General features: G+C 41.9%; 1 protein-coding gene across 1 annotated transcript; it reads right to left on the bottom strand.

The window, feature by feature from the left end:
- Window positions 1-49756: 49756 nt before the first annotated feature.
- DCUN1D4 (defective in cullin neddylation 1 domain containing 4) lies at window positions 49757-115529 on the bottom strand (the record flags this gene model as incomplete). Its single annotated transcript, XM_079718233.1, is given in 12 exon segments — window positions 49757-49812; window positions 49921-50023; window positions 52197-52301; window positions 64232-64340; window positions 70867-70958; window positions 77089-77159; window positions 84878-84969; window positions 87854-87968; window positions 96470-96509; window positions 96685-96755; window positions 115382-115418; window positions 115422-115529. Coding segments are annotated over 12 exon segments (999 nt in total).
- Window positions 115530-144179: the final 28650 nt, after the last annotated feature.

Raw genomic sequence — 144179 nt, 5'->3', positions numbered from 1 at the left:
CTACTCCTCCCCTTCTGGCTCCCCTTGCCTAGAAAAAAATCTGATATGATCAAACTTGACTTCTAGGTTAGACTGACATCATTCTTTAATTGCACATGAACTAATTCATATGGTAGAAACCTGCTTTGTGAAACCGTCAATTTCTTCTCTCTTCGAATATGCAGGGTACATTGAGAGGTGGAGACTATTCTCCCACCTCCTCGAATCTGAGCTGACTTGTGACTGCTTTAACCAATAGAGTACAGCAGAAGTGACACTGTAGGACTTCCAAGGTTGTCATAAGAACTTTTGCAGCTTCTGCCCGGGTGCCTTGGAATGCTCACTCTGGGTGAACCCAGCTACTACATAAGAAGTTCAGTTACCCTAAGGCCACCATACTGTAAGGAAGCTCAAGCTAGCCACATGGTGAGAGAGATGCCCAACCAGCTCCCCACTGTTCCAGAAATCCCATTGGATGTCAGATATTTAAAGATGATGACTTCAGGGAGTTCCCTGGTGGTCTAGTTGTTAGGACTCAGCGCTTTCACTGCTGTGGCCCAGGCTCAATCCCTGGAGGGGAACTGAGATCCTGCAAGCCTCGTGGCACAGCCAAATTAAAAAAAAAAAAGATATATAATAAAGATATATATACTTCAGCCACAGGCCACACCTGACTGCACCCTATAAGACCCAAAGTAAGAACAACTCAGCTGAACCTGTCAACCTCCAGAAATGTGAGAGATAATAGTATCAACAGATTGTTGCTTTAAGCCACTAAGTTTTAGGGTGGTCTGTTATGTAGTTGACCAGAACATGGAGGAATATACTATACTAGCATATGAAAATTAGGTATAAGGATGGAGAATAGATTATCTCTGTTGAGTGTAGTATTAGGGTAACTGTAGCTGGGCTATTTAGAGGCAGAGTTAGAAAAGGTCTCTTTTGTATACATGAGTTAACATGAACACTTTTTTTTTTTTTTTTTTTTTTTTGCAGTACGCGGGTCTCTCACTCTTGTGGTCTCTCCTGTTGCGGAGCACAGGCTCAGTGGCCATGGCTCACGGGTCTAGCCGCTCCGCGGCATGTGGGATCTTCCCGGACCGGGGCACGAACCCGTGTCCCCTGTATCAGCAGGCGGACTCTCAACCACTGCGCCACCAGGGAAGCCCCACATGAACACTTTTAAGGTTTAGTTTTTACATTTGCTCTGTGACATGCCTGCTAAAACTTTTAGCTTCTCTTCCTAACTTTAACTCCTTTTCTTTCATAATTTGCTGTCATAGCTTTATTTATAACTTAAAATCAAATAATATAACTACTTGTTTTATCCTTCCACACAAAATAAGTCTAAAGTAAAAATGTTAATATTAACACAGATAATAAGGCTACTGGATGACTAATAAGGTTTAACATTGCAGTGTTTGGCAGCTATATTTGTACATATCCCATTACTGATTGCTACTCAGATTCTTTTGTTTTGATTTATTGGGGTTGAAACATAAACAAAGCTTCCTGTTGTGTTTAGGTTTTGAGATTGTTGAAAGCCTTATCTTTACCATGCTACTGTTTCAAATACCAGAAATTATAATGTACTTCCTAAAGTATTAATAGAAACAGAAACAGCTTTTAGTAGAGAAAGGAGAAAACATAACTTGTTTTAAGTTTATTTACATTTGCAGTCATTAATAAGTACCATTTTTTTCTATTTACTATCTCTTACCTGTATTTTGTGACTTTTTAAACTTCTCTAAAATCTGTTTCATGATTATTGACATCCAAATGAACAATAGAGGTTTACATTTCACGTGGGTCAAAAGAAACTTTTATCATAAAACAATCTGATAACAAGAGAGTTCTGATGGCTTTACACTGAGTGGCTGGGAAACAGCCAAAAGCAATTATCACCAGAGATAGGCAGTCTCACTCACCTGAGACTTTGTCTCAACCCTATCATTTAGCAGATATGTACTGGTGGCAACACCTTCTCTTTTCAACAAAGGTATTATTTGCATATGATGCCCAATTAAACAAATGTACATTTAGGTGCAAGAGCATCTGCTCACAGTTCCCTTTTTTTGAGAGAAAAAATTTTAAACACATCTGGTAAAGGACTTGTATCAACAATATATAAAAAACTCTTATAACTCAACAATAAAACAACAAACATCCTGATTTAAAAATAGGCAAAAGATCCAAACAGGCACCTCACCAAAGAAGATACAGAGGTGGCAAATATGCATATGAAAAGATGATCAGGATCATTTGTCATTAGGGAAATGGAAATTTAAAATGACATGCAACTACACACATATTAGAATGGTTATACTTCAAAAACATGAATGATGTCTATGTGAGTGGATGACATCCCCGTCCACCTGTTACCCAAATCAGAAACCTAGGAGCCATCATTAATGCTTATTATTTGCTTATTATTTTCTTCCTTACTTCCCATAACTAATTGTCCAATTCTCGTCCATTTTATCTCCTGGATTGTCTGAAATCTACTACCTTCTCTTGATCTCCACTAGTTACAATCTTGCCCAAGCATCCAGACTCATGACTCATGTTCTTACATTCAGTGGGATGTTTTATACAAACAAATATGTCATATCTCTTTTCAAAAATCTTCAGGGACTTTCCTTTACTCTCAGAACAGGAATTGTCTTTCATAGTTCCTTTTAATTAAAATATTTTCCTTTCTTAAAGAGACTTAATTTTTTTGTTCCCTATTTCTCTCAAAAAGGAGCTTATATTACTCTGGGGTGTATAACATTCTATTTGTCTTTCTTGCCATGTAACTTCCCCACATGTCTTATAATTTTTGTCTGTGAGCTCTCTTCTATGGAGCCCTTTCCGTGAGGTCCCACGCATCTGCCCTCCCTTGGGCAGATGGCCTCTGTCCAGGCTCTGTGGGATTTGTTGATTCCAAATCAATTTTCACATTAGCTTTACAGGTTGTGGGAAAGGTATTGATAGAAGATTGGAGGGAGAGGAACTGAAAGGACCAACTGGAGAGACATGAGGGTAGAATCCACAGAGTTGATTGACTAAACCAGTGCCTGTCGCATAGTGAGTGCTGAATGAATATTTGTCAAATACGTGAATGAGGGGATGAAGGGAGGAGGGAGGAAGGGGGGAGCAGAAGAAAGAAGGGAAGGCAGAGAATTCTGCTATAATGAGGTTCAGTAGGTCTTTTTAAATCTAGATTAATCCTCACTCCACTACCACCTCTTTCCATACCCTTGACTTGCTAAAGACACAGGGTAAATTGTCCTGCAGAGTGACCTACAGTCTGGATTTGGCTAATTGCTTCCTCCTAGTATCATTTTATGCCATCTAGTATTTGGAATTCTGGCTGTTCCTGAGTGCAAGGATTAGTTTCTCCATTACTTCCCTGTGAATATCCCACCCACCCTTCAGAACCCACCTCAAAAGCTGCTCCCCTCTTTATGAAGCCTCTTCTGATTTTTCCAGAATCAACCTTCCTCGTTTCTCTCTCTGTGTTCCCCAAACGCATACCTTACAATTCTCTTTAGCCTTTATTCCACTCTGCCTTGCACTGCATGGTTTTTCTGACCTGGCTGTGTCTTGGCAGCGGTCCCTGGATGGTCTCCTTCAGGAGCTTCCCTACAACAGCATGTTACAAGACTTCAGATTTGCTTTCTTTAGTCATCAGACTGTTCTCCAAATGTATTGAGACAAAAAGCTGGCTGATGAAACTCGATTGCTAAATAGCAGCTTAAATTTAGGCCCCAATATTATGTTTGAAATGTAAGCGTGGGACTTTCAGCCATGTATTTTTATAGGATTAGTGGGCTATGATGGCAGCACAGCCCAGGCCCTGAAAGCTGGCCTCTCTTGATACGGTCAGGACTACATCACTGACTGCAGTAAACAGGGCCCTCTGACTTTCTCTGCAGGGTAGCCCAAGGCAATAGGATGTGCCCTGGGTGGTGTACTGGGTACCACCCAGAGACTCCAGGCCATCAGAACAAGTCCTTCTTCCTTTTCTCTGACAACAAGCTTTGCTCTTCCCAGAAGGGCTGGAGATGGCATTGAAGCTTACTGGTGTTTTACCTGCACCTCGTGGGGCTGCGTAAAGATCCACTCTAATTTAGAGAAAAAAAGACCCTGCTTCCAATTCCATCCCCAGAACTGGAACGTCAGTCCTTATGCAACCCGTGTCCTATATCATCTGGACTGCAAGCTCACTGAGAGCAAGGGTCATGCTTTATATATAACTCCCACCCCTACGTTCCAGCATTAAATAGTGAACAGAAATTAAGGAAAAGGCAGATTTCAAATAATCTTTACTTGGTGAATTATTTCATCAAAATAATTAAACACAGAGTTGATGCTTCAGTTTTTTTGTTTTGTTTTGTTTTGTTTTTATTTATATACCTCTTTATTGGAGTATAATTGCTTCACAATGCTGTGGTAGTTTCTGTTGTACAACAAAGTGAATCAGCCATATGCATATGTATATTCCCATATCCCCTCCCTCTTGAGCCTCTCTCCCACCCTCCCTATCCCATCCCTCTAGGTCATCGCAAAGCACCGAGCTGATCTCCCTGTGCTATGCGGCTGCTTCCCACTAGCTATCTATTCTACATTTGGTAGTATATATATGTTGATGCTTCTCTCACTTCGCCCCAGCTTCCCGCTCCCCACCCCACGTCCTCAAGTCCATTCTCTATGTCTGCATCTTTATTCCTGCCCTGCCACTGGGTTCATCAGTACCTTTTTTTTTTTTTTTTAGATTCCATATATACGCGTTAGCATACGGTATTTGTTTTTCTCTTTCTGACTTACTTCACTCTGTATGACAGACTCTAGGTCCATCCACCTCACTACAAATAACTCAGTTTCGTTTCTTTTTATGGCTGAGTAATATTCCATTGTATGTATATGCTACATCTTCTTTATCCATTCATCTGTAGATGGACACTTAGGTGATGCTTCAGTTTTAATGAAAAGTAATCTGGGTAGCTCATAAACAAAGAGAATTAGCAAGGCCTTGACCAATTCTGAGTGGAGCTTTGTAACCCATTCATTCAATAGCAGATGTACGTAGAAGGAGTGAACCCATGGGTTCCTGCAATTTTTGCCTAAGATGTGATGTAGAAATTAGCAATGTTTTCAAATCAAATGTAAAGTAACAAAATGAACAAAAATGAAAAATAAGACTAGATATTTCCATAAATTCTTTTTTTTAAATAAATGTATTTATTTTTTATTTATTTATTTATGGCTGCGTTGGGTCTTTGTTGCTGCATGCGGGCTTTATCTAGTTGCGGTAAGCAGGGGCTACACTTCGTTGCCATGCGCTGGCTTCTCATTGCGGTGGCTTCTCATTGCAGTGGCTTCTCTTTTTGCAGAGCACGGGTTCTAGAGCGCAGGCTCAGTAGTTGTGGTGCACGGGCTTAGTTGCTCCCTGGCATGTGTGATCTTCCCGGACCAGGGCTCGAACCTGTGTCCCTTGCATTGTCAGGAGGATTCTTAACCATTGCACCACCAGGGAAGTCCCTTCCATAAATTCTTTACATTCATGTAAAGTCATCTTTCTATGTACTTAATGCCCTTAATAACTAATGTAAATATTGCAGTCATTTCTTATATCTCATTGATTTAAAAGCTCGTTTTCCATTCAAATGCAATGTTTTGACTGGTTAAATAGTAGTTACCTGAATACACCTGTGAAAAACCTAGAGCTACATACACATTCATTGACTACTTTTAGATTCACTAATTACTAACATTTGCCATATTTGCTTTTTCTCTCACATGCATGCACACGCACACACACACTAAATACACACATACATATATATACATTCCAGAAACATGGGTGAATAATATCACAGATATCTTCAATCTGCCAAATATTTTTAAAGTAAACAGTATTATCTATGATTCCAGACTCTATGGACATCTTTAGATAACACAATCACTATAACTATAGTTTTGTTTTGCCTCAGCATCGAATTATTAATGTTGGTCACGTTCAGAATGCCATCCCTCAGCAAGGGGAATAAACTTCTGATGCTGGATGATAAGAAATAATGTTGATAATTATGCAGGAAATAACAAATCCGCTTCCCCTCTTTTTTTTTTTTTTTTTTTTCCAGCTTTGTCATTCTCTTCTTTCTAATAGCTGGTGTAGGTAACTGACCTGACTTCGGGGAGGCACTGTTCCAGTTTGGAGCTGTTTCCCGGTGAATAACGGATCAGATCTGGCAGAGTCCACCATTGATTCCAACCTTATGCTGTAGAGGAGAAAGCTGAAGCACAGATTCGTAAATTGATGGGCCCAAGGTCACCCAGCTAGTCCTTGTTTCCAACCAGAATTCACTTCGGATGTCCCGCACCATTGAGGACAATCCTTATCCTTGCCTCCCCCGCTGGCTGGGTTGCATGACCCAGGGCCCTGCCACCCAGGAGACTTAGAAAACATTCTTTTCAGGATGTCACAACATCTTCCAGACGCTCCTTCCCAAGAAGACCGGCCGCCTGCTGCAGCAGACGCCACTCCTGTTGTCTTCGCTGCTCTGGGCACGGGGACAGGGGGTGGTACCCGGCAGCTGGGTGTAGCCCTGGGCTTTCCACAGTTCCAGCCCCGAACTTCACCTTCCTACGTTCTGCAGATGAGCAGACGAGGGTCAAGGCTTCCTCATTCCCACCTTCCATTGCTCCCTCTGGATCCAGGGGAGCCGTGCGGTTCTCCCTCTCTGGATGGTTCTCCCTCCGGCTGGATCCCTTCTCGCCCCGCTCCTTCCCTCATGTGGGCTGGGCACACTCAGCTTGGGGGCAACCGGGACACTCTACAACCCCAAAGAGCGGTAAAATCTAAAACATCCTTAGGTTGCTAAATCGCTCCCCACCCTCTTTTTTTTTTTTTTTTAACTCAAGCAGCTGAGTGTGTTTGTATGTTCTGGAGTCATTCCTGCTACAGACAGCCGCGACCCGGCTGGCAGAGGCCGTCTGCTCTGAGAGCAGCCTCCCTGCCTCCTGCCAGCCCCAGGTGTGGCTGCCCACGTGGCCTCGCTCCCAACACGGAGGGACCTGGTGCCGCAGGACAGCTTGATGTGAGATCAACTCACCCCTCAGCGCCTCACTTACAGAGGGAGCACGTCCGCCCACAGAGCTGGCTGGGACTGTGATTTTTTTTATTCTCTTTTTTTAAATTGAAGTAAAGTTGATTTACAACGTTGTGCTAATTTCTGCTGCACAGAAAAGTGACTCATTTATACACACATATATATTCTTTTTCAATATTCTTTTCATGGTGGTTTATCCCAGGAGATTGGATATAGTTCCTTGGCTCTACAGTAGGACCTTGTTGTTTACCCATTCTAAATGTAATAGGTTGTATCTACTAAACCCAAACTCCCCCAGTCCATCCCTCTCCCTCCCCAATGCCCCTTGGCAACCACAAGTCTGTTCTCTATGTCTGTGAGTCTGTTTCTGTTTTGTAGATAGGTTCATTTGTGCCATATTTTAGATTCCACATATAAGTGATATCATATGATATTTGTCTTTCTCTTTAATTAGGGCTGCCATGTTTAGCAAATAAAAATACAGGACGCCCAGCTGAGTTTGCCTTTCAGGTAAACAACAAATACTCTCTTCCTATGTAGGTATGTCTCATGCAATATTTGGGACTTACTTTACTAAAATATTCTTCGTTGTTTAGCTGAAATTCAGATCCAACTGGGTGACCTGTGTTTTACCTGGCAACCCTAGTTTAACATTCAAATACAAAGGAGCTGAAATATCTTCCACGCAAGGTCCTGAGAGAGTCTGCAACTCCAGCAAGGGTATGAGACAGTGAACATTGGTGAGCTACGTTTGCTGCCTCCGAGGCAGTGATCAGATGTCTGGTATGTCCTGCATGAGGCATTTAAGCACATGCCACCCATGCCAGCAAAAGTGTCTCGTCAAAGCCTAGACAATGATTTACAAGCAGTAAAAATGGAAATTCACTCACACTCAAATCCAGGGAGCAGAAAACCTAGAACAAGTCCTGCCCGCTGTTGCCAAGGGCGGGGGGTGGGAGGGAAACGTGATAAAACCAAATAGATGCAAAAGCATTTCCTTGCACAGAAGCAAAGAGTTACTTGTAGGGAGAGTGGGTTCTGTAAAAGCTTGCAGTTTCCGTAGGAGAGGCTCCTAAGATCCTTCCGTTCGGTAAATCCTACCATCAGCGGTAGGTCACAGCGCGCACGTAACTCCACCAACTCCCCGACCTCATGGCTTCAAAATGTATCAGCTTTTACTTTGGCTGACTCAACAGCCTGGGGTGAATTACTTTCAGTTAACTCGGTGGCACATTTTTAAATCCCCTAAGTATTTATGGTATTTATGGCAGGCCGACTTTGGCTCGCTAAACTGTACACGCATAGGCACGGGAACGCGCTTGGATTTACCCCTCCATTCAGCGTAAAGCCTCTCACGTGCAAAATGCAGTGAGGGCCACCGAGGGAGGATGGGGCCAGGGCTGGACCCACAGCAACGCCGTCCTGCCCTCAGACCGCTTAGAATTCAGAGGGAAAGACTCAGGAAGACAAGCTTCCTTCACCAGCAGTACAAACGTCTGTCACGAGGGTGGGAGGGAGACGCGTGAGGGAGGAGATATGGGGATATATGTACATGTATAGCTGATTCACTTTGTTATAAAGCAGAAACTAACACACCATTGTAAAGCAATTATACTCCAATAAAGATGTTAAAAAAAAAAAAAAAGAATCCGCCTGCCAATGCAGGGGACACAGCTTTGAGCCCTGGTCTGGGAAGATCCCACATGCCGTGGAGCAACTAAGCCCGTGCACCACAACTGCTAAGCCTGCGCTCTAGAGCCCACGAGCCACAACTACTGAGCCCACGTGCCACAACTACTGAAGCCCACATGCCTGGAACCCGTGCTGTGCAACAAGAGAAGCCACTGCAATGAGAAGCCCGCTCACCACAGCAAAGAATAGCCCCCGCTCCCCCGGAACTAGAGAAAGGCCACGCAGCAACGAAGACCTAATCCCACCAAAAATAAATAAATTTATTTTAAAAAGTAAAAATAAAGTAGCACACCCCACCCAAAGCATTATCACATTCATACCTCCTAAAATTATCTATACAATTATTGTTTATTTAAATACTTGTGTTATTGCCTGTCTTCCCAGTAAGAGCAAAAATTGGATTTGTCTTGGTCACTAGAGCATTCCCTGGGCTGGGGACAGTGCCTGGCACAGAGTGAGTGTTCTATAAACATTTTTTTTAAATTGGAGTATGGTTGTTTTACAATGTCGTGTTAGTTTCTACTGTACAGCGAAGTGAAGTAGAGTACCTTATGCTATACAGCAGGTTCTCATTCGTTATCTATTTTATACATATTGGTTAGTGTATATATCAATCCCAATCTCCCAATTCCTCCCACCTCCCCTTTCCCCCCTTGGTGTCTCAGTAAACATTTTTTTTTTTTTTTTTTGCGGTACGCGGGCCTCTCACTGCTGTGGCCTCTCCCGTTGCGGAGCACAGGCTCCGGACGTGCAGGCTCAGCAGCCATGGCGCACGGGCCCAGCCGCTACGCGGCATGTGGGATCCTCCCAGACCGGGGCACGAACCCGCGTCCCCTGCATCGGCAGGCGGACCCTCAACCACTGCGCCACCAGGGAAGCCCTCAATAAACATTTTTGATTGAACAAATAAATTTCAACTGAAGCCAGAAAAAGTGATTTTTGACATACTTCTATGAGAAAGGACACACATGTTAGTGATGGGAAGGAGGTCCTAGACTGTTCACTTTGCAGAAATCACTAAAGAAGAATGCAGTCAATCTCCTCTAGTAATAACTTTATGTGATCTCTTGGGAAGCATCCTCATGTTCTAAAAATTTTTGTAGTTAGATGAATGTTAACTATCCCTGACTTTCAGTCTAACTTTCTCTTCACTTAAAACATTTTCATAAAATTTCAATAGATAGAGTGACCAAGTACTATCTCTCTGACAATTTTCACCCTTGGAAGAGGGCTGCTTGGACCCAACTCTTCTATGCTTTGGTAAATGGAAAGCCACTTGTGAGTGTATTTTAAAAGGGCTTGGGTAAAGATTCTTGGGATTTCTAGGTCCCCGGTGATATCTACCCTCATCTCTTGAGTCTGACATACCTTCCTCGGTCCCTTTCAGTGCTTCAACCAAAGCCCTGAACTTGCTCTGACTTCCCACCCATACCGGGCCCCCGCCTTGATTTCTACATGACCCATGTGCCTAATGCAGTCATGCCCCAGTAGGAGCCTTTTATTATAAATCTCCATCATTCCCATCAGGGAGGATGTGTTGAATTCCTCCTCAAGGGCCAGGAGCAGGTTTCTATAATCCTCCATGGGTCTCAGCACCTCAGTCTACAAACCCAGGACAGTGAGGACAGCCAGCAACCGAGGGTCTCCCTGCATCTAATTGTGAGATTTTTCATCTGTCTTCTTACTTTGAAAAATCTTTTCAAGGAAGTATGTACAACCCTGGTATAAAAAATTATCTTAAAAACTTTAAAAGTAAGGACAGCTAATAATTCATCCTCCTCCCACTGCTCTGTTGGAGATCTTATGAAATCACAAATCAGATTACCTGGAGCCAGGAAGCCAATAAACAGCTGACTGTTTCTAGAAACACTTAGCCACTTGGCTCTGTACATGTTCAGGCTCCATAGCAGGCACTGATTCAAGCTGCCTACAATGAAAAAAGAGGTAAATGCTCCAAATCAGTACCTCCCCACCAAATCCTTCACTGGAGCTGACCAGGTGCTCACAGAAAGGCTGGGGACAGGGCAGTGACGATGGTTTGGGTCACGGCCAGGAATACTGAGTTTAGGGAGTCACCTCCTTCAGAACAAGCCTGCTCTTTGTCTTCGAGGAGGCGTCGCCTCATTCCTTGAGCTGCTGCCTGCAGACACAGCCCTGAGAAGTGCCCTGGGAAAGGGGCTGAGAGCTTGCATTCTTGGTACACCCAGTAGGAACTTGCAGGCACTCACATGGCCGAGCACCTCTCCCGACAAGGTCAAGAACCAGTCTCAGAGGACCCGGCCCAGAGAGTTCTTCCGTTGAATAGGGAAGATCCCTTTCCTGCCCACCAGGCCTGGGCCACGGGCTTACTGTTTGAGCAGGAGGATGTGAAATAGTGGAAATGAAAGGTCAGAACCTGCTCCTCTGGCCTTGAAGGATTGTAGGAGGGGATAAGAGACGAAGAAGGAGGAGAAAAGAGAGGTGAGGAGGGAGGGACGAGGGTTACACGAGACCAGGGGATGCTGAGGGCATCAGGTAGGATTCTGGGAGGGGGTTGCCTCAGACACTACCCCCTCCCACCGACCTGGGGCCACCAGAGCCAAACTGCCTCAGCCAGGCCAGGAGGAGGGAGCTGGAAGTTAGCTTTCCAGAGCTGTTCTCTGTACCACTGTGCTGTGGCTCAGACCAGGCAATCCGCAACGGCCCAGAAGGGGGTGCACTGGACCTAACTTACGTGCCTCCCTGGATTGCTTTGGCCACGTGCTCCTGGGCCCAGTCATGGGGCTGCTGCCAGCCATGCTGGACCCTTTCCACCCTCTGCCAAAAGCTAGCAGCACATCCCCATCTGTATGCCTTAGTGTCTTCATCAATGGAATAGGGATAAGAATAGCACCTACCCCATAGGCTGACATAACCACTTTGTGTCTTGGTTTCCTCATGTGCAAAATGAAGATAATAATATTATCTATTTCAAATGACTGATGTAAGAATTAAATGATTCAACATTTATAAAGCGTTTAAACCATGTCTGGCACTAATAAGCACCATGCAAATGTTTATTGTTACTGTTATTCTACTTGCAAGTTAGATTTGCTTCATCAAAGTTTCTGTGTGAAACTTAGGAAAGTTTCATTTCACTTAGGAAATGAAAATATTTGTGTCACAGAATCATAACCTTTTAGAGCTGGAATGAATTTTTAAAAATTTGTCAAGCCCAACACTTTTGTGTTTCAAATGACAAAAGTTAGCTCAGAGTAGCACAGCCAAGGTCAGCCAGCCCATGACTCAGGGCTGGGACCAGAATGAAGTTCAGAAGTTCAGAGTTCTCTCCAACATGCCACACTGCATCCGTGCTTATCAAACAAAGCACCATGTGCCAGGGACCCTGAGCAAGCCAGAGCCTTTACTGCAATAATCAAGCTTGGGTCCAAAAAGCAACACAGAAGCATAGAGGAAGGATTTGGAAATCACCCCCAACACCACCACCATCCCACTGTCTTTGGCTTGAGATACCTCTAGAAACCTGATCCCCTAATCCCAGAATCTCCTGAGCTATTGCTGAGTCCCCCTCTGGACTGCCCCACCTACCGCAGCTTTCAGTGGAATTCTAGGGATTAAACAGGAAAGTTCTTCCGGTTCTTCCCAAATGAGCTGTGTTTATGCTACCTCTTAATTCTCCCTAAGAAGTCTCTTGCCCTGAGGAGAGTTTATGTAACTTTCTGCTAAGGTCAAAGCACTGTTTTCTTTCAGCAGCTGGATATTAATTGGTCATTGATCTTTGAACTATGCTTTTTCAGACTGCTGGGCTGAGAAAAATGAATAACATTTGTCTTTTGGAGTGTTTTCTGCAAAAATCTCTCTCACCATCCTTTCCTCTCCTTTGTCCCAACCCCCCATTCCAAGTGGACACTTTTTACACTCTGGGTGATATATCACAATGTGCTCTGGTGCACTGGTGAGGAGGACAGCTCCGGGGTGAGATCTCGGTTTGAGCTCTGGCTCTGCTGTTAGTACCCAGGGAAGTGCTTTGGGGGAAGTGGCCTAACTCCTCTAAGCAGATGTGCTAGTGCTGGCTCCAGTGGTGAAAGGGGAGCAAATTTTGTGCCTCTCTTCCCAACTGGGGGCTCACCACCACCCCTAGTGTGGGAGGATTCTCAGGTTTAAACTGTGATGGTCAAGCTTCTCCGATGGAAGGTGCTGCCTGACACTCAGTCTTCATGGATGCTCTCCAGGCCTTTTGCTGCTATTTCTATTTCCTGTTTGGCTTTCAGCTTTCCTCGTTTGTCAATATCATCACCTCCGGATGGAAGAAGAGAAAGTAGGTTACACTGAGATGTGCCCATGTGATGCCAAAAAGCTATTGAGCCTGATTGTATACAAAAACTAACTTTTCCCTGAACTAACCAGCCATTTATCTAGTTTGCTGGCTTCAGAAAATCTGCTTTGTGATTTGCTTTGAGCTCTAACAGAGTGGTGGAAGGAAGATAAAACATTAACTGTCCTTACTTTTATTAGAGTTTGCAAGGTTAATCATGTATGCCAAAGCTCTGTACACTCGCTTGAAAAGAGGGAAGGAAGAGGTGTTTTTCCACTTTTCTTTCCAGCTTATCCTTTCTGCCCACATCCTTACCACAGCTTACCTAGCTCTTCCACGATTTTCCAGTTGGCCATCTGCTCACCATCCCTCCTCCCTGACTCCCCACTAAGTCCATACACCTGATCTAAGCCACTTTGTTTTCCTTAGCTAACTTGTTCCAGATACAAACAAATCTCCTCCCTCCTCAGTTCAGTGCAGCAGAGTTTGGTAATTTTTTGAAAGACCTTTATTAAGAAACTAATGGACAAGCTAGTATTGAGCTGGTATTCACCAGTGTGATCCTACTGGTTATAAAGACATTGAAATATTGCAAATGACATGATCTTATATATAGTCTTATATAAAGACTCCACTAAAAAACTATTAAAAGTGATAAACAAATTCAGTAAAATTGCAGAATTCAAAATCAACATACAAAAAGCAGTAGTACTTGTATACACTAACAACAAACTATCTAAGAAATAACATTTTAAAAAATCCCATTTACAATAGCATCAAAACCAAAAAATATTTAGGAATAAATTTAACCAAGGAGGTGAAATATCTGTATACTGAAAACTATAAAACATTGATGAAAGAAATTGAAGAAGACACAGGTAAATGGAAATATATTCATGTTCATGGATTGGAAGAATTAATATTATTAAAATGTCCATACTATCCAAATCTACAGACTCGATGCAATCCCTACCAAAATTCCAATGGCATAGATAGCCTCATCCAGCAGAGGGCAGACAGCAGAAGCAAGAAGAACTACAATCCTGCAGCCTGTGGAACAAAAACCACATTCACAGAAAGATAGACAAGATGAAAAGGCAGAGGGCTATGTACCAGATGAAGGAACAAAATAAAACCCCAGAAAAACAACTAAATGAGGTGGAGATAGGAAATCTCCCAGAAAAAGAATTCAGAATAATGATAGTGAAGATGATCCAGGACCTCGGAAAAAGAATGGAGACAAAGATCGAGAAGATGCAAGAAATGTTTAACAAAGGCCTAGAAGAATTAAAGAACAAACAAACAGAGATGAACAATACAATAACTGAAATGAAAAATACACTACAAGGAATCAATAGCAGAATAACTGAGGCAGAAGAATGGATAAGTGACCTGGAAGACAGAATGGTGAAATTCACTGCTGTGGAACAGAATAAAGAAAAAAGAATGAAAAGAAATGAACAGAATAAAGAAAAAAGAATGAAAGAATGAAAAAGGAATGTCCCTAAGAGACCTCTGGGACAACATTAAATGCAACAACATTCGCATTATAGGGGTCCCAGAAGGAGAAGAGAGAAAGGACCAGAGAAAATATTTGAAGAGATTATAGTCGAAAAATTCCCTAACATGGGAAAAGAAATAGCCACCCAAGTCCAGGAAGCACAGAGAGTCCCATATAGGATAAACCCAAGGAAAAACACGCTGAGACACATAGTAATCAATTTGGCAAAAATTAAAGACAAAGAAAAATTATTGAAAGCAGCAAGAGAAAAACGACAAATAACATACAAGGGAACTCCCATAGGCTAAACAGCTGATTTCTCAGCAGAAACTCTACAAGACAGAAGGGAGTGGCATGACATACTTAAAGTGATTAAAGGGAAGAAACTACAACTAAGATTACTCTACCCGGCAAGAATCTCATTCAGATTCAATGGAGAAATCAAAAGCTTTACAGATAAGCAAAAACTAAGAGAATTCAGCACCACCAAACCAGCTCTACAACAAATGCTAAAGGAACTTCTCTAAGTGGGAAACAAAAGAGAAGAAAACACCTACAAAAACAAACCCAAAACAATTAAGAAAATGGTAAAAGGAACACACATATCGAAAATTACCTTAAACGAGAATGGATTAAACGCACCAACCAAAAGACACAGGCTGGGCTTCCCTGGTGGCGCAGTGGTTGAGAGTCCACCTGCCAATGCAGGGGACATGGGTTCCTGACCCGGTCCGGGAGGATCCCACATGCTGCAGAGCGGCTGGGCCCGTGAGCCATGGCTGCTGAGCCTGCGCATCTGGAGCTTGTGCTCCACAACAGGAGAGGTCACAGCAGTGAGAGGCCCTAGTACTGCAAAAAAAAAAAAAAAAAAAAAGACACAGGCTCACTGAATGGATACAAAAACAAGACCCATCTATATGCTGTCTACAAGAGACTCACTTCAGACCTAGGGACACATACAGACTGAAAGTGAGGGGATGGAAAAAGATATTCCATGCAAATGGAAATCAAAAGAAAGCTGGAGTAGCAATACTCATTTCAGATAAAATAGACTTTAATATAAACTATGTTACAAGAGACAAGAAAGGGCACTACATAATGATAAAGAGAGCAATCCAAGAAGAAGATATAACCATTATAAATATATATGCACCCAACATAGGAGCACCTCAATACACAAGGCAACTGCTAACAGCTATAAAAGAGGAAATCGACAGTAACACAATAATAGTGGGGGACTTTAACACCTCACACCAATGGACAGATCATCCAAACAGATAATTAATAAGGAAACACAAGCTTTAAATGACAAAATAGACCAGATAGATTTAATTGATATTTACAGGACATTCCATCCAAAAACAGCAGATTACACTTTCTTCTCAAGTGTGCATGGAACATTCCCCAGGATAGATCAAACATTGGGTCACAAATCAAGCCTCAGTAAAAAAAACGTAAAAAACACAAACACATGGAGGCTAAAAAATACGTTACTAAATAACCAAGAGATCACTGAAGAAATCAAAGAGGAAATAAAAAAATACCTAGAGACAAATGACAATGAAAGCACGATGATCCAAAAACCTATGGGATATAGCAAAAGCGGTTCTAAGAGGGAAGTTTATAGCAATACAATCCTACCTCAAGAAACAAGAAAAACCTCAAATAAACAATCTAACCTTACACCTAAAGCAACTAGAGAAAGAAGGACAAATAAAACCCAAAGTTAGTAGAAGGAAAGAAATCATAAAGATCAGAGCATAAATAAATGAAATAGAAACAAAGAAAACAATAGCAACGATCAATAAAACTAAAAGCTGGTTCTTTGAGAAGATAAACAAAATTGATAAACCATTAGCCAGACTCATCAAGAAGAAGAGGGAGAGGACTCAAATCAATAAAATTAGAAATGAAAAAGGAGAGATTACAACTGACACCACAAAAGTATAAAGCATCCTAAGCGACTACTACAAGCAACTCTATGCCAATAAAATGGAAAACCTGGAAGAAATGGACAAATTCTTAGAAAAGTATAGCCTTCCAAGACTGAACCATGAAGAAATAGAAAATAGGAATAAACCAATCACAAGTAATGAAATTGAAACTGTGATTAAAAATCTTCCAACAAACAGAAGTCCAGGACCAGGGGCTTCCCTGGTGGCACAGTTGTTGAGAGTCCGCCTGCCGATGCCAGGGACATGGGTTCATGCCCTGGTCCGGGAAGATCCCACATGCCGCAGAGTGGCTGGGCCCTTGAGCCATGGTCGCCGAGCCTGCGTGTCCAGAGCCTGTGCTCCACAACGGGAGAGGCCACAACAGTGAGAGGCCCACATACCACACACACACACACACAAAGTCCAGGACCAGACAGCTTCACAGGTGAATTCTACAAACACTTAGAGAAGAGCTAACACCCATCCTTCTCAAACTCTTCCAAAAAATTGCAGAGGAAGGAACACTCCCAAACTCATTTTATGAGGCCACCATCACCCTGATACCAAAACCAGACAAAAATACTACAAAAAAAGAAAATTACAGACCAATATCACTGATGAATATAAATGCAAGAATCCTCAACAAAATACTAGCAAACAGAATCCAACAACACATTAAAAGGATCATACACCATGAGCAAGTGGGGTTTATCCCAGGGATGCAAGGATTCTTCAATATATGCAAATCAATCAATGTGATATACCATATTGACTAATTGAAGAAGAAAACCATGTGATCATCTCAATAGATGCAGAAAAAGCTTCTGACAAAATTCAACACCCACTCTCCAGAAAGTGGGCATAGAGGGAACCTACCTCAACATAATAAAGGCCATATATGACAAACCCACAGCAAACATCATTCTCAATGGTGAAAAACTGAAAGCATTTCCTCTAAGATCAGGAACAAGACAAGGATATTCACTCCCACCACTATTATTCAACATAGTTTTGGAAGTCCTAGCCATGGCAATCAGAGAAGAAAAAGAAATAAAAGGGATACAAATTGGGAAAGAAGTAGTAAAACTGTCACTGTTTGCAGATGACATGATACTATACATACAGAATCCTAAAGATGCTACCAGAAAACCACTAGAGCTAATCAATGAATTTGGTAAAGTTGTAGGATACAAAATTAATGCACAGAAATCTCTTGCATTCCTATATACTAATGATGAAAAATCTGAAAGAGAAATTAAGGAAACACTCCCATTTACCATTGCAACAAAAAGAATAAAATACCTAGGAATAAACCTACCTAGGGAGACAAAAGACCTGTATGCAGAAAACTATAAGACACTGATGAGAGAAATTAAACATGACACAAACAGATGGAGAGATATACCATGTTCTTATATTTGAAGAATCAATATTGTGAAAATGATTATACTACCCAAAGCAATCTACAGATTCAATGCAATCCTTATCAAATTACCAATGGCATTTTTTACAGAACTAGAACAAAAAATATTAAACTTTGTATGGAGACACAAAAGACCCTGAATAGCCAAAGTGGTCTTGTGGGAACAAAATGGAGCTGGAGGAATCAGACTCCCTGACTTCAGACTATACTACAAAGCTACAGTAACCAAGACAATATGGTACTGGCACAAAAACAGAAATACAGATCAATGGAACAGGATAGAAAGCCCAGACATAAACCCACGCACCTATGGTCAACTAATCTATGACAAAGGAGACAAGGATATACAATGGAGAAAAGACAGTCTCTTCAATAAGTGGTGCTGGGAAAACTGGACAGCTACATGTAAAAGAATGAAATTAGAACACTCCATAACACTATACACAAAAATAAACTCAAAATGGATTAGAGACCTAAATGTAAGACTGGACACTATAAAACTCTTAGAGGAAAACATAGGAAGAACATTCTTTGACATAAATCACAGCAAGATCTTTTTTGATCCACCTCCTAGAGTAATGGAAATAAGAACAAAAATAAACAAATGGGACCTAATGAAACTTAAAAGCTTTTGCACAGCAAAGGAAACTACAAACAAGATGAAAAGACAACCCTCAGAATGGGAGAAAATAAGTGCAAATGAATCAACGGACAAAGGATTAATCTCCAAAATATATAAACAGCTCATGCAGCTCAGTATCAAAAAAACATACAACCCGGGCTTCCCTGGTGGCGCAGTGGTTGAGAGTCCGCCTGCCGATGCAGGGGATACGGGTTCGTGCCCCGGTCCGGGAGGATCCCACATGCCGCAGAGCGGCTGGGCCCGTGAGCCATGGCCGCTGGGCCTGCGCGTCCGGAGCCTGTGCTCCGCAACGGGAGAGGCCACAACAGTGAGAGGCCCGCCTACCGCAAAAAAAAAAAAACATACAACCCAATCAAAGAATGGGCAGGAGACCTAAGTAGACATTTCTCCAAAGAAGACATACTGATGGCCAAGAAGCACATGAAAAGCTGCTCAACATCAGTAGTTATTAGAGAAATGCAAATCAAAACTACAATGAGGTATCACCTCACACCAGTTAGAATGGGCATCATCAGAAAATCTACAAACAACAAATGCTGGAGGGGGTGTGGAGAAAAGGGAACCCTCTTGCACTGTTGGTGGGAATATAAATTGATACAGCCACTGTGGAGAATGGTATGGAGGGTCCTTAAAAAACTAAAAATAGAACTAGCATACAACCCAGCAATCCCATTACTGGGCATATACCCTGAGGAAACCATAATTCAAAAAGAGTCATGTACCACAATGCTCATTGCAGCTCTATTTACAATAGCCAGGACAGGGAAGCAACCTAAGTGTCCATCGACAGATGAATGGGATAAAGAAGATGTGGCACATTTATACAATGGAATATTACTCAGCCATAAAAAGGAACGAAATTGGGTCATTTGTAGAGATGTGGATGGATCTAGAGACTGTCATACAGAGTGAAGTAAGTCAGGAAGAGAAAAACAAATATTGTATATAAATGCATATATGTGGAACCTAGAACAATGGTACAGATGAACTGCTTTGTAGGGCAGTAATTGAGACACAGATGTAGAGAGCAAACGTATGGACACCAAGGGGGGAAAGTGGCGTGGGGTGTGGTGGTGGGATGGATTGGGAGATTGGGGTTGACATGTATACACTAATATGTATTAAATGGATAACTAATAAGAACCTGCTGTATAAAAAAATAAATAAAATTAAATTTTAAAAAAATTCCAAAGGCATTTTTCACCGAAATAGAAAAGACAATCCTAAAATTTATATGGAACCATGAAAGACCCCAAATAGTCAAATCAATCTTAAACAAAAAGATCAAAACTGGAGGCACCACACTTTCTGATTTCAAAATATTCTACAAATCTATAGTAATCAAAACAGTATGGTAATGGCATAAAAATAGATAAATAGACCAGTGGAACAGAATAGAGACTCTAGAAATAAATCCACACATTTTCAGGTAATTGATCTTTGGCAAAGGTCCAAGAACACACAATAGGAAAAGAATAATCTCTTCAATACACGGTGTTGAGAAAACTGGATAGCCACATACAGAAGAATGAAACTAGACCCTTGTACCATACCATATAAAAAATTAACTTGGATTAAAGACATAAATATAAGACCTGAAACTGTAAAACTATTAGAAGAAAACAGAGGGGAGAAGCTTCTTCACCTTGGTCTGGACAATTATTTTTTGGATATGACCCCAAAAATCACAGGCAACAAAAACAAAAATAGACAAATGGGGTTGCATCAAGCTAAAAAGCTTTTTCATAACAAAGAAATCAACAGAGTAAATAGACAACATTTGGAACAGGAAAAAATATTTGCAAACTGTACTGTAAGGGTAAGGAGCTGTAACTGTATGGGTAAGGAGCTAATATTCAAAATATACAAGGAATCCAAACAACTCAATAGCAAGAAAACAAATAACTCTATTAAAAACTAGGCAAAGGGGGCTTCCCTGGTGGCACAGTGGTTGAGAGTCCGCCTGCCGATGCAGGGGACACGGGTTTGTGCCCCGGTCCGGGAAGATACCACATGCCGCAGAGCGGCTGGGCCCATGAGCCATGGCCGCTGAGCCTGCGCATCCAAGCCTATGCTCCGCAACGGGAAAGGCCACAACAGTGAGAGGCCTGCGTACAGAAAAAAAAAAAAAAAAAATAGGCAAAGGACCTAAAAAGACATAAAGAAGACATATATGAAAAAATACAACATCACTTATCATTAGAAAAATACAAACCAAAACCACAATAAGGTATCACCTCCATGTGTTAGAATGGTTATTATTAAAAGACAAAAGACAAGTTTTGGGTGTAGAGAAAAGGAACACTTACACACTGTTGATAGGAAAGTAAATTGGTACAGGCATTATGGAAAACAGTATGGAGGTTCCTCAAAAAGTTAAAAATTTAACTATCTGTTGTCGACAGAAAAAAAATGCACAACATGAGAGTTATGAGTTAAGTTTATTTGGGGCAAAATGAGGACTATAGCCCAGTAGACAGCATTTCAGATAGCTCTGAGAGACTACTCCAAAGAGGTAGGGGAGAGGTCAGTATTATATCCAATTTTAGTGAAGGGGGTTATATGCAATCAAGCACACATGTTGGCAGAGGCTTGCTAGTAGTCACGGGGAGCAGAGGTCATCATTAATGATTTTAGCGCTTTTCCAGATATGAGGAGATGCAAGAATGGGGCTCATAAAATCGTCTCCTGAAAATATCTAACTATCTGAAGGCCTGTTCTGCCGGTTTTTCCCAGAGCAGAGTGCCTCATTCCTGATCTCCACCCTGAACTCCTTTCAGAGTGCATTGAAGGTCAGCTGTACAGCAGTTTGTGACTTAATCCTTGTAGAAGCAGATGGCAAGTGCCTATTTTTAGTTGGCACTATGCCAGAAATCCCACTTCTCAGTATATATCCAAAGGAAATGAAATCAGGATCTTGAAGAGATATCTGCATTCCCATGTTCATGGCAGCATTATTCACAATAGCCAAGATATGGCATCAACAAAGTGTCCATTATGGAGGAATAAATAAAGCAAATGTAGTGTATATATACAATGGAATATTATTCAGCCTTAAAAAAAAAAAGAAGGAAATCCTGTCATTTGTGATAACATGGATGAACCTAGAGGACATTATGCTAAGGGAAATATGCAAGGCACAGAAAGACAAATGCTGCATGATCTCACCTATATGTAGAATCTAAAAAGTCATACTCACTAGCAGAGAGTACTGAGTATGGTGGTTGCCAGGGAGTGGGGTGGGGAAGGAAAAATGAGATGATGTTGGTAAAATGGTACCAGTTATGCAGGATAAGTAAATTGTGGAGATCTAATGTATAGCATGGTGACTATAGGTAACAATATCATATACTTGAAATTTGGTCAGGCAAAATGTTCTCATCACACACACACACACACAATGACACACACACACACACAAATGGTAACTATGTGAAGTGATGGATATGTTGAGTTGATCATGGTTATCATTTCACACTGTATCCATATATCAAAACATCACACTGTATACTGTAAATACTTATAATTTTTATTTGTCAATTTTACCTTAATAAAGCTGGGGGGGAGGCACGTGTAAGATATTGAAACACTGGTATTCATTCAGCAGTTGCCCCAAGCCTCCTGAGACTCTCCAGCAAAGGCAGAGCACCCGGTAAAGCAGCAGGGGGCGCTGCAGATCCCTGCCCCAACACTCAGCCAGCATCCATTCCACTGATGAATGGTTGTCCTTAAAATAGTTGACTGTTACCCCATGCTAAGGGAAATAAAAAAGATTACACATTCCAGAGTCAGATTCCTCATCTGAAATTGAGTGTCCAGAGAGTGGCAGACTTCCACTGCCTGGGGGACATAGCCAGCCTCCTCCCACAGAGCTGCCCTGTCCCAGGTAAACTCCCTTGTTGGTTGAGGCAAGGGACATTTCACTGCTCCTTCTCTGTTTCTAGCATAGAACCTCGGCTCCCTCCTAGAAGCATGAGGCCTCTTGGCCCAATGATTCCCAAACAGTCACTGAGGATCAGTGCCCAACTGTGATGAAGTTTTACCAGCCTGCTGAGATATGAGTGATGCAAGAGATACACTCATATAGGGTGGGTTTTGTTCTGTTTTGAAGAGGAGAATGATGGTTTCATTTATTTTATTTTACTTTTTATTTTTAATTGTGATGAAATACATAAAACATAAAATTTTCCATCTTAACGTTTTTAAGCGTGCAGTTCAGTAGTGTTAAATATATTCACATTATTGTGCAACACATCTCCAGAATTTTTCCTCGTGCAAAACTGAAACTCTGTTCCTATTAAACAACTCCCATATCCTCCTCTCCCCAGCCCCTGGCAACCACCATTCTACTTTCTGTCTCTGAGTTTGACTACTCTAGGTCCCTAATATAAGTGGAATCATACAGTATTTGTCTTTTTGTGATTGGCTTATTTTACTTAGCATAATATTCTCAAGTTTCATTTATGTTGTAGCATGTGTCAGAATTTCATTCTCTTTTAATATATTATTTGGGGGCTTCCCTGGTGGCGCAGTGGTTGAGAGTCCGCCTGCCGATGCAGGGGACACGGGTTCGTGCCCCGGTCCGGGAAGATCCCACATGCTGCGGAGCGGCTGGGCCCGTGAGCCACGGCCGCTGAGCCTGCACGTCTGGAGCCTGTGCTCCGCAACAGGAGAGGCATATATATATATATATATATATATATATATATATATATATATATATATATATATAATTTGGTATCTATATACCATATTTTCTTCATCTGTTTACCTATCAATGGACAATTTGGTTGCTTCCACCTTTTGGCTATTGTGAATAGTGCTGCTATGAACATGGGTATACAAATCTCTTCAAGACCTTGCTTTCAATTCTTATAGGTATTTACCCAGAAGTAGAATAGTTGGATCATATGAAAATTTTAATTTTTTGAGGAACCACTGTATTGTTTTCTATGGCAGCTGAAACATTTTACATTCCCACCAACAGGGAACATGGGTTACAATATCTCCACATTCCCACCAACACTTGTTATTTTCTTTTCAAGAATGGGTGTGATCATGTAGGGTGTGAAGAGAGAAATTTCTTTCATCATCCTTTATTTTAGGATTGTGTCTTCTTTTACTTTTTTAAAGGTTAAAATCACCTTTCTTTCCTCAAATGGCAGCAATCATAGATGGTATTTTTTTCAATATCCTTTCATGGAAAAATTAAAAGTTGACATTGCTATGTCAATCCCTGCCATTAAAAGAAAAATTTCAGGTCATAAAATCCAAGTCTAGAAACGAATGGGCAGGAAACAGCAATAAATGCACTAATACTTGCTTAGGGTAAGAAGAGGATGGGCTTAAAATACAAAAAGAAAATAAATGGATTCTAGCATAGATGCAATAGAGACAGAACAACATCTCCTAGCTGGAAAGCAGTCTTACTCACTCTAATCCAGAAGGGGTAGCAGATCGAATTGGAGTATGCCCTGCCTCCCCTACCCCACTTCCGGGGAGGCTGTGAGTTGAGAATGGATTAAACAGAAACAGGATGATCTGTCCAACTGGCCACTGCTGCTGTTCCTCTTTATTTCATATTCCTCTGTAGTTTTTTTCCCATTTAAATAACTTATGGAAAACTGCACTCTCTACGCGTCTAGTAACTACACTGGAATTTGTTTCAGATCACAGGAACTAAAGGAAAACTGCACATAACAGGTGCATTTAGAAATGCTGTGCTACACAGAGCCACCTCGTACATAGCAAAAAGCCTAGAAAAAGTAATCTAATGCACACTGTTCAGCTTTTCAAGATCTCAGATATTATCCTATTGTAGACCTAAACCATTTAAATCTGTACCTTGTCATAATTCTTAGCACCAAAGAGAGAGAGAAAGAAAGAGAGATGATTGATTGCATATGGCAGAATTTACAAGGGATAATATCATATCATCTCTCCAAATGTCTGACCCAGTTAATATAAATGAGATGAAGCCTGATATTAGTGGCTGGTTTTTTAACCAATAAGAACATGTAGGGGTGAATTGGTGTGTCCTTTTAAATGTCGATATCTTGAAGGCTATAAAGTTATTTTAATGATTTTTGAAACACATTATTTTGAATGATTCCCCTGGCAGTAAGTTGCCATGCACTAGGAATGGATGTGATTTCTGGAAATAACTAAAAGTGGTTCAGAGCCACATCTGGTGAAGATGATTGGACTCATGCAGGGAAGTGCTAGTTTCATCAAAAAAGGAGATATGGTTACAAAATAATATAGCTGGTTTGTAAACCTTTCTGAAGGCAATTCCAAAAGAAGAATTCCGGAAATGTGTTGAGCAATGAAAGCATTGTTGGTAAAAGCATGTAGGTGCCCAACTTGACTGCTCTGAAGAGAAACACACAAGTTTAAACACTGCTATGAATATCTGAGGGAAAAAAACGAAAACTTTGCTTTCCAAGGACACTGCCTAACTTACTCTCATGGAAGGCCAAACACATGCTGGCGACCCACAGGTCATATCTTGGCCCACACTTTGGGCTTCTCTGGCTTGCAGGGTATTTTTTTTTTTAACTCTGAATATTTAAATTGGGAGATTTAAAATGTTTTATTTTTAATTTAAAAAAATTTTTATTTTATATTGGAGTATTGTTGATTTACAACGTTGTGTTAATTTCAGGTGTACAGCAAAGTGATTCAGTTATACATATACATGTATCTATTCTTTTTCAGATTCTTTTCCCATGTATGTTATTACAGAATACTGAGTGGAGTTCCCTGTGCTATACAGTAGGTCCTCGTTGATTATCTATTTTATATATAGTCGTGTGTACCTGTTAACCCCAAACTCCTAATTTATCCCTCCCCACCTTTCCCCTCTGGTCACCATAAGTTTGTTTTCTAAGTGTGTGAGTCTGCTTCTATTCTGTAAATAAGTTCATTTTTAAATATTTGTATCATTTTTGGAAATTTTTTTAAATCTCCATTTCCAAATAATCATGGAAAATCAGCAGAATTGTGCTCTCATTACCGGTCATGTTCTGGAGCCCGACTGCTCGAGTCTGAAGCCCAGCTCGGCCACTTTTCTACTTGTTTGGCCTTCAGATTACTCCACCTCTCTGTGCCTCAGGACTCAAAGCAACTCAAGTTATCATCCCCATCTGAAAAATAGGGATAGCGATAGTAGCTCCCCCATAGGGTTATTGTGAGCTTAAGATGAGATCATCTATTTGCCTCAGTAAATGTAAGCTATTACCTGGGAACACCACACCCTCTTTTCTGCGGGAGTCGAGGAGTGGCTGCCTGTTCATACGGGCCAAACATACTCCAGTTCACACACTTCCCACCGGGTCCTCTTCACCCATTTCATTACCTGCCTGGCCCCTGTGGGCACCTGCAGTCTGCAACCTCTGCCTTAGAACCACAGATCTGGCCAAACAGCCACATTTCAAGACAAGAAAGAATGACCTCCCAATCACGAAGTTAGTGAACAGCAGTGCTGGCCAGTTGTCTGCCCATCCAGGGCCACTTCTGGTGTTCCTAGACCTATAATCTTGGCTCTCACCTAGTATCCCTGTGAATTATATATAGCAGGGCCACAAAATCATTCAAAAGCCACGCAGACTTGGAGAGTAAATGCGATTTCTTTCTTTCATCTGTAACTGATATTCTTCCTGGGCTAGCAGGAACAACTTAGCTTTGCCAATAAAAAAAATTTATATCTTTTCCAATCTAAATTGTCTTCTTTCTGAATAAAATTTTAGTCTGTTGAAAAGTAATTGAACTCTCTGTCAGGACTGGTTTGAGCAGCCTCGTTAGAATGACTTCATCTCTCTGATTTTTGTCTCCTCTCTGTTCTTTTCCTCCTGTCAGTGTCTGGGTATATGAGGGACACGCTCTGTCTTTGGGGCTTTTGGGAGAAAGGGTTCTCAAATTAGGCTTTGCAGAAGGTGTCCCTTGACTGCCCAGTGGCTGCACATCTTATTGTCATTCTCTGGCTGTCCCTTCCTTGGCTTTGTCAAGGTCTGTCCCTCACAGGCCGATCCTCACCCAGGCTCTCACAAACACTGAGGTCGGCTTTACTTGCCTGCACTTCTAGCCCTAAAGCCCTCCACCGAGGGCCACCCAGCCCCACGTCTATGATCTGCTTTGGGGCAAGATCCCCAGGAAAAACCTTAACCAACCTCTACACTTGCTGCCTGAGCCTGGGGTCCCTAGAAAAAAAGAGTATGCAGGAAAACTTAAAAGCCAGTGTATTTTTGGCAGGGAGGGATGGGGCTGGAGAACAATCCCCGGGATACCAGAGTGAGAGGAAAAGGTCACTGAAGCAAGGGACAGGGAATGTAAATACAAGACAATGCTCAAGGAAACACAGCTGGTTGCCCAGGCACATGGACATCTCTAGAGTGGCTGTTTGGATCTTGGAGTCATGAACTAGTCAAGAGGTGGAGCGGGGAGGGGGGTGGGTTGAGGGGAAAGGAGGAAAGGCAAGGAATGCATCTGCTGGCTCCTTCCACTTCCTGTCCCTCCCTGTTCAAACTCTACCTCACAAGCCAAGACTCTCCTGCGCTTCTGCGTTGTGTTCCTGGCCCCTCCGTTCAGCACTCAGAGAAGCCAAATCCCTGTCAAATCATGCTGCATCTGAACTTGAAAATGGTGGGGCTCTGGCTTCAGCCACAATGGCTCCCATGGGGCCCACATTTCAACAGTTATGGGGTGAGGTCAGTAACAGGTCACTAACAATAACAGGCTTGCTGGAGCTGTGCATTACTGGCCCAGGCTGCCTACCGTGAGAAAAGAGCAGCAGAGGGTGGAAAGGGTCCAGCATGGCTGGCAGCAGCCCCATGACTGGGCCCAGGAGCACGTGGCCAAAGCAATCCAGGGAGGCACGTAAGTTAGGTCCAGTGCACCCCCTTCTGGGCCGTTGCGGGATTGCCTGGTCTGAGCCACAGCACAGTGGTACAGAGAACAGCTCTGGAAAGCTAACTTCCAGCTCCCTCCTCCTGGCCTGGCTGAGGCAGTTTGGCTCTGGTGACCCCAGGTCGGTGGGAGGGGGTAGTGTCTGAGGCAACCCCCTCCCAGAATCCTACCTGATGCCCTCAGCATCCCCTGGACTCGTGTAACCCACGTCCCTCCCTCCTCACCTCTCTTTTCTCCTCCTTCTTCGTCTCTTATCCCCTCCTACAATCCTTCAAGGCCAGAGGGGCAGGTTCTGACCTTTCATTTCCACTATTTCACATCCTCCTGCTCAAACAGTAAGCCCGTGGCCCAGGCCTGGTGGGCAGGAAAGGGATCTTCCCTATTCAACGGAAGAACTCTCTGGGCCGGGTCCTCTGAGACTGGTTCTTGACCTTGTCGGGAGAGGTGCTTGGCCATGTGGATGCCTGCAAGTTCCTACTGGGCGTACCAAGAATGCAAGCTCTCAGCCCCTTTCCCAGGGCACTTCTCAGGGCTGTGTCTGCAGGCAGCAGCTCAAGGAATGAGGTGACGCCTCCTCGAAGACAAAGAGCAGGCTTGCTCTGAAGGAGGTGACTCCCTAAACTCAGTGCTCCTGGCCGTGACCCAAACCATCGTCACTGTCCTGTCCCCAGCCTTTCTGTGAGCACCTGGTGAGCTCCAGTGAAGAACCTGCAAATCGGTGCAAATTCTGTAGCTCCAAGGAGTTTCATATTTTTATGCTAGTTGCATTCAGCCCTTAGCAATTCATTAAAAATCTTAGTTGAATTCTTCTTACCAACTTGTACTGGATCTAGAAGCATCTGCCCTGGCCAAGCAAGTGCTCACAGCCCATTCTTCCTTGGAGGTGCCTGTCTTTCCTTAGATTTCTTTTTTTCTTTTTTGGCCGCACTGCGCAGCTTGCGGGATCTTAGTTCTCCGACCAGGGATTGAACCCAGGCCATGTCAGTGCAAGCACAGAGTCCGAACCACTGGACCACCAGGGCATTCCCTAGATTTCAAGTTAGTTGGTTGACCTGCAACCTCAGCTCTCTGATAGGTTCAAGAAAAGGGAATTTGCAGATTTTCTGCCAGGTCATCTTGTATTTGATTAAGGCCCAAAACATTAAAGAGAAAGATATGATAAACCAACTGAATAACATGACTCAGTAGTAAACAGAGAAATTGGAGAACAAACCATCAAACAGCAGGAGAAAACTCTTGCATATTAACTCCGGTATATTAAGCTGTTAAGAACATTCTTGCATTTGCAAAGTTTCACAGTTTGGCTTGAACTGAGCTGGGAATGAATAAGTGATGCAGGTGACTGTTGGCTTTCATTAGGATCCTCTCTGAATTATATATAATTCATAACCATGCTCATTTATTATTTAAGAAAAATTTTTAATTTAGGGAAGGGACAACATTTTATCACTAGGTCATAAGCAATAAGCGAAACATCCCAGTCGTATGCTCTTGGTTGCTGCTGCAATCTGGGGACGCAACATGAAAACAACAGAATCCAAATTCTGTTCCACTGAGAACACTGGAATCAGCTCTTCTCCAAGAAACAGAAACTAGAAGCCAGGAAGGGCTGGCTCATAGTAAACTTGTCGTTCTATGCCTCTTCTTTTTTTTTTTCAATAAATTTATTTACTTATTTATTTATTTTTGGCTGCATTGAGTCTTCGTTGCTGCACACGGGCTTTCTCTCGTTGCAACGAGCGGGGGCTACTCTTAGTTGCGGTGTGCGCACTTCTCACTGCGGTGGCATCTCTTGCTGCGGAGCACGGGCTCCAGGCGCACGAGCTTCAGTAGTTGTGGTGCACGGGCTTAGTTGCTCCGCGGCATGTGGGATCTTCCTGGACCAGGGATCGAACCCGTGCTCCCTGCATTGGCAGGTGGATTCTTAACCACTGCGCCACCAGGGAAGTCCTCTATGCCGCTTCTTCTTCTTTTTTTTTTTATGACTCTTCTTAACCTATTTGATGACTAACAACATTTGAGTTGTTTGTGGCACCAAGTAGGCATCCAAGAGAATCCATACAATTAGTATTCATATAATTAAGTTGCATGAAATGAGCCAGACTAGCAGGTCTCACATATTGAGATCGCTGCCCGGACAAGCAGAAACACCACAGCAGTTACAATTCACATTGGCTTCAGTCAGACTTCATCCCGGCAAACACTTTGCCATCTGCTGACACCCAACAGTTACCTGGGCTGGAATCAGACTTCCCAGACAGCCCGGCACCCCTAAACAATCTGAGCTGTGTCAGGGTTGACTTATCTTCTCTTAAGTCACTTTCTTTAATCAACTATTTCCAGAGACACATTTACAGAAAGAAATGAGTCATAAGGACATGATGCATAATATTTTAGCTGTTAGTGTATCCTGGGACACTTACTTGCTTAGAACTTAATTTGAAGTAACCAGCTTTCAGTTACTATAAGATAAAGTCTGATCAAGCCAAAATGTGAAACTTTAGAAATGCAGAATGTTTTTAACAGCTTAAAGGAGGAGGGAAAGTGTCAAAATCTGGATTTCTGGTTCCTACATTGGCCCAGTTGCTCATCAGAGAACCAAAAAAATAGATTCACAGAATTTCATGTATCTTCAAAATAAAGAGATAAATAAAAACCAAAAAAGCCCAGACCAAAAAAACAAAAAACACTTAAACACTGTTCCACTGAGGAAACTCTGATGTTAAAAAATGATTTACAGTCTATAATCTCTTTTCTTCCTGAAGAATTCAGGTTAGAACTGGACAGGCGGCTGAGCAGAACAGGGCTTTGTAAAGAGAGGGTTTCTATTGCTTCCAGAAACGGGTAGAGTTACTCACTGTCACAGCAAGCTCTCCTGAGGTCAGAAGCTTCTAGTGGGTCAGCAGCCTCCCCTAATCCCAAGCCTCCGCCTCGACTAGGCAGGAGGATGAGTTTTCTATTGTAAAGCTGCTAAAGCAAGGGCTTTCCACACAGATGAGTTTCTAACCACAGCCAACAGAGGAAAAAATATATAATATTTTCTTTGGGAGGGAAAAACATTCTACCAGTGCATAAAAAAAAATTGTATTCCTTCCATCCCATTACTGAGATGTGTGCAAGAGTAGTTTGTAAAGCTGCTAGTTAGCCTGGAGCAGCTACGTGGATAGAAGTTAGGTATAGGGACCCTGTGGCCAGATTGCCTAGGTTCAAACCTTGTCTCTTCACTCTGTGGGAATAGCTACAGTCTGTGCCTCTGATATTTTCATCCATGTCCTAAGAATAATAAGGTTATAGTGAGGACTAAGAAAGTTATTGCCTGCAAAGTGGGCCTGGATCATAAAAAGAGCTCAGCAGATATTACGTGCCGTAATTTTGGCAGCAAACTTTTCATGCCTCGATTGCTTGTGATCCATGACGACCAGTCAGCAGAGGAGGAGACTGCCCATAGGATATTTGTTAACTGAGACTTCTTCGAAGCTCTTGGCCCATAAAGGATTTTCTTAAATCATCTTCTGGTCCTTGAGGTTCCTGGCAGCCCTGTGGCTCTGTTGTGACAGCCAAGGGATCTATCTGGATGCTTCACATTCCACATACATTGCGCCCACTGGCTTGATTCTTGGGCTATGTTAGGGTTTATACACTCACAGGATGAATTGTTGCTGCCTTTCAGAAAAAGAAACCAGGATAGGGACTTCCCTGGTGGCGCAGTGGTTAAGAATCCGCCTTCCAACGCAGGGCACACGGTTCAATCCCTGGTCTGGGAAGATCCCACATGCCGCGGAGCAACTAAGCCCGTGTGCCACAACTACTGAAGCCTGTGCGTCTAGAGCCCATGCTCCACAACAAGAAAAGCCACCGCAATGAGAAGCCCGCGCACCACAACGAAGAGTAGCCCCAGCTCACCGCAACTAGAGAAAGCCCACACGCAGCAACGAAGACCCAACGCAGCCAAAAATAAATTAATTAATTTAAAAAAAAAGAAACCAAGATAGTATTTGTATGGCAATGCAAAGATTTTAGAACTTCAGTAAAATGGACAATTTCCTATGATATTATGTTAATATAAATTCTTTTATTGAAGCAGAATATAGATACCTAAAAAGGGCACAAATATTGTGTACATCTCCACGAGTTATTCCAAGTGAAAAAAGACAACCATCCTAAGACAAACAAGTCACTACCAGAACCTTAGAACTTCATCCCCGCCCACCACCTATTCTCTCTCCAAATGACGAGTCCTTCCCTCTTCCTCAGAGGTAACGACTGTCCTGACTTCTAACACTACAAATTAGTTTTCCTGGTTTTGAAGGGAATTACAGAGTGAAGTGCATCTTGTTTCTTTCACTTGGTAGTAGAATTGTAATAATCACCAATGCTGTTGCACGTAGGGGTGGTTTGCTCTGAACTTGCATTTCAGTATCATTTGGCACAGGTGCGTGAGCATGTCTGGTGAGTTATACCTGGGGGGGAAATGATGAATCACAGGGATTGTGTATGTTCAAGTTTAATTGATAATGACAAATGATTTTCCATGGTATTTGTACCAAGTTTACTCACACCAGCCATGGATAAGTGTTTCAGTTGTTGCATCTCCTCACTAACCTGGGGATTGTCAGTCATTTTATGTTTCATCATAGCCACTCCAGGGTTTGAGTAAAAGCATCTCACTGGGTTCTAATTTGTATTTCTCAGATGATTAGCTGTATTAATCATCAGATACATAATTAATGAACCTCAGATGCTTGAGTGAAATTTTTTTAACTATTGAGATTATTATATGATTTTCCCCTTCATGTTGTAAATACAGTAGATTGCATTGATTGATTTTCAAAAGTAACTTTTCACTCTTGGAATAAACCCAACTTTATACTCTTTATCAAATTTGATTTAATATTTTAAGATTTTGCACATATGCCACAAAAGAAGTTGACCTATAGTATTCTTTCTTGTAAAGTTCGTAGATTACACTGATTATAAAACAAGATTCAAAATGTTGGTGTAATCTTTTCCTCAAATGTTGGGAAGAATTCATTGGTGGCATTATCCAATCTTGAAGGTTTGCTTCATTTTTTTTCGTAGGAAGGTTTTTCTGTTGTTGACTTCTTATTAAGAAGAACATACAGGAAAGTGCACAAAAGGATACAGTACTTTTTTTTTTTTTTTTTTGCAGTACGCGGGCCTCTCACCGTTGTGGCCTCTCCCGTTGCAGAGCACAGGCTCTGGACACGCAGGCTCAGCAGCCATGGCCCACGGGCCCAGCCACTCTGCGGCATGTGGGATCTTCCTGGACCGGGGCACGAACCCGTGTCCCCTGCATTGGCAGACAGACTCTCAACCACTGCGCCACCAGGGAAGCCCTCAGTTTTGAATATTTTTAATCCTAGAATTCTCATTTTGTTGTATTTACAAGATATTCTAATTTCTCTGTTGCAATTTCCTATCCTTTTCCTTATTATGACCACATTTTCTTTTATGTTGAGCTAGCTATAATATCTACTTTAAAATTCTTGTCTACCAATTCTAATATCTGGATCATCTCAGGACCAGTCTCTGCTGATAGTCATCTTTTGAGATTCATTTATATTTTCTGGGTTCTTCATAAGTAATTTTAGACTGTATCCTGGATATTGTGACTGTTTTGTTGTGGAAACTCTGGGTTCTGTTAAGTTCCTCCATAGAGTGTTAACTTGCTTCCATTCAAATGGCAAACTCTGTCTATTGTGTGGCAACTCAAAATTCATTTCAGCAGTTTTATGTTGAGCTGGGCCCCTTGCAAACTGCCCTGCACACGCATGGTTCAGGGATTAGGTGAAGATTTGGGCAGAGTTTATACTCACAATTTGGGCTTTCTCCTTTTGGCTCTGTTTCTGGGATTCCCCTCTTACTTCTAGGGGCTGTGATTGCCCTGAAATCTGTCCTCTGGTTATTTGAAAGATTGCAGGATTTCTAACAAAGTTTTACTCACCCCACGTGGTACAGACTTTGGCATGCCCTAGACTAAACGCTATAAAAAATGGCATCAACTTCCCTTCAGACTCTGCTTTTGCTTACTCTCCAGTGCCTTCTGGTTGTTGTTTGTTTTTAATTTGTCTATAATATTTTACAGTTGCTACCTACAGGTGTGGCTACTTTTTAAGATTTTCTGTCTTTGTTTTTTCAGAAGTTTTCCTTGTATGTACTTAAGTCTGGTTCCTTTATATTTGTCCTGCTTGGGTGTTTGTAGGACTCTTTAATTGGGGCTTGTCATCTTTCATTAGTTTTGGGAAATTATTGAACATTATTTCTTTAAATAGTGCTTCTTCTGCTTTCTCTCTCCTCTTTTTCTAGGACTCAAATTATGTGTATTTTAGAGCTTTTCACTGTGTCATAAATCTCTTGACTTGTCTCTATATTTTCTACATTTTTTTAAGTTTCTCTGTGCTTTCATCTAGATTTTTTCTGACATCAACTTCTAGTCACTAATTCTGTCTACGTCATGTTTAATCTTCTGTTAAATCCGATCCACTGAGTTGTTAGTTTCATCGAATTAAGTTTTCCAGTTTTAGAATTTCCATTTGATTCTTTTTATAGTTTCCAGTTCTCTGCTGAAATTCTGTCTTATAAATATTCATTTATAGTTATTTAAATTCCATGTCAGATAACCCTAATACCTGAATCTCTTATGTATCTTTTTTATATGGATTTTTCCCCCTTAAAAAAATCTCGTCCTTTTTGTAGGCCTGGTTATTTTTTACTGATTGCTAACATTGTGTACAAGAAATTGTAGACATAGCATGATGTTCTGTATGATATTTTTTAACTAATAAAAGAAAGTTTATTTCAAGTCTTCAGTAGTCTTATGGATATTAAAAAGACATTGAAAAGCAGAACAAAGAGCTGGGAAAATGGGTTGTGGACCTGGAACTGTGGGCACAAAGCTGCCCCATCCATCTCTCAGGCAACTGTACATCCCATACCTGTTTCTTACTTTTGCTCTCTGCTAAACAGCTTTTACTTCTGACTTATTGACATGTAAACAGTATAAAATGTCAAGCTACCCCAAATCTTCATGATATTATAGATCTCATACTCACCTATTTCCTCCTGACTGATTCAGTATATCTTAGTTCAAATTCCTGAGGAAAAGAATATGAAAGACTGAGCCAAGGTGGTGGATTGGTACCTGTCGGGACAGGTTTGTACCCAAGGTCCAGTCACTGTAGCTGGAGAGGTGTGAACTCACATGTTCCAAAAAGGCAGCAAGATCATGCTTAGAAGTAAGTCTCAGCAGAAACCAAAGATACTCATATCTAGTATGAAAACACCAATGTCAGCATCACTAGATTTTGTGTTATTTTCTTCATCTGTTAGCTTTCCTGAAGATAAATTACATCTCTTTGCTTTCCGTTTTAATTCTCTTTTCATGAGTGAATAGAATTTTACTTCATATATGTATCACTGTGGATGACGTATTTTTTCCAGAGAGAATTTACTTCTGGTTCTGTCAGGCAGTTAGACTGAGGCAATTAACCTAATCTCATGAGGGATTGAATTGATTTGGAACTGAGCTCTAGTCCTGTGGGTACTGGTCTATTTCTAGCTCATCCTTACTCATAGACCTCACCATGCCCCCAGCTTCTCAGGGTCCTAACCATAAGTCTGGTTACCAGAGCCCATCCTCCCTGGGACACTCCAAACTCTAGTTTTGTCACCCTTGTCCCTGTGAAACCCCAAAAAGGTCTTCTGAGCCCCTCAGCCTCTGCTTTCGCTTTCAGAATTGACAATTGTCTGAAAGGAAAAAGATGAGCCTCAGATACTAGGCTCATTTCTCTTGGCTTCTTTCTTCCTCTAGATCTTACCTAACAAATGTTCACTTCCTTAGTAGCTTTTCAATCCCTTCAAACAGATTTTTAATATTTTGCCTAACTTTCCTAGTTATTCTTAGCAGGAGGTTGTCCAAAACAACTTAGCCACTGCAGGAAGCCAAACTTCATATGATATCCACATACTTCCCTAGAGTGTTATCATTTTAGAATAAGAATTGGTCCTATTTCTCAGGGTCTTTGGTCCCTCCATATTATGAAAGGTCTTATAGCTAACTTCTACATTAATTGTTGCACCTGATGGTTTTTCTCAAGAGCTTTCTGAAAACATAGGCCAATATGGCACATTCTCTGCTCTTGTCCCATTGTCTCAAAGAGAGACCCCAAGTGCAGGAAGTGTTATCTAGTGTGAACACTTGAATGTGTAATATGGAATATGGAATATGAATATGAATGAATGAATATGGAAGTGTTATCTAGTGTGATATATACATCCTCCTCTACACAACCACCACTTTTGTTTTTGATGAGGGCTGTGATTTCCTCCACTCTGCCTGCTGTATAGGTAATGACAAAATGTTAAACTAATGGGGCAGTTGAGGTAAGGTGAGAAGTTTTGAGTGGACCTGACCCACCATTGTGACATGGATTTTCATGTAAGAGAAGAAACTCTCACTCCCCTGCTCATTCCCGAATAGGGTCCACAATGCATTCTGGCTGGCCTCCCACAATCACAACCACCAGATAATGGGTTCCAGACAATCTGGCTCTTATGCAATGTGTCCTTTCAGCTTGTCATCAAATAGGAGACACATTTTGAAAATGGCAGGGGTTATTCAGCTATCATTTGACTTCTCATATTGAAAAAAACCCCAGAATATGTTTTCCAACCCCTCCACTTTACTAACACCTTGAAAGAGGTACAGTCTCCTATCTTCTGATGGGCCTGATATTAGGACCACCTGGGTCCATGGAGCTCATCCAGCTAGTCTCATCCAGCTTGGATTTGGGGAGTACAGGATGGGATAATGATGGAGAAGGACAAGCTTTGTTTCTTCTTTCTATATTTCTTAAATGTGTTGTCATGCTTATGACGATGTCATAGTCCTGGGGTCAGGCCACCAGACCCATTCTTTCGTTTCCTCCCACTGACCGTCAGTTCCATTTCTAGATTGCTCCCCACCAGACTGATTGTCTCCTACCTAGTTAGAGTCTTGGTCTCCTATACTTCCTTCCTCCAGAACATCCTTCAAGATCTCCTAGATGCCAGGCAGGAATCTAGCCCTGGAGATGGCCCACTGGAGCACCACTGGATGAGTCCTCTTTACCTAAGCGGTCATTAATTGTCCTTCTACCTTAGTATCTCACTCTCTGCCTTGGAAAAATTTGACCTCCTCTGATGTTTGTTCCAAATTAGTAAGGAGTAGTCTGGTATTCCTGGAATTGTAATTCTGAGGCACAGCATGCCCCTTGTCCCACTTTTCCTTTTTAATCCACCAGCTGATCCCCTCCAGTGCCCCCAAATAATCACACAGATGCCATCTTCCATTGTGTCTGCAGCTCAAAAGCCACAGAAAGCCCTGGCTGGATTACACCACTCCGGAAACTTAGGAAGTTTCTCATGCCTGCCTCAGTCTTTCCCTGCTAACTTCTTACGCATGAGGTCACTCTGCCCCAGTCTTTTGGCCATTCCACAGGAACAGGGCTGACCACAGGGCTGGTCTGGATTTGAAGACTGGTAGGAATGGCAACTCAGCTATGGAAACTTCTACTTTGTTTCGCCATCCCTTCACCTAGAAAACAACGCAAAGTATATGCAAGCCTTCAAGGATGTCAGGGGCCATGGCTTCACTGGGTCTCCCTTATTTCTCAAAAGGCATGTCCAGAGGTGGGTAGTCTCAGCAGTCTGCAAAAAGACAGGAGTTTCCCAGGTCAGAGGAGCCCAACGTCCAAACCCTGCCGCCTTTTATATCAATTCCAGCTGGGGGCTGGAGCCTGCTGGCCATGCCACCTGGACCTAATGTCCTGGATCCTTCACTTCTTCCTGTGCCACAGTTACAGAGCTTAGTCTTATTTTTACTTTTTATTTCTCTCAGGGTAATGAGGTCTATTCCTTAATAATCTGTTCTCATTCTCCCCAGAGGCTCTTCCAAACTTTCATCTCTTCCCTTTAAACTCCCACCTCTTCTTTCTCCCTCTCAGTAGAAATCTTTGAGTCAGTCCCTGAGAAAATCAAGGCCGTAAGGCGAGAACTCCTTACTACGTCCTACCCATTTACAAACATCTGCTGTCTCAGGAAAACTGGTCCCTTTCCTAAACCTCCACTTGTGCTTTGGGGTCCTTCCTCCTTCTTCCTTCAGTCCTTCACTCCATCACCATCTCTTTTCTCCTCTTTATCTTGAAAATACTCCGGATTCGAAACAGGAGGGAAAAGTGGATTGTTCATTGGCCATAGGAACGTGTAACTGCTAGAACTCATTTTAAACTTGTCTCTATTGATCAGTGACAGCCTTGTATCAGGATCCACATGTGATATTGGGATTTATAAGAAACATATATTTGGTCTTCATCCCAGTTCCTGACACAGAGCTCCTAAAATCCTTCGAATTTCTCTAGGTGACTAGAAATTATGTCTTTTGCTATGTTAATGAGATGGGTTTTAGAAAGCCCCTAGGTAACTTAAGGAGGGGCTGGTTGCCAAGGGAACCAGCCCTGTGATTAGAGGGTTGGAACTTTCAGACTTACCCCCTCATCTTCAGAGAGGGGCTGGAGATTGAGTTCAATCACCAATAGCCAATGATTTAACCAATCAGGCCTATTATTATGAAGCCTCCTTAAAAACCCAAAAGGACAGAGTTCAGAGAGCTTTCAGGTTGATGAACACGTGAAGATTTGGGGACGGTGGTGCTCAGGAAGCATGGAAGCTCTGTGCCCCACATACCTTGCCCTAAGCATCTCTTCCATTTGGCTGTTCCTGAGTTATATTCTTTTATACTAAACTGGTAATATAAGTAAGTGTTTCTCTAAGTTCTATGAACCACTCTAGCAAATTAATCGAAACTAAGGAAGCGGAGTGGGAAATTTAGCAAATTTACAGCCAGTTGGCTAGAAGCACAGGTGATAACCTGGACTTGGGATTAGCATCTGAAGTGTGGGTGCAGTCCTGTGAGACTGAGCCCTTAACCTGTAGGATCGGATGCTGTCTCTGGGTAGACAGTGTCAGAATTAATTGCTTGGTGATGTTGGCAAACAGCCACACATCAGATCATGCCTTTGGAAGCCAGCCCCAAACTTCTGAAATCGGTCAGTCAGCAACAGCTTCACTCCAGTGACTTCAATTCCGTGGCTGATGCTCAACCAATCCCTAAACATCCCCACTTCTGAAAAATTGGCCAAAACTCTATAAAATTAGCAGGAGAGGGGCAACAGTAAATCCATCAGAGGAACAAGCAGCACACGTAGGGCTTACACGCTTCCATCCTCCTCCTGGCCAACTTTCTCCACACCACGTGGGCACCCCAGCAAATTGCTGGGTGGAGACATCCACCTGGGCTCAAACCTCAGCTCCCCCACCTTCCAGCTATGTCACTTAGGACAAGGTACTCAGAGACTAACTGATCTCCTGGAAGATCAGTTAGTAGATCTTCAGTGTAGATCAGTGTAGAGCACATTGCCTGGCTGGCCGCCTTATCTTCTGAAAGGAGCTCCACGATGTTATTAAGCCAACAACTGGCCTTCTTTACTGCACCCCTCGAATCCACTACAGCCTGCTGGCAACCAACTCTCAAAACAAAATCCACGTGTATGCACTTGGAGTGTGCTAAAGTCACGACGATGACCGCGATGAACCAGAAAGACGAAAAGTCTCATTTTCTCTTGTTCCGGATCCTGCAATGTCATCTCATGGTGGTGAGAATTTTAAAAATACTCTGCCTAAAAAGACCCATGGAAGTCTGCTCCCTTATCTCCGAATCTCCACCTCTGGAGCAAGAGATGATTACAGGTGCCTTCAGCAACCTATTCTTTTATAATAGCAGGGAGGGTGGGGCTGGGGGCAGGGGGAGTTCTCAGCAATGCAGCTGCCTAGCTGCAAAGATTTTGATATCATTGCACAGAAAAACATATGCTGTATGAAAATTATGCCCTTTCTGATGAAGAGGGAAGAGCACAGGATCTCTGCTAGCCTGCATGCCCTCTCTGTAACTGAATGCGGGCAGTCAATGCCTCTGTGGGAGGTTTGACCCAAACACAATACAAGCTCTGGGTCTCAGGTGAACTTACTTCTCACCCAGCACTGGTCTCCCATTGCTCCCCACCTCTCCCCACGGAGGTGCCCTCCACTAAGCTGTGCTGTCTGACCCTTCTCACCTCCCAGCACCTCGGCTCCCCACTCCCCTTCCAGAACCTTTGGGGTCTTCCTCTCATGTGTGTCTTCCCCTCTATGAAATGCCTAGCAGCTGGGCCTGGGGAAGGTGCTCCTGGACAACTGGCCTTCCACCCCTTCCTGCAGGGAACGTGCTGGGTGTCCTGCATCAGCTCCTCCCATCAGGTGGGTGGGCAGGCTTATGGCCAAAGGCTCCAGAGGACAGCAAATGGTTATGCACCCCCTGCCTCCCGTGAGAGGGCAAAGAAAGCATCTCGTGCCTGGTGGAATCCTTGCACTTAACTAGAGCTGGACATCCCCATGGTGAACTCTGGGGATCTGGGAAGCAGTTCCTCCACCAGGGACCACCAGGGAACATGCTTTATCATCTCTTGCTTTATGCAGCTGCCTCAGTACATTCCATATGCTCTACCATTAAAGGAGATTTCTTCTGTTGGCATCTTTTCATCAATTATATTGCTATCTCTTGGTGACAACCACAAACTCTTCAGTCAACCTCTCTGCCACCTCCATCGCTATCTTTGTGTGCACTGCTGTACCTCCCTAGGGACAGTCCTTGGATGAGTCCCCATCTGTCCCTATAATGCTCAACTCTCCAAAAGGAACTCTCAGCTCCAACTGAGTCAGTGTCTTTCTGGTCTACCATTTATAAGTGGTTGATGCCACTTATGCCCAATTAGCAGAAGACCACCCATCCAGAGGTCCTTCCTAATTCTTCAGTCTGTTGATTTTCTATTTACCCTGGTCCTCTCTCTGCACGCTTATACATTTTAATGCTTATGGTCCCAATTTCATATAGGAATTCTGCCTAAACATACAATTAAAGTTAATAAAGATGATTATATTGAGAATCTGAAAATCAACCTTGATGGAGGAGGAATAAGGTTTGGAAGGATTTACGAGCACTTTAAGACACGCAGAATAGGTTGTTAAAAGGTACCTATTATTTTATGTGGTGACTCTGGGAGTACATGCGAAGGATAACCCTTGTCCAAGTCCTACTCTTGAGACGGAACATGTAGGAGCCATGACAGGTAATGAAGCCAAAATAAATAATAAGCAATTAGAGGCAAAATGCAGCGGCTTTCAATATACTATTAAAAGTTGGTCCAAAACTCTTTGGTGAGTTAGTTCATTGGTAACGAGTACAGCTGCAGCTCTCTTTAATCACCATACATTTATCCTAAGACTCCTAGAGAACAGTAGTTTGAATTTCAGATATTCAAATTTAGGCAATTCTGAGATGTCTTTGCTGGAAAGTGTCAGAGAAAAAATCAAACTTCCTCAGCTTACCTTCTCATGGCCAGGGTTCTTCACAATCCACATTCTTCAGAGTGATTACAAAAGAATTTCCTTCAAAGGACTGAATACATTTCTTTGGGAGAAGAGATTTACATTTAAAATGGTGTTTAAAAAAATTTCCATTTAATTACTATAGTTTTTTTTTTTCAGTTTCCAATTATCATTCTCAGCACAGCCTACTTACTCACTCACCATAATTTCTAAGCAAGTACTTCTATACTTGGGATGATTTTTCGTTAAGGCAATCGAAGATAAATGTTAGGAACAAATTCAGGGGGAAAAAAAACAAACTATTTTCTGCTGAATGTGCCAAAAGTGGCGAACATGCCTTATTTTGGATAATCTTCTGCCTTACAAGCTTAGCTAAGTAGACAGGGCCAGAAAGCTTGATGTATTATTTCCTCACATGATAGTTTTTTTCTTCCCTTCTAGCTATAGCAAAGTTCCACAGGCAATTCTTTTCTAAAGGAATCACAAAAGCTTTTCTCTACGCTTCTGCCTAAAAGCTATTTTTCACATCAGAATTTGGGGATAACATTCAAATGAGTCATTTCAGTATGATGTAACCCACCTTACAGCATCATGGAAAACAGGTCCTGCCTTCCTGTAGGTTCAGACATATGAAGAAAGTCCAGAAGTAGTTATTTTCCTCCTCACTTTTATAGCCCTGGAACCGACTCCATAATTTTCCTTTTTTTTGGGGGGGGGGCGGGGGGTTATGTGGTTCATCTTTTGGTTCTTTTTCCTCTTTGTTCCATCATTTCAAAAAGCTATCTTTAAAAACACCCTTCCTTTAGAGTGACCTTCCTGTAAATTTTTCCCTTATAGGTCTATCTGCAATGCACTTCAGCTGGGTTTTTCATCTGGAGCAGGCATTAGTGACTTAACCTCTCTCCAGTCTACCTTGTTCCCATCACCTTGCTGGAGAACTTTATTTCAATTCCTGTTAATTTTTAGGTGGACCACTAGTATTGCCTGGAGAATACATCTCGTGTTCCTATTTTCTATTAGTGGATAATTGCCTCATGAGTTCCTACTGTTTGCTGTAGCCCAGGTTAAGAATTCCCTGTCTTAAGATTTGTCACCTCCCACTGCTTTCCATCAATTTAGGGTCAGAATTTTCCTTTATCTACATCTACCACCCATCCCCAGTCTTTGTGGATGTCTGGAAGAACAGAGATTTTCCTGGTCTGACCCATAGTTTTGGCCCAAGCTATAGCTGAATGAACCAACTGCATCACCAATTAAAAGAGTGAGGACTTCTGGTCATGCCGTCACTGCATCGCGGCGTTTCTTCCTCAAGCCGTGTGGCTGACAGGGACTTGGTGCTCCGGCCAGGTGTCAGGCCTGGGGCTCTGAGGTGGGAGAGCCGAGTCCAGGACACTGGGCCACCAGAGATCTCCTGTCCCCACATAATATCAATCGGCAAGAGCTCTCCCAGAGATCTCCATCTCAATGCTAAGACCCAGCTCCACTCAACGACCAGAGAGCTCCAGTGCTGGATACCCCATGCCAAACAACTAGCAAGACAGTAACACAACCCCACCCATTAGCAGAGAGGCTGCCTAAAATCATAAGTTCACAGACACCCCAAAACACACCACTGGACGTGGTGCTGCCCACCAGAAAGCCAAGATCCAGCCTCATACACCAGAACACAGGCACCAGTCCCCTCCACCAGAAAGCATACACAACCCACTGAACCAACCTTACCCACTGGGGGCAGACACCAAAACAATGGGAACTACAAACATGCAGCCTGCGAAAAGGAGACCTCAAACGCAGTAAGTTAAACAAAATGAGAAGACAGAGAAATATGCAGCAGATGAAGGAGCAAGAAAACCCCCCACCAGACCAAACAAATGAAGAGGAAATAGGCAGTCTACCTGAAAAAGAATTCAGAGTAATGATAGTAAAGATGATCCAAAATCATGGAAATAGAATGGAGAAAAAAACAAGAAACGTTTAACAACGACCTAGAAGAACTAAAGAACAAACAAACAAAAGATGAACAACACAATAAATGAAATTAAAAATTCTCTAGAAGGAATCAGTAGCAGAATAACTAAGGCAGAAGAAAGGATAAGTGACCTGGAAGATAAAATAGTGGAAATAATTACCACAGAGCAGAATAAAGAAAAAAGAATTGTGGACAGTCTCAGAGACCTCTGGGACAACATTAAATGCACCAACATTCGAATTATATGGGTCCCAGAAGAAGAAGAGAAAAAGAAAGGGACTGAGAAAATATTTGAAGAGATTATAGTCGAAAACTTCCCTAATATGGGAAAGGAAATAGTCAATCAAGTCCAGGAAATGCAGAGAGTCCCATACAGGAAAATCCAGGAGAAACATGCCAAGACACATATTAATCAAGTGATCAAAAATTAAACACAAAGAAAAAATATTAAAAGCAGCAGGGGAAAAGCAACAATTAACATACAAGGGAATCCTCATAAGATTAACAGCTGATCTTTCAGCAGAAACTCTGCAAGCCAGAAGGGAGTGGCAGGACATATTTAAAGTGATGAAAGGGAAAAACCTACAACCAAGATTACTCTGCCCAGCAAGGATCTCATTCAGATTTGAGAGAGAAATGAAAACTTTTACAGACAAGCAAAAGCTAAGAGAATTCAGCACCACCAAACCAGCTTTACAACAAATGCTAAAGGAACTTCTCTAGGCAGGAAACACAAGAGAAGGAAAATACCTACAATAACAAACCCAAAACAATTAAGAAAATGCTAATAGGAACATACATATCGATAATTACCTTAAATGTAAATGGATTAAATGCTCCAACCAAAAGACATAGACTGGCTGAATGGGTACAAAAACAAGACCCATATATATGCTGTCTACAAGAGACCCACTTCAGACCTAGGGACACATACAGACTGAAAGTGAGGGGATGGAAAAAGATATTCCATGCAAATGGAAGTCAAAAGAAAGCTGGAGTAGCATTCTCATATAAGACAAAATAGACTTTAAAATAAAGACTATTACAAGAGACAAAGAAGGACACTACATAATGATCAAGGGATCAATGCAAGAAGAAGATATAACAATTGTAAATATTTATGCACCCAACATAGGAGCACCTCAATACATAAGGCAGATGCTAACAGCCATAAAAGGGGAAATTGAGATTAACACAATCATAGTTGGGGACTTTAACACCCCACTTTCACCAATGGACAGATCATCTAAAATGAAAATAAATAAGGAAACAGAAGCTTTAAATGATACATTAAACAAGATGGACTTAATTGGTATTTATAGGACATTCCATCCAAAAACAACAGAATACACTTTCAAGTGCTCATGGAACGTTCTCGAGGATAGATCATATCTTGGTTCACAAATCAAGCCTTGGTATATTTAAGAAAACTGAAATCATATCAAGTATCTTTTCCAACCACAACGCTATGAGACTAGGTATCAATTACAGGAAAAAAAACTGTAAAAAATACAAACACATGGAGGCTAAACAATACACTACTTAATAACCCAGAGATCACTGAAGAAATCAAAGAGGAAAACAAAAAATACCTAGAAACAAATGACAATGAAAACACCATACAACCCAGCAATCCCACTACTGGGCATATACCCTGAGAAAACCATAATTCAAGAAGAGTCATGTACCACAATGTTCACTGCAGCACTATTTACAATAGCCAGGACATGGAAGCAACCTAAGAGTCCACTGACAGATGCATGGATAAAGAAGATGTGCCACATACAAACAATGGAATATTACTCAGCCATCAAAAAAAACGAAATTGATTTATTTGTAGTGAGGTGGATGGACCTAGAGACTGTCATACGGAGTGAAGTAAGTCAGAAAGAGAAAAACAAATACTGTATGCTGACACATACATACAGAGTCTAAAAAAAAAAAAAAGGTTCTGCAGAACCTAGTGGCAGGACAGGAATAAAGGTGAAGATGTAGAGAATGGACTTGAGGACATGGGAAGGGGGAAGGGTAAGCTGGGACAAAGTGAGAGAGTGGCATGGACATATATACACTACCAAATGTGAAATAAATAGCTAGTGGGAAGCAGCCGCATAGCACAAGATCAGCTCGGTGCTCTGTGACCACCTAGAGGGGTGGGATAGGGAGGGTGGGAGGGAGACGCAAGAGGGAGGAGATATGGGGATATATGTGTATGTATAGCTGATTCACCTTGTTATATATACAGCAGAAACTAACACAACATTGTAAAGCAACTATACTCCAATAAAGATGTTAAAGAAAATGGCCCCCAAGGAAAAAATAAATAAAAGTGTGTACCTGGATCCTGTTTTTTAGGAATCTTGTTCTCTACCTCTCTTGCTTTCAAGCTTCTAAAAATCTTAACATCTGTATCAGTCCTTCCTGGATTCTCTGATCTCTACACGAGGTTTCTTAGGTCCTGACAATTCTTGGCCATGTGACTTGCTTCCTTCATCATCCATTTTCTGGGCATCCACTCTGAGCTGGAGGTCCCGCCACAGGGAAGTAAGATTCTAGCGTAGGACAATTTTAGAAAGTGGTGACCAATGCTGACACACACTTACAAACTAAGTGGGTGGTAGCCTTGGGAGATAGTAAAAATGGTTATTTCTACCTGGCTCCTGGCACATGGTAAGCACTAGGTTATTAGCTCGATGTTTAGAAATACTCTACAGTAGTACATTTTTAATTTTATTTAAAATTTTTAAATTTTTTTTCCTCTTTGGCTGAGGACTGTTTGTACTGTCTTATTAAAATACTGTATGGGCTTCCCTGGTGGCACAGTGGTTGAGAGTCCACCTGCCGATGCAGGGGACGCAGGTTCGTGCCCCGGTCCGGGAAGATCCCACATGCCGCGGAGCGGCTGGGCCCGTGAGCCATGGCCGCTAAGCCTGCGTGTCTGGAGCCTGTGCTCCGCAACGGGAGAGGCCACAACAGTGAGAGGTCCACGTACCGCAAAAATAAATAAATAAAATAAAATAAAATAAAATAAAATAAAATACTGTATCTGGAACTATTCTAGGTTAAAGGAAACTGAAGATGCATGACAACTAAATGCATTGCTTATCCCTGGATTAAGAATAATTCTCAAGGCCATTCTTGGTACCAAGGGGGAGGATTTCATCTGGACTATATATTAGGTAATAGTATTGTATCAATGTTATATTTCTTGAGTGTGAGCAGTGTATTGTGGTTATAAGAATGTCCTTGTTTCAAAATATGGAGTGTCATAATGTAACTTACTTTAGGATAGTTCAGAAAAAATTCCATCTCTGTATCTATAGGGAGAAGTACACACACACACACACACACAAACACACACACTCAGAGTGGCACAGAGAATGTGGCAAAATGTGAACGGAAAACGTAGGTGATAGGTATATGAGTGTTCATTATGTTATTCTTGCGTTTATTCCATAGCTTTGAAATTTTTCCATATAAAAAGTTGGGGAAAAGCAAAAAAGATTAAAAAACGAAATACTTTGAAACTACCTTAAGTGATTTTTGAAGAAAAAGTCAGAGAAGAGAAGAAAGAATTGACACATCAGTTCTGAAACCAAACACAAATACTTTTTATTTATGGGGTATTGTTTTACATCAATTCCATTAAAACCTAAAACCAGTTTGCTGTACTCAAGTTAGATGGCATAACAGTATTTCAGTTAAGCTGGGAGTCACAGGACTTGCACACGTTTATGAAGGTAATGCAAATACTGACGACACGAAGCATTCACAGTTACAGGTTAGCTGCTGTTCACTAACAGTAACCCCCAAGAGAAATGACTTCATGAAAAAAAGCAACCCACGTTTTGGTCTCATTTACAGACACCCAACCTTTCAGCTGGTCAATGAATTCTATACATTTATTATACAACGTATGAAAGAATAAAAGATAAGGCGTACAGAGGTATTTTAGCAGTTGTAAGAATAAAAACCAAGGGCACAAACTAACTTTTAAAGCTTTCTGTATAAACTTCAAAAGCACTGTTAAGATGGAGACTGAGAGGCAACAGAAGTTTGTTGTTAATCCAGAATCTAGAGGTCTGTCTAGTCAGATTTATAAAAACTTAATTCAGAGGTCATGCTTCAAATAAGCTGCATGTAATGTTATAGAAAGTGTTTATGGCAAATCAAATAAGGAAATTTCCAACCTACCGCAGCAGTAAACATCTAAAAGTTGCATTCTATTATGACAGAGTATTGCAACGTGGAGTTCAAAACATGATGGAAAGAGAAAGTGGGGAGACGTAGGTGAGAAAGAAAAACCAGAAAAAGGCACCCTCATTCACTTGGCATTCACCCATAAACAAGTGCTTATGTAACTGAGGGACATTTTTAAGAAAAAGTATCTTATTACCCTGGCCCCTCTTCTTCCCCTTAAAAATAACTGCACAGAATCAAGAAAACCAAGGGCAAGCACTCTGCAGTCACAATGATTTATTTTTCAAGGGAGTTCAAAGATTACTTGGACTTCTCTAAATACGCAAGATTATCCCTTTGGAATACTTATTTCCATATTAGGTACATCATGAAATAGTTTTTACTTGGCTTTTCCAAAACCCCTATCATCAAAATGTCCATTGTGGTTAAAATGTAACATCTTCCCTGTAACAATCCTTTCATTTTAGGATTAACTGTGCTTTAGTGTTTAAAAAATTCTCCAGTTTCTAACGATACCTTTTAAACCAATTTCATCTATGATTTATATTTGCTTTAAACAAAACTAGAGTTGATCAAATTTAAGAACTGCTGCCTTTAAAGTGTAATTTGTTAACTTTATGGGATCCTTTTGAAAATGACTCAAGTTTTCAACAGATTGGAACCTGCCTATGGCCAATCGCCACTGGAGTAGCAGGCGCCCGTCAGAACGGAAGCCCTTTCAACGCGTTGGTCTCAGGAGCAGTGCTTGCTCAACATCTTCTATCCTTTGCAGATAGGAATTTGTGCAAACTGGTGCAAACTGGTATGAATGTGTAAGGTAGAAGGGAGTCTACAACTTCTCAACAAGGAATGGTTAAGTATGCTTAATCACTACAGAGTTTTTCCAACTTCTGGTTTATTTCACAGCAAACCAAACCTTTCTATTCAGTAGAAAAAGGAAGTAATTTCATTCTACCATATGATTTTGTATATGCACACACACTGTATATACATACAAAATTCCTGTCTTTGGTGGTTCAGTTAGGGAAAAAAATAATATATGAAAATCTGAACACTGTTGGCAAAGAAACTGTGAAATCATGGTCAAGAGTAGCACTGTCGGTGTGCTTTACTCATTTAATGCCATTTAGAGGTTCACATTTGACCCAAAAGGTTTTGGGGCCAGATTTTGAAATAATCGGAACCTCTCCCAACCTCTGCATGTTCAATCATGGATTTTGCTCACAACTAGGCATTCACTTGTTTAAATGCACCATTAGCTTTCACTTTGTTTAAGTCATTAGACTTTTGTGTTTTCACAAAACTTTAGGGACTAAATTAGTCATTCAATAGCACCAGATAGTTGAGGGAGAAACATGTTGTTTATACATTTCCTTGAGAAGGGTAAGACAAGGGGAAAAAAAAAAGAAGACATAAAATACAAACCTAAAACTACCGTCCTGTTTACTCTTGTTTCCTCATCCACATAAATAATGGCTATCACCTCTCTGTACACATTACTCAGGTAATGATGAGCGGCCCCTCCAGGAAAGGTCCTACCGTGTAATAGAGATTTTAGCTCAATGCTGGTGGTGTCGTGTCCACTGCCTGCAATGGACATTCTGCCAGTAAAAGCCTAGCGTGAAAGAAACAAAAATGGAAAACAAAACAAAACACCTCTCACTTATAGTATAGTTCTTTCCGCCTCAAAACTAGAGAATTAAACACCATGAAAGCTTAGCTAAAAATTCAAGCCACAACTAAAAGTGCTCCGCAGTTATAAATTGCCAGCAAACCATTAGGTTTTCATGGAGGTGGCAAAATAAATTTTACTTAGAATGGCATAGAAAGCATCAGCAGACCAAACACTGACTAGAAGAATGCAAAAGGAAAAAAAAAAAAACACTAAAAAAGTGTACAAAAGTTTAAAACCAATGAAAAAAAAAAGATGCAATTTTAATTTGTTCATCTGTACCTATAGTCAAACCATGCTAGCTTTCACATTAGAAAATCAAAACCTATACCCTGCATGGTGGAAATGATTTGTGGCATAGTATGTGTCTGTATGTTCAATTATTCTAACTTCCAGCATTTAAAAATACTAATACTTAAGTAAACCAAATTATATTTGGCATATGCCTCTGAAAAGTTATGACTCCCACCTCCTTCCAAAGTTGGCCTCTTAAACAATAAGGTTAATTCTGGCAACATTTGCATATGGTAACAGTTGTTCTGTCTTGTTTTCTGAAATGCTACATTTGAGACCAAATAAATGTATAATTGGTTCATCTGAAAAAAGGGACTAGAAATATGCCACAAAAATTATTTTACAATACATTTTTGCAGAAATAATCTCTAGGTGAAGCTTCTTCTTTTTATACACATATACAAAATTTAAACAGCAATATACACATAATCACAGTGAGGACGTTGGCAAATTCACCAATCTGTAGTGTAAATACAAACTGCAAAGCAGCCTTCCAAGAGAACAATGCTACACAGCAAGCAGAGCTGGCCCATTCAATAGCAAACACCAACACGTCCCTGCCAAAGGGAGACAGTGCAAGAAAAGCAGCATGCGCTTGGATACAAACAGCAATTTATGGCTAATGGTTGACATAACTGTGGTAACAGTGACTCTCTCGCTGCTATGCATAAAGTCCTAGGACATCTGTTTGTCTTTATACCATTCCACAAACTCGTCCAACAAAACTGGCCCTGAAGAGAGAGAGAGAACAACACGGCTATGAGGCTTCTCACAATGAGGCAGATGAGCAAATGTGCAGGGGCGGGGGGAGGGCGGGGGAACACCTGCCCGGTACTTACATGCTCCATCTTCATCGTAGTTGCTGAGGTCAAGGTTAATTGTTCTGCTAAACTCTAGCACATTGCACCACTGGTCTTTGTTAATAACTTTATATTTTGATTGCTGATGGAGGGAAAAGTAGTATGAATTACTGACACACCAATTAACAAATGAGATGGTTTCAATTGCTGTAACAATCAACTTAATAAAGTTCACGAAGGTTAACTCTTTCCATCTGAGGTACGTTAAGCACCAATCTAACCACTGGACCACCAGGGAAGTCAGCACTAATCTAGGAGAAGGGTGAGAGAGAGCAAGAGGGGGGCTTCAGGTGACAATTTTCATTATAAAAATATTATGGGGGCTCAACACAAAACAACAAATACATCAAAGAAACACAATTTTACATCCCCAGAAGTGAAATTTCTAAACGGCAGAACCCCTTTTACGTAAAAGAGCGATAATTCCTATCCCACAGAGATGTGGCAAGGATTTAAAGAGATAACTTCTCTAATTCACGTAAAGTACTTTATTTAGTGCTTGGCACACAGTAAGTGCTAAATAAAGAGTTGCTCCCATTAACATCCTCTGACATGAACGGCATGCTCACTGTCAAGCTGTTAGCTTACAGCGCACGCAGTGGTGGGCTGACTCAACGAGACCTTGCTAAGTGCTGCAAGCGGTCTCAGGACCAGGCCGTCTAGCCACTGAAGAGTTACTGCTCTAATAATTCAGAACTTGAGTCTGATCATAAAAGAACTCAGAATAGCGATGAACTAGTTTTTCTCTTCCTCCCAGACAAGAAATACGCCACATGCATATTTTAAAATACAGTATTCCTGTATAAAGATTTAAAAATAAAACCCAGTCCAACAATGTTTAAAAATCCTCGCCACCAAAATCAGGAACACTGGAAAACAAAACAACTACTTAAAAGCAAAGAGAGCTGCACCAACGGTTTGGAGGATGCAAACACAAGAAAAGCTCAAATGAAAGGATTATTGTGCCCTTTTCAAAGAAAAATGCAAACTAATATAAGAGAGAGAACAAAGCACAGACCACAAGTTTAACTTTCTAAGCAACTAAAAGCAAAACCCAGTCACCGAAACAGTTGATGGTGCTCCTGGAACTGTGCGAAGTCAAATTTGCTGGCGGCAAGGTCTTCAGCTACAGAACCCTTCACACCCGGGCTCAAATTCTGCCCAACTCTTTGAGAATAGGAACCTGTTTCTACTCATTTTCCAAACAAAGCTAACACTTCTGAAGGTTGTCAGAGAAACTGGAACAGATCACCGGTAAATATGGGTTGTCACAAGTACAAGTAAACAAGTACTTCTTATATTAAAAACTAGTTTTTATACCTTCCTTCAGGAGTCCCAGTTAATAATGCTAAAAGCAATTTTTAATAATAGTTCTCAAAGAATCCTATCAGTTGGAGGTTTTTCTGGACCATTACACCAAGTAAGTTGTAAGGAAGATCATTTCAAGAGTGAAGCTGGAGTCAGGGGAACGCCCAGGATCTTCTCAAAGATGCAACACCCTAATCCTTTCAAGCAGAAAGCATTTTTTAAAGGGGCCTGGGACTAGAGGGCAAGAAGGATGCTCTATATGACATGACAACCCATGTAACTCAAACTTACATCTCAGATTCTTTCAGGTCCTTCAGAATTATTACACTGCAACAAAGCCAGTTCTTAATAACCAACAGCTCAAAATTTCTATCACTAATACTTAAAGCAAACGAACGACAATGAGAGAGGAAAGTGCTGGATTACTTCTAACACAAATGTGAAGAAAATTTAAACTGCAGGAGATGCTGTCTGAAGGAGTTTGCCACTTAGATTGATCTAGGTCCCCAAGTTACTTGGAGATAAGCATAGATAAGAATACATTACAAACTTAAGTTAGTGAGAAGGCAGGTGGCTGTCCTCTAACCTTTGCTTCATAAAAGTAGAACTTCACCTAAAGCCACAGAAGAAAGTAAATCTTGTTTTACTCTTTTTATAAAGAGCAGGAAATCTAAACAAAAAGAAGCTTTTAAAATGGGGACAAGAGAGGAAAGGACAGAGCCCCGCTGTCTCTGATGCGTTTGCACTGGGGAGCGATGCGGCACATGCAATGCACACACAGGCACACTCAGAACGCAGGGAAGTGCTCACTGACAGCAATTACGTCACCACAGTTCCTACAGGCAGAAAAGTACAACAAACAGAAAATTACATAAAAGAGTTAAATCAAGTATACTTGGTTGTTCTAAGCAAGCAAACATACATTCCATAAAATAACAATTTAGTACCTCTAAGAATTGGTGAAAAACTGGAAAAAGGGGCCAGATTTTTCCTAATAACAGTCCCAACATGCACTTGGCAGTGTTTATGTCTAGGCTGCGCTGGTCCTTTTCCTGTTTAACAAACAAAAACAAGGATGAGCCAGGTGCCCCCAAATAATAAATCCCAATAATCCAAATTTCTGTTTTACTTCCAACAAAAAATTAGTAAACAGCTCATGTATCATACACTATAAAAACCCACAATCCAGACTAAGGTGGGGGAGGGGAGGTAGTCAGGACACAGTGGGAAGAGTAAACGGTTTTGTACTATATAATTTTACTGTGAGAAAGAGTCATGTCAACTGAATGATCAATCTAATGCAAAATACATTAGTTACATGGTAACAATCTCTATGATTATTTCATGCGATAAATAAAAATCTGTAACTTGCTGTTTGACATTTATGATTATTATCAACATCATAATTACTGATCCCAAAGCCCATAACTTGACGAAATGGAGTTTAAAAGTTTCTAATTCCATGCTTAGGAATCAGGTTTCCTTGATAAAAATCATTTTTCCACCAATTTTTATTTCTTTGGTAAATGTTTTTCTTATAATCTAAAAATGTTGTTAAATTGAGCTCATAATGAATGCTGGGGCTCTGGAGGGTCTTCCCAAATCAGAGGATGCATTCACTCCCCCACTCTGGGGGAAAGCAGTCTGTCTACCTGTTACAGTCCTTCTTACCTTGGAGTCGCTGGATGTGAAATCTCCTAGCAGAACACCCCTAACTAACAGCCAAGTGAAAGACAACATTGCATAAGGAATCCAGAAAAGACATTTACATAAACCTGAATATGGGCAGATTAAGCTCATTTTACTTATACTTGCAATTAAGAATCCTAATTTCTCACTGATCTTTCTTACAAATTTCCATTCGGGAACTACAGGTGGGCAGTTTCTATGCAAAAGGACAGAGGACGTGGGACCCTAGGTGGTAACTATATATATCCAGAGCTAGCCTCCTCGTGGTATCTCAACTTCAAAGAAAGTTTGCAAAAGTACTTTTCTACAGAGGGAAAAGGAAAAGTGCCTGGCTATCCCACGTGGGGTGGAATCTAGATGTTCACCAAATTACGGGGTGATGCCGTGACCACCACTGTCAGCCACATATGCAGCTACACACACCTCCCCAAAAAATTGTTACCGCAAGGATTCTAACAGTGAAGTGCTCTTTAGTATACAGAGAATTTCTGGCCGTGACACTGAATTTTAAAGTGACGGACTTAAACAATACAGCAAATGTAAGGGCCTAACTCAACAGCCAACAAAGTAGATGAAGATTCGGGAAGATATGTGATGGGTCTGTCTTTTGGTCCTGGTTGTACAGCACAACGACCGTTCACCAACAGACCAGGCCAGATGGCTCCGAGTCACCCTTCCCTGTTCTGGCCACACAACTGAAGTCTGAGGATGGCGGGGGACCCCAACTCCCACAGTTCAGTGCAAATAGGGGCCTCCTCTCTACAGCCTGCTCTGCTGTCCCCGACCACGCATATCACCCTGCTCAGGGCTGCAGTACTCACTCCGTGGAGAGGATGACGGCAGGAAAGGTGCCCTCGAGGGGGCCCACCTTCTGCCACCAAGCCTCACAGGTCTGTTGCACTGGACGGGCTCTTGCTTCTGCGGTGCACTGTGCAAGGAAACGGAAAGCTTCCTCTCACCGTGTCACATGGGTCTGGCAGCAACGGCACACCCCGCTATGGAGCATCCACAAGGAAAACGAGGGAACTGTTGAAAACACACGCGGCACCACAGGACCGGGCCCCAGGTCACCTGCTGAACAACAGCTCGGGCAGCACTGGGCTGAGGGCACGGGCGCTCTGGAAATGCTCTCCCTTCGAGGAGTTTGTAATCCTTCACTCAACCTAAAGTCCCTAGTCTTGCCCTGATAACATACTGTGCCTTCTTCCAACATCATCCATGTCCCCGTCACAATGGACATACACTAAGGTGACAAAAAAAAAAGATACAAAGGACCTGGACAGACTCTTTGAAACAGTGCAATCATCTGACAAACTGATGATCATGAAGGATTTCAATGCATGTGTTTGGCAGCGATGCCAAAACATGGATGAAAGGCATCAGACTCACAGGACTGGAAAGCTGAACAGCACTCACTTACTCCTGCTCTGCAAGGGTGCCAGCCAGCAGCTCGCAATCACTAACACCATCTTCTGCCTAGCAAATAAGAGAGAGATATTATGGATGCACTTGCGATCTGAACAGTGGCATCTCGCTGATAACCAACATTGCCTGTGGGTGGATGTGAGGCTACGTGCAAATGACCATGACTGGGAGCACTCCGAATTCCTGGGGACAGCACAGCTGAGAGACCCCAGAGCAAACAGCTACTAAACAGCAAAATGGAGACATGCCCAGGGGGTTCTCTGACAATGATCCTAATGGCATTCTCAAAGGGCTTCCCAATTAAAAGTGAAATGAATCTCCCAGAATGCTATGAAGCAGCCATCAACATTACAAGTATTAAAAAAATCACCTTAACAAATTCAAGGAATACAGCAAAGACATCTAGAACCCCCTCGCAGGAAATTCAAATAGTACACTGTCAACACCAACGCTGTGACTCTGCTCGTGGAGCACCAGGGAGCGAGTGGCAGATTTCTGCATCTCAAGGTCAGAATTTAAGCAGAAAGGACCTTGAGACAGGCTGTCCAGAGTAAATAAGCATCCCCTGAAGGCCCACTGAGGTTAAGGGAGAAGAAGTGAAACTTTTCTCCCTGCCCACCTCTTAACCCAACTTTCATTTTCTAAGATAACAAAATAAAAAGCAATTTTATTTTTCAAATAATAATAGGAACTGAACAGGTTCTATACACACACCAAAGACGTACTAACCCCCTACAATACACAACTAGATTCTGCCTTGTGGTCTTCCTTAAACACAGATTTTTAAATTCAGTTACAGATGAGATCAGTCCTCTTATTTGCAGCTGCAAGACCAAAGGATCCTTCTCTGAATATTCTATGGAGCTATGTTTCGTATATGGAATGCACTACTCAAGCTAAAGACTACTAACACCTAATGTAGAGTAGAGAATAATGAAGTTTTACCAAGTTCTGATTTGACATTCAAAAATGAAAACAAATATTGCCTTTGTTTATGTAAGACTGTTCCAACACAGGTCTTCCTGTAACATGTGAAAACTAAGCATTTTTTTCTTAAATGGCACCAATGACACAAACTGAATCAAAGTAATTAAACAGTTAATTGTCAATATGCAAATATAAATATGATATTACAAAAATTAATCTTCAAACATCTAGGTATCCAGATACGCTGTATCACCGACCCTTGTGTCAAATGATCTACTTCCAGTTTTCACAAAGTTTTAATAGCTTAAAGACTTGCACTTGAAAAGGGGAATGCTGAATTACTAAAATTATAAAGAAAAAATCTTCAACATTCAAAAAGAAATCCTTAAGATTTTCGAGAGAGACTAGATGAACTTGAGAAACAGTATATAAATGCCCATGATCACAAACATTTTAAATGGTGACAACCAAGTCAGAAATCAGTACATGAAATCAAAAGGCCTTCACTGAAGACCTGTAATATATAGGTCATGGAACTCTCATTTGAGACCACAGGATTACAAAATAGAGAAAATGCAGTCTTCCTTACCACAGTTCAACAAACATAAGGCAAAAATAGAGAGCGCTAAAGAACTCAAATCTTCAAGTGGTTGTTTACAAAGCTGAAAATACAGCAAATCAGTTTTTTGAATGAGAGTTGTTTTCTTTTTTTTAAATACACATTAGAAACAAGCAAAAAGGTCATAAAACCCATGAGTGCCCTCCCACTGGGAAAAGTGAAACTAAACCATGATGCTCTTAGAACTTACCCCAGCATAGTTTTCAAATAACAATGTTTGCAAGGCAATTACTTGATTAAGCTCAACTACTGACAATTCCTTTAAAACAAAAGAAAAAGAAAGATCTGCCAACAGGCGTAGCCTCTCCACAGTGTTTTGTTTGGCATAGATTCTATTACTGTATGCACTACTCTTGGAAGGTAAATTATTATTTGAAACCTAAGTAATGTCAGCGAAGAATAATTCAACAACTATTTCTAATTCTGTGGTTAACTTTTACTGAGAACTTAAACTGAGCCAGAAACTGTTTTAAGTGCCTCATACTTCAAACTCATTTAATACAACAACCGCATTTGGATAGGCATTGTTATAATCCCCAATTTATAAATAAGGAAACTGAGGCACAGGAATGAAATGACAATCGATAAGAGCTGGGGCTTGAACCAGGAGTCTGATTCCAAGCCTGAGCATTTCATCGTGTACCACCAATCCACCTCCCCGAGAAGGAAGGGGGGAAGACAGCTCTCAATGTTAAGAGACACACAGTCCAATTCGCTTTACAAACAACTGCTAAGCAAATCTGGGCAATAACCAAACAGTAATCTTAAAGGTAAAGCTGACAAGATGTCCCGGGTAACAGACCTCAGATTAGATGACGACATATTCTTCCTACTTCTGTCCTCGCCCAGGCCCACCTTCTGTTTTCCTCATAATTTACAATGAAAGTACAAGGTAGAAGTAGAGAGGAGTACGTACGTGTGTGTGTCTGGTGCGTTGGGGGTTGTGTGGAAAGGGAAATTAGACAAACACAACCGTTAAGAAGTAAGAAACTGACTCAGGTTAGAAGAGAAAAATGAATCAAATGGTCAGAGCAGATGTCAGATTAGAGCCAGGCAGAGTTCTCTGATAACAGGGGGTGCTGAACACAAGACCCAGCAAAATTTTCCTCCGCAAATTCTATGAGTAACATCCACAACCATTCCATTAAATGGAAGTGACGTAGACGTTAGCTTTCACCTGTGACGTCCTACACTTTCTTGAAACACCTCCTCAGAAACTAAATAAAAGCACTGGTAGCTGGAAAAGTGGGCGCCATCAAGGGACAGGCTGTGAGGACTGACTTGTAACAAGAGATTAACTGTCACAGGATCACCTCTCAGGAAGGGGGGATTCCCACTGGTACCTTCGGCCCCCACAAAACCCTCCATTACAACTTCTTCAAGCTTTACTGCAAGGAATGAAAAACAAGGACTTGCCCCTAGAGGAATCTCCCATTCTTCTCTTGCTCACTGCCCTTCCTCTCCTTCACCCTGAAGGCCTCCCTTCTCTCCATCCAGCACTTCTCCACCTCAGTCACGTGGGAGGGCTCCACTCAGCTCCCATCTCCCCCACCCCACCTCCGAGCCCACTGAGGCCTTGCCTCAATCCTCCCCATCATTCTCGCCTTCCTACACCAAGGCTGTCGGATACAGCACCGCTGGAAGATCTCCGATAGCGGCATCACCGTCAATTCATGGTGTCCACTCTCAGCCAGATGCCAAGATGCTGCTGCTATCAGCACTTCACTCAGCCCAACATTCATCCTTCTCAGAACCCCAAGAGGCAACTCTCTGTGGCTTTCAGCACAGTACCCTGTCTCTGACCCAGAGAATGTAGAAAAAACAAATTTGACTCATATTTAGTAACTAGTCCCAGATCAATCAAAAAAATCACTATATTTAGTCTTTTTATCTCATTCTATTTGTCCAATCTTATTCTCACTAGGTCCTTTTAAAGGACTCAAGGCAAAAATGGCTGTTTTACTTAAGGAATCCATACAACCATATTTGTTTATACAATAAATAAAATCTACATTAGGGGGAAGACGCTAAGCATAAAAGTACTCAGACAAAATTCCACTTGTAGAAGGAACTGGCCATTTCCGCTCTTGAGTCTCTACCCCACCATCTTCCTGTAACAGGACACCACAGGACAGTGAACAGTTTGAGTCAGGAAGGTGGTGTGGCTCCATGGAGAGGACACAGTCTGCACTCAGGGACAGAGCCCGGGCCCTCGTGTTGTCCCCACCTCTCTGGCCCTCAGCCTTGTCGTCTGCATTGTGACAAGACTGGACCAAGTGTCCTCTTGTGGTTTCTTTCAACTTTCAAGTTTCACGATTCTCTGCCATCCCTAAGACTACACATAAGTTCAAGTCAAAGTAAAATTAGGAGAAAAATAATATAACTTTACAACCAAGTACTATTTTTAATTGCCTACAAGGTTCTAAGGTGAGGGGAAAACAATCACACTCTTAGGATTATAATTTTGGTGGAGAGATGTTAAAGGGGCATTTTATCACTTTCTGGTACTACAGTTTCTTTCCTGGTATATCAAAGGGTAATTCAGAATATTTAACATATGTCGTTGTTATTTCCAATCGAGAATATTTAGGATATTAAAACTATAACAAAGTTCAGTTCTTACTAAAAGTTTAATTTTAAAAGGTCTGCTGTGTAATTATGCGTTATTACCTCTATGAGTCATTTTTCTAGTAGGAAAAGAAAAGGATTGGAGGGAAGAAGGGGGTGGTTGAATTCTGCTTCCAACCAAGACAGAGTTAGAGAAACAAGATTCCCACCCCCGTGCACGTCAAACAACCAGAAAACTGAACAAAATACATGAGACAATGGCTCTCACTCACTGGTCAGTGTGCAGAACAGGAGTGTGACCCCTGAGAAAAAGGATAAGTCCCCAGTGACAGCAGCATACTGTGCAGGGGTGGCTCCCAGGCCACAGCACAGGAGGGGGACCCAGCCCCAGCCCAGTGGAACCCCAACCGACTGAGTTGGAAAGGACAGAGTTGGTGGAGTTCAAGGAGGCATATAATTGGTGGGGCAAAATACCAGCAATGGGGGACCTGCACAGAGAGACCTGGAGACCTGCAGAATGTCTCCCCAGCCGCTGGCTGAGGACTTGTCTGTGCACATGTGAGAGGAAACCACCTGAGTCTGGGAAAGAATCACTGCAGAAGAGTACACAGAAATTCCCAGAGCTCACATGGGGCTGGGAATAGTTTCTATTTCCACCAGCCACAGTGGAAAAAATCTCATAATACACAGGGCCTCGGATAGAATCCTCAGAAGGGTATTATTGTCTTACTAGTGGGGCTAAGTCATCCCTAGACTGAGGCTGCTCTGGACCAGTCCTTTCAAAGGATCAATCTGATTCCAAGTAACTTAACTATATACCAGAAAAAAATTTAAATCCAACATTATTTAAAGGAATACAACAAACCCCAGCAACCAACAACATAATACTCACAATACCCAGCATCCAACAAAAAAGGAAAAAAAAACTACTAGGAATGCAAAGAAGCGGTAACATATTGCCCACAACCAAGATAAAAATTTTAACCAAGAGAAAGAGATATAGAAATGACAGATATGATGGAACCAGAAGACAATGCTATTAAAACACCTGTTATAAACACATTCTAGATGTTCAAGAAGGTAGAAGAAAATATTATCATGATTAGAGAAATGTATATAAAAAGACACAAATGGAATTTCTAGAGATGAAAAATATAGTATCTGAAACGAAAAATATACTGGGGCTAGGATTAGCAGAAGAAAAGATTAGTATTAGAAGATATAGTAATAAATATTAGCCAAAGGGAAAACAAAAAAATTGAACACAGTATCAGTAGCTTGCAGGACAATAACAAGCATCTAACATAGGTGTAACTGCAGTCCCAGAAGGAAGAGAGAGGGAGAACAGAAGAAATATTTGAAGAAATAACAGCTGAGACATTTCCTGATTTAATATAAACTGTAAGTCCAAAGACCTAAAAAACTCAACAAACCTTAACCAGAATAAACATAAGGAAAATTATGCCAAGGCACACCACAGTCAACTTGCTGAAAAGCAGTGAAAAGAGAATAAAAGCAGTCAGAAAACAAAACAAGACAGTATGCTCAAAGGAATAATGAATGACACCAGACTTATCATTAGAAACTCCACAAGACAGAAGACAATGGAGAACTATCATTAAAGTACTACAAGAATAAATGGTCCATCTAGAATCTTTTATCCAGAGAAGTACCTTCTAAATTGAAGGCAAAATAAAAGCTTAGAGATTCATCACCAGAAAATCTGTACTATGAGAAATGCTGTAGGCATTTTTTTAGGCAGAAGGTAAATGATACCAGATAGAAATCTGGATCCACACAAAAGGAAGAAAGAGCACACAAGTGGAGTATATTTGGGTAAATGTAAAAGATATTTTTGCCTATTTAAAGCAAAAATGATATTAATATATACTATGATCTGAATGTGTCTGGCCCCCCCGCCCAATTCGTATGTTGAAACCCTGATCGCCAAGATGATGGTAATAGGAGGTGGGGTCCTCAGCTGCAGAGAGCTCCCTCCTCCCTTCCACCATGTGAGCTTACGGCAGAACGACACCTATCCTGCTGGCACTGTGATCGTGGACTTTCCAGCCTCCTGAATTATGGGAAATAAATTTCCATTATTTATAAGCTACTGAGTCTCTCGTATTTTGTTACAGCAGCCTGAACAGACTAAAACAATAGACTGTGAGATGTATAATACATGTGTAAGTAAAATGTATGACACAGCAGCAAAAAGTACGGAAGGGCAAAATGAAAGCGCACTATTGTAAAGGCTCCTGCATTATACATGAAGTGGTATAATATTATCGGAAGATGGACTGTGAAAATTTAAAGATGTATACCGTAAAGCCTAGAGCAATTGCAAAAAAAAAGAAACAGAGACACAGCTAATAAGACAATAGTGGAAAAGAATGATTAAAATGGAATCTAAAAAAACCCTTCAATGCAAAAGAAGTCATGAAAAGAGGAAAAAAGGAACAAAAACAAATGGGACAAGGCTTCCCTGGTGGCGCAGTGGTTGGGAGTCCACCTGCCGATGCAGGGGACACGGGTTCGTGCCCCAGTCCGGGAAGATCTCACATGCCGCGGAGCAGCTAGGCCCGTGAGCCATGGCCGCTGAGCCTGTGCATCCGGAGCCTATGCTCCTCAACAGGAGAGGCCACAACAGTGAGAGGCCCGTGTACCGCAAAAAAAAAAAAGTGGGACAAAAAGAAATGAATAGCAGTTTAGGAGATGTAAACTTAACCATATCAATAAATACATTAAATGTAAATGGTTTAAGCATCTCAAGACATATATTGTCAGACCCAACTATGCATATGCTATATATAAGAAACCCACTTTAAATATAAAGGCACAAATAGGTTTTTAAAGAGGATGGAAGAAGATATATCATACAGACTTTAATAAAAAAAAAAGAGCAGAAATGGCTGTATTTGTATCAAAGTAGACTTCAAAACAAGGAATATTATCAGAGATAAAGAAAAACATTTCATAATGCTAGAGGGTCAATTCTTCAAGAGGACATAATAATACTAAGTCTATCTAAACCTAATGCCTGAGCTTCAAAATACATGAAACAAGAAATGATACAAATGACAGAAGTAATTATAGTCGGAGAGTCCAACATTCCTCCCTCAGTAAATGATAGAACAGTAGGCAGAAATCAATAAGGATACAGAAGACCTCAACAACACTATCAACCAACTTGACCTAACTGACATTTGTAAAACATTTCACCAAACAGCAGCAAAATATTCATTCTTTTCAGGTACACATAAAACATTCATCACAGCAGACCATATTCTGGACCACAAATCAAGCCTCCCTGCATTTTAAGTGGACTGAAACTGTCCAGAGTATGTTCTCTGACCACAGCAGAATTAACGATAGAAAGATTACTTGGAAAGTCCTAATAGTGGCAAATAACACAAGCAACACACTTCTAAATAACCAATGAGTCCAAAACCACCACAAGGGAAACTGGAAAATATTCTGAACTGAATGCAAATGAATACACAACACCTCGACACCTGTGGGATACAGCTAAACCAAACAAAACAAAGGATTCAATAACAAACTCATCTTAGAGCATATTTTAGCTAAATTGAAATCTATTTGGTAATGATTAAATACGGGTGGTTGTTATTCATCATTACATAAAGGGGCTTAATTTGCTGATACTTACTGATACTCTCCTTAAACGGCACAGATCTCTGTGGGCTGCTCCCAGGGATATGACGAAAGAAAACACGCACTCCCTTAACCCGTCAGGAAAAATGCGGGCCGGTACCCAAACTCCAAGGCGAAGCTAGAGGGATACGAGGGCCATGTAAGTGAGGGCACATGTTCTCTCCGGGGCAGGATGATTCTGTGTGACAGCAGAGGCATGTGGCTTGGGCCCAGAAGCCCGACGCTGCAGAGAGCCGTCGGGGGAGAGACATGGCTCCAAGCAGAGCCTGGCGGCGCAAAAGGCAGGGAGCAGCGAGGTGGGGTCAGGCGGCAGGTTCAGCGAACTGCTCGTTCGACGTCAGCACGACACAGGCGTCTTTGTGGGAGAGGAAGCCTGGGACTGGACTACGAGGGCCTGGAGGAGCCGCAGACGCGACCTGGAGCCAGAACCTGAGTCTGAGTCCTGAACCTACTGCTGAGCAACGAGGCAGCCCTGCCCCAAGTTACCCGCTCCCCTGTGAAGGAGGACAAACCAGCCTGTCTCCCTCAGCTGCGGGGGGCGCAACCGTACCACCCACACGGTGGGTGAAGCACTACGTTCATGTGGAGGCGACGGGTGCAGTGGCTTGGTGAGCTGAAGGTGCCCGAGTGGCCCCAGGATGAAGGAAGATGGAGGACACCCTACCAGTGTGAGTGTGGGTGAGAAGGGAGAGAATGTGGACGCGAGGCCACGGCAGCAGTACAGGCGAGGAGCACGGCCTCAACCCCAAGGCTGTGGTGGAAGCACCGAGAAAGAGGCAAAACAGAAGGGGCCTCGGTGACCAGCCGAGAAGGGGATGGAAAGCCAGGGAGGAGGAAAATGGAACCCAGTTCTAAAGCAGTGGATATGTGGGAAAATTTGACCCTCAAACAAGGAAGTTAGAAAATATTTTCGTGAGAAGGCGAGATGCTTCTAAACAAACTTTTGCCCATACAATAGGACACTGCCGACTTTGGAAGGAAAAAAATCTCATGAAACAAAACATTTAATCCTAAAAACTATGCATCTATTCTAAAAGCATCTGGCAAACAAATTCTATATACAATTACACAAACGCTGTTTAGTAAAACACTGCAACTGAATTTCACCATGTTACTTCTAACATCTATAAATTTTCATGCATGTCCTGATTTTACTTGAAGGTTGCAAAAATTCACAAGTGAGGACATCACAGCAAACTACTAATGTGTTATTATAGATGCACCGGAACTCATCAGCAAGTGAACCTTTGGCTGAGCTAACAGAGCCAAAGCGAAGAAAACGTGAAAAGATCACCACGGAGGTAAGAAAAAAGTATTATTTGTCACTGAGTTCTCTGCTTAAAAAAAAAAAAAGATCAAAAAGAAATCATCAATCAACAAAGCCTAGTCACCTGAACCCACCAAACACACAAACATAACAGAAACCACCACTCTGCAATAAAGTGTAATTGTACATATGGGCCGTGGACAGTGAATGAACACAATGCCAACTTATACCTCAGAATTCGCTACCTACGGTGACCAGGCTGAAAAATACAGCTTTATGTCACTCCAGTAGAACCACCTATTCACCTACTTGGACTGGCTCACTACGTGACAAACAAGATGATCACTTTTCAAAATGATGACTAGAAACTATGTTTGAATAATGTCCACTGAAATTAGCTTATGTTTGAAATTCAAACGATTTTCAGATACGATATAGCACCCAAAATGAAACTGGCTTTGATCTAACTTATTCCAGTAAACTCAATGGGTGAAGCTTTGCTGTTTCGTGAGAAGGAAAAGATTTGTCAAGCTTACCTAAGAGACATTTAGAACAGTGTCTATTACATGCCCATTTACAAGTTACTTCTAAGCCAATCTCAAGAGCTATTAATAGGCTGTCACTAGAGCTTTTTGCTGACATACTACATTCTTGCCCAGAATCAGTTAGTGTAGAAAGGGTGCACATAGAGAGAAATTCTAACTAGCATCCTGCGAGTAGCTTATTCAACTTCCTTGCTGTAGTATGTAAAACAAACCTCAAAAGGGGAGGGAGAGAGAGGGAAACATCTGGATAGGCTCCAGAGAACTCACCCGTGCAAAGTCAAACGCATATCTGTAAATAAGTTTAAAGTTTGTAGAATCATTTAATAATGATCTTAAGTAATCCAAAGTATTTCTGAGTTTTTCTGTTGTATCACATCTAGAAAAACAGAATAAAGGCAAATTATAACCCGAGGTTTTTTTTTAACGTGGGGCAGTAATATAAAACACAATACCAAAAGACAATAAAAACCCTGGAGTTGGAACATGCCCACGATGAGCTGTTTTCTTCCTACACTTTTTATTTTAAGAAATTTCAAATGTATAGAAAAGCTGAAGGTCTAGTAAATACACACCCATACACCCATCCCCTGGGTTCACCAGGAGCACTGTCACATTTGTGCTCACTCTCTCACATACATGCACTGTTTTCTGTACCATTTGAAAGTAAGTTGCCAACATAATGCCACTTTACTCCTAAACACTTCAATGCCATCATCACTCTTAATATCCTAGAAATGTTCACTTTCTGAGCTAATATATGACCCATGCGCAAATTTCCCAATTTTCCCCCAGCTGTTTCTTTTCATCCGGGATCCAATCAAGGCTCATGCACTGCTTTCAGGTATCTATCTCCTTAGCATCTAGAAGGTGTCCTGCCTTTTTTCTGTCTTTCTTGACAATGTCATTTTTTAAAAGACCAGACTAGTTGTTTTGCAGAATCTCAGTCTGTCAGATAATTTCCCTATGATTATATTTAGATTAAGTACTCATGATAAGAACTCTCCACGTGATGTCCTTCTCAGTATACCCCGTGAGGAGGCTCATAACGTCAGTCTGTCCCATTACTGGTGATATTAAGTTGATTCATTTGGTGAAGGTAGCATCCACCAGATTCTCCACTTAACAGTACTCTTCGCCCTTCTGAAATGGTGTGTAATCTGGGGGATGATACCTTGAGACTGACAATCCTGTTCCTCAACAACATTTCACCAGGTGAAACATTTTAGCATCTGTTGGAGAGCACTGCCTGAATCAGTTTTACATCTGAAGGTACAAAATGGTGATTTTTCTAATTCTATCATGCTTTTACACTTACAGGCTGGAATTGTTCTATAAAGAGTTCTACTCACCATCTTTCTTACTTTCTGGACTTAAGGATTTTTGCCTTTTACTCAGTGTTATAATCTGCTACTGTCTTCATTCTTTTTGATGCATAAATTGTTCTTGTTTGGGCAGTGGCCCCTTCAAGCTGGCTCCAGTGTCCCTCTGACAAGTCCCTGTCAGTCTCTGAGCACGTCCTCACTTTCTGGCACACGATATTCTAGCTCACCTTGTACTCTCTCTACCCTAAATTTGAAATCAGCTATTTCTCCAGGGAGCCCCTAGTGATAACCATCTATTTTCATAGGTAAGAGACACACTGTTTAGTTTTCTTAAGTAGACTGATTGGTTATTTTTACAAACTAATTTTCTGTTCATAACATCTAGCCCTTAAAAATGAGAACAAAGAGTCATCATTTTCACTGACAATATTAAAGCTTTTCAATGCTTCATGTGTCCCCTTGCGTTTCTCTGTAGAGCTTTTACCTCCTACTAAGTATTGACAATACATATTACAAGTATTATCAATGTAAATATTTTACATACTTTATAAACTAAAATATGGTTCATAATAGAGCATACTAATGTATTTTTAGCAATAAATTTTGAAAGCTTTTTTTTGTAGCTATTTACAAAAAACTCCCCAAGATCTATTGAGATGATAAAATATCTAAAAGTCAAAAGCTACAGTAAATATTTCATTTCTATGAGTCTACAACAGTTTAGAATCATTTAATAATGATTCTATAATGAAATAAAGCACAGTGCATGTGCTTTATTTCTTCCTGATGTTTTTGAAAACTAGAAAAGATTAAAATTAGACTATTTTAGAAGTCAGAAAACCCTTCTTTAAGGGACTGACATGTAAGCTGAGAGCTGAAAGATAGGTGGAAACTAGATGTTTTTGGAGGGGAGGGCTTTCCACATTAAAGGAACAGTACGTGCAAAGGCCCAGTGGCAGAAGGGAGCATGCCAAGTCCAAAGACTAAAAGAAAACCACTGTGACTAGATTGGGTAGAGTAAGAGGGTAAGTGGTCCAAGATGAAGCTGAAAGGGAGGTAGGGCCAGACCACAAAGGGTTTTTGTGGTCCACAGTGGGTTTTTTTGTTTGTTTTGGGAGGTTTTTTTGAATCCTAGAAACAATGGAAGCCACCTCCTATAATGGGAGAGACCGTGATCAGGCTTCCATCTTGAAAAGCCCACTCTGGATCTCTGTGGAGAAAGGTTAGGGAAGGAAAAAAAGAGACAGTGATTGATAGCTTAGTTATAGAGATTTACTGCCAGAACCCAAATGAGGGTTGCTGGAGGCTAAAAGGATACACAAGAAAGCAGTAAGCAGAGCCTGCAAGGCAGGAGTGGGAACAGGGCTTACCTTGCACTGGGCACCCTACTGTATGGCTCGACTTTCTTACCAAGTATATAAATAACGAATAATATTTTATTAGTAATAATATGGGGGAGGATCAAAAAGGAGGGAAACCAGCTAACCCCAAAACATCTAAGGCCAAGGTTCCCCTCTTCATTTGGAAAGAAGGTTAAGGATGAAAACCACAGGAAACTGGCCAGATTTGGGCCAGTGGTTTAGTTTAATTAGTCCTGCCCAGTGAAAGGAAGAAGAGCAGTTGTTTGTTTCAACAGATTCTAGAGCAGGCACCACTCATTTAGATGACCACTGCATAGCTAAAAGAAAATAAAGACGCTGCAAGGTGAATATGACGTTCTGCAGCGTGCCTGGAAGCAAGGCCAGCCACACTGGCAAAGACGTCCCTACGTCTGAAAGACGCTCAGAGAGCTCATCTGGAGTGTCAAGCATAAAATGCCCTAAGTAAAATTTTCACTTCATGTATCTATTAAGGATGGGTTAGAGACGATACTGTCAATAAAGGGTTTAATCTGCTTTAAAAGGGTTCTTGTCCTGCGGAGACTGTGGACTAACCCCCATCAGGGAGACAGGCCGCTGAGTCACCCTGTCTGAACAGCAGGTTGCCATCTAGTGGCCACTCGACAAGGCCATCTGCAGAGGGGCTCAGTTCAAACAAAGGGCCTGTGAAGAAACAGGCTTGGCCTGAGACTTTTCAGAAAGCAGCCACATCATTCAATACATTTCCCCCTGCTTTTCTGTGTACCACGTATAAGAAAACTTGTGGTAGTCATACAGTGACAGTGCCACACCGCTAAGGGGCATCTTTTCCCATGAGGAAATACGCATATACTGTGGAATGAAATCATTGCTTATTTGAACTTTGCTGCTGTAACACAGTCCGAAGCAACAGGAATCAGGATAATAATCCTCACAGGTTATAAAATCAAAGGTTGTTCTCTCCCATTACCCCGGGACAGCCTTTGCCCCTTCACTTGGTCAGCCCAAAGGTATTTTTCCAGCCCATCATCAGTTCTCTGCAAAGTTAGCTACAACTCTAACACACTTTTTTGGGGTTTGGTTTTGTTTAGCTTAAACACTCTATAAGCTTAATTCATCAGAGGTAACCTTAAACCACATGTTGGAACAAGGCAATAAATAAAACAGTCAATTAAAACAAGAGTTGGGAATTCCCTGGCAGTCCAGTGGTCAGGACTCGGCGCTTTCACCGACAAGTGCACGGGCTCAATCCCTGGTCGGAGAACTAAGATCCCACAAGCTGTGTGGCCAATAAATAAATACATAAATCAATCAATCAAGAGCTGTGCCTTCTCTGAGAACGACTGCGGGAACTTGGGGATAGATGTTGCCTACCAGCTGCTGTCACTGCTTCCGAGGGTCACAAAACATGGCACTGGAGAGGCCAAGCACACAACTCCAGATGGCATCCAGGAGACTGATTTCTGGGTGCCCTGGGGAAAGCCACATTTCATCACTTCAACGTTCCTGGTTTTAGGGACATTACCAGGGACACCCAGGAAGTGGCAGAACCGATTCAAAACTCTGGTTCCAAAACCCATGGGCTTCCTATTGCTACCATGCGCTCACTGTACAGTTACAATTTTTTTACAAGAGGTTTTGTTATATACACTTTAATTCCAGCTTGAGTCCGTAAAACTTCACTGGACAGGTTTAATAAAGCCAAAAATGAGAAAAAAAGAAAAAATCCAAATAGAAGACAAAATAGATCATTCAAAAGATGGACTACTTTCCATCTTTAGAGCACATAAAGGATTAGCCTCTGAGTTTTCTGATTTATTGGGTGCAAATACCTTATAAATACAAGTAGCATAAAGAGAAGTGACCTTATTACTTTTGGATATTTTGCCTGAACACTGCTTCCAAGCTCCTGCCCCAAATGAACTTTGTCTTGTTCATGGCTTTTGTTTCCCCAGGATCTAGAATTCTGTGCTTGGCACACCACTGCCACTCAAATATTTGCTGAACAAATGACGAATCTAGGGAGGCAGGAGCGAAAGGGGGAGAAAGTTCTTAAACCTTGAAATTGTACTATTTTTGAACTACAAAGAACCTTAAAGGTTATTGTGAGTAATCATCTTCACCTCACTGATAAGGAAACTAATCTCAGAGTTTCATCTCACAAAAGAAAGCAGATTCCTCAATTCCTTAACAGTGGATCAGGTCTGTTACTATACTGTAAATTGCGAGGGCCAAGTGGCAGCATTCTATGGGAATCCACCTGCCACTACCCGTGTCACACAAAGTGGCAAGGAGAGTTCCCCACAAAGAGCTTGTGGAGCGACCCCCAGCCCATGAACATACACGTAGGCCTCTTCCAGGAAACTGCTTATTTCAATTCCCAGGTGACGCAATCCTCAAAACATGGGCAAGGCCTGGCATGGGGTAATATTCTTTTGTAAAGGCAAATGTAAAAGCGAATCTAGAACTGTCCAAAAATGGATACTACACCCTCTTAAGACACACGAAACTGTGCCTGAAGAAATGCTGATGGTGCCTTCTCTAAAGCCATGAATAAAATCTTGATTTGGCTGTGCATTCATCATTACAAGGATACTTAAAAAGGAGCAGCCATCACGTGCTCTATCCGGAAAGCAACAAAGGGAGGCAGCACGGAAAACAATGCAGGAGTTAGTAGGCTGAAAATTGTAAGGAGGTGTTTCCCTACATGACATACACAATTTTAGGAGATTCCAGAGACTTAACTCTAAAATTCTAGAGCATGCTGAGAGGAAAGCGTATCTGTAAAAGGGTGATTTGGCTTTTACCTAAAACGCACTTGTCATCAGACAATAGTTGTCAGAGGAAGAATGTGACTGAAGAATCAGAAGTCTTAGGTTTTCCTCCCATCCTACCACTTTCTTTCACAAATCACATACCCCTTCTAAGCCTCAGTTTCCCCATCTGTAAAATGTGCAGGGTAAAGCCTGATCTGCCTAGGTAGCCGTGAGGCTCAAATGAAAGAACAGTGAACAGGCCTCATAAAACTACTAAAGCACAATGAAAATGAAGCACTGTTACCAATGACAAAGGGACAGTAATATTGAAAGTTGACAAATTACGAAATTATTTAAATAAAACCATAAAACCATTTCAATTCCAATTTTAATCCAGTAAAAACTTAAGTCTATTATTCCTAGTTAAAGGAAAAAGAAAAAGAGAAGCCATTCAAGTACTTTAGATCAGTTACTATATTAAGAATTAGCACTTCCTCTTCAAATATCATTTGAAATGTTTCATCATCCACCTCAAGTGTATCTTTCAATGAGTAACAGAGAATGACAATTTGTTTTCTTGAGTGAAACTCTTAGCAAGCACACGCAGGTAAACACACACGCACAGACACACATGCATGTAAGCATGAAGTGAACACATAAAACCACTGATTTTTTTCCCTCAATTCTGGCCCAGGTAATATAAACAGAATCTTTATTATTATTATTTTTTTAATCACTAGAGTAATGAAGTTCTAACTTTGCCCAAAGCTAGTATCAGAATATATCAAATAAAAGATATTGAATATCTTTACTTACAAGTTATACTTTACTCAACTTTTCTCACTAATTATAAACCAGATGCTAATACTTTGATTTTAAACCTGCGCTGTCCAATACGGCAGCCACTAGACACATGTGGCTACTGGGCACCTGAAATGCAGCTAATGAAGATTGAGATGTACCATAAATGTAAAATATACACCAGATTTTCAAGATTCAATATGAAAAAGAAGGTAAAACAGCTTTTAAAAATATTGGTTACATGTTGGGATGATAATATTTTGGATATTCTGGATTAAGTACAATATATTAAAATAAATTTTACCTGTTTCTTTTTACTTTTTTAAATGTGGGTATTAGAAAATTTTAAATTATATACGTGGCTCACATATGTGAGAAAAAGATGGCCTATTTCTATTGAGCTGCTCTAGAAGAATACTAAAATAAACGATATACATTATATAAAAACTTTAATTTCTAAGATTCATCCGTTATAGCCCTCCTCATCGTAGGAAAATGGGGCTTGGTCTTCACCCCTATGCACAGGTGAAGGCTGCCCAGATCCCCTGGCGGTCCTCCAGTCACCCAAGCCAGGCTTGAGGAGACCCCAGGGGGAAGGCAGGCAGCCAGGGGAGGGCAAGGACACCCACCCCCAACCCTTGCCCCAGGGTAGCCTCAGGACTTACTGTAGAGACGTCATTCCTTTTAACCATTCCTGTAGAGTAAAATAACCCATGTTTTGTGCATCCAATTTCCAAGCTAGGACGAGCATAACTACCTGTTTAAAACAAAAACAAAACAAAACAAAGCAGAAAGACCAATCAAATAAGGAGGACAGACCTCAGTAATTAAATACATTAACATCAGCCAAATGCTTCGGTTCACAGTAGTTTAGTCACTGAAATATGAACAAGGTAACTTCAAAAATGAGTTCTAGTTTGGCAAACATCTAAAAGTTTGATAATTCAGTCTGCTGACAAGGGTTTGGAGAAACATGACTTCTTATGCCTGATGGTGGAAGTGTAAAGCCATTAACCTCTCCTGAGGGCAGTTCTGCAGTATGTATCAAAACTGAAACCAGCAGTTCCACCTATGGAAAGTTATCTCATAGATACACCTGCACATATACACAAAGCTGTATAGTCAACAAGACTGACTACAGTACTATTTGTAGTAGCAAAAGACTGAAAACAACCAAACATCTACTAATAAGGGACTACTTAAATACTTCTTTGCTAAACACATTCCATACGAAAGAATACTATGTCACCACTGAGACAAATGAAGTGGAGCCATCAGTACAAATATGGAACAGTTTCCAAGATTTATTAAGTGAAAATGAAAAGAGTGAGGTGCAGAACAGAGTGTTAAAAACCCAAACGGCTGGCCTTCCCTGGTGGCGCAGTGGTTGAGAGTCCGCCTGCTGATGCAGGGGACACGGGTTCGTGCCCCGGTCCGGGAAGATCCCACGTGCTGCGGAGCGGCTGGGCCCGTGAGCCATGGCCACGGAGCCTGCGCGTCCGGAGCCTGTGCTCCACAATGGGAGAGGCCACACAGTGAGAGGCCCGCATACTGCAAAAAAAACAAAAACAAAAAAACCCAAACGGTAGGTGGTGGGACACGGACAGTGGACTCGATGTTTGTGAGTTCAACTACATACACTGGGGAAATGATTTTAAAGTAGTCCAACACTCCACTTCGATAGCACCGTGCCTGCAGTGAGCACAGGATGAGCGGACAATCACTCAATCACTTCTCAGTGGGGCGCCATCCTTGCTTTCATCAGTGCATCTTCTGAAACTGGGCAGACATAAGGAACTGTGTGACAACTAGGGTTTTTGGCACCACTTGTCACTTTTTCACTCAGCTGCTTTAGAGAAAAGGTGGCACCGGACAGTGATGGTGAGTTTAATAAATACCTAAAGGTATAAAAGACAAAATTACATTTCCAAGGTGCCTCCAACTGCAAGCTCTCCAGGGCTCTTACACCGGGACAGAGCTGAGGCCGCCTGGATTGGGGGATGAGGAGGAAGCTCTCCCATCCTGTCTACCTCAAAGACCCAAGACAAGGTGAGGGGTAACTAAAAAAGAAAGTATGCCACTCCTAGAGAGGTAAAGAAGAGGGACAGGGCCTTCCTAGGACCGTCCTAGGAAGTTTTGCCACTCTGCAAGGCTGGCTATCTCTGGACAGTCATTCACACAAAAGGGAACCCGAGTACAAAAGGGGAGCTCACACATACACTGCTGAATGGCTATATATCCATTTGTTGTAATAAAAAAAAAGAAGGCAATGGGAAGAAAATAAATGTTTCTGTATACAGTTGGCCGGGGACTAGCATACTCTGCATTTGGCAGTTAATCTGATTTCTTTACCCAGGACCTAAATGCTTCATTTCAACTAACAGAAGAACTGCCCCCAAACCATTAAACTACAATCCAGGGCTTCCCTGGTGGCACAGTGGTTAAGAATCCGCCTGCCAATGTAGGGGACATGGGTTCGAGCCCTGGTCTGGGAAGATCCCACATGCCGCGGAGCAACTAAGCCTGGGCGCCACAGCTACTGAGCCTGCGCTCTAGAGCCCGTGAGCCACAGCTACTTAGGCCCGCGTGCCTAGAGCCCGTGCTCGACAACGGGAGAGGGCACCGCAATGAGAAGCCTGTGCAATGCAACGAAGACCCAATGAAGCCAAAAATAAATAAAATAAATTTATTAAAAAAAAAAAAAAACTACAATCCATGTGCCCAAATGGGTCAGAGGGTTGTGACAGTGAAAGGAATCAGGGTGACATAACATAAAAAAATGAGGCATGGGGCTTCCCTGGTGGCGCAGTGGTTGAGAATCTGCCTGCTAATGCAGGGGACATGGGTTCGAGCCCTGGTCTGGAAGGATCCCACATGCCGCGGAGCAACTAGGCCCATGAGCCACAACTACTGAACCTGCGCGTCTAGAGCCTGTGCTCCGCAACAAGAGAGGCCGTGACAGTGAGAGGCCCACACACCACGATGAAGAGTGGCCCCCGCTTGCCACACCTAGAGAAAGCCCTCACACGGAAACGAAGACCCAACACAGCAAAAATAAATAAAATAAATTAATAAACTCCTACCCCCAACATCGTCAAAAAAAAAAAAAAGAAAAAAAAAATGAGGCAAGCCAAGACATGGAAGCAACCTAAATGTCCATCGACAGATGAATGGAGAAAGAAGATGTGGTACATATAGATAATGGAATACTACTCAGCCATAAAAAAGAATGAAATAATGCCGTTTTCAGCAACATGGATGGACCTGGAGATCATCATACTAAGTGAAGTAAGTCAGATAGAGAAAGACAAATATCATGTGATATCACTTATATATGGAATCTAAAGTATGACACCAATGAACCTATCTATGAAGCAGAAACAGATTCACAGGCACAGAGAGCAGACTTATAGCTACCAAAGGGGAAAGGCGGGGGCAGGGAGGGGTAAATTAGGAGTTTGGGATTAACATATACACACTACTATATATAAAATAGATCATCAACAAGGACCTACTGTATAGCACAGGGAACTCTACTCAGTATTCTGTAATAACCTACATGGGAAAAGAATCTGAAAAAGAATAGATACATGTATGTGTACAACTGAATCACTCTGCTGTATACCTGAAACTAACACAATGTTGTAAATCAACTATACCCCAATATAAAATAAAAATTAAAAAAAAAAGAGCATCAACATGTTTTTAGGCTGTTATCCCTGAAAATGAATCAAAAAATACAATTTCACACCTGCCTCATATTATTTTTTGTAATAGAACCAAAGTTTATAAAATCCCAAACAACACCAAATGCAAAATAAAAGCATAACACTCCCCACCATAATGAGGCAAGCAACCACTCAGAAATCACTTTAGATGATTTAACTAGGCCCTGAGAGCCAAAAGGCACATGAAGGACTCCAGAACAACAGCATTCAGGAGGTTCAGAAGGTCTGTCCTTTCAACTGCCAATGAGCTCGTTTGTAGACTAAAAATCTCCAGCTTTGTTTAATTTATAACTGGAAGATTAATGCAAAGCTTTCTCTTGGTGCTGACTTTATGGTTTTCTACTTTGGAGATTAGTATCAGTGAGAACCCAGTAAATCTTTAGGACATATCAATCAAATATCAATTCAATCAGTACTTACCCATTTTTTTTAAGTCACTAGGTTTTTTAGATTTTAAAAATCTAGATTAGTAGGTAGATAACTAGAACTGATAAGTGAACCTATTTTTCTACATATTATGCACATCACCACAAAACACGATTGTTAAATTGGTTAGAAAATGGTGACTTAAGAGACCAGGGGCCTACTAGGAAGGATTTTCCAAAAAGAAGGCATTACATGTTCTTCAAACTATTCACACATTAGTGGATTTTCTCCTCATCCCTCAGCTTTTCTTGGAACTCTCACTCCTATGTATCTATTTACATATTTTCTAATTCAAACTTCGTATGTTCTCAAACATTATCTATACTCAATCCTCTATCAGAAGAATTAAAAAATTCCACATAAATACCTGTTAAGTTAAAAAAAAAACCCGTTATGGTAAAGGAACACACATACAAGTATGCATGTAATGTGGCCAAACAGCCAAAGCAGATATTCACAATGAGTACTTCTTTACACAAACAGACCTTTCCCTAGCACAGCTAAAAAGGAAGGTAGCTACTTAAAGGATTTTGCTGTTACCTTAGTAAATGGAAGTTGAACTGAATTTTACAAGCCTGCTTAAATTTCATAAGCTATAAATATCAGGCAAGGTGAGGGTTTTAAATAGTTTAAAGTGCTCACTCATCAATGCAGACAAGCCTCTAAAAAACTATTTTTGTGCTGGTTTTTCAAACAATTTCTGAAACTGGGATGTATCCACAATGGATGGCTTATCAGAATTTACTTAACAACATTTTTCCTTTTTAGTGATGAATAAAATAATAAAAATTCTATTAGTGGCATCTTAGAATTGAAGTACAGGAATCAATACTTTGGAATAATAGTCTAAATTCAGTCGTTCAATCTTCTATGTGATTCAACATTTCAAGACTATTTCTACTGCTACAGAAATAGAGAACCAAAGACTCATAATTGCCAAATTGCCATAATTGCAGCTATTTTTTTATTGAGTACTGGTATTTGGGGCTTTAAAGAGCTGGGCCTCCCTGTTTTCTCGGTTAGAATCAGTGTCAGCACTCCTCCCACCTGACAGGCCTTTCTGGCCCCGAGTAGATGCCCACCTGATCCCTCTCACACTGGCGGCCCGATGCCTCCCAGCCTCCCCACCATTGGGCCCTGCTACCCACCCCTTTGATCACATGCTGATTACTGTCCCCTGGGTGGAACCTCTGGATCTCCTCTCAGGCCCAGCTCACTCTCGCCCCTTTTACACTACTGTCCAGAAAACACTGCCAACCTTGGCCCAGCCCGTCAGAAAACTTCCTTCTTAAAGTCCGTGAAATGTTTTTGTCTGTCTATGACCAGGCTATGGACTAGATCAGGCAAAATACTACTGACCCAGCTGTCCCCAAACCTCTGTACCAAACTCAATAATTTATCAAGACACCTGAACTAGATTACATTAAAATAAAAATACAAGACTAAAATCCATGTAGTAAGTTAAAGACAGTCCAAAGGCTCTTTAGAAAATTTACAGTGTTACTGGGGGCGGGGGAGTGGGGAGGATGGAGGCATAGAAATGGTAACAAAAAAAATTTTTTTTAATTAATTAATTTGTTTTTATTTTTGGCTGCGTTGCGTCTTCATTGCTGTGCACGGGCCTTCTCTAGTTGTAGTGAGCAGGGGCTACTCTTTGTTGCGGTGCGTGGGCTTCTCTTGTTGCGGAGCACGGGCTCTAGGCACACGGGCTTCAGTAGTTGTGGCTCGCGGGCTCAGCAGTTGTGGCTCGCGGGCTCTAGAGTGCCGGCTCAGTAGTTGTGGCGCATGGGCTTAGTTGCTCCGTGGCATGTGGGATCTTCCCGGGCCAGGGGTCGAACTCATGTCCCCTGCATTGGCAGGCGGATTCTTAACCACTGCGTCACCAGGGAAGCCCAACAAAATTTTTTTAAAGAAAAAAGTGTGACGTCTCGAAGAGCATGATATGCTTGGGTACCAGATATCTCACCAACAGTCTGAATGAAAGGGATGATCCCTTGAGAGCTCTTCCAGAGCATAAATTCATTTAGGATATAAGAGGTATTTGTTAAGTTGGAGGCTGATGTAATATTAAACTGCATAGTTAATGAGTCAGAGCATTTGTATGTTTCATTTTGCAGTAAGACAAATGTGGGAATAGGAAAAAATATTCAAAAATAACATGATGATAAGAATTATGCAAAAATAATGAAGCATATAAAAAAACTTCTAATTAAATGTTTTAAAGGAAATATTTAGGGGCTTTACACTAAAAAGCAATCACTTTCTGAGCTAAGTTCACCTGGAAGTGAAGGAACTGTGAAAAAACCTTTTTAATTATAACCTATTCAAAACTCTTATGAATAATTAATTATTCAAAGTCCTGGACAAACTCTACATTAGGCTGGAACAACTACGGAGGGGGACAAAGATACACAAAGCCCTCAGTCCCCCAGCCCCCAGTTATCTGTCATGGTAGGCACACATGCCCACGCCACTTTTTAAACATCTAGTTTAATTACTTTATTAATGTACCTTTTAGAGACAAGAAATTAAATGAGAGAAAAAAATGACTGACTGTAGTTACACCATACCAATTGCAAAAAAACTTTTGCTTACAAACCAATTTAGAATTGGAACTTATTTCTTAGATTGCCTCATAAAAACTAATGCACCCTTACTTCTTCATTGTTGCTTTATTTGCCAAGAGACAAAATCAGATCAACTGATCTACCCAAATTAGCAAGTTAGACTTACATTTTCTGGTTCAACACCAATGTCTTCACAAAATTTCTCCATGCCTTCGGGACCTACAACATCATCAGTACCTGTGATGAAATGCAATTTACAGAAATTAAATCTAACCATGTACATACACTATTACTACTATAGTAGTATTATACTGTTAAAATACTTATTATTAAAGTAAACTTAGATCAAATAACACTTAAAGACCATAAATCCTTTCTGAAGGAAGAAATCACCAAGAATATATTGAAAAATATTCTAGAATTTCAGTTCTATCTTTAAAGGACTCTGTTCTACACAGTCATTTAAGTCAGTTTATGGCCAAGTCCTTCAACCTAGATGGACACATAATTTATGTCTAAAGATAAGGCTACAGGCATTCAATTCCTGTTCTTTAAAGTAGCTTAAATCTCTACTCTTAGTTTGGTAATAATTTCAACACATACAATAATTTTTGGAAACACAGCAAAGAACCACCTAATATTCTTTTAAAAATTAACTGGGAGATAACATAATTGTTTCTTTTACACAGAAAAAAAAGCAAGCAGTCTTCTTGTTCTAAACAAGGCAATAACCTCTTTCTTCACATTCCACGTTATCTCTGTTTCTTCCTGAAAGAACGGTCCACATGTCCCAGCTCCACTGTAGCCCCCATTCGTTCTTCAACCACTGCAATCTGGTTTTTGCTCATCTCCCTCCACTGCAACTCTTCTTGCCAAAGTCACCAATAAACTCCTAATCGCCACTTCCAGTAGACACAGTCAATCTTTATTTTATGTGGCTTCTCTGTGGTAGCTGAGATTATCCTCCTGTAGCGTCTCAACGGGGGCACCACCAGAAATAGAAACTGAGACATCATCCTGGAGTCCCCCCTTCTCCTACATTCTCCAGAGCCAATCAGTTACCAAGTGTGCTACCAATTTTATTTTCCAAATACTTCTTAACTGCACTGACCTGTTCAGATGTCATTCTCTCACTTAGATGACCACAGCAGTCTCCTCTGGATCTCCCTAATTCCAGAGCCTCATCCCCCTCGGACCCATCCCTTACGAAGCCACCTGGAGGGTCCACCTCAAACACAAACTCCTTCAATTTTAAGTTCCCTACTACCTACGGATAAAGTCCAAAGTCTCTGGCATATCAAATAAGGTTCTCTATGATCTACTGCGTCCCTTCCTCTTCAGCCTCATAGCTTTCCACCTTCATATCAAGTTTCTTGGAAATAAAAGAATCAAATAGATATTGCTGAATGAACAAAAATTAAGATCCAGAAACACCTACCCATTGTTTGCTATGCACACACATCCTGACACATACCCAACGCAGTACTAACTCTTTGTGGCCTCAGCCCATCTCCCTCTCCCCTCCCACCATCTTCCCATGCCAGCTTCTTCAATCTTTAAGACAGGAACCACACAGGCAGTCCTCCCAATCTCCCCACCCCCAGCAGTGGAGGCTGGGTCAGGCAGTCTTGTGTGACCCTGTGCAATGCTAGGAATGCTTTTCTCACATTTGCATTAAGTCCCAACTCATCTACCTTTCCTTCTAAGTTCCTCAAGTGTAAGAGCTATTTATTCTTAAAAAAAAAAAAAAAATTTATTTATTTTGTTGCATTGGGTCTTAGTTGTGGCACACAGTATCTTTTACTTACGACATGTGGGATCTAGTTCCCTGACCAGGGAATCAAACCTGGGCCCCCTGCATTGGGAGCACAGAGTCTTAGCCACTGGACCACACAAGAATCACTCTACAATCTTCCATAGCCTTCAGATCTAGCAAGCTGCCAAGGCCAGCAGGATCCACCATCTGAAAATGTCTCAGTTTCATTCAAATATTATCTACTGGGCACACCCTGGAGCGATGCACCATAGAAGGGACTAAAGAGGAGTAATCCATGGTCCTTGCCCTCCAGGAAGGGAGACAAAGCATAAGAGTAATTTCAATACAGTAATAACTAGATCACAATAAAAGTGTAAGGTGGTTGTTCTCAACAAAGGGTGACCATTAAAATCACCTTGGACAGTCTCGTGTCACTTTTCTGCTTCTAATCCTTGGCTTCCCCTGAAGTCCAAACTCAGGGTCTTCCACATAATCTAGCCAGAGCAAATACTTTTTCTGCACGTGTTGTTTTCCTTTTAATCAGAAATGTGTAACTTTGTTACAAAGAGTTTTATTTCACATATTCAAATTTGTTACCTTTTTCTGGGACTTTCTTTTTTCTCCTTTTATTTTACATGTTTTTCTATGAATTCTTAATTTTTTAATCTGAATTATGGAGGGAAAATCAAATAAAAGTTTACTTAATTTTTAACTTAGTTTTTTGGGCAACATTAATACATGAACATGATATAAAATTTCATTTAAAAGTAAAACTGATAATAAAAATGTTAAAAAAGCAAAAGTTTCCCCCTAACTTCTCTCTACTCCCCAGAGACGACCACTTATTAAAGAATTTCTGGGACTTCCCTGGTGGTCCAGTGGTAAAGAATCCGCCTTCCAATGCAGGGGACACAGGTTCGATCTCTGGTCAGGGAACTAAAATCCCACATGCCGCGGAGCAATTAAGCCAGCGCGCCACAACTACCGAGTCCACGCGCCTCAACCAGACAGCCCACGTGCCGCAAACTACAGAGCCCATAAATAAATAAACGAATTTCTTTAAGAACCCTTCCCCAAATAAGCCATTTTATAAATTCTACCTGCAGAATATATATACATATTTATTTAGTTTTTCAGGCAATTCTCTTTGGCTTTCCAGGTACACAACAATTCAATCATTTCACCTTCAATGAATGATCATTTTTGCCTCCTCCTTTCCTGTATTCATGCCCCTTCTTTCTTTCTCCTACCTAACAGCATTGGTTAATAACTCCCAAAACGATGGCAAATAAGAAGAGTGAGAGTGGGCATCTTTATCTCATTCTTGACTCAAATGAAAATACAGTTAGCATTTTATCACTTGGGTTTGAGTGTGCACAGCCCCGCATGTGGGCACTCATGTGTATATTACACAAACGATATATGAAGACATTCACACGATGAAATGTTCAAATAAAGAAGTCCAAGTAAAACAGAGTAAAAAGAGAAAGACTGCCTTCTTCCTTTCCTTACGAGACAGGCATGTATCCTCCCAGATCTTTTTGCTGTGTATTTATGTATGTACAAATATACGGTGAAATGTAGCCCTGAATTTGTTTATCTATACACATGGGTTCATACTGTACCTATAAATTCTACACCTTGCTTTTTTCACCAACTGTGTCTGATAATCTTCCTGTGAGAGCACCTAGCTGACATACTTTACATTACCCCCCTGTAGGTGACTGTGTGTGTGTGTATCCCATGTTTCATCGTTCTTTTCCTCATTCCACTACTGTAAAGTATTTAGGCTGTGACATTAAAGAGTAATTATTCTCATATGGAAGTATCCATCTATTACTATTTTGCTAAGACGTTTGGTTGTAGGAACAGATGACTCTTTGGTATCTACTGATAGGACTCATTGGCAGGTGGCTGCACAGAGCTGAAAAAAAAAAAGGTACTTTATAATCTTAAAAAAATTTGTCTTTGGCTTCTATTCTTCATGATTTAAAAAAGCTCTCTTACTGCAACCTATTCTTGAGCCTGGCAAGTCACCTGCCCTTCCCCTGCCTGTGCACAGGGCCCTGGGGTCTCCCAGCTGGCTGTCCCACTCACACCCCCTCCAACCTGGCCTCCTCTCCCTGCCAGTGCTCATTACAATGATGATGCTTCTCATTTGTTTGTCTGTTTGCCACACCAGAAAATAAGCTCTGAGTACAGTGCTTCTGTCATCCACACACCAGAGCCTGGCACATAGCAGGCCCTCAAAGGCTGGCTGAGGTACACTGGGCAGTAGTAAACATTAAGTTAGCCATGCTTTTTTCTTTTTTCCACATTTTATGCGATGCTATTGTCATGTTACTTATATACACATGCACCTGTGTATTTGAAAAGAGCAAGGTTTTAACAATATGATCTGCAATGGCATGACTCACATTACTTTAATATTTTATCCTAAAAATATTAAATATAGCTTATCAGTCAACATTACTTAAAGGTTACCCAGAATCCTGATATCTACAACAACTTTTCCTTTCTTCTCATTATCATTCCCATGTACACATTTAGATCTATTTGTAATCGCGTTGTTCATTGGGACTATGGGTATATTTACACTAGATTTATCATTTTACCTGTAGAATTGAACAATCTTAATATAATAAATAGGCCACTGGTTAACACAAAGTGGATTAAAAGTAGGTTTGAGGGAGATGGTTTAAAAGCTATAGAATGCCCTGGTGAAAGATACTAGAGGTACATTTAGAAGGCAGATGTACTGACAATAATCTAGAAAAAAGTGGTCCTCCCACTTTCACTGCCATTTTAAGCAGGGGCCCCTAACTAAATATACTTAACCCTTTCATGAGAGCCCAAGATGCTCGTGGCAGAGTTTCCATAATCACACCATGCTGCATCTCTGGGGCAAACGGGGCCGCACTGTCTCCTTTGCCAAGAAACCTTTGTCAGCAAAACCTTTGTCTCCTTTGTCACTTAGCACCTACTCCTGGTTCCAAATCTCACTTTGGTAAACCAAGAAACAATTCTGCTATAGAACCTAATCGAAAGTAGAGATGAAGGGCCTACAGTCAGGATTTGTAGAACTTTTATGACCTACATGTGTGAGCTTCAGTGTGACTCTGAAATGCTGGCACTTGTGTATCTGGTCTCATCTCTTACTCTTAGATATATTTCAGAAAGTGGAAGTTATTAGATAAATCATTTATGTAAAACTGGTTATTTTAATGAAAAGAAATGGGATTCCAGTTTCAGACGGAGGTCTAAATAAGACACTCCCCCAATCTTGCCCCCAGCAATCCTTTCTAAAGTCACAGAGGACTCAAGTACCAAAGTACAAAAGGGAGTAAGCCTATAACCACAGAGAACAGGACAAGAGCCCCAGTGGAGAGCATTTCATTTATTAAATCTCTGAGAATCAGAAACTGAGTTGACAGGGATTTAAAAAGGTGAGAAGCTGCAGCACAGGATGTGCAAAAGAGGGCTGGGAGTAACTGGCCAGGCAGGAGCTGGGAGGAGCTGGGCTCAGGCTAAAGGAGTGCAGAGGACAGAGCGCAGAGGACAGGGCAAGCATGGAACTGAGGACTCTGGAAAGAACTAAGGTCCATCTGTGTAGCACAACTGCAGCACCAAGACCCCTACCACCCTCCACTGCACTCCGGATTCAGTGCAGGGAGTCAACCAAAAGCAGGTGGCTCTCTCCGAGGGAAGAGGAGCACAGCGAGGGGGGGAAGGCCCTCATCCTAGCACAGGGGGCCCACGGCCTCACTGTCTGCTCCCACAGACTTGCCCAGAGCACAACCTTCCAGGGACTTCTCGCCATGCATTTTTCTTGAATAATACGTATCTTCAGTTTTTATTCATGTAGTTGGGATATTAAAAAATGAGGACTTCCCTGGTGGCACAGTGATGAAGAATCCGCCTGCCAATGCAGGGGACACAGGTTCGAGCCCTGGTCCGGGAAGATCCCACATGTCGCGGAGCAACTAAGCCCGTGCGCCACAACTACTGAGCCTGCACTCTAGAGCCCGCGAGCCAGAACTATTGAGCCCGCGTGCCACAGCTACTGAAGCCAGCACACCTAGAGCCCGTGCTCCACAACAAAGAGAAGCCACCACAATGAGAAGCCTGCGCACCGCAAAGAAGAGTAGCCCCCCACGCACCGCAACTAGAGAAAAGCCCACGCCCAGCAACGAAGACCCAATGCAGTCAAAAATTAATTAATTAATTAATTTTTGAAAAAAGAAAGCAGGTGCCAGTTGTTCTCAATTTCAAGCTATTTTCCCTGATAAAATACAAAAAAAAAAGCAAAAAAAAAAAAAAAAGAAAAGAAAGGTGAGGGCATTAATAAAAATAGGGATAGCCACACCCACATAAACTTCTCACAGTGATGAAATCCCAAGGAACCACCTGGCAGGGGCCTCAAGGAACCTAAAGAATGTGGCTTAATCTTTATCCCAAATGTCACCTTTCCGAGCCAGAGAAAAGCAAACAAGAAGGAAAACTGTACCTTGCTTCCTTTTAAAAGAAAACAGAAGTGTGGCTTTTACTATGGAAAAATTCATATTTGCTTATAAAGGAAGACACAAAAATATCAAAATAGCTGTGCTATGGTGGTGGGATTAAGTATACTTTTTCTGTTTAAACTTTCCTTTTTTATAATATATTTCATAACAATAAATGTGAACCAATATGAGGAAGCAAGAGATCTTCATAATCAAAGTGATATGAACATGAGAAAACGTTCCATCATTCAGACCCAAGTACTGAACACCTGGAAACGTGCTAGCCACTTTCACAAAACGTCTTCAAGAGATTCATGTTCTCAAGACCTAAAAACAGATAAATTCTAATACTATGTTAGTGTCTGTACCATGTCTCTGTGCCCTGCAAACAAAATCCAGCTCAAACTAGTTCAAGTAATGAAAGAGAATTCTCTAGAAGGATATTGGGGTAGCTCACAAAAATCCAAAAAACTACAGGAATCAGGATCGCATCCTTTCAAGTCTACCACCAGAAGAGAAAGATGCTCTTCTCCCAGCTTCAATCTGAAAACCCTAGGAAATTTTATCTGATTGTCCTGACCTGGGTTACCTGGCAGCCCCTGGAAAAATCTCTGTGGCCAAAGGGGCAAGACTTTTATCAGAAAAAGGGTAGGGTAGGGGTAGGAGGCAAACACTGGCCCCAGGAGGAATCCTCATTTTGATACCCAATAAAAGGGTATCAAAACCAGTTATGAACAATGTCCTTCCTGTAAGAGTACAAAGAAGGCTATTAAGCTAAGTAAGCTAAGAGATGCATAGCAGCTTGTCATATGGAAAAGTGGAGAAAAACACTCCAGGCAAAGGGATGGCACTGAGTTAGTTGTCTTTTATCCTGTAGGTAGCAGGGATTTTTAAGTGGGGGGCAAGGGCGCAGCGGATTGTTAGGGAATGACATGTATGATCTGTTCAGTTTATTTATTTATTTTTTCAAATAATACAACAGGAAACACATAGAACCTGACTGGGAGTAGAGGCTGATGTCAAGAAAATTAGTTTGAAGGTCACTGGAACTGTCAAGTTGGTAAGTTATGATAGGGCCAGAAATATGGTGGGGAAGAGGAAAGGTAAAAGAGCCTTCAGTTCAAACTTGTCTGAAAATTTTTCTTTCCCCCCTTTTTACACATACACAGCCACAAAAACAAACAAACCCTTTATTTCAGTATTACATTATCCAACCAATTATAATAAGTTGCAAAAATGGGTTTGGATTTAAGACATTTTAAATGACAAAACAAACACTGTCTGCCAAATTATCTTTCAAAATAGAGACACAATATAAGAAATTCCATTGCGCTACATAAAGGTTCAAAGCAGCAAAGCTTATTTTAACTTGGATGCATAAACCAAACAGTCACCCATTACCAGCATTCTCAAGAGGTTTCCTAGCAATCCAAAGTATTTCTCCCAAGTACATTTCATCTTTTCAGTTCCCTTCTAGTGTTCTGAATTCTTTGGCTTAGCTGCTGGCTATAAATAGGACATTTGGTGATTTGTTTCAACTGTGTTCCCTCCCGAAAACAGGGGGACACACACACACACACACACACACACACACAAACACACACTCGAAACGTACTCTTTTTTAATTCTTTAATCTCCTCTAAGGCACTCCTTATTTCTATGAGGCTCAGTCTTAGATGATATAAATGATTACCTACCTGCATATTCATAGAACCATTCTAAGCACCTCTTACTTGAAAAGGCTTCTTCTTCAGTCTTTATTCTAGTTGTATCATATTTTCTATACATGCTAGAAATTAAGAAAGGGGTTTTAAATTATTTAAAGTAAAGATACTGAGTTTTTTTAAGTAGCAAATAGTTTTTATTCTTTTACCCAACCAAACATCTATTCAGTCACTATTTCATGTATATTTAAAATATTTCACTTCTTGCATTTGGAAGCTTCAGCTTTTATAACTATAGTTTTAAACACAGTCACACCCAGTATAAAATTAAGTGGTAAGCACTTAATAAAGGTTTTTCTCTGATGAACAAATAATCAGTAAAAACTGAAGAGAACAAGTATTTAATATTCTCCTTTCTACCTCTCTAGCCAGAACTAACTACAGAACACTAGTGATACAGCAAGAAATGTGGATGGTGTTTCTTCAACTGGTGACCCTAGGACTCACTCATGTCTCTGCATCAAGTTCTCCTGACTCCCGTGCCATACGAGTCAGGCTGGGCAGCACATGGTCTAAGGAAGAACCTGGCAGTATTAGACACCACCAAGGAACTTGTCAAGCAAATAAAAAGAAACATCAAATTATGTCCAAGCCTCCAGGAAAAAAACCTCAGGAAAACGAAGTACAGAGAACCCTTGGCTTCTGCCCTTCTCCTATCATGCCCTAGCATTGTGGAAACAGACACATAAGCTGGAGAACTGAGTCAGCAAGCACAGCAGCCTCCTCCTGCCAACACTGTGACCCTTGGCAGGGATTCCTTATTTCATGATGACACGGGGCTGAGAACCAAGATAGGCCCTACTTGGGGAGGGGAGAAGCAGCAGTACTTTTAAAACAGTGATTTTGATAGAAAAATTATGAGTATTTATATATAAACTGTCTAAATAGTTATATAAACATTATGAATACAGTTTTTATTTACATAGCATATAATATAAAATCATGTATAATTCTTTTTAAAAGAGCATTTATTCATGATCAAGGCTTTCACCAGAATATCTGTATACACTGCTGATCAGAGATTCTGGGTTTTAATACCCAGAAAACCCCCAAAACATGGTTATAAAGTATTAAGATACTGAAACCGCAAACCACCCGTTTTGCATTTCTTCTATAAAAAGTAGCCATCCCACCTGGAAACAAAGGTGGATACTGCCCAGGGGTTCAAACAGATTTGCTCCAACCCTGGGCCTGGACATCCTATCTCAGCTCAAAGTCTGTAACTAGTCAATATCCTGGAGACCTCTATATGACACTGTAATGATTGAATCACTTAGAAATACTCTACATAAAAAAGGACAATGGAATAACATTACAAAAAAAAGATACCAATACATGCTATTATATGGATGAACCTCAAAAAAATTATGCTAAGTGAAAGAAGCGAGGCACAAAAAGACCATTGAAGTGAACTGTTCAGAAAAGGCAAATCGTAGGGACAGAAGGTGAATTTGTGGTTTCCTGGGGCTGGGAATAAGCACAGGGATGGACTGTGAATGGGCGTCAAGGCTCCAACTGGAGTGATGGGACTCTTCTAACATTGGCTTGCAGTCATGGCTGCACAGCTCCAACAACTCCGTAAAGATCACTAAACTGTTCACTTAAAATCGTATACATTGTGGTATGTAAATAAAGTTGTTTTTCAAAAAAGACCAAGAATGAAACTCGGATAACGCTGCAGCTCCCCATCCCCTAGGTGACCAATGAAATGCTATCAATGAGAGTACCTCGCACCCTTCTGCAACTCAATTACCAGTTTTTAAACTGGCTTCAGGGCTTCCCTGGTGGCACAGTAGTTAAGAATCCACCATGGGTTCGAGCCCTGGTCCGGGAAGATCCCACATGCCACGGAGCAACTAAGCCCGTGCGCCACAGCTTCTGAGCCTGCGATCTACAGCCCACGGGCCACAACTACTGAGCCCGCGTGCCAAAGCTACTGAAGCCCGCCCGCTTAGAGCCTGTGCTCCACAACAAGAGAAGCCACCACAATAAGAAGCCCACGCACCACAACGAAGAATAGCCCCCGCTCTCTGCAACTAGAGAAAAGCCCGCACACAGCAACGAAGACCAAACGCAGCCAAAAATAAATAAATAAATAAATTGATTTATTAAAAAAAAGAGAAAGAAGCAGAAAAATCTCATCTAATTCCCTTGATTTATCGATGTGGCAATTCAGGCCACATAAGTGAAGTGAAGTGACCTATAGAGCCAGAATGGAGGAAGATGGGAAAAGGCAGAAAAGATTAAAACTATGATGTTTGTTCATTGTTTAAAAAAAAAAAAAAAAAAAGAGAGAGAGAGAAAGAACCAAAAAATGTCTAATAAAATCTGGGTGAAACAGTAAAGATGCCTAAAATAAGCAAGTCTAATGGGCCTTGGGAGTTACCAAAATTAACAGTTCACTTGTCTGAAAGAGAAGTGGTTTCAACAGTCTTGTTTTTCATGGTTTCTAACAAATGCTCACTCTTCTGAGAAGAAATGTCAGCTCAGCTAATATTCCAGGCAGGCTTAGAGCACTTGGTGCAGGCAGCTGTCTCCAGCCACGCAGCCCAGGTCCTGGAAAAGGCAGCTACAGGATTCCTGCAGTTGTAGGTAGTGAGTGAGACCCTCTTAAAGAAGAGATAAGTACCAATCCTGAGGTCCTCAACAGGCACAGAGGGCAAGCTCTTAAAAGCAAAGAAGGAAACTCTACACCAGTTCTGGTGGATCAATGGACTGAGATAAAATTTGAATTTCTAAGAACTCAGGTTACCTAACTTGTTTTTGTTTCACGAGCCCACACGTTAAGTAAGTATCACGAAAAATTACACTTTGAAAGTTTTCCTGGCAGAACCAAAACAATATTCCGGTTGGCATTTGTACACTTAGAAGACCCACACTGGGCTTGGGTAGAAAGGTGCCTCTTCAACACATATGCCATCAATGTGTTCCACTGTCTCTGCGACGTACCTATCGTGTCTACTTTTCTTGGCAGATAAATCATCTCCAGAGGCAGGTCTTCTCTTTTTCCTCGGCGGCATCACTTTACTAAAGCAGTCCGAAGAACTGCAAGACCGCAGACTTCCTACAAAACAGAGTGAAGAGCACAAAAGTAAGGAATGCCACATTGAAACCCTTCCAAAGAACATCAGCGCTAAATGAAGAGCTTTCACAACTTACATTGCAAAGGGTTTAGACGTTATCTGTAAACATGAAAAAATGAAAAGTGAAAAACTGGTTTTCAGTTCTTCTTTGAGAAAATGTTAGAGTCGAGAAATAAACCTAGCAATGACACAAATAAGTTAATAGTCCCCCCAAAACACACACCAGAAATGAAGTTATCATAACTTCAGTCTACTCTCCAAAAATACTAATATAAATCATCTAAGCTTCCAGCTTCCTTTACACGACAATGTTCCTTCAGAAGGAATTGCACTGCTATCTCATTTCTGTACTTCATTAAGCAAGGCCAGCTCGACTGGTGACCTTGGGTCTAAAATACATACAAGTACATCAGTCCCAACACTCTTAAGCTTCAAGGAATATCTGATTTAAAAAAAAAAACAGGGCTTCCCTGGTAGCACAGTGGTTGAGAGTCCGCCTGCCGATGCGGGGGACATGGATTCATGCCCCGGTCCAGGAAGATCCCACATGCCGCAGAGCGGCTGGGCCCGTGAGCCGTGGCCACTGAGTCTGCACATCCGGAACCTGTGCTCCGCAACGGGAGAGGCCACAACAGTGACAGGCCCGCGTACCACAAAGAAAGAAAAAATTAAAAAAAAAAACAGAATTTGGATTTTTGGGGCAAAAGCCTGACATGATCTTGAGCAAAACTTCCATAAAAATTTTTCATTTGTTTCTGCCACTTTCAGTCAGGGTTTTCGGAAGCATTAACTTTCATTTGGTAAAAGATATTAAAATGTAACAACAACATGGAACACCTATGGAAACCTTATGGTGAGCCAGGCCCTGCTCTTAACATTTACACGTATGACGCCTCACTTAACCTCACAACAAGCTTACAAAAAAAGAATAATCATTACTGCTTATGCATATAAGAAAACGGAGGCAGAGAGGGGTCAGGTAAGGGGCAAAATTGGAATTCAAACCCAGACAGTCTCACTTCAGACTGTCTTAAACCATTATAAATTACAAGACAATTATAACATAATTAAAATACCCATCTTGGCACAAGTACTATCAGAGATATTATGTCATTTGGTTCCCACAATAACGCTGAATGACCTGCAGGGCAGAGTTAATTATCTCTACTGACTGATGGTAAAAAGTAAGGCTTAGGCATTCAAGAGACTTTCCAAGGTCTCGGAAGTGCTAAGTGGTGAAATCTGGACTGCGCGTCCTCCTCCTTCCGCTGGTGCCTTGGTGGGAGGGCCCAGGGCCCTCAGTGAGCCGCTGGGACAGGGCAGCACGGGGTGATAGGGTCTGAGTGCTCTGCATTCAATGGATGAGCTCCAGCTCCTCACCTAGTCATGTGGCTCAGTCAGCCAGTGACCTATTCTGGGTCTCTGGTGCATCATCTGAAGAATGAGAGCTATGAGATCTACCTCTCCGGAGTTTTATGAGGGAAAAATATCCATTCAACACGTGCTCACGTGGCCAAGTGTTGCGAGTAGACAGATGTTGGGATCTGATTGCCACCAGGGAGGTGCGTGCTCAGGCTCGACCTCCGCGTTGACCCAATCCTCACAATCACCCCATTGTTACGAATGAGGAAACTCAGGCAGAGAGATGAAGCGGCAGCTGGAAGGCAGTAGGTGAAGTCGAGGATGGAACCCAAGCAGCTCAGCGGCGAGGCCAAGCTCCCCACCACCACTCACTGCCGCCTCCACGCAGCCTCAGCAGCAGAGACTGAGAAGCTGGGGGCTAAGGCCAGAGCCCATGGAGTGTGGATATTCGGGGGCTGGGAAAAGAGGGTGAAGACCTGGGTGGGGAGAAAACCTGGGCGAGTGTGCAGTCCCGGAAGCCAAAGCAGGAGGAATGCACAGGGCGGTGGCAGCAGTCAGACGCAAAAGAGGCTGGGGACAGGGCTGCAACAGGCTGGGGAAGGATGTGAGAGGAGGGTGTGATCCCAGTGAATGTGGACAGTTCTCTCTAGAAAGCTGTTCAGAAGGCAGGGAGAGAGTTGTCAGTAGCTAACAGTCCCAACATGGTAAGCGCAGTGGTCGGGACTGGAACCTCAATCTCAGGACATACTCAGGCTTCCACCACCACGCTAAGTTCCCGGGCAATGCGCTTTAGGAACAGAACAGCCGAAAGCACCTCTTCTGCCACAAACCAGGATGACAGCGCGAACGAGGCATGGGCGCAGCGCGGGGTACTGGACCCTGCCTGCTCCTTCAGCCAGAGGCAGCGCCCACCAGGCTGAAAAGACGATGATCCTCAGCCACCCTTCCCAGGGCCCAACAACGGAGGGAGTAGGAGGTTCTTCAGAGACACAAGGCACGCTCGTATCTCTCTCCCCACAACAGCAGCAAAATCAGGAAGAGAAAGAGCCAGAGAACGTGCTGCCCACCACACATGCCCCGCTCGTCCTCCCAGGGAAACGGCAGTCCTGTTTACACTGAAGCGTGCAGAAAGGTCTGAAGAGGTGCACGGAGACCCAAGCTTTTGCAGACTGCCAACGGTCAAGATTTATTCTTGTCCATTAATGCCTCGGGGTGGGGCTTGCAGAATGAAAAAGTGGGTCTCGCCTTGCCGGAAATCCTGCCACGCTGCTCAGAAACGAGTCTGCCTTCAACCTCGAGGCTTGCTTCTCCCGCCTTGGACGTGCACGTCTGAAGGAAAGACACTGTCTCCTGGTACTGGTCACGGTCGGGTTCTGAGCATCTGTTCCGGGAGGAACCTCTCCCTCCTACCAGCGTTTACAGAACACAGAGGAAATGCACTCATCTCCTCAGTGCGTGGGAAGATGAACACCATTTAAAATAATGTCTTCAAAGTGAGAGAGTGGCATGGACATATATACACATGGACATATATACACATACATTTACAAACGTAAAACAGATAGCTAGTGGGAAGCAGCCGCATAGCACAGGGAGATCAGCTCGGTGCTTTGTGACCACCTAGAGGGGTGGGATAGGGAGGGTGGGAGGGAGACACGAGGGAGGAGATATGGGGATATAAGTATATGTATAGCTGATTCACTTTGTTATAAAGCAGAAACTAACACACCATTGTAAAGCAGTTATGCTCCAATAAAGATGTTAAAAAAAAAAAGATAATATGGAATGGGGTGAAACAGGTGGGGGTATAGATAAAACATGACACCCATCAGTTGGTAAATATTAAAGCTGGATGAGTTCATGGGTATACAAGGGGGAAAAAATAAAAAAAATAAAATAAAATAATGTCTTCACCAATATTCACCAATAAAGATCAATCCACCGGCTCCTCTACTATTTGCCTCTTCATAGAAACACTAGCATAATGTCTTGCTTTCACGGATTCCTACTTGACAAGGGTATCATGTTTCTGGTAAACATACAAACATCATAAAGTAACTAACTTTTTCAACTTTATTTTTTTTCTTACTGTTGAAGTTCCACAAATCGGTTTTCCTGGTGTAAAACTTACTCGTATTTTAGCCCCAAAGCATCCCAAATTTGGCATTTTGTTCTTTCACTTATTCCTATGGCGTTCGTTCAGACCTCTCTGCTCTAATCATCGGCATAAGCGAGTGACTGTTAGGGGCCACCCTTCACAATGAAACGGTGTCTGTTCGTCCCCGGTGCCCATTACAGCCCAGGCACCCACTGGCTCACTGAGCCTCTTGCCATCCCCCCACCTCACAGGAAGGACGAGTCCAACTCGCACGACACAGCACAGCTCCACAGGTAGAACCCTGGAACCCATTATGACAGTGAAAACTTCCAGGCTATCTCAAAAGCAATTTTTTAACGCTGAGGAAAACAAGTTTACCTAAAATAATTTGCCAACATGAACCAAGTCAACAAAAATACACAAAGAGCACACAACTCACGGCTCGGTGGCCCGGAAGCTGCTCCCCCAACCCCACATGGCTCCAGGGATTCTACCTGAGCAAGAGCAACAACTCAGGTTTTTAGGTTCATGCACAAAAGTACACCTTGGTTTGCAGGGTTCTGCTTTGTTCACCTGTGCAGACACAGCAGCTAATATATCATCTTAGTACAGCAGTAATACAGTATATACAGTACTGAGAGTCCCACAGTAGACTCGCAAATATTTGTTGAATAAATGTGTTCCTAAAATAAGCGTAAATCAAGTTATGCTTAGAGATCAGTATGTTTCCAGAAATTTGAAACATCTATGAATAGATAATACACCACCATTTCAGATTTTCTTTCCCATTTGTCAGTTAAGACAAGCACTTGATTCTAAGTTTCCTGGCAGGTTGGATTTTTTTAAACACAAATATTCTAGAATGTCTGCTTCTTAAAATAACTCTGTGATGTCTTTTTATAATAAAAACACTTAGACCTAAATGAATGTTTTACAAATTTGTATTTACTCGTATCATTAAATTTAGACTTTACTGCTTTAGAACTTATATCACTTTATCTACCTTAATTAGGAGGGAGGGAGACGCAGGAGGGAAGGGATGTGGGAACAGATGTATATGTATGACTGATTCACTTTGTTATAAAGCAGAAACTAATTAATTAATTAATTAATTAATTAATTAAATAAAAAGAAGTAGGAAGAGGAGGAGATGAATAATCTCAACTAGTAACCCCAAACTATGGTTCAGGCTCCTTCACATTATCGTGATAGACATTCTGGTGTTCAGTCTATAATATTTCTACATTGTGACAGTGACTCTGAAATCACCTCTCCCATCGTTAGAAGCTCTTTCTTGATGCTGAAGTGTTTAAATGATCCTTAGGAAGGCAATAAAAATTGTTTCTATTTTTTAACCAAAGGTTATGATTTGAGTTCAGGGTCATTTCTTTTTGGTTCAGTTTTTAAGAAGAACAAATAAATTATTCTATTAACTGACTATATTTTCAAATAAATCAGGTAGTCAATGAATATAGCTATTCTTCTTACATTAAACAACTAGAAATACCGCCAACATTTTTAACATATCTATTCCAATGTTTGGTCCCAGAAAAATCAATTTTAAAGAGCAATTTAAGTTTACCTGGATCAAACCAAAGGCTTTTTAATGCCTATGCAGCTGGCTGTTTTGATAATAATTTAACTAAGCATGTTATTCTTAATAAATGGTATCTAAGTCACTGCTCCACTGTTTTGTTTTGTTAATTTAATCTTCCTGCTGTGGGCCTCAAGTAAAAAAAGGTCCTGTTCAGGATTCATTTTTTGTAAGACATATTAAATTGTGTGCCCAGTTTCTAGTCATCCCCAAACAGGTTTATACAATTAGAGAATTTTTCTGACTTTTCCAAACTTAGTATAAATGCATGTTCCAAAACAAAAATCTCACTGTCTATAATTTTCATTATAATGAGTTTGTTGTATCATATAGCCTTGACTCACTTAATAACATTTTACATGTTCATTCTGCCATTTCAATACTTTTCATATAGCCATTTCGCCTCACTTTTCACTGAATAATGTCACAATATAGTAATTTAAGTTGGTAAATAGTATGCATTTTAAGACATCTTACCAGTACCTAAATATTTTATTTCATTTTCTTAAACAGAGCATTGAACTACTTGCTTGCTTCAGTAAAACTAGTAGTGTCCAAATGCGCAATTTTTATCCTACTATTTAAGACCAAAAAATTTCCTTTCCTTTCTCTCTAAACAATACTGACTTTTGACATCTACCATCCTCCTTCATCATTTTTTTTTTTTTGGTCCTCTCTGGCTTTTTAAATTCACTCCTAGTATTTTGTGCTACTTCTCCAATTTTAACATACACACTCTCTCTCCTTTTGTTTTTTTCTTTCTTCTTTTTTTGGTAGAAGACTGAAAGCACCAAAGAAAAGTGTTAAAGGAAACAGAGCGGGAAGAAGATACAGGCCTCTTTTGCACTTAGTTTGGCTCTTCAATATACAGTTGTTATAAAAATGGCTCAGACTACTGATGGGCCAAGAAATTCAAAGAGGCACTACAAAGAGGCACTATAGTGATTAACTTTCTCAGATTTCCAAACACTATGGATTTTATGTTACTTAATTTTTAAAGTATACTCTGTCAGGTATGGTAATCACAAGTGATGCTATAACCAGATGGGGAAATGGACCACTCTGAGAAATTACTACTGTTAATTGACATTGACTGGCACATACGAGGTACCAGGCACTGCACCAGCAAGTCATATACCAAATATCAGGCACATCCACTGTCCCCAAGGGTGAAAGAGGAGGCATGAGGCCAAACACACTCTCCACTTTCGTTTTCCTTAATTATAGCTTATAGTTATTAAATTGCCACACTCAGGTTAAATATTTAAATGTGAAATTACCACGGTAACAATACTCATTTAAATCCAAAGTTCAACGTTAACTACAGAATGTACAAGACTCAGCACTTAGATGTTTTATTACCTTAGCCAAGGGAAAGACAACCTAAAGGCTTTACAAACACAAAATTCAGTTTTAAAAAATCAAAACTACACTAACTCTTAAGTTTAAAAAATCTCTGTTGTCTACCAATATATTGTTCCAGAATAGTAGAGAGAAATGTGGGGTTTTTTTTAAACTTTTAAAACTGGCCCTGAAAATTAGCTAAAAGTTCAACACACTTAAATGTGTATCAATAGAAACATATTATGATATATCCATGAAACAGAAAATCATGCAGTCATTGAAAAATAAAGCTTTATAAATGTGCTGCAATGAAAAGATCTCCAAGATATACTGAGTGACAAAAACAAGAGGCACATACATTTCCTTGCATTTGGGGAAAAACACAGACCATCGTCATTTGGGAAACAAATACAAGAATATATGAGTTATCTCTGGAGAGTCAAGGGTGTAGTACTAGTGGGGATGGGAGGTAGGGCTCATAAAATGGGCCAGCAACCTTCGCTTCTTTACACCTTTCTGACATTTCTTTTAAAACCATGTGCATACACTGCTTCTAAAATTAAGGAGCTATAATCAATCAATAAATAAAATTATTAAGCAAACTGTTTTTGACTGCCTTGAGTTGACCTATATTTACTAAAACAGAAAGATCAGGTGAAGGGACCCTCCGTGGCCTGGCCTTCTAGAATATATTCCCCCTTCTCTCATTCCTTCCTCTGGAAGAAGGAATGTCTGATCTAACTGGTGATTGGGGTGGGGAGGAACCGAGCAGAGGGGCCCAGCCCCTTCTGAACTCCCTTTCAGATCAACCTGCCAGCAGAAGCTGATATCCTTCCACCATAAGTGGTGGGTTACAGAGGGGCCGGGAGGTGTGCTGTGCTTAATTAGCTGTGGCAGTGATTGCGTGTAAGGCTACCTAATTAAGTTGAAATACTGAAAAGCCTCTGCATTTTTATTGTTCTTCTAAGCTGTGTTTTCCAACACAACAGTTACTTCAATCTCCATCTTGTGCCTAATTTTCAATTGATCCTGAACCAATCTGGAGGGGAAGGGTGGGGAGAGTTCTAAATCCCAACAACCTCTAAGATACACCATTAAGTTAAAAAATTAAATGAAAAAAGAACGATGCTATATAGTATGTATAGTATGAGCTCATCAATGATAAATTTAAAAAAACCACTACTATAAAAATATATGCAGGTACAAAAATGTCTGAAAGAACCAACATTAAGTGGCAAACTGGGGGAAGGCTGGACTGGGAGACGTGAAGGAGGACTGTGGCTTTTTACTTCATTTGCTTCTGTGCTATTCACAATTCTCTAACAATCATGTATTCATGTATTACTGTAGTAATTTTCAAAAACTTTAAAATATATTTTAATCATTTTTGCTGGAAGTTTTCATAACTACAGATCAAGTGCAAGTTTCTGAACTTTATGATCATTACAGTTTAGAGAAGTGGTTCTCAAGGTGTGGTCTCCAGACCAGCTGCATCACCATCATCTGGGAGCTGGTTAGAAATGCAAACTCTAGGGCCCCACCCCGAACCTACAGAATCAAAAACTCTGGGGGTGGAGCCCAGCAATCCATTGGAACTACCCCTGCCCCCCGTGATTATAATGCCAGCTACAGTTTGAGAACCACAGGGCTAGAGAATTGTTTACAATTATCAACTTTCAGTTTTCCCATTCATAAATCCTCAAGACCTATACAACATATACACACACATGCCCCTACCGACCTATCAACTCATTTTACATCTCAAGTCAACAAATATTTATGGAATACCTTCCAAATTGCACAACTGTAGCAACTTTTTAGTATAAACTAAAACACTTCAGTAGAGAAATGATTATTTTGAAACCACTGGGGAGACTCCCCAGCCCCTTTAAAGGAACTGAAGTACTCTGTTATAAACCAGAGCCCTAGAACAGATTTCCTCCAGGGAAGGAGCTGTGAGATGGCTACCTCCATACACCCTGAAAAACAACCCTCAACCAAGTAACAACTTGCTAATGGAATGCATTATAACTTTATATTAGGAAGTTTATTTAAAATTAAGTAGTGTTAGCATTTATAGATACCTGTTTGGTGATCGTCTTGGCCAACGTCTTCTGTTAGATTCTGCAAGAAATATGTTCATCATTACCAAGAAATCACATACCATACAGCAAGCTTTAAAATTCAATATTTTCATAAACAGCTGATATCTTAACATCCATAATCTAAATTTTATCAAATCCATTTAAAACTACTACTTTAAACAGCTGGTAGTTTTGTCTTTAAAAGATTGACTTACTAGCTTATTAAGGGTGTGGTAGATCTTATGAATATTTGCCAGTGTTGAGAGATGAGAGTTCAGCTGAAAGTCTTTAAAAGAAAAGGGGAAAATTCAGTGTCATTTACTTCTCATATTGCAAAAAGACTATTAAAAAAGAAAGCTCAGAAGTGAAGATAAACAAATGGTTTGATACAACTGAATTCTATCTCCATTAATTTGATACTTATTAAATAAGATACAACATGCAACTACCAACCTATCTGCTAGAAATAAAGTCTGACAATAAAATTAAATTCCCAACCACATGTTAAAATAAAGTTCATGAAATTTTCATGTGAATTGTAAGGTAAAACAAAAATACTTCAGTAGTTACAATAGCCTATCAGCAATAAACTTGAGCTTAAAAGAAAAATATCAATAATGCTAGCAAATTAAACAAGTCACAAAAATAGAAGACAGATCTCAAATGAAACTTGTTCACTTTCTCTTTCTCTTCCCCAGAATTACAAGCACAATATCAAGCTCCTGGCAAGAAAATAATAGGAAAGCATCTCAACCACTCAGCATTTCTTACAATATACTTATTTTGTCGGCTCTTATATAACATAGAGCAGAAATGGAATCTAAGCCCCTCCCCTTCCTAATTTAACAAACACAGACAGATCAAAGGACTATCCTGCAAGCTCCCAGTCTGAAAGGCCAGGGCTCTGGGATGTAGACTATAGTTACCTGCATGGCAACAGTAAAATGTGCCACAGAACCAGAAACACAGAGGCAGAACTCACACTCGCAGAGAAACATGGCCAAATCAAAGACTGTCTCCACATGCCGTCTCTAGTAACTGCACAATGAATCATACACACAAGACGAATTAAGTTGCTCCATCATACAATCCTGCACAACATAAAACTTTAAACTGTTAGGCTTTTGAATCTCCAATTTCAAATGTTTTTTATAAAGTATGCTTGCCTACATATTAAGCTATGCGAATATGGGTTAAAAGTCTATGAATAATTTCATATTTGAACAAGCAATAGAAGCATTTTCATAAAATATCAAGATTTACAGTAGTTCCTTTTCTTTACTATCATAAAGACTAGTAAAGGTTAGTCTGAAAATAACCTTGAAAAGATACTGTAACTTTCCAAGTTATGCCATTTGGATAAAAAACAAAATAATCTCCCTTCACTGGAATTTTATGTGGGACACATATCAGATGCAAAGCACGGACACTACAACACGAATTGTCTCTGCTGGGGCTGGACTCTCTGGGCTGCTGCTCCGAATCTGGAAAGCAAGCGGACTTGCCAGCATTTAGAAAGCTTCACCTTCTTTTCTAAATTGTGCCAGGAATCCAGGTCTAGGCTGGCCTGGAGGGCAGAGGGGCCAGCAGGCAGCGGAGACCCTGACATGCACATGCCGCTGCTGGGAGCAGCGGGCTGCACGTGTACATGCGCACATGCACAGCTCTGGCACATGCACGCCGCAGGCACAGCCACCGAGAATGGTCCAAAGAATCAGAGTTCTTGGCTGAGAGGCAACCAGAGCAGGGCTTCAAATATAGACATGTGTTAACTATTTTGCATTATTAATTATTTGGCATCTGAATGGTTTAGCCATATTTAAGGTAAATGACATAATGTGCACAGACCTTGATTTTCCATCTTAATTAGTGCGACTGCACAGAACATGATTAAAAACCATTTGGGGTATCCGAGTGTGTATATGTGTGTGTATTTATTTACTTATGCTTCTGTTTCATAAAGCTGGGTAGGGGGCTCTAAAACTAGAAGCAACAGCCTCCTCCTGACCTGCAAAGGCTTTGGGAGCTTAATCTTACACTGCCCCCCTCCCCTGGCACCTACAACCAAGCCATAAACCCCCTTTTTGTACTCTCTCAATTTAAAATTTGGAAGACAAATGATATACTACATTAACATCCTGAAATATTAATTAAGCTCCTGGGCCCCCCAAAAAAACAAAACCAGAAAACTTAAGGGTCTAGATTCTCTCTCACTGAGGCCACACAGAAGGGGTTTGCCAAAGATCATTGAAGCAATGAGGTCTCCAGAACTCATGCCATACCACCCTGATGTTAATTCAACTGTCAAGATTCACACTGGAGAATCTAAACAAAACTGCTAAATCCTTCTATACACATACACGCGCGTGCGCGCACACACACACACACACACACACACGCACACGGCTTCTGCCAAAATACCACTTACTGAGCTTTACAACCTGACTCTGGAGTCTAACAGTCAATTTGAATCTCAGGCCTACCAGTTATTTAACCTAAATTTCAATGTCCTCAGTTGTGAAGTGAGATTACAATGCCTGGATGTGGCAGACAGCCAATGTAATGCCTGGATCACAGTGAGTGCCGAATAAAAGACATCAATTATCACTCTATTTGATTATACCATTTTCCACACCACACAGCTATCTACAATGGTTTCTACTTTCTGTAGGTCCAAGTCAAGCCGCACATCAAAGATCTCAAAGTTGGAGCTCCCTCTGTGACTGAGGCATGTGGCCTGATTCATCTCTACTGTGTATGATGGCGTTTCTATCTATATTCATATCACCAACTGACGTTCATAATGATGGTGGAAAAAAATATACAAAAGCATTTAAGATCGGGTTCTATACATGAAGCTTCATTTTACAGACTGTTGTAAACAACAGGTAAGCAACAAGGTTCATTTCACAAGTCACATAGTATATGTCAGTAATTCTCTATTTCCATATCCAGCGTCTACTACCATAACCACCTTATCATCGCTTCACCAAAAAGAAAGGGAAAAAGAAAAGGAACAGCAGCATGAACAGAATAGTTCTTCTTTAGTTTCACCAAGGTAAGAAGCTGGGGAGTAGACACAAATTCAGGAAAAAAAGACCAAAATGGCATTAAAAGATAAATCCACAAAGGTTAACACATATTGAATTTACGGTTCATCTGTTCAGTGCTCAGGGCAAGTAACAGACCTTGAAATCTAAAATAGATTTCACATCCTTAAGGAATAGATGTTAAGGATAAAGATCAAATGCTTTACAGAGAACATATTTAGGAAAGTACTAACTCATTCATAAAATCTCCTTCTGCTCATTTTTTTTTTTTTTTTTTTTTGTGCTGACGCAGGCCTCTCACTGTTGTGGCCTCTCCCATTGTGGAGCACAGGCTCCGGATGTGCAGGCTCAGTGGCCATGGCTCACGGGCCCAGCTGCTCCACGGCATGTGGGATCTTCCTGGACCGGGGCACGAACCCGTGTCCCCTGCATCAGCAGGCGGACTCTCAACCACTGCGCCACCAGGGAAGCCCTTCTGCTCATATTTTCATTCCAAAGTATAAATGCTCAGTTAAGTCAACTTTAGTCCATGATCAAAAGGCCCTCCACAGTAGTCACTGGGTTTGACTCTCCTGTGTGACATGCGAACCCTACATTCTGTATTAAAAGCGACAAATGGCTCTGCAGAAAGGCACAGCCTGCTTGATAAATGGTCTGCCTAAATTATCTTCTGGGCATTCTTAAAAATGATCAACAAATGCTGACTGGGCATAAAGTTTTCCAGGGTTTTTTTTTGGTTTGTTTGGGTTTTTACATAATTACCATTTGCTGTGACCTACATAATAGAAGAAAGTGAACGCCAATGAGAGTCAAAATTCACTTCCCCCAAACTACTCTCGGTATAGAATCCCACAACATAGGCAGAGACATAAATATTAGGAATAAAACAATTATTGGTAAGTTCAGACAATGACCATCAACCAAAAGAATCAAATTTCAGAATTAACAGTCCTAAGAGGAGTTTACTTCCGTAAGAGGGTCAGAAACAATTTAAATACATAAAAATCCAAACCTTTCTTTTATGACATAAATAGTCAGTTGTTAAATATAGCTGGGAGGTGATCTTAATTGCAACAGCAATGAAAAGCAATAATACACGTAGGAATAAGCTTAAACATGCAACAACCAAATGAAGAAACACTGAAAGCTTCCTGAAAGACAAAAACGCAGAGATATTATATTCCTGGAATGGAAAGACCCAGTATTGTAAGGCGATCACTTCACCCTTTACTAAAGTACAAATTAAATGCAGTCAAATTCCTATTCTCCCTGCCTCCCACTTCCCCATCCCAAAAAAGAAGTGGGGGAAAAGGAAGGGAGTCAGGCAAGCTTAGCAGATTGATTCTAAAGTTCATCTGAAAAGAACAAACATGCCTGACTTGCCAAGAAATTGTTGAAAAGGAAGAATGAGGAAGAATTTGCCCTATCAGACAATACATAATATAAAGCAGAGGTTGGTAAATTCTCTGCAGAGGGCCAGATCTTAAATATTTTAGGCTTTGTGGGCCATCCGACCTCTGTTATAACTACCCTGCCATTGTAACTCAAAAGCAGCCATAAACAATACACAAGCAAAAGAGTGTGGCTGTGTTCCAATAAAACTTTATTTATAAAACTTTATTTATAAAAACTTGGTGGTGGGCCTGACTGGGGCCATGGGCTGTAGTTTGGCAATGCCTGGTATAGAGGTAATTATAAAAATAATTATAATACAAATCAATGGAAGAAAGCTAATAAACATATGTCTGTATATATGCCTGCAAGCATGTCTGTATGTTTGTAAGTACGTATAAACACATATAATTAATATGATTAACTGGCATTTCAAATCAATGAAATACTCTGGTTTCTCTTCAGATCGAATAAATCTTTTGCCTTTTTTTTTTCAAATCAGTGGGCAAGAGATAATTATTTCGCAAACAGAGGGGCAACCAACTACCATGTGGAACAAATTAAAATTAATTTCAACCTCACCCAAAGCATGGAAGGGCAAGGCATCCAAAGCAAAAGAAAAGTCCGTATCATGGACTCAGGGCTCTCTCTGCACATTCCACCTCTACCCATGTACCCAATCTCATCTCTTACTCATCTTCCCCTTGCTCACTCTTCTCAGTTGCAGTGAGCTTCCTGCTATTCTGTGAACACTCCAAGCATGCTCCTACCTCAGGGTCTTTGCACGTGCTATTCTCGTTGTATTGAGCACTCTCTCCTCTAATAACATGGCTTGCTCTCACACTTAATCAGGTTGCCACTGAAATATCACCTTCTTACAGAACCTTGCCAGACCCAACAAATAGGACCCATTCTTCACTATCACTTTACCATGCTTTACCTCTCTTTATGGCATTAGTACCTCCTCATATATGTCATATTTGTGTGTCATCTTCCTCTCGCATTAGAATGTAAGCTTCACAAAGGTGAGAACTTGCTTGCTCTTGTCCACTGCTGTATCCCTCGTACCTAAAGCAATACCTGGGAAACATCAGGTGCTCAATAAGTACTCAAGAAATAAATGAATGCAGGTACAAAGGCATCAAAACTTAAATTCAATATGTTCAGGGTATTTCAGTGCATTCACACCATTAGATCTTCATATGTGAGAAGCAGCATGGTATCAGGAAATTCAAAAGGCAGGCAAGGTCAGAAAAAGGCAGCTCTGAATCCTGCTTAAGAGTTTAATCTCCTAAGGACTTGTATTTCCAATTGGACCATCAGAGGGTATGCAAATGTAACAGATAAACACGGCACATTCAAGCAGCATCAGTCCTACTCAAAGGTAATTCATGTACAACTGTTTTCACATGAAAACAAAAAAATGACTATGGCACAAAATTTGAAAGAAATTTCACCAGACCAAGTTACGCTCCCAGAATCCCGAGAGGCCTTAATTCTGCCATAGCAGAACGCTGGCAGAGAAGTCTGAGAAGCACTGCTGTGAGCCTGGGTGCCATGAAAGTGTTTTAATCAGTTTTTTAGATAAACTTCCCTATGCGAGTGTGTAGCCTGGATTTAGAGCGGCCTTTCATGAAGACTACTGGAAGTGGCTGAGGTGGGAAATGATTAGGGTCTTAAGGTATACTGTGGCAGCAAAAGTGGAGGGAAGACATCCTGAGTACAACGGGATTGCAGGACATCCACATTCAACTCACACAAATTCAACTCAATTGCTTGGCAAAATGAAGAGGGAGAGAGAAGAAAAGTCAATTGTCCCAGTAACTGCCCTCAAGGTCTCTACTTAATGAGCAGGAGCTGGGCAACAGGAATCTGACAGTCACTGGGTCGGCTCAGTTGCCACGTGGATCTCACAACCTTGTATGAGTCAAGTATTTAAAGAAATGTATTCTTTATAAAACACAGTCCCTAAACATAAGCCAGCTGCTGCAACTGGTGCTCACCTGAAGAGCCAGCGACCTGTCCCAATGCTAGAGGAAAGAACTGCTGTGCTGGAGACAATCTCTGATGAGGGGCACCTTCTGAAAGTATTTCCAGTGATATTTTTAATACAGGTGATTTTCACCTTACCTGTGGACTTTAGAACTAACCTCTACACAAAATGTGATTGTACTGGGAGAAAAACCAACAAGATTGCTTTCAGGTGCTGAGAAGGAAGCTCAACATTTCATGTCCTTTTGTCCAAGTCTCAAAAATTCTCCTTGAGCTACGAAAATTAGCCCAAGCAGGGTCAGGTAATTAGTTGTGGCCAAGCTGGGGATAATTCACATCTTCTAATTCCCAATCCAAAGCCCCTTCCTCCATTCTAGCTTATTTCTGATGGGAGCAAGTGCCCATGTATCTTCACACTCCATCAGGGGTAAAAAGCAGCAGCATTTCCCACCCAAGGTTGTTAATAAGCAAGCACACAAAGTTAGAGAACTTTAATATTAAATAAAAAGATACTAAAACTGGTAAAATCTAAAACAACCTACCAACTTCTTTTTTTCTTTTTTGGAGAAAAGATGGTTCAGAAAAGATACATAACGCCTATATTATTTCTATTAAGTACACCTCTTTCCTTTTGTCACTGAAGATTCACAAAAGTATTTTATTATTAGCTAAGCTCCAGGTGGCCAATCAGTGAGCAATGCCCTCGGGTATAAAAATTTTTAATAAGCACTATGCACAGATATGTACTAATAAATGCATTCTGATGACAATGAAAATGAAGAACTAAATCAGTAATGGCTTTTGGGGTGCGGGTGGGGGACTGAGGGACTGCTGAGTTTGGGCTTTGCGATGGCGAGACTGGAGCACATTTAAAATGCTGAGATTCGATTTGCTTAGTACCCTGGAAGGTTACAGAAGCCAGAGTGTAAAGAGGGGGTCAGCTTACAAGTCAGGGAGGATCTATACAGCTTACAAGTCAGGGAGGAGCTCAAGCATACAGAGTATAAGTCATTTTAAAAGACAAATACAAAATGCAATTTTAAGTAAAAAAGGTCATTAGAAATGAGTTTTATCTCAAAATAACTTGACAGACAAAATCCACCATAAAATGAAGTCTGCTTTTGACGCTATAAAAAGTAGTATTTTCAACTGGGATTACAGACACCAATTTACACTTCTGCATACCAACTGATCGTCATTTAGCTATGTGAGATGGCACAAGTACACGTCTCATTCGTTAAAACAAACATATTCACATTTGAGGCCAAATTATTAAAACACAAAGATCCGAAACGAGTTTTCCACAGCTAGGAAAAAACCAAAAGCCAGGTTGTGGGTCAGCTTCATACCGCGGGCCTGTCTAACTTGTCAGAAGTAGGAATTTCTTGGTCTATAAAATGGATGGTAATAGTGCTTGCCTCCTAAGGACACTGTAAGGATCAAACTAACCCGTGCCGCAAGGTGCCCAGCACGATGTCCGGCACACGGCAGGCGCCACCTGAGCGGCGGCTCCGCGGCACTCTGCTTCACTTGCATGGCGAGCAGGGTGGCCTGTGCTCTCCGCCAAGGGCAGGGCCCGAGGCGGGCAGCCACAAGCTTTGGAGTCCTCTGCCCCCGAGCCCAAACCAAACCCCAAGCACCCAGGAAGCTCCTGAGCATTAATCCAGCCACTGCACATCAGAGTCACCTGGGCAGTGCGAATAATTGCCAGGGCCCGGGCCCCAATCCAGACCAACTAAATAAAAATAGGAGTGGGGTTGTCAAAGGCTTCTCAAGCAGTCCAGGTGACTCTACAGTGCAACCAGAGAGGAGAGCTCCGTCCCCACCCTCGCCTCGATCCCCAGCCCGCCGCAGCCAATCCATATCCACGTCACAATCTCAGCGTGGGCCAGAGGGGAGTTCAGCTCATTCACTGCAAGCTCTGCAGCGTGAAGAAAAGATCAAGATCCAGGCTTTTCAAGGTCGAAAAGCTAGGTGAAAACTAAATGAAGCAAAGTAGCAGTGAGGAAGGTGTTAATATCATTCTCCTCATCAATAAATATTTGCTATTTATAAGGCACAAAGCCAAAAAGGGGAGCATGGAAAGGGGAAAACTGACAAGGAATGGGAGCAGGTCATCACAGGTGACTCGGCGCTTTCACGGAACACAAGACCTGAAGTTAAAACCAACCAAGCACACCACTGCTGCTGGCTTTTTCCTCCTAACTCTCACAGGACCTGTAGAAGCGGCTGGGAGAGAAGCCACCCGCCCAAGACAGGCGGCGTGCCACCTAGCACCCGTCATCCACTGCACAGCCTGTGCCTGCTGGTGGTGCCATCTCAACGGAGTCGGCCACTTCAGGACAGCCGGTCTGGCTGCTCTCCCACCGTGACAAGGTACACAGGGCCCTAGATTCATTCTCTTCACCCCACCCTACCCACGGAAGAACACAGATCCGTCCACTCCATTGCTCAGAGTAAAAATCACCCTCTCATCTCACTAATGTCAGAAGAGGCCAGATTTAGGGTAAAGAGTGCAGCTCTGGCCTCGGAAAGCCCTGGGTTAGAGTCCCTGCTCTGCGGCGTCCTAGCTGAGGGTCCTGCCTATAACCCAACCTCACTAGACCAGAACAGCAGGCCCCTCCTCACAAGGGCTTGTGAGGGCTCCTGAGACGGTGCATGCCAAGCACTCAGCACAGCGCTGGCCCATACTGTGCACTAATGAAGGTTTATTATTTTAATCCCTATTATTATTCAACATAGAAGAGACTAAGACAGACTGAACCCAGAAGATCAAAAAGTAAAGACGGGGCAGAAGGGATGACAAGAGGAAAACTCTTGTTTAAAACTCTCACTTCAATCGCCAGTTGCCTGGACTTGAATGTACAACACTCCTTCTCAGCTTCCTGTTTAATTAAGAACAAGTAATCTGTGGTCTAATAATTTTGGGAATGGAATCTGTAGAAAGAGATCTTAAAGGGGAAAAAGACTTAAACTCACCCTCAACTACAGGAAAAGGAAAGAATCATTTCAAAGATGTTACACAAAAACTACATTAGTAGCTCTACTGAAAGGTAAGCTTTCTGGCTTTTCTGCAATGTTGTTAGGTATCTCCTATATATAAAAATTATGTGTTTAAAAAGTTCTTAATACAAATGTCTGTTTAAAAGAAAATCTAAGACTAAAAATGACTATTTCATTAGTGAGTAAAGAAAAAGTATGGAAATACTCAACAATCAGTTGCCCAGCGAGTTGCCCAGTTGCCCACTGTCATTGTGAGATGGCAGAAATGAGGGGAAGAAGAGCAGTGGGAAAGGAGGAATTCATCCTAGACCTTATCCTGTTGGGACCCATTCCAAGAAGAAAAGAACCAACTGCAAAACAAAGATAACAGTGACAAAATATGGAATTCCAATATACCTGCCAGGTTACCATAAGGATTAAATGAAAAGCACAGATAAAACAGTGAGTATTATTTCATAGGCAGTGGTGGGAACCTAAACCCCGGAGTCAAAATGCCTGAGTTAGAATCTCAGTTCACCACCTATCAGCTGTGTGACCTTGAGAAGGTTAGTTAACCTTTCTGTATCTCAGCTTCCTCATCTGTAAAATGGGGATAACAGTACCTACATAACGTACTTCAGAGCGCTGTGGTGAGGATTACATGAGTTAACGCAGGCACGGCAGCTGGAGCAGCCCAAGGATAATCACTGTGTATAAACGTGTCAGTCCCTCCCCTCCCCATCCCACTTTGTTCCTCTTCTCTCCCCACACCCCACCTCCTCTAACTTCTCTCTCTCCCCTCACCTCCTTTCCACTCATAAACCCTCCCTGATGCCTCTTTTCAGCCCTTCTCACGTGGCTCCTGACCATCTCTCCACCTCGCCCCCCTTTGCTCTGACCTATCCAACTCCCATGCTATTGCCAGGCTGTTCCCTCTGCTTGGAAAGCACCCTCCCACCTCACCCCTCAGGCACACACACCTATCTTTTTCTTCAGGTAATAAAACTTCAAAAGCTAAACCCACATGACAATAGCTAACCCTTCCCTGAAGTCTAATTTTAATGACTCCCTATTTGTTCCCAAAGCACCCTGGGCATCCAAATAACCTTGCCCTGTCCCATACTTCAACTGTCCAGGACCTCTCTGCATCCACCACTAAGCCTGCTGGAAGGAAGCTCCTTAAACACGAGGACCAGGCTCAGTCATGCTGTTACAGCAGCACCCAGCAGCAAGAAAAAAGGTTTGGTGAGTGACTAAGTGAGGGAACGCTTCACTTGCTTCTTTTCTTTCTTATAACCTGTTTTCCTCCCAAGGGTCTCCTTTTAAAGCCTAATGAAGGAATTGTCATTACACAGTAATCATTAGAAAAGGGCCAGCATTTCTCGAAATACTTTGTGTTCTATCTAATTTAATGCTCAGGATCACTTTTTTTTTTTTTTTTTTTTTTTTTTTTTTTTGCGGTACGCGGGCCTCTCACTGTTGCGGCCTCTCCCGTTGCGGAGCACAGGCTCCAGACGCCAGGATCACTTTTGATCTTGCCTCCTACTTCTTTCTCTCTGCCCAGTCCCCAACTCCACTCCTAGCACACCAGCCTCTTTGCTGTTCCTCAAATACAGCCTTGCTCCCCTCCTCAGTCTCTGAGTTTGTGTCCCCTCTCCCTGGAATGCCCCCTCACCTCCATGAGGGTTGTCTGACAACCCTCTTAGTGAGGCCTTCCCTGACCCAGCCTTGTACAATTACAGCGTCCCTGCTCTTGCTCCTCTCCCACCTGCACACACAGGGGCACCTGTGCACTGCCCTTCCCTGCTTCAGTTTTCTCAAATGAACTGCTCACCATCTGACATACTACATGATTTATCTGCTTATTATCTGCATCTTCCCCCACACTGGAAGGGGAACTTCATGACAGATGAAGAAGACGGCCTGGTACATAGTAGGTGTTCAATAAACACTGTTGACTAAACAACTCCATACCATACAGGAGGTATTCTTTATGCATGAGGAATCTGAAGCTTATACACAGTAGCTGAGTAATTTATCTACGGTCACACAACTAACAGAGGCAGAACCCAGAACCAGGGCCCACACTTAACTACTATGCTTTCCTGCCTCTCAACCTGACCCAGATAACAATTAAAAGAAATCGTGGTATCCAAGGAGCAAATCCTAGCATTGTATGCCTTTGGCCCACAGAGAAGCAAGAAAAGCCAGCCACCAGAAAATCTTTCAAGGGAACAAGTCACCTAATTCAAGCCCATTCTATGTGGTAAAGTATTAATTACCAGATTTATAATTTATACAGCACTGATAGTTTTTCTTTGGATTTAACAGTTCAGTAAAAAGACAGAGAGATTATTACACCTTTTTATACTGTACTATCCCCATGAACAGCAAAATGACAAATCATCAACTAACACAGAGGAGGCCTAAGGTGATATATATTAAAAGCCAAAAATTGTGGTGGGGGACTTCCCTGGCGGTCCAGGGGTTGAGACTTCACCTTCCAATGCAGGGGGTGCAGGTTCGATCCCTGGTTGGGGAGCTAAGATCCCACATGCCTCTGTGGCCAAAAAACCAAAACATAAAACAGAAGCAATACTGTAACAAATTCCATAAAGACTTTAAAAAAAATGGTCCACATCAAAAAAAATCTTTAAAAAAAAACTGTGGTGGGAGGTAGAGAAGTACAGGCTGCAAGGGGATACGAGGGAACTTTAGGGGGTAATGAAACCATTCTATATCTTAATTATAGTAGTGGTTACACACACACGTATTTATCAAATGGGTACAATTTTATAGAATGTAAATTATACTCAATAAAGTCAATTAAAAAGCAATTAGGACTATTAGATATAATTTTGGCTAAACAAAATAAATATTCTACCAATATTATTTCCATACGTAATATTCTCAAGAATTTTGGGGAGGGGGCGGGGGGACAAAGATGGAATCAGGCAAAGATAGCAGTAAGAGCTCCACAGAGTGTGATCGGTGGGGGGACTGATGCGTGCCTCAGAATCCTGCCTGACCACTGGCAAAGGCAGCTCCCACTGACACTGCCTGTGTCCCCCTTTAGCCTTTTGGGTCACCTCGAGCCAGGACTCCTGGACTCTGAACAGAGTCCAACCACGGTAGAAAGGCAGATCACTGCTCTTCTCCACAAGGGCCTCAGCCAAGTACCAACCCATGACGGGTCTGGATGTTGGATTTGTCCGAATTCTTAGTTGCGAGCATCAGAAACCAACTAGCTATTTGAACAGCGATTTTTTTTTTAAAGGTTATTGGGTAGTTCACAGAATCTCTAGGAAAACCAGAGGACCAAGCACATCAGCTGTACAACCAAAACAATGCCTAAGGGCATACTGCAGAGTGCACCACTGACACAGCCCGGACCTGCCTGGACTGTAGCTCCCATGGCCTCTAGAAACAGCGGTCACCACTGTCTATCCTCTCTAATGGACCCCAGGCACTTCCAATTTCTTCCCATGTTTTGCCTTCAGCTTCAGATTCACACCCTGGTGTGGGTGTATCTGGGCAGCTCTGCCTTTGATGGTAAGAATTCCCCAATCAGAGGAAGAGCCTGGGCCCCGAAGACTGGCAAAGGCCATCGCGGACACAGAAGGATGACACACCATCTCTGCAAGTACTACTGATACAGCCAGCAAGTAGTGAAAGGTTTTCAAAAAATATTCACAAGGAAAAAAATCCTCAAAGATGGAACTAAAAAAAATCATACCCAGAGGTAATGTTATCTGGGGAGGGTGGGGATTTTTTTCTGCATTATTTAGTGTTTTACTCAATATATTAATTAGTAGTTTCAAAAACTACAAGCCTACCTTCCTAGATTGAAAATAACTCATTAACGGCATCTTCTGATTAAAAGAAAAACAATTAAAATCTAAAGTAGCAGATACTTTGTCTACTAGAATACTGAACATGATAGAAAAAAGATCCTTAGATCTGAAACAGTCATGCAACAATTACTAAAATATATGATTCTATTTAAAATGTATTTCAATACTTTTTCTATTTAAAACATAAGCCACAAATTATAGCCTCTTTTATAGCCACAAATATTTTTAAATGTACATTCTGCTTAAAAGAATAACTCTCAAGAGGTACTTCTCCTAACTTGAATCTCAGAATAAGAAAAAAGAATAAGTTGTGAAGAGCTATTAACTCTAATTTAAGCTGACCACCTATGAAGAGATGTTAGCATTAATGTCAGAGGCTCAGAAACTTCACCTCCAACTAACATAGTTCACTTTCTAAAGGAAGAAAGCCTTTAGTGAGCCTCAATGTATTGTTAACATTAAGAAATAAGCCCTTTGGACCAGAATCTGGTCATAAAACAAGAAGAAGGGAAAAACAGACACATCCAGGCCGTCCAAGCCCTGCCCAAGCCTTCCCCACCTCGGCGGCCTGTTACACACCAGGTCAGAAGCAGACGCGCTGTGTACTGTCACGCACGCTCTCGGCCCCTCAGCATATCACCAGCACTCCGCTCCCTCCCTGAGAACTGCTCCATGCCACAGACATTCTTCAAAACTGGTATCTGCATGTATTTAAACATATATATTACTTAAATTGGTTTGCACAGGACAACTTTGTCAAAAAAGGGCATAGAATGAATAAGCGGAAGTTTGTATGCCCGGAAGAAAAATCTAAAGACAATGAAAGACACCTCGGAAGCATGCAGGATAGCAGGGGGAAACATTAAAATTTTCCAGATAATTCACTAACTGCTCAAGAGTTGACCATTTAAGTTCAATTCATTACATATTTGAGGTCCTAAGCGAGGCATTCTGCTGGACCATAAAGTGGTTACTAAGTAAGACACAGTCCCAGATCTCTGGGGGCTTATCATCTAATTGGGGAGGGGACAAATAAGTGAACAAGCAGCTACTATTAAATAAGATAAAACTGAGAATAGAAGTAAACAGTCTTTGGAGATTCAATGGAAGGAGAGCCTTGAGAGAGGGAACAAGGAACACAGAACTTCTACAGAAGTAGCACTGAAGGCAGTGGGGAGGGAGCAGTACTGGGGGAATTCAAAACTGAGCTTAAACTACAGAACAGGTTCAACCCCAGCTTCTGAGGAGTCTATTTCAGTAAGCAACTAGGAGCCTCTGAGGTTTTGGGGTAGGGGGATCATAAGGACAAAGATATTCAACTGGTGATGGAGAGGATAAAAAGGAGGCTGAGCCTGGCAGAAGGATTACTGGTTATTACAATATAAGAAAGAATGGATCAGACCTAGGGCAATGGCAATAGGTATGGAAAAGAAAGGACAGGCATGGGAAGAGATACAGCCTCTCTCTCGCTACTGACCAGGGAAAGAGAGGATGAGAAATGTCTAAGCTTCCAGCTTGGGTTATTAAATTAACTGCAGTTTCATTAACCAAATGAATAAAATTAATTGGTCTTGTTTTCCTCTTTATTTTGGCTACTAGGAAGCTCAGAGCCAAATATATGGCCCATTTCTAACATATGGCAAGCATTTATGTGTAGCCTGTAAATCTATATTTTCTTTCTCTATTTCTTTCTCAGAATTTTATCTATATTTAGTAAGTCACCTCTATTTTAGAATGAAACAGAAAGTAAATCAACAGATAAAAAAAAAACTGAGTCCAACCCAGAGACAACTGGACAAAGTAGCTGATTCAGGGAAATAACTGCAGGCTACCAAACCAGAGCATTCTCCTCACCCTTCTTCCACCCTAGCAAAGTCCACATCCCACAAAAGAAGCTGAAAATGCCAGACTTTCACTTTCTCCACCTCCCTCACAACTAGCAGTGGCAGGAGGTCAATTCTACCCAGTGAGACTAAAGGGGAAGTCACCAAGGTGAGAAAAAGACTCCACTCTGTTAAGAGGGAACTGTAAGGAAGTATGTTCCTTCCCTCCTTTTCTTACATAGGCATGATGTCTGGTGCTGCAGCAACCGTATTGCAAACATGAGGCAATGAGCCTGAGGCTCTTGATAAACCAAATACTAAGAAGAGAGGAAAAAAGTATACAAAGAGCCTAGATTCTTAAGACATCATTAGGACTCTGCACCAGCCTTAGAACCATCTATCGCTAAACTTCTTGCTAACAATAATAAGTTCTACTACTTAAGGCATTTTTGATTGAGTACTGTTATTTGCCAGAGGCATCCTAACTGATACAACAAAAGTCATCATGAGGTCAGTTTCTGAAACCATGATTTTTACACTGCTGACTAAGCAAGATTGTTATTATCGAGATGAGAAAAATGCAAGCATGTATTATTGTCAGGAAGCAAGCAATAAGCTAATAAGACCTTCTGGGAGCAGTTAAAGATGAAAAGAGAAAAGGATATGATGATAAATAACATTTGAAAAAAATGTGATCAAGTGTTAATAGGGGTAATTCTTGCAGGCAAGAACTGAGGAAGAAAAGAGAACAAATACAGAAATCCTCTGAAGTGGAGAAAATGAGGGGCTTTCTTTCCTGTCAACGTTATTCATAAGATAACCTGAAAATCCTTACCAGTACAGATCCTCCTCCACTTACCCTGAGTAAGACCACTGCAAACTGAAAATATCCTAGGTCAAAAATGCATTTAATATGCCTAGCCTACAGATAACCGCTTAGCCTACCCTATTTTAAACATGATCAGAACTCTTATTACCTTAGCATATACTTGGGTAAAATCATCTCACTCAAAGCCTATTTTATAATAAAATGTTGAATATCTCAGGTAATTTATTGAAAACTGTATTGAAAGTGAAAAACAGGAGGGTTGTCTGGGTACAAAATGGTAATAAGTGTATTGTGTCTGACTGGGAGCTGCTGTGTCTGACTAGATGCCGCTTGCTGCCCAGCATCACGAGAGTTATCATACATCACCAGTCTGGGAAAAGATCAAAATCCAAAATTCGAGGTACAGCTTTTATCAAATGCATATTGCTTTAGCACCATTGGAAAGTCGAACCATCATTAAGTTGGAACCATCTGTTTAAAACAGTCAAAAAATTTTGTTCATAAGTAAACACAGAACCTCCCCAAAGGCCAAAAATCAAAGAGGAACCTAAAAACCAGAGAAGAAAGTATAAGGTGATTATGTACAGGAACCCAGGGTTTGGGGGCTGGGGGAGTGGGAGTGTCATGTGTGTGTGTATAGGGCACCTGCCCTTTGGGATGAAATTGAAAAAAAAGAAAAGGGAAAAAAATGACTAGCCCAATATTTTCTTTAAAAACACCATCTTGTACAGCTCTTGTTTTCAACCTCATACACTTCACCCTTTACAGGAGCAAATTCCAGTGATACATGCACATTAAAACAAACAAACAAACATGACCATGTTACATATCACAAAAGATTTCCTGGGTATTTCACCATAAGCTTAAGTAAAATATAAAATAGATATAAATCTTTTCCTGATAAAATCACACAAGTACTCAAGTTCAGTTTATTTGTAACCATACCAGACAGTTTCCAAATCTTTGGACTTCTTGGTAAAATTTTTATCATTAGGGTCATCATAATACTCTTCTAGTGACCATGCTACCAACAGTTTCAAAATACCCTATACAACACATAAAAATACACTGTCATCTCTGAGTTAATCATTACAGGTTTTGGAATCATCGCATATAAATGGTAAAGAAATCTGGCAAAGGATGTGATGTTTGGAGAGTCTACAGTCTAAATGGATGGTTTCTAATATTAAAGAACAGAAACGAAAAAACATGAAAACCTCTTAAGGTCCTGCACTGAGTTTACCTTCCTCTAGTCTCATTTGCTTCCCATGCTTCTCTGAAAACTGAAGACATCAAATATTCCCTTCGCTCATCTTCACATTTTCACGCTGGCTTAAAGGAATGGGACCATGGCCACCCTCAATTCCATTAAGCCTCCTCCAACAGTCAATTCATTTCAAGACCATCTTTTTTCCAAAAGTCCCCTTATCCTTTGGCAATCCAAACAGCCCAAGAACTACAAACACATCATTTATACTATCTTCACAAGGTTTACGTGTGTCTCCACTGCATTCCCAGATTTGTCTAAGACGGAACATTTTAACCTAGTGTTTATATACACTGGATGTCACAAATATACACCATCCTAAACGCTGCTTTAGATTGTGTTGCATCTTGAATGTTTTTCCACAACCTATGTACTAGATGGTTCAAAACCAAGCATTTATTCTACAAGTAAGGCCACCAAACGCAGAGGGAAGTAGTCAACTCGGGGATCAAGAACCTAAGTGCGAAAGGACTGCGTCTGGCTTGGTTCTCCCCAGCCGCTGACACAGGGAGAAGGTCCCAGGGGACTGGAGCACCGCCCTACAACGCGCTCGGGTCCGCGGGGAATAAAGCACGAGTTAGCAGAGCTGGGAAGCTCCGAGGGGCGCGCTGCATTCTGGGACTCGTTTCCACAGTTACCCACGTGCACCCAACCCAACCGCGGCCCGGACTACAAGTCCCAGAATTCCGCAGGACTGCTTTTCCCCTTTCCGCGGGACTGCCCTTCCCCTCACACCCGGCGACTGGAGCCAGACCCTAAAGGAAACCCCTAAAGCGCCTTCTCCGCAAGGCTGGGAGAGGTCGCGTCCCACGGGCGCTGCGCTGGCCCTGTCGTCCGGCCCTCCCGGCAGGGAAGCGGGTCCCGAGGCACCAGCCTCCACACCTGACGACCAGAAATTAGACAACTGCGTCACAGACTGCCAAATCCACGGACCGCCAGGGACCACCCTCCGCCCCACGCTCCTGGCCTCCAGGGCCGACCCCTCCGGCTCCCGCCACGGAAAACCCGCAGCCCGCTCCCCTGCCCCGCCTCCCACTCCCGCAGCCAGAGCCCGCGCCAGCGCTGACCTCGCTTCCCGCCGCTCGGGGGAAACCGCGGCCAGCGCCAACCTCTGGGCACCTCCCCGTCCCCTCCACCTCAGCCCCGCCCCCTCCTTTCCAAGCACCCCAAACCTCAGAGCTCCCCCTCAAGGAGGCAGGCCCTAATCCGGGGGAGGATACAGCTCCCCCGAACACGTAGTCTGACACCTTCCCCCCAGCCCCACGCGGACCGAATCTGGACAAGACAGTTTTACCCCTGCCCCGGCCCCTCCCAACCTCCCTTCCCTCCCAACCAGATCTTCACCCCCACTGCACTTCCTCTACCCTACCTCCATCCCGTCACCCCAAACCCTCTCCACCTTCTTCCTCTCCACTCCCAATTACCCTACCTTCCCAACACCTGCTCCATCCTATTACCCCGACGTCTGCCTCCTCTCACCACTCCCAGTTACCCCTCCACGCTTCCTAAGGCCCTCCCGCCCGCCGGACTCCCCAACTATCCCATCACACCCCAATCCCTCCCACCATTCGCTTTCCCATTACATCAGCCCTCATCTCCTCGCCCGCCCTCCTGCCCCGCACGGCCGCTGCCCCCAATCCCCCACCCCATTGTTTCCCCCCCCACCCCCGCCATCCAGCCCTTCTTCCCATTGTCCCCGCCCCCGCGCTCCCCTAGCACTCACCCGCTTTTCTCACGGAGCCGCCCGCACCGCTCGGCCCCTAGGAAATCCTCAATCCTGCGCTCCGCTCGCTCGCTCCCTCTCTCTCCCCCGCCGCCGGTGCCAACCCCCAGCCCTGCTCGCTAGCGCCCGCCGCCGCCTCCACCTCCATTCACCCGGGACACTCTGGTCCCGGCCCTTCATCGCACGTCCCGCCCCCCCTTCCCCCAACACTGAAATGGAGCCAGCCCCCACCCCCCTCACCTCCGCCCTCCCCCGGCAGGCCGGCCCCTTCCCCCCACGCCCGCCCCCGCCCCGCGCCGCCCGCAGCGTCACCGCCCGCCCCGGCCCCGGGAGGGGAAGGGGTGGCTCCCGGGCAGGGGCTCCCGGTGCGTTTTGGGACAGGAGACGCAGAGCGGGGACTGTGGGAGATCAGCGGAGAGTGTTGGCAGCCGCCCGGTCCCGGCCGGCTAGCTCTGTTACTCACTGACAGCGGCGGCATCCGAGTGCATTTTCGGGTAGCTTACACCGCGCTCGCCGCCCAGGCTCCCGCGCTCGCCTCGCGGTCCCCCCACCGGCTCGCCGCACCTCGGCTAGGAGCTGAGGACCCGCCGCCAGGCACTCCCGGCCCGCCCACCTCTCCTCCTCCACTGGCTGAACCTTGACTGAGCGACCGCCCCCTCATCTCTCATTTGGCAAAAGGAGTGCGGAGAGCGCCGGTCTGGAGCTGGCAAAGAGGCCCCGCCCCCCGAGGTTCAATGCGATTGGTCCCGACGCCTCGTTCCCTAACGCCCCTGGCGGAGGCCATGTTCTGGGAGAGCAGGTTGGACCCGACCACTGTCACTCATCCCCGGGGGTCCGAAAGCGCGTGTAGGGGCGAGGATGGGGAATTGGTCCACCTTGACCCTGAAGCCCCGCCCTGGGCGGGCGGGATTGGTGGAGCTGTAGACCAACCGAGAAAGATGGGTTGGCGTCTGAAACAAAGCACGCGAAGTGTTTCCCGAAGAACCGAGAAGGGGAAGAGCAGTTGGGGTGGCTTACATCCCGCTGCACAGAGTAGGGGGATCGGCTCTTCCCTCGCGCCTGGCGCGACGCGTCGGAGTCTCCTGCTTGTCTCCACGCCTCCGAGCGGCTCTCTGCAAGAGCCCAGTCCGCCCCGAACTTGGACTGGGACTTCTCTTGCTAGCCGTTTCGTACAGCTAGAAACTGGATAAAGCATCGCCGCGTCTTCATTTCCAGCAAACCCTCTGGTGAGGAACAAATTCTTTCTTGTACAACAACCCATCCTCTCCTCGTTTTCGAAATGCACTTCTTTTCCAGAGACAGCACATTTCTTCCTCCTTCGTCACAGATGGGCTGTTCTAAAGGCTTCGAATGCTGCGTTGTCGGTGAACACAATGTGCGCCCCCCCTCCCCAGACAGCGTGCAGGAAACCCAGGGCCACCCTCTGAGCTTCGGGCTCAGTCTGGCACGTCGGCGAGTCCAGGGGCCGAGTTACCAGTCCTCAAAGGACAATTAGCGTAAGCGCATAAGTCAGTAACGCCAAGAAACTGTCCAGAAAACAAAACTGGCTGTTAGTTGGCAGAGGAAGGCGTTAATTTAGGTGACTTTTGACCATTTGAGTTTCCTAAGTCAAGAATACGCACCATTTTCATGAGTTCCGACCATTTTTTCTTAAGGCTTTCAAACCGACTCATCACACTTAACCATACTATTGTAGCGGAATGATATTTTGAGATATTAACGGAGGACTGGCCCCCTCCTATCCCAGCCACAAACACCGCTTCTCTATATGCAGAAGCCCTGCGCCATCCTGCAGCGGGGCCAATCCACCCTCCTGCCTCAGAGGATGGATGACACTAAGAACGACCAGTAACAAAACAGTCGTTTTTGTTTTAGACTTATACAGCCAAGGCTTTTGAGTTTCAGGGTTCTGAAATTTAAGTTTCAAATCAGGGCATAAATATTACGGCTAAAAGGAACATATTTGAAAGAACAATATGAAACCAGTTCCTCTGTCCCACACCACTCCCCTTGTAATATACTCCATCCCTCTTAATCCCTAATGTCTCATTAATAAGTTACATCCTTATAATTTTATATCTATCATGTTTCTGTCATTCAAACACTTATGGATCACTTCATCTAATCATAGATTCTCAGAATTGAACCTGATTTATCCACTTCAGGTTCAGTTCAGACAAGACAAAAATCTCATCTCATCATTGGTGACCTTTAACCTGACAGAGCATCAGCTGGGCCCTGCAGAGGTGGGTAGGTACCTCTGGACTCTGAAATACTTGCCTATTTCAATGATATTGCAGTAGGTGCAGTATGCTGTAGGGTGGATCATTCACAGAATCAGAAGATGCTTTACGTCATGACACTAGGATGTCTGGCACCATACCGAAGGCTAGGAATAGGAACTAAAATGTTAAATCATGTCCTAAACATTTGTGAAAAAGATGGCACTTTTGACAACATCTGTCTGCATGTCCAGATCAGCAATGAGTCTGCAATTGACTTCTACAGAAAGTTTGGCTTTGAGATTATTGAGACAAAGAAGAACTACTATAAGAGGATAGAGCTCGCTGATGCTCATGTGCTGCAGAAAAACCTCAAAGTCCCTTCCGGCCAGAACGCAGATGTGCAAAAGATAGACAACTGAACAAATTACAGATGAACTTTCTTGCACTTGCTAGTCGCCAAATAAAAGAGAGACCCATTGATTCCCCCCTCCACCCCTTTCTTTTTTAAAAAAAAATTAGATCTTTTGGGGCAGATCTAATTGTCAGCATGTCTGTCCTTAGTCTGAGCAGAAAAACTACTCCTGCATTCTTTACCGCATTTGTGTTTTCAACCTATTCTACATCTAGGAAACATTTATAGTTTATACAAGTTTATAATATTTTGTATATGTAATATTTGTATGGCTTTTTACTGTTTATCATGGTACTTCAAGGGCTGAGACACATTATTTTGCACAGAAATGGACTTGTTTCTTGAGACCTCTAAATTAAAATAAGGCCACAATTAATTTTAGGTAGTCATTTGCTATATTGATTTATTTGCAGCAAACTGTATAATAATGTATATAATGGTTAATCTACATGAGGTACCTGCCAGCTGTTTTGCCCCAGCACCCAACACTCCTCTGGCACATGCGGTCCATAAAAATTTATAGAATATACAACCTTTGTGATTTTCCAGCATCACTTTCAGGGTCAGTATGATTATTTTCAAAGAAAAAAACCGATGTAGGGCTTCCCTGGTGGCGCAGTGGTTGGGAGTCCGCCTGCCGATGCAGGGGGTGCGGGTTCGTGCCCCGGTCCAGGAGGATCCCATGTGCCGCGGAGCGGCTGGGCCCGTGGGCCATGGCCGCTGGGCCTGCGCGTCCGGAGCCTGTGCTCTGCAACGGGAGAGGCCACAGCAGTGAGAGGCCCGCGTACCGCAAAAAAAAAAAAAAAAAAAAAAAAAACCGATGTAGAAAGTAATTTACTCAGATCTTTCTAGTGAGTCAGCTATAGCCTGAGGATTGAGAGGCAAAGCTCATAGTCTGCTAAGCCTCCCTGCCCCACATGTGTTATGAGTAATAAAACAGGTATAATTAAATGACTGCATAATATTCTGCAGATATTACCCTGTCATTTTAATAATCTATAAGATTATAAACCTTTGAGGGTAGGAAGCTTGTTGTATTTATCTTTACGTCCCTAGCACCTAGTACAGTGCTTTCAAATAGTAGGCAGTAGTTAACTCTTCCTCAAAGTGAACTGAATGTTGACTGTAATTTTAGATCTCAGAGGAACTTTGGAGATTATCAAATCCAACTTCCTCATTTTAGGAATATGAAACTTGAGGTACAAAAGAGTTAAACATGTAGTCGAAGTCACTCAGCTAGTTAATAGCAAAGCATTAATTAAACTCAAGTATCCCAACTCCTAGACCAGGTCTTTCCCCTGCACCGCACTGTCCAATTAGCAAGGCTTCAAATTCCAAAGGTGGGTAAACAACTCTCCCTTTCCATTTGAAAGTTATTATATCAATCTACTTCAAATTCTGCACTTCAGAGCTGGAATATTGCCTTCTTTTTTATGAAGTTCAGTACGGAATTTTTTTAATATATAATACATTTCTATTTTTTCTCATTGGTAGCATTCCCAAATCACTCGATCCCTGTGGGGATATCTACTGAGATAATAATGTTACGCTTCTGTGCATTTATATTCATATCCTTGGAGAAAAAAGTTAATAATTGTCTTGGGACTGTGGTGGGTAGAGATATTTGGGAATGCAGTCTCTATGCCATTTTGCTTCACCCAGTTGCTGCTTTAAGGTAATATTAAAGCAAGTTACTTTGTGTCAACTGATACCTAATTTAACTGGAATCTTTCCATATTATTTGTTGCCCAACATTAATTTTAATCATATATTTTTAAATACCTTAAGCCGAGATTGAAATTTGATATGGTAGAGTCTAGTGAGAAAGAATAGCAGTGCTCTTTAATAAAATTTTAGAACTTTTCCCCAAATTCCACAAATTCCATTATAGCTTGCTTTTCCTGCATGTATTAGGGTTGGGGTTACAGAATGGAGAATGGCATAGTCCTTAAGACTGAAATAAAGTTGGGCCTGCTCAGACAAATAGATAAATGTGCCCCGTGGAGATGTGAAGAGAATGAGAAAACAAGCTGCAGGAAGGAAGGAATTCAGCCTCAGATTACAGTGAGAGAGTGTGTAGAACTCCACTAGTTACAAAAAGTCCAGCTAAGTGGGTTTCCAGGATATGGGGGGTGGGGGGAGGAGTAAATATATCCATAGAGATCAGGATGGTTTATTTCTCCAAACTCATAACCAACTGACAATTTGCTGACCCAAAGGATGACAGCTTTTTTTAGTGTTTCCAGTGTGATAAGCTCTACTCTTACAGTGCTTTGCTTGTTAATTATTCCACCTAACTTCACAACACCCCCAATGGAGTACTAATATTATCCTCAAATTACAGATAAGTTAACTGAGGCTTAGAGAACTTCAATAACTTGCCACTCAGCTAGTAAGTAATAGTGCCCCCTAAGTAGCCAAACTCCCTGTGTTATAGTGTTCTCATGCTGGGCTTCAGTTCTCGCTCTTCGTAATCAGGTTAATATATGCCCTACATACGTAAGAGATTTATTTATAAGGATATAATTATATGGATATGAATGTGCTTTTAAAAGATAGTGTGTGAAACCTGGCCTTTTTCTGGAGTTGAATATCTAGCCACTCAAGCTGCCTTTGTAGATATATATTATGAAAAATATGAGTCAGAAAGATTATTTCCAGGTTACTACACCTTTCTTATCTATTTTATCCTTTTGATCTTATTTCAGAAGCAGCTGTCTACTTCATGGTATATTATTATTGAGGTTATTTATCCAGAGTATCTAATGAGGTCCTACTAAATGTAATAAATATATATCAGTGAGAGGGGGCAGCCTCTTCAGCCTACTGGAATTAACCTTTTAATCATTGAGGCCTGTGTTATCGGGAACCAGTTTCAGCTCTTAATTTAATTACGTATGTCACTATAACATATGTTGCTTTTCACATACATACATAGAACAGTTTTGCAAATAGCCACTTGCCAGATGCTATTAGGGTAATAAAAATGTTGGTTTCATTTCTCAACACCTGCATATAGTCAGGTCCCAATTATCAGGTTAAAGGAAAAAGCACAGAAGTAGACATTTTCCTCATTGTTACCAAAAAGGACAATCTCTGCTCTTGCACTAGAGGTCAGAACACTGACTATTAAACACAAACAAGTAACAGTCACTACTGGTTACTTCATAAAATTGATATGCTTCTATCATGTGGGCTTATAATGCACATTCAAGAGACTTCCATTTTTTTCATCTGCCTCCACTGGGGCTCTAACATGCATCCCAGTATAAAAAAACCTTAACAGATGGAACTTTCTGGAACCACCTCTACACTGGACATTTTTTAGCCTTGGAGAGCTTTTGCCATTTTTTTCTGAAGCAGAATTTAGGCTTTCTGGAGCCAGATGGCCTGGATTAAAATTGTATTGGTTCCTCATCAACAAAATAGTGAAAATAGTAGGACCTACTTCATAGGAGTGTTGTGAGGATTAAATGAATGAGTAAATACAAGTAAAGCTCTTAAAAGTGCCTGGCACATAGTAATGCTCAATAAATGATAGCTGCTGTGGTCGGTGTGACACTCTCCGGGACTCAGCACATTCTGGCATATACTCTTCCCCCTCGCAGTCACCTTGTCATCCCAAATCTGTCTTTTCCTCTGAGCTAGTCCCTGACTCCGCAGTCACTATGTTCTATTAGCTGGGCTTCTTTCCTCCCTTCTAGAGTTTACGGTGAACATTGAATTAGCATACAAGAGCGTCCTTCACTAGGACATGCCACCAGTGTGAAATTAGTCTAGTTTGGAACCGACATGTGAGACTTTATACAGTAAAGAAAAAAAGTGAGTACCCAATATCAATGCCCGCCATTCAAACTCTTTAAAAACTTGCTTAATGAAAACTGATTGATACTGGAAGTTCAAATGGATATAGGAAATTCCTGGGACTATAGAAAGATGGTATCCCAAACGAGTAAACAGATTGTAATAAATTACAGGGGATTCTACCTGAATAGAGACACATATTGTGTTCCCATAATGAATAATTTCTCTTCCTTGTACTTTGATGTAATACTACATTTCCCTGAAAGCCACAGTTACTGGTATAAAAGATTTTAAATCTGCTATACTAGAGTCAAAGGCAAAATGTCTTTAAGTATTACCCTTGGGCCAGCCTGAATTAAGACTCAAGCCCTACCTACAATTAAACCCTTGAACTGGCATTAAACTTGTCTGGGCCTCAGTTCCTTCATCTATAAAAAAATGGGAGTAATACCTTCAAGGGATAAATAAGATAAAATATATAAAAGCATTTATAAAAGTAGGAGGGGAGCAGGAATGACTGCTTGAGCACCAATTATGTGATGGCATCACATACTTCTGTGTGAACCTAATGCAATCTTGTGAGATGCAGTAGGCTAATTTTTATGCTTGGGACTATTTTGGGTAAAAATGAGTCTATGTTTAAATATCTAGAAGATCCTAGTTTATTCCTTTATGAAGCAGCCATCTTAGGGATCTCTCAGAAAAGCTAAGAATTTTTCAGTTACACTGAGATTTGACATCAGTGTTTCAATTTCATTTAGCAATGAATTTTTTTTTTTTTGCCTCTCCTAGATGTAGAGAAAATTTCATTTATTTTTGAAACTATTTCTAACCTTCAAGATTTCTTGACACATGACTATTTGGGTAGCATTAATAAGCCTTTTTTTTTTTTTTAACTAATCTTTTCTCCAGCACAACTATAAGATGCCTAAACCGACACCTCTCTTTTTTATCCAGGGCCTTTTATTTTATGGAAATCACACCTGTCTAGAGATTTAACAGAATATTTGAATTAAAATGTATTCATTCATTACCACATGTTCATTAACACTCATTAACACCTGAATTGGGTGTTTCCACCTTAACCGCATTCAGCTAATCAAGTCCTAATGATGTTGCATTAAATTCAATCTCAGAAGGTATAATTTTCCAGTAGAATCTAAACAATCCAAGACTTTTAGAGTGACTTTCATAAGTACAGCATTGCTTCAGTTACCCCAGCTAGCAGGGCATAGGCAGAAGGAAAAACCATTTTACTCCAGCATCGGCTCCTGTGTGTTGTTGAAAGGAGGCTCTTCATTTCTCCTCGCCTTTTCTAGCCTGCTTCCATGAATACAGTATCTTTAACATCCCTCTCAGGGCAGTACAGGAGGCCCCATCCATCTCCAGACGTCGTGGCTGCCGAGCATCTCATTATGCCAAAGGGAAGCATTCTGGGAGAGTGGGTGGAGCGGCAGACAACAATAGGAAATGGGGGAGGGAAGAGGGGCACGCGCGCTGCGGAAATATATGCCCACTTCCTTGGTGATGACAGCATGCTGTGGAAGTATGAACTTCCTGTTTTAGAAAGGAAGATGATGTAGGATGTCGAAAACCCGTGACTAAGCCGATTCCAGGCCCTACAACCTAGATACACCTGCCTCGGCTACCCCATACCTCCCAACAGTCGCGCCTGAACCCCAGTTGAAGCTACCACCGGAGCCACGTTGGTGGGAGGAAAGCAGTGAATCCAAGCACTTAAGGGAAACATCTGTGGTTCCAAAACAGAAAAGCATTTGGAGACACATGCACGCACACACACACAACACACACACACAGACACACCACTAACTTACAGAATTGAAAACTGTTTTCTTCCAACTAAGCTGAATGCTTACGTTTTACTTTATTCCGCTGCCTCAGCCAAAACAGGTCAAAGCAAATGCCCTTAACATTTGGGGAATCACAGACTCCCTTTAAGAATCATTGAAAATGAAGACTGTCTGTCAAAGGCCAGAAACCTACCAATGCCCACCCTATCACCCCCTAAATTAAGAATTCCTAGATTAGAAATTCATTTTAGTTTACGAGTTTGAACTTTTTAAAATCAAGGCACCTTAGGGACTAGTCCGTGGCTATCAGTAATTTTGTTAGTGAGAGACGAGTTCCACTCTGTTAGCTTTCCTCGAGGCAGGCTGACTTGGGAGCCTGCGCTCAAATAATGGGAGGTTTGTGAGGGCAGTGGAGGGGGAGGAGAGCAGTTTCAGGTGGGGACGGTAGGCTTGGCTCTGGAGGGCAGCATTTTCAAGGCAGTGTGGAGGTATCAGACATAGAGCAAAAGAGGAGCAGTGTTCTCTGGAGAGGAGATGCCAAAAATAAACTTCCTTTCTTTCAGATTTTGCTCATCTCCAGTTCCAAACTGGTTGCAGTCAAAACTGCTCTTTCTGCAGCCAGCCACACCCAGACCCTGGGCCCTACCCTGCCCACAATCGCCCAGTGCCTTGTCTCTCCTTTAATTGTTTCTTCTCCTCCTCCCGGACCCCAGGCCCTCTTCAGCCCCTGCTGAGCTCTAGGCCTCCCAGCCACCCTGCCCCCACTGCCCCGCGCGGTCTGGTGGGTTTACCCTGAAAGTCCAGCCTCGAGCCCTTACAACGGCTTCCATTTTATTCTCCATCCCTCCATCCTCACAATCACTTTTTCTGGCTTCCAAGCTCCATCACCACAACCTTAGTCTGTTCTAAACCTCCATTCAAAGTTTATAACTTCAGCTTTGGGAAACATTTCAAACCCACAGACAATTTTGGGGGGACTATAAATATTGGCAAACACTTAAGTACCACTCACTTGGCACCAGGTACTGTTCTAGCACCTGTATGAACTCATATAACCCTCCCAACAATGCCACAAGTTAGAAACTTGTGTTAAACTCATTTTACAGATGAGGGGACAGAGGCACAAGTAGGTAAAGTAACTTGCCCAAAGTCTTACGGCTAGTGAGTGGCAGGACCAGGAGAATTAAACCCTCGCAGACTGGCTTCGGATCTATATTTTCAGTCACTGCTGTATTGCATCTTTGTAGAGCATTTTACAGAGGGCTGCTTACCCACCCATTCCCCTCCCCCAACACACACTCCAGGGCCTCTAATGTGGAAGCTGGACCGATTTTTCTAGTACCAGTAGGCAGTCACATCTTGCATAGTTCTAGGGGTCCAGGCCATGTCCTGTGTTCACTCTGTCCATCATTAGTGGTAACATGAAACACAGTTTCTCCAGTTCCAGGGTATGGAATTTTTTTATTTTATTTTTTTTTTGCAGTACGCGGGCCTCTCACTGTTGTGGCCTCTCCCGTTGCGGAGCACAGGCTCCGGACGCGCAGGCTCAGCGGCCATGGCTCACGGGCCCAGCCGCTCCGCGGCATGTGGGGTCTTCCCGGACTGGGCACGAACCCGTGTTCCCTGCATCGGCAGGGGGACTCTCAACCACTGCGCCACCAGGGAAGCCCCAGGGTATGGAATTTTATTCTCTTACTTGTGTAACAGATCCAAAGGTGCGGCAACAGGACTATGTGTTGGGGTGTGTGAGAGCAGGGCCCAAAGTAGCAGAGTGTTGTTACAGGATTGCCACTGAACCCAGCTCCAAACTGTGCACTTGTCCCCCCTCTTGCCATATCCCCTTGGAAGCCTTCTCTCCCTCTTGCAGCCCCGCTCCCAGGTTCCCAGAGCTTCCATTGTGGTGCCTGGTGGATGGCCCTCTTGGACAGACTGCTCCCACTTTCAGGACAAGGCCCATCCTTAGGGAGTGAAGGCAAACCTCGCTGTTCTCCAATAGGAACAAGACTGACAAAGATTGAAGTGAGCTTAAACAGCATCCTTAAGGAAAACCAGAGGGGTTGCTTGAAAACCTAGAAGGGGAACAGACAGGCACCGAGAGGTTATTGTACTTAATGATCATGGGAAGGGTTTAGGGCTAGTTGTGTATGTAAGAGCCTCATGCATTTTAAGCTTCATGAAAGGGAGACACTTCTTTCCTTCCTGACCCCCTGAGTCCCCTCTCCCACTATTGGAGCAAAGCTATCCTCCACCCCCAACCAGCACACGTACAAAGCACAGTTATCCTTTGAACTACTGGGGGTGGGGTCGGTTGGGGGCACCAAAAATTTGCATATAACTTTTGACTCCCCCAAAACTTAGTTGCTAATAGCCTACTGTTGACTGGAAGCCTTACTGATAAACAGTTGGCTAACATATATTGCATATTATATGTAACATACACTGTATTCTTACAATAAAGTAAGCTAGAGAAAGGAAAATGTTATTTAGAAAATCATAAGGACGAGAAAATACATTTACAGTACTGTATTTATCTATACTATAAGTTTATACCATCTGTTTACGAGTCATCTGTCAGCACCTACATCAATATTATCATATAATATAAAACACTGTAGATGTTATGTGTATTACTAACACTAGGCATCAAAAATGAAGAGATAATGTGAAAAAGAAGTTTGTATATATTTACAGGTATAACGATTCATGCATTGATAATGAAGAAGCAGCATTATGATTGCTTTATGGTAGCCTAGTGTAATTGATATGATGGCTTCCCAGTAGCCTAGCCTATGCACTAATGAATGAATCATTATAAAATTTTTATGGCATATAGTGTCATATTCATAACACAGTGCCGGAAACATTGTTACATGTTTTTTAAAAACCACTTACCTGTGATGATAGGCTGATACGTAGTGTCTCCAATTATGAGAGAGAGAAGCATACTGTACAGTAATGTAATTCTTTGAGAGCAGAGTTATAAAACAGTAAGAAAACTAACACATTATGAATTTTATACTATCACTCACCTCGTGCCTATGTAAGAATAGGCTGTCCTCTTCAATACAAGTCTTGCACACAATATTCTACATGTATATTTTTGTATATCTATTGAAAACCACATAAAAATGGACCCCTGTAGTTCAAACCATGTTGTTCAAGGGTCAACTGTACACATCGACCCCATGGTGATCAGCCTAATTCATACACTTGAGAAATGCTTGTACCCAGGCCCTATTTTGATGATCAAAACTTACCTGTCCAATGTCTCATTCCCTCAGATCCTTGTGGATGACCAGCTTGCTGCTCTTGGATAAGCTAATTCAAGAGAAAATATAGTTGAGTTGACATGGTACCCCTTACAAAGTTATTTACTCTTAAAAAAGAAAAAGACTTGTAGCAAACAAATGGCTCAACACCAATCCCTAACAGACTTTTCCCAGCCAGCCTCTCACCCTGAAAAACTTCCCCTCCTCCCTCTCTCTCCATATACAACTCCCCTACCCTTCCCACTCAGCGTAAAGCTCCCCTCCATTAAGCCTTCCTTGACTGAGGCTGCCCACAGTCATGTTTTTTTCCACTTAACACGCGCAGCACTAGAACAGAATTTGGCAGGAGGAAACAGAACCAAAACCAGAAGCAGAACAAAAGGAAGAGAACATTGGGCTAGATGATCTCAGAGATGAGCTCAGCCCATTCCCTCATTTCACAGGTGAGGAAACAAAGACAGAAGTGACCAGCCCACGGCAAGTCAATGGCAGTATGGGGGCCATCAGAGTTGTTTCTGCCCAGCCTTCCCCTCTTTCGCCGGGAAGAGTCTCCTCTTCTTTTGGAGGTACTGCTCACCCTACCATTCACCAAAAAGAGCTTTGATAGGAATTGCCAGTCAGGGTGCCTACCACTCCCAGTGGACATATGATCTCAAATGGGCCACTTAGCATCCTTCTCTGGAATTTTAAAAATCAGAATTAAGAAGAAGCAGCCTTCTCTGTCTGTGGGCTTATAAGCTGCCCTCAGCCATGGCTCCCCCCTCATTAAAAAAGTCAGTCTCAGAGGAATAAACACACACTCATTTGTTTGCTCATTCATTTATTCATGAAACAAACAGTATTTATTAAGGGCTTTCCATGTGCCAGACACTGCTGGGCCCTAGGAATAACATGCTGGGCAAAAACAGGCCCAACTGCTGTCCTTGTGGGGCTTACAAGTTTGATTATTCCTTAAATAATCATGCAAGCAAAGTAAAACTCCCTATTTTGACAAGTAGTGAGAAAAGGTAGTCTTCTGAGAATATACAATAGACTACAGGGTTTTTTTGTGAGCACCACATCACTTTCTTTCTTTGGTTTTCCAACTTCTTTCTTCGACAATGCAAATTCAGTCTCTTGCCTGCCACTGTGTGGTCCCTCACTGAGAATGGGCACAGGCTCTGAGGAGAGGCTCAACAGAAAGACTAGGGTCTCCAAGAGCCAGTCAGGCTAGCTGAGAACTGCAGGGTCCACAGCTGATAAGCCAGTGTGTACACTGCGCAAAGCAGCACAGCCGAGGGGACAAATGGGCTGAAATCCCATCTAGAGTCTTCTCACCAAGCCATGAGGCCTGGTGTGAAGCTGTACGTGCCCAGAGGAAGGGGGACCCTATTCTTCACACCCTGGCGCTGTCCATGCAAAAGGGTCACCTTTTTTTAATTTGCCCCAAAGGCTTGAATAGACCAGCCAGGTCTCTGGGTGAGATTCAGTCAGGGAGCTGAGTCAGGGGAGGGGAAGCTTTCCTGAGGAAGTGACTGGACACATGAATAATGAGTAGCCAATAAACTAAGTGGGAGGGAAGAGCTCTCCAGACATAGCCTGTGCGGTGACCTTGTCTTGATGGCTATCTAGTCCCCGGTTCCAATTGCTTCTGAAGCCTGGCAGATCCCCTCCCTTCCAGGGGATTGGTTTCATGACAATACATTCCCTCTTTGTAATTCAAATTAGGTTTCTATCACTTGGAACCAGGAGAGTCCTGGCTTAGAGCAAAGCTGATCCAGCTCTCCTTCCTCCCAAGTCCAGTGGGCCTCCCCACTCTGCCAGGCCCCATCCTCCTGTGTGAGAAACCTCTACTCTGTATGGCCGCCTTACCTTCAGAACAGGAGCTTTGTCTTTGATGATCTAGCATTGTCTCCAGCATGTAACAAAAACTCAGTAAACATTTCATCCATCAAGAGTTGATTAACTCTCTGCTGGTGATCGTCGTGTCCACTGGGACTAGAAGTGGCGAAGTATTAGAGGGCAGAGTAGATTTCTGTACTTTTTTCATCACCCACCAAGTTCATCCATGGTTTCTGCTGACCCTGAGCATACACAGTCTCCAGTTTATACTTATGTTAATAGATGGCTCTGATTTGTCTAGAATTTGGCTGTAGGTAGCCAGCGGGATTGATTTCATAAGGAAGAATCAGCGGCTTTTATTCTGTCTCTGCGTGCTACATGCCAGTGGGCCACCTTTAAGATGAAGCACAGTCCAGATCTGAAAGTCTACAGCCTAATGTTAAAGACGGTTTTCACTCTGTGCTTAATATTTGCTAGGGCCCTGTCTAGAGGTGTCGGGAAACTTGAAATCCTCCATGGTTTTACCAGCCAGGAACAGTCTGCTTTCCCACTGGTCCTTGTATTATTCCTAAATTAAGGGCAATCACTCTTTGGTGCATATCCTTCCCTTCCAACTCCAGGATCTGAACAACTTCAGCTTCATGCTACATCTCATGCTGCTGCCGCTGCTATTAGTTTTGTTTTTTTTAAAAAAAATAAAAAGCTGGTATTTGAGGCTTTGTGAGACTCATGTCACCTTTTTTTTTTTTTTTTTTTTCCGGTACACGGGCCTCTCACTGTTGTGGCCTCTCCCATTGCGGAGCACAGGCTCCGGATGCGCAGGCTCAGTGGTCATGGCTCACGGGCCCAGCCGCTCCGCGGCATGTGGGATTTTCCCGGACCAGGACACGAACCCGTGTCCCCTGCATCGGCAGGCAGACTCTCAACCACTGCGCCACCAGGGAAGCCCTCGTGTTCCCTTTTAATAAGCCTAATTCTAATGGCTTGAGCTGCACTCTGTTCTATGGAGGTTGCTGAATGAGCCAACGTTGGGAATAAGAATCATGGAATTATCTTGCTTTTTCGTCACTCTGTCTCAAGATCCAAGGGTTGAGGAACGGCAAGGTTGGTGTGGCTGAGGAGACTTCATATATGTCACGTTAGTTGGTGTCCCTCGTGCTTTTGTTTCACACCTCTGAACCAGTTTTTGGTATGCAGGAATCAGGAATACTATCCTATTCTTGAATCTGGACCTTTGGTCTAGAAAAGCAATTTTCAATCTTTTTTTTTTTGCCATGATACTCCTGAAAAATATGTTCCCATGAGCAACTTGTTCCCACAAACTTATTAAGATTAGGAGCAAGGCAATATATACCAGAGATTTATATGTATTCACATGGTCCTAACTAGGTCTTCCACTCAAGAAAGCACATCAGAACACAAGGGAGTGAAACTTATGTTAGTATAAAGATAACTGTTAGTCAATTCAACTAATCTTTTTAAAAAACAATACAGCCTACAGAATGGAGAGAGATTTTTGAATCACACATCTGATAAGAGCTTGGTATCCAGAGTATATTTTTTAAAACTCTTATAACTCAACAACAAAAAGGCAATCAACCAAATTTTAAAATGGGCAAAGAATTTGAATAAACGTTTTTCCAAATAAGATATACAAATGACCAACAAGTGCATGAAGAGATGCTCCACATCATTAGTCATTAGGGAAATGCAAATCAAAGCCACCATGATATATCACTTTATATCCACTAGGATGGCTGTAGCAAAAAATAAATAAATAAAAACTGTGGGTGATGATGTGGGGAAATTGGAACCCTCATCTTTTTCTGGTGGAGGTGTAAAATGGTTCAGCCATTGCAGGAAATAGTTCGGCAGTTCCTCAAAAGTCTAAACATAGGAATTATCACGTGAACCAACAATTCCACTCCTATGCATATACCTAAAATAAGCAGGTATACTTGTACACAAACAGCAGCACTATTCACAGTAGCAAAAAGGTGGAAACAACAACCCAGATGTCCATGGACAGATGAATGAATAAACAAATTGGGGTATATGCATACAGTGGAATATTCTTAGCCATTAAAAGGAATGAAGTACTGATACCTGCTACCACATGGATGAATCTTGGACACATTATGCTAAGTGAAAGAAGCCAGACACAAAAAGGCCACATATTGCATGATTCCATTTATGCAAAACATCCAGAATAGGTAAATCTATAGAGACAGAGTAGATCTGCATTTGCCAGGAGCTGGGGAGGGGTGGGGTGGGGGCGGGCAGAGGGATTGGGGATAACTGCTTAACGGATACATGGTTTTACTGTTGGGTGATGAAAATGTTTCAGAACTAGAGAGAGGTGGTGGTTGCACGACACTGTGAATGAACTGAATGCCACTGAATCATTCACTCTAAAATGTTTAATTTAATGTTATGTTAATTTCACCTCAATGAAAAGCATAATAAAGCATTCTAATTTAGGCATTTTATTATTAATAAGAAATAACCTAGTAACACAGCTCTGTTAAGACACTGTAATCTGACATGCTCTACCATGACAATATCGTTTCTATTTCTCTTTTCTTTAATTCTCAAGTAAGTGCTCACCACTGTGTATCACATAAAAATCCATAGATTTTGGTGGGAGGGAGGGAGATGCAAGAGGGAAGAGATATGGGGATATACGTATATGCATAGCTGATTCACTTTGTTATAAAGCAGAAACTAACACACCTTTGTAAAGCAATTATACTCCAATAAAGATGTTAAAAAAGAAAATAGAAAAAATAAAAAGGAGTTGAAAGAGGTTAGCTCTGGGTAACAAAAATGTGTAGTAAATAAATCAAAGGATTGTTATTCATTTAAAAAAAAGCATAGATTTTTAGGTAGGTATGTACTTACACAGTTCATTGTGCTTCCTTTTCTATCAGCTGGCTTATCTTGAAGGGGACATAACTCTTGATTTCTTTAGTTCAATTATCAATCCTGTTTAACCAAGTCTCAAAGATACCTATAAGGTCTTATTTCCTTCCACATGTTAACATCTCAAGCCCACTTTATTTATCACCATGCCACTATGCTAGTGTTTCTCAAAGGTGTAATCTGTGGACCACTTGCATCAGAATCACCTAGCCCCAAATCCAGACCTACTTAATCACACGATCTGGGGGGCGACCCCAGGAATCTGCATTTTTATTAAGCACCACTGCCAGATGCTTTTGTGTGTAGATACTTGGACCATTAGTTTTGTTCTCGATTTACCTTTAATAATTAATTTACTAATTCATTCAAACAAACATTTATTGAGTGCCCACGAGGGCACTATGCGAGATACTACAGTGAGAAAAGAAATGGAAACCACAGTTTGCAAAAAACAAAAAACAACCTGTGTTGTGATTTGCAAAGTAGATTAACTATGCCAGAATATAGTGTGTAACATAAACTATCTAAATTCAAATTGTTTTAACACCTGCTCATTCGGACCCATATATCCCAATATAAGACCACAGTAACAATAACTCCACATGGATTTATGTGTTCCAAAGACCACAGACAGTTCTAGCAACTTGCCAGATTTACAAATTTTGTCAATCCCTGACCTAAACCGCCCTATGACTAATTCCAGCCCTCCAAACTCTATAAGTACCCTTCCCTAACTTCCCCCTTTGGAGACCCTACCGAGACTCCAGAAAAGGTTGTTTTCCTTGCTCTGCAATCACAGTAGACTCAGCTTGTATAAGCAGTAAGTTTCCCTGGTGCACTTTCTGTGGGACTTCAACAGCAGGTACAGATATAAAAGTTATTTTGCTCTATGAATGATTGTTTATCTACCTTACTGTTATTTTGCATTCTGTTGTATGTGATGCTATTCCTAGAATCTAAGTGTATAACGTTTCTGACATTTTCCTCTTTTTCTTTTTTTTCTAAATTTATTGAGGTTTGTTTTGTGGCCTAGCATGTGATCTATCCTGGAGAATATTCCATGTGCATTTGTAAAGAATGTGTATTCTACTCTTTGGGGATGGAAAGTTCTGTAGATATTAAGTCTATCTGATCTAATGTGTCATTTAAGGCCAGTGTTTCTTTATTGATTTTCTGTCTGGATGATCTATCCATTGATGTAAGTGGGGTATTAAAGTCCCCTACTATTATTGTATTACTGTCAGTTTCTCCCTTCATGCCTGTTAATATTTGCTTTTTATATTTAGGTGTTTCTGTGTTAGGTGTGTATATGTTTATGAGTGTTACACCCTTTTCTTGGATTGACCCCTTTATCGTTATTGCAGTGCCCTTCTTTGTCTTTTGTTATAGACTTTGTTTTAAAATCAATTTTGTCTGATGTGAGTATTGCTACCTCGGCTTTCTTTTAGTTTCTGTTTGCATGGAATATCTTTCCATCCCTTCACTTTCAATCTCTCTGTGTCTTTCACTCTGAAGTGAGTCTCTTGTAGGCCATGTATAGATGTCTTATTTTTTTAATCCATTCAGCCACTCTGTCTTTTGATTGGGGCATTCAGTACATTTACATTTAAAGTGATTATTGATAGGTACATACTTAATGCCATTTTGTTACTTGCTTTCTGTTTGTTTTTGTGGTTCTTTTCTGTTCTTTTCTTCTTTTGGTCTCTTCCCTTGTAGTTTGATGATTTTCTTTAGTGTTATGTTTAGGTTCCTCTTTTGCTTTTTGTGTATCTATTGTAGGTTTTTGGTTTATTGTTACCATGAGATAGATAGATGGATAGATAGATAGGTAGGTAGGTAGATAGATAAATTTGTTTTAAGATGATAGTTGTTTAAGACATTCTAAAAGCTCTATATTTTTCATCTCCCTCCACCCCATTTTACATTTTTTATGTCATATTTTACATCTTTTTGTGTCTCTCTTAACTACTTATTGTAGCTACAGTTGATTTTACAACTTTTAACCTTGATAGTAGCTTTTTAAGTTGTTGATCCACTGCCTTTACTATAAATTTGCCTTTACCAGTGAGATTATTTTTTCCTTCATATATTTTCTTATTTCTTGTTATGGCCTTTCCTTTTTCACTTAAAGATGGCCCTTTAACATTTCTTATAAGGTCAGTTTAGTGGTGATGGACTCTTTTCTTGTTTGCTGGCCTAGGAAACTCTTTATCTCTCCTTCAGTTCTGAATGATAACCTTGTTGGGTAGAGTATCCTTGGTTGTAGATTTTTTTCCTTTCAGCACTTTAAATATATCATGCTACTCCCTTCTGGCCTACAAAAGTTTCTGCTGAAAAAATCTTATGGGAGTTCCCTTGTATGTGACTCTTTGCTTTTCTCTTGCTGCCTTAAAATTTTCTCTTTAACTTTTGCCATTTTAATTATGACATGTCCTGATGTGGAACTCTTTGGCCTCAATTTGTTTGGGACTCTCTGTGCTTTCTGGACCTGGATATCTGTTTCTTTCCACAGGTTTGGGAATTTTTTAGCCATTATTTAATCAGATACATTTTCTGCCACCCTCTTTCTTTCTTCTCCTTCTGGGACCCCCTATAATGTGAATGTTAGTATGCTTGATGTTGTCCTAGAGGTCCCTTAAACTATCCTTTTTTTTTAAATTCTTTTTTCTCTTCTGATTGGGTGATTTCCACTATTCTGTGTTATGCATTCTTCTATATCACCCAGTCTGCTGTTGATTCCCTCTATGCATTTTTCATTTCAGTCATTGTATTCTTCAGCTCTGATTGGTTCTTTTTTATATTTTGTAATTCTTTGTTGAAGTTATCACTGTGTTCCTCCATTCGTCTCTGGAGTTTGTTGAGCATTTTTATGACTGTTGCTTTGAACTCTTTATCAGGTAAATTACTCATTTTCCATTTCATTAGGGTTTTTTCCTGTGGTTTTATCTTGTTCTTTCATTTGGAACGTACTCCTCTGTCTTCTCATTTTGTTTGACTTTCTGTGTTTGTCTCTATGAATTAGGCAAAACAGTTACCTCTCCGAGTCTTAAAGGCATGTCCTTGTGTAGGAACGTCCCTTTGCAGATTGAATGTGCCAGTGGCTTTGATGGGAGGGCTGGACCTGAAGTGGGCACAGGACAAGGCTTCTCCTGGGGCATGTTGGGGGTCACCACATTGGTGGGTGGGGCTGTAGCCAGAGCCTCGTGCTGACAGGGACTTCTCCCAGGGCCCACTGAGGGCTGCCGCCTTGGCAGGGAGGTGGGGGCCTAGAGCGGGAATCTGGTGCAGGCTGGGCATGTGCTGGGGTGGTCTTGGCAGGCCAGATAGAATGCCAGGCATTTTTCAATCTGCTGCCTCTGGGCTGGGACTCAGAGCAAGTAAGTTTGTGTGAGCACCATTTCAGAGTGGAGTCACAGATTCCTACAGCCCCTGGCTCCCCAGTCATAGAGCATCATTGGCTTTCAAAACCTTTAAGGGGGTTCATCGTCCTGGTCCCTAGGGCTGGGGTACCCAGTTTGGGGCTTGAACCCCTCACTCCTCAGGAAGGACCCCTGAGTTTGGGATATCCCCTTCTGCTTTTGGGTCGCCTGTGGGTTCTGGCTAGATCACTGCGCCTCCTAGCTGTTTCAACGTGGTTTTTCTTTTACATCCCTTATTGTAGAAGAGTTGTCCTGCTAGTCTTTAGGTCATTCTCAGAGAGAGTTTCGGTGTGTCTGCGGGAAGAGGTGAACCCAGCGTCTTCCTACTCCATCATCTTGATCTGAGCATTTTCCTCTCGAGGCTCATCGACTAAGACACAATCATCGACTGCTTGCTCTATACCTTGGCAACAGTATAGGGGCAGTTATTTCAAGATTCAGGGTGCTGAAGCAACAACTCACAATCCCACAGTCTTAAGCCATTTGAAATCTCTCTGGATCCTGCGGCAACAAGGGCTGTGATTTCTGAAATGGTGCCCGTGTGTCTCTTGATATTGATTTTGCCTCCTTCATCCTGTTCAGGATTTGGTGGATATGTTCAGTCAGAAGATTCCACCTTTTCTCAGCCTTGGACATTTTTCTTTCTATTATTTCTTTGATTATTTCTTCCCCTATAGTTGGTTCTTTCCTCTGCCACCTTCAACACATACTTTGCTCATCATACTCCAAGACGGCTGCTTTAACTTTCACCTCCTATTCCAGCCAGAGAAAGGAGAAGAGGCATGCCCTCCCTTTAAGGACACTGCCTGGAAGTCTCACACACTAATTCCTCTTATATCCTATTGTCAGAAACTTAGGCCCATGATTATTCATAGCTGCAAGAGAGGTTGGGAAATGTAGCCATTTTTTCCTCAGTGTCCATGTGCCCAGCTAAAATTTGGAGGTTGTTACAGAGCACAGAGGAAAAGAAATATCAGGAGACAACTAGCAGACCCTGCCACAAGGGTGTGTCTCAATTGTGATCTGTATCACCAGGAAATCTGTTACTGATAAAGTACTCAAAATTACTAATGACTTATTTCTAAAACAGGAGTGGATTCAAGGTCATCTCTGTATTAACACTTTTTCTCTCTCCCTCATATTTTGATAAGTTTTCTTGAGAAGTACTGTTAAATTCCACAGTAGGGAATTGAGTAAAACACAGTCTTATCAATGCCTCGGTCTGCTGTGAATTACTGCTGCTAATAGTTGTGGCATGTTTTAGTCTTTCCCAACCTTTGTGGTTTTGTCAAATGTGAATATATTAATGAGAAAGTGTCATGCATTTATCTTAATGGCAATCGTCTTGGCTTCCATGAAGGAAAAAAGGTTAAGAAATATTACACCAAATGAGCTCTAAAGTGCTAATCAGCTCTAAAACCTCTGCAATTCAGAGCATATAAATTCTCCTGTGCGTGGACCACTTGCAATAGAATCACGTGGGAAGCTTGTTAACAATACAAAGTCTTAGGCTCGCCTCATACCGACAGAATAAAAATCTCTGGTGTTGAGGCCCAGAAATGTGCCAATTGCACAAGCTCTCCAGGTGATTCTTACGAACACAAAAGGTTCAGCACATTTCCCGGGTCTCCTAGAGAAAACCTTTGGCTAATACTTTTCATCATCTCCCACAAACTAACTCAGCTGTGTCTGGCTGCCAGGCTGAAGCATGCACAGCTTGAGTCAGAGGCTACTTGCTCCAGAGGATAATCAGTAATGGGTTTTACTAGCTGTTCCTCACAACAGCATGATGTTGAACTGCTACGGTCTGTAGCATCACTGACACTGCTATTCTTTGCAGCTTGGAATGCCAATGGAAAATTACATACAGCTCTTGGAAAGGGTAACTATGTTGAATAAACTCATTTGCTGCCCTCTCCATCGGTCTGTATTGGCATGGTGTCACAAAGTGTAATATACAAGGTTATAGTCTGTAGACCATAAGAGATTTTTTTTTTTTAGCTTCCATACATATACTGATGTGTTTGGGGACTAATAGATCTACCAGAGCAGGCAGAAGGACTTACACTGCTGATGCTGTGGCATCCACAGCTATATGGGAAAAGAGGAACCAAGCATCTATTTTGTGCTCAAGGTTCACTACATGCTTCTGGTATACACGAGCTTACTTAACTCTCCTCAACAGTCCTGTGAGATAAAACATCTCACTTTATTCTCATTTTCCAGAGTGATTAAGTAACCTGTTTAAATTCACCTAGAAAGTACAATAAGAGGCTAAATGATACCTTCCCCCAATCCCAGGGTTAATTAGCAAAATAGAAAAAAAGGGAAGAGTATGTTCTTGAGTCAGCAGGTTTCCATCACTGCATCATCTTCCAGCATTTTTGTTTGAGCATCCCATCAGTAAAAACGTCTGAGTGCATCTCCCATGTGTATTTATTTATAAACATATACACTAAAAACCAGTTTGCTCTTCAAAGACTCATGGTTATCAGAATCACCTAGAGAGCTTGTTCAAGCACAGCCCATGGGGTCCCAACCCCAGAGCAGCAGAGATTCAGTAGGTTTGAGATGGGACCCAAGGATTTGTATTTCTGACAGGCTTCCAGGTGATAGCGATGCTGCCTGTGATGGACCTCACTTTCAATAGCATTGCTATAAATGTATCCCCCAAATCAAGATTTAAAACACTAAAATACTATGGAATAAAATAGTAATTCTAATTAATATTTTTCCTGCACCCCAGGAGCGAAAGATCCCATTTTGGAAACCACTGCACTAAACTGAGCCACAGTGGCTCTCCTTGCCAGAGAGGCAAGCTTGGTGGCACTTCATAAATCACAGAAATTTCCCAAGCCTCAGACATTGTGGATAAAGGATATAATAAAGGCACACATCAGATGGGCACAGCTCATGGTCCCACTAATATTCCCAGGTAGTGCTCAAGCACTCTGCCTTTCATTTTCAGCTAACTCTACTCCTATCATCTTTCCTCTGCTTTAATTTTTTTCCCTTTGTGATAACAGCCACCATTGCTTTTAAGTAATGCAATCTAGCTCTCCTGTTGTTCCTTTTATGGAAATTCTAGCCACTGCAAGTACATGTGGTACTTGATATCCACAAAGCAAAAATGTTCCGAGTGAAGGATGCTTTGATTGAACTTTAATTTGGCCGTTACTTTGAAGTCCTGGGCTACGGGTAGGCAATATGCTGTTCAGCATGGTTACATTCAGGTGTACTTGGAAGGGAATTTTTCCCTGCTTACATCTGATGTAGATTTCCAAAGTGCTTTTGTAGATTTCTTTAGCGCTTTTGCTGTCTGGTAAAAAATAGGGCAGGTTTCTTTTCAGTAAATAAAACAAATTTCAGCACTTTGGAAGAGGAGAGATGAGGTATTTGCAAAGACTTGGTGCACAAATTTAAATCTAAAGGATACTACATTAGAGGAAAACATAGGCAGAACACTGTATGACATAAATCACAGCAAGATCCTTTTGGACCCACCTCCTAGAGAAATGGAAATAAAAACAAAGATAAACAAATGGGACCTAATGAAACTTCAAAGCTTTTGCACAGCAAAGGAAACCATAAACAAGACCAAAAGACAACCCTCAGAATGGGAGAAAATATTTGCAAATGAAGCAACTGACAAAGGATTAATCTCCAAAATTTATAAGCAGCTCAATAGCAAAAAAACAAACAACCCAATCCAAAAATGGGCAGAAGACTTAAATAGGCATTTCTCCAAAGAAGATATACAGACTGCCAACAAACACATGAAAGAATGCTCAACATCATTAATCATTAGAGAAATGCAAATCAAAACTACAATGAGATATCATCTCACACCAGTCAGAATGGCCATCATCAAGAAATCTAGAAACAATAAATGCTGGAGAGGGTGTGGAGAAAAGGGAACACTCTTGCACTGCTGGTGGGAATGTGAATTGGTACAGCCACTATGGAGAACAGTATGGAGGTTCCTTAAAAAACTAAAAATAGAACTACCATATGACCCAGCAATCCCACTACTGGGCATATACCCTGAGCATACCATAATTCAAAAAGAGTCATGTACCAAAATGTTCATTGCAGCTCTATTCACAATAGCCCGGAGCTGGAAACAACCTAAATGTCCATCATCAGATGAATGGATAAAGAAGATGTGGCACATATATACAATGGAATATTACTCAGCCATAAGAAGAAACGAAACTGAGCTATTTGTAATGAGGTGGATAGACCTAGAGGCTGTCATACAGAGTGAAGTAAGTCAGAAAGAGAAAGACAAATACCGTATGCTAACACATATATATGGAATTTAAGGAAAAAAATGAAGAACCTAGGGGTAAAACAGGAATAAATACACAGACCTGCTAGAGAATGGACTTGAGGATATGGGGAGGGGGAAGGGTAAGCTGTGACAAAGCGAAAGAGAGGCATGGACATATATACACTTCCAAACGTAAGGTAGATAGATAGTGGGAAGCAGCCGCATAGCACAGGGAGATCAGCTCTGTGCTTTGTGACCGCCTGGAGGGGTGGGATGGGGAGGGTGGGAGGGAGGGAGATGCATGAGGGAAGGGATGTGGGAACAGATGTATATGTATGACTGATTCACTTTGTTATAAAGCAGAAACTAATAAAAAATAAATAAATAAAATAAAATAAAGGATACTACAGCAGTCGGCTATGGTAGCCATAGCAATAGGCTATTATTATAATTAAAAATAAAATATTACATAATTAATAATATAAAATAATATTGGATAATATAACAATAGGCTCTGCTATAATAAGAAAAAAAGGAGAGGGTTAGTATAGCCATTGCTTCACTGAGAGAGGAAAAGAAGCATCTTTTTGACATTTTAAGATAAAGAAAAGTGAAAGCATAGCTTATTAGTAAAGACAAAGTGCCTTCTACCAGAGAGAACCCCAGGATTTCCTGTGAGCAAATCTGAGCAATAGAGCAAATGTCATGTACCGGGCGGTGCTTTTCAAAAAAGCCATTTATACTGTACAGGAAAACTGCTGTGAAGCATGCTCTGGCTTTTGTTAAGCAATGTCTCGATTTAAAGCCAGATTCCAGAAGACTGATTTTTTTGTGTGTGTGTGGTACGCGGGCCTCTCACTGCTGTGGCCTCTCCCGTTGCGGAGCACAGGCTCCGGACGCGCAGGCTCAGCAGCCATGGCTCACGGGCCCAGCCGCTCCGCGGCATGTGGGATCTTCCCGGACCGGGGCACGAACCCGTGTCCCCTGCATCGGCAGGCGGACTCTCAACCACTGCGCCACCAGGGAAACCCCAGAGGACTGATTCTTAATGGTCAATGAAATAGCTCATACTTATTTCCTTGTCCCCCAGCTATTTGTTTCCTGACTAATTTCCCACCCACATTAATCTGAAATAAATGGTGCTTCTTGCATGGGTGAAGCCCCTTGCTTGCTGAGAACTCAAGGTAATGGAACCAGCAGCCAATGCTAAGGGCAGCATTTGGGGCTACTAAATAGAATTATCCTGACCCCCATTTCTTACAGAAAAACTTCCACCTTTTCCCTCTTGGCCCTTACCTCATTCCTGCCTCAGGAAGAAAACAGGTCAAATGGGAAAAAAGAGCCACTGGGCACAGGTACCATCAGAAACACAGACACTTAAGGGCTTGTCTGAGCCCTCAAATGCCCTGAATTCCCCCAATAAATTTTAAAAGCTAAGAAGCCAGAGGAAGGAGGGGGGAGGGGGAGGGGGAGGGGGAGGGGGGAGGAGGAGGAGGAGAAAAAGCACTGTTGCATATTATGTTCTTCAGAAGATATTTATTTGAGCCCAGCAAGGTCTCCAGCAATATAGGTATACTGGCCTTGGAATCAGCAGTCCTGGGCAGTGTCCCACCTTCCCCACCTACTAGATATGCCCTTCTGGGCAAGTCAACTCAATTAGCCTGAATATTAGTTTCCCCATCTAGAAAATTCACAGAACACCTCCTGAAATCTAGCTGTGGCAGATTAAAGATGGTCGCATACGTTTCGATACCTGTCCTATTGAGAGGTGGGGACCTGGTCCCCTGTCCTTGAACTGAGCAACTACTTTGATGGATAGGATATGGCAGAAGTGACTGTTCCATCTGAGCCTATGTCTTAGTCTTCTGGAAGCTTCCATATTCTAACTCCTGGAATACTCGGGAGCCCTGAGCCACCATATATAAAGTCTAACTACACAACAGCATAGAGAAGACAGCTAAGGGACTCAGATGAGTCTTCCTCTCCAGCCTTCCTCATCAAGACACAGTCACATGGGTAAAGCCAGCTAGGACCCTCTGGTCCACCCAGCCACCATCCACATGCCAGCAAGTGACCCAGGCAATGCCACATGGAACAGAAGGATTGCCCCACCGAGTGCTGCCCAAATTTCTAACCCACTGTAAAAAATTAATAAACAAACCTCAATTAAATAAAGTCAGGAGACCAGAAGGGAGAGCTGTCACACCCCATGATGATAGCAGAGCCCCAAAGGAAGAAGAAAGACTCCTCTTCTTTCCTGGCAAGGACTCAGCCTTGGACTCTTTGTTTACTGTAGCCCTCCTAAGTTCCTTTTCTCTTCTATACAAGTGGTCTCCTTCCCATGCCTTTTTGGGACTTGCACGCGGCTTGTCGTGGTCACAGACACCAAATTGCAATCCTCTGCTAATCCAGAATAAACCCATCTTTGCTGGAGAAATATCTGGCAGTCTATTTGTTTTAGGTCAACACCACAAAATCATGACACATGTTTATTATACAATAATAGATAATTAGGACATCAGCTAAAAAAGATGACTATGATGATCAAAAAGAAATTGTAAATGCAAAAGGACTTACAGACTACAAAGCAACATGTTTTATCAATATTAAAGAACAGATAGTCTCTGAACACAGGTGTTTACAATGATTAATTTTTGTGACATTTGCCATTATTGTTTAGGGATGTAAAGTCACTTGCCATTGGGAATCTGTGGTAGAAATGAACAGAAATACATTCAACTTCTAGTTATTTACTGTGATGGGCTCCGGGGCTTTGTGAGTAAGGGATATTAATGTTATCTCCAGCTGGGAAAGAATATGTCATCAGGCTTGAAGTTATTTATTTCATTAAAGAATCTGGGGAAATGATTTCTTTTCCTATGACTCTATTCACCTGAGAGTATTTTGAAGTAGTAATCTCAGTTAACCAGAATATTCAAAGAACATGGTACTCTAATTACCTGAAAATTTCATCAGTGCTTCTTGTTGATCTTTCTAAAATGCTATGATAACTTTGTTTAAGTATGTTGTTTGGGAAATCCAAATTCTTGAAAAAATTGTGAAAAGTTAATTTATTAAAAAGTTAGTTTATAAATTGAGTGTTTGAAACTTAGAATGCATTTTACCATTGAAATAATGCTATAAATGATAAGATTCCAAGACTCAGAGCCAACAGAATTCCAAATGTGCTACCATACTGCATAATTATACATTTTAAGGTTTAAAACAATTCCTACAACAATTCCATGCTGTGAACTTTTTTTTTTTAAAGCCTCAGAAGATATACTCAACCTGATAAAACACTTTTCAGTCAGATCTCGGGAGTTCCCCAGGATATCAGAGCCCAGTAGGATGGCAGTCTTACAAGGGCAGAGGCTGCGTCCCTGTTCTCTGTGTGTGTCCAGGGCTCAGCACAGTGCTTGGTCCTCAATTGCTTGCGGTCATCCCCGAAGCAGCACAGCACAGTGACTAAGATGTGCTTCAAGTCAGAAGAGACCTGGCTTTGATTCTGCCCTGCTTCTTGCTAGTGACAACGATGGGCAAAGCTCAGCATCTCTGAGCCTCAGTTCTTCAACAACAAAATGAGAATCAAAAGTGCCTACCACATGGAGCTCCTACAAAAATTCAGTGGAACACTTTATGTAAAGACATGGTATCATGCCTGACACACAGTTAGGGCTCAAAACGTGGCAGCAATCATTATTACTGTTACTGAACCCAGGCTTATTCCATGTGTGGCTCCCAGAGCATCTACTGCCCAATTCGGCAGTTCTGGGGTGTGCAGGGGGGCGGGGGGCGGGGGAGGAGGATGTACAAAGAGAATTTGTGACAATTTATATTTCTTCTTACCCCAAAAATATTGGAGATAAATTAAGCTTTACTTATATTTAACATATGGATTAATAGTAGTACATGTATGTCAGTTATAAGTAAATATATTGACAGTGCATGCTCATTTTTTTTTTTTTTTTTTTTTTACTGTTAGGGCTGCGTACATCAAAACATTTGGAGAGCATTGACCTAATTCTTCAAATAAGTCACTGGATCTGAGGCGGGGCAAATAAGTCACTGGATCTGAAGTGGGGCAGATAAGTCACTGGATCTGAAGCGGGGCAGAGGTGGACATTTGCTTCAAAGAAGGAGCCCAGCCATGAGCAGAGGGAGCTGAATGTCCTTTGGTGACAAGAAAGATCTTGAGTCTCTATCCTCCAGCCTCCAGCTAAGACAAGGGTCTGCCTCCTTATGAAGGGAATGACCTTGGAGGAGTAGGAGAGGGAGGGAGAAGGAAGAGAGGAAGGGAAGAACTCTAACAGCCAACCAGCCAGCCAAGCAAAGCATCAGTGACAAAGTTAGCCAGCGAGTGGGCTTGGGGTCCATTTGGTCCGAGCATCTCACAAAATGGGAGGAAGCAGAGTTTCCACGGAGCTGCTGACAGCAGGGTGAACAAAGTGAAGGGAAGAAATGAGGTCAAAAAGGTGGTTCGGAAAGCAATCTCCTCCACCGGAGATAAGGGCCCTCTACTGGTGCCCTGGGGAAGGGGGAAAGGAAGGAGAAGCAGAAGTAGAGGGTCAGCATCTCTCCCTATAGGGTGGTGAGTGAGTCCAGGGCTGGGGCACCATCTGTGATTAGAGACGTGTGTAAGACAGACAGACATAACTCAATTTGGAGCATCAGTTTTTATGGTGTAGAAGCATGACTGTATCAGATCCTCATGATATACCCTGGAAATGTTTCCCACCCACCCACCCTGCCAAATTTTATGAGGCAATACTGTAGGGAATGTAGAATTCTGGACCAGGGAGTCAAGAAAACTGTGTTCTTGTTTCAGCTTTTCTGTTATTC

The sequence above is a fragment of the Hyperoodon ampullatus genome (assembly GCF_949752795.1).
Source record: "Hyperoodon ampullatus genome assembly, chromosome: 1".
Lineage (NCBI taxonomy): Eukaryota > Metazoa > Chordata > Mammalia > Artiodactyla > Ziphiidae > Hyperoodon > Hyperoodon ampullatus.
The sequence above is the reverse complement of the archived record's forward strand: the minus strand, read 5'-3'. Positions and strand labels throughout refer to the sequence as shown.